Source organism: Manis pentadactyla, chromosome 2 (genome assembly GCF_030020395.1).
Source record: "Manis pentadactyla isolate mManPen7 chromosome 2, mManPen7.hap1, whole genome shotgun sequence".
In the NCBI taxonomy this organism is placed as follows: domain Eukaryota; kingdom Metazoa; phylum Chordata; class Mammalia; order Pholidota; family Manidae; genus Manis; species Manis pentadactyla.
Window position 1 is genome coordinate 147,962,051 of NC_080020.1, and position 144,179 is coordinate 148,106,229.

General features: G+C 37.5%; 1 non-coding gene across 1 annotated transcript; it reads right to left on the reverse strand.

Moving 5' to 3' along the window:
- Nucleotides 1–123,821: 123,821 nt before the first annotated feature.
- LOC118930370 (U6 spliceosomal RNA) lies at nucleotides 123,822–123,928 on the reverse strand. The gene has a single exon (XR_005032029.1). It is a non-coding gene; the product is annotated as a U6 spliceosomal RNA (small nuclear RNA).
- Nucleotides 123,929–144,179: the final 20,251 nt, after the last annotated feature.

Below are 144,179 nucleotides of genomic sequence, written 5' to 3' on the forward strand. Positions count from 1 at the left end.
TAAATTTATTGAATGTGATTAGGAGGAGATTCAAGAAGACAGACAGAAGGATACAGAGCCTGAAGACGGATGAGTAGGAATGACCAATCTAAGAATAGGGAGAAAAAAAATAGAAAAAAAAAAGGGAGCAGTGCCTTAGGATCTGGGAAGCTATACCAAAATGTCTAACATAAATGTAAGTAAGATTGAGTAAAGAATTTCTAAAAATTTCCCACATTTACTGAAAGATGTGGCTCTATAGATTAAAGAAGTTCAGCAAAATAAAGAGAAAACATTAAAAGCTGCCTAAGGAAAAAAAGAACTCACATGAGATATGGGAAACAATCATATGAAATGATGACTGATTTCTCATCAGAAACAATGGAGGGTAGAATAGTGTGCAAAGACATCATAAAATTTTCTCCATTTTATGTGCAATGATATGATTTTAATTTTAAGAACATTCTAAACATTGTAGGCTGTGTATAGTATACCTTAGAATAACTTCTAAAATAATAATGCAGCAGTATATCTAAGATGCTAAAAGATAAATTTAAATGAAATTAAAAACAACTAATTTACTGAAATAAGTCAGGAAAGGAAAAAAATTGTAACAAAAAACTGAAAGGACACAGAAAAAAAGTGAAATGGTACACTGAAATACAACTTTATACATGGTTACATTAAATGTAAATGGCCTAAGTGCTCCAATTAAAAGTCAAAATTATCAGTATAGATAAAAATACAAGGCACATCTTGACTTTAAAAGAAAGCATTCCAAATATAAACACATGAATAGGCTAAAGCTAATTGGATAGAAACATTATACTATTCAAATAGCAACCATATGAAGGCTGAAGTGGCTACATTAACATCAAATAATCTAGACTCATGACAAAGAGTATTATGAGATACAGTGAAAGTCAATGGCAGGTTTTAGATGGTAGGTAGATGGGTGTTCACTAATATCCTTTCAATGTTTTTGTACTTTGGAACATTTCTATAATATTATGTTGGCAAAATTTAACTTTAATCCATATCAAACATAGCAGTGTTGGGAACAAACCACAGGAGAGGAAATAATGGTAAATGTGAAAAAGCACTGAATTAAGATACAGAAACTCAGGTTCAAGTCCCAAATTTTCTGTAATCTACCTCAATGACCTTGAGCATCACATTTAGCTTTTCTAAGAATCAGTTTTCCTACCTTTACAATGAAGCGTTTTTTTCTAAGTCTAAGTGCTGTCTGCTAACTTTTCATGATTGTAACAAGATATTCCCATTTTCAAGTGTTTGAGGAATAAACGAGTATCACCATTCAACATTCCTACCTTTTTAGTCTTACAAAATAAAGATGAAGATGTTAAATTATTAGAGGAATACTTAATTGCTGTTGCCTTTTCACTCATTCTTCATAACTTAGAGACAATTGAATTTTGGTACAAATTATATTTTTATTACATAATTTCTTTATATTTATAATAATATCCTCTTTATCTCAGTGAACAATTTGATGACATCATTGTCTATAGGAAGAATGATTTTATTAAGCTTTCCAACTTCTTTTTCTGGCAATTGAGTGGAAATACAAATTCTCAAATTATAAATGAAATTAAATGTCCTTTCCATTATTAACTTCATCAGAAGGATACTTCTCCTTACACGATTGTAATAAAGAGTAATGTAGGCAAAATATGGTCAAATTCTAAAATATAAACCAATATTTTATTACTTATTTAGCATTTTTCATTGCAAAAGTAATATATTTTTTACAGAATACTATTAAAACATTAAGGAGAAAATATAATTCACTTGTATTTTTACAAACTATGGTGATAATTTTAGTGCATTTCTCATGAGATTTTTATTTTTAGTTCACTAGTATATTATGCTTTCCTTGTTTGGAGAAAAGTATCAGAATGTGTATGGGGATTTAAGGATATTGCTCATGTGGAAGAATACTGATTTAACTTTAGGTTCTACATTTTTTCCCTAATGTTCATACCCAAAGTCATGTTTGTGCCATACAATAACCCACTTCCTGTAATTTGTGGGCAACCTTAACTGTAATCAAGGGTTGCCCTCCTCTCATGCATCCTAAGCCAGACTCAGAAGAATTTATCACTTAAATATAGAAATTGGATTTGGAATTTCAAAAAGGACAGAGGACCATAAACAGATACACTATGCTGTAATGAATGTATCTTAATCTTACCCATAGTTATAAAACAAATAAATCCCAATACCGAGATTCTAGTAGAGCTGGAGAACAGTGGTGTCAAAGTCCTTCAGGGACAAGTACATTTTGCAGTTCCCCAGCCATTGAGGCTTTTGACATTTGCTCCAATTTTGATTAAGTCAAGGGGCAACTCAAGGCTCTCCACCGGTGGGCAGGCTTTGGCGACTTCCACACATAAGCTTCTTTTCCTTCTTAAGGTGACCACTAAGGGGTAACAAAACAAAACGGAAAAAACAAAACATGGATTTACAAAGCTGAAGAAGCCCTTCCAAGTGCTTACAGTGGGAAGAGTGAATTGCCTGTGGGAGTAGCCTTAACTGGGCAATGAAACATTTAACCAGGCCGTTTATATTTCAGCCCTGGTCTCAGTAGGAGTTGGTATTCACCAGCCAAGAAAAAATACATTGTTAAATTTTACACCCTCGTATGTTCTCCAAACCTTGGTTTGTGCCATATGGGGACTGACTCCAGTGCTGTACACCTTGACTCTCACATACAGTGCAGTTGGATGGTATTCTGCAGTGAGCTGGAACCTCAGTATCAATGGAGGACAGTAAATCCATAAAGACTTGCATTAAAGCCCATTCCTTTCACGTTCTGGAGAAAACTGGTTATTAGGGAAGAAAGTGGAGATTTTTCTAGAAGCCCACATTTTGTACTGGGGGTCTAGTATTCAATAGGGAAATTCCCTGAAGGCAACATACATGGAAATTTACAAGCGTCTATCATTAAGTTACTTATTGCCAGAGTTGTGCTGGTAGCATTTTCTTGCTTTTGCACCCCCACCCCTCATATTACTTTCCTACCTACCAGGTTTACCACTGTCAGAGATTTCAGTCTAAACACTGAGGCTTTAGTAGCTTTTAAATCATCAAAACTTCAGTGATAAGTGGTTTGTGAGCATCAGAAGAAAATAATACAGAACAGTCTTTAGATAAAAAAGAGTAATATATGCAGAGGCACTTTATTTTATCTCATCCATTTTTGGATTTATGTTTGTTTTTTGAAGTCGTGCTGAATGTTTTTCTTCTGCAGAGTTAACATCAAATTATAATAAAGTGATATTATTTTGGACAGTATCTTATGGCTTCAGTTATTTTTTGCTATTTCATTAGTAAGAATAATAAGAAGTCTGTGACTTCTTAAATAAGCATACCCCCAAATATAGAACTTATTAACAAAATTCTGATGAAGCATAACCAATAATAATCACACGAGAGTATTACTCTTCACACGTACATACATATACATATGATACACACACATGTACATACATGCTCACGTGCATACATATATACATTAAAAGGCTACCAAATATGATCATCTAGTCACTGGTGGTCAAGCCTACTCTGGAGCAGAATTGCATGTGCAAAGGGTAAAACCAAATCCCGAGACCAATGCCCACGTCCAAGCCTCTGATGCCAGTGGCCTGGCGGAGCTCAGCTTCAGACTTTTCACCGCTGCCCCCTGTGATTGTCAGGTGCAGACCAGCTGTGAAACACAGCACTGTGACAATTCATTTTATCTTTCAGTGATCTTGTTGTCTCCTCCTTTTCTTATCTTTTTTCTCTCCACCTTGTCTTGCCCATTTTTACCTTCCTTTTTTTTTCCTTTCTTTTTAAACACATGTTTTATTTTATTGTTGTCAGGCTGATAGAGCAGGATGAGGGCAGCCAGGGGCTGCAGGGGATAGTGATGTCAGATCTGCACCATCTGCACTTCTAGCATCCTCCTTGCAGCTTGATTTATCTTGTCAGTTCAAAGATTTTGCATTAATAATGTCTAAATCTCGATCTAAAAGATGGTGAGTAACTTTTTTGATTACCACAGTGAAAGCAGTAATATGTTGTCAGGAGCTGTTTCTGAAACACAGTCATGACTCTAAGTCCAGACAGGCTGTCTCCGGTTCACCCTCCTCCCACCGCATGGGCTGGGACGCAACAGTCATGACAGCCACTCGGGGAGTGTGTATTCAGGGGAATTGTGAATTGTCTAATTGAAGAGAGGTGCGAATACACCTCAACTCTGCAGTTAAACACTGATCCAGGCAGTTTATTCCCTGGATGACTGGGAATTGGAACAATTTCCAGTGTTCTCACAGCCACTTAACTGGCCAATATCTGCCTGCAGGAAAATATTTATTTAAAAAATTATCCAAAATATGCCTTATTTATTTCAAAAGATCTAATCCTGCAATTCCCTCAGCCTTGAGTATTATTTTTAGATTGTCTCAGAAATGATTGTAGGAACCCCAAATATTGCTAAGAGGATTTAAAGCATAGTGACACGTTTATTTCTCCTGTTTCTCCTGGTATCTGTAGAAATATAAATGTTTTCTGGTAAAGGAGATTGAATCAAAAAATTTAAAATTTTCCTTTCAGAGTTCTTAAGAACCTGTCTTCCCACTGAATAATGTGAATCTGAGTAGTTAGAATTGTAAAAAAATTATATGTGTGTGTGTGAACAAATGTTGAACAACTATGTGAGAGAACTCTCTTGTCAGAGGGAGCGAAACCAGAAGTAGGGAGAGTGAACAATGTCTCAGGGATCATTTGAGTAGTCTGCAAACTGCTGGATCTTTTGTGAATAGAATGTCTTATTCAGCTCACCCTTGGAGACATCACATCCACAAATGATATCTGCACAGAAAGCTTTCTTTTGATGTAAAGAAACTAATCTTGTATAAATGCAGTTTAGTTCATAGTAATTTTAGTTACATAACATGCAAAAGCAAGACTGAGCAGAAGAGCAACTGACCCTCCAGAGTATTTAGAGAAGGAAAACAATACAACAAAATATACGAATGGGGCACGTTTACATGATGCATGTGCTGACAACATCGAAGTCGGTATTTGTAATGTCAACATTTAAATTTCTCCTAATAAGTTCACCACTGTCTCAGAAGCATAGTGTCATTAACTAAACAAGACAATACATTGCTCTTGAAAAAGAGTACTTAATATTTTCCATTTTTCTTTCCAAATCCATTCTGTCCTTCAACCTGCTCTGTACCCAGAGGCTGCTCTCTGTGGACCACACTGGGATGGGTCCCTTTGCCCCCTGACTTGGAGTTGACTTTAGCTGTACAGAAGTCCTGGTGGACAGTTGGGGTAGGAGACAATGGTCAGTCAGGGAATGTGTTACCTTGTCCTCACAGCAGGACTGTGGCTTGGCTGAATCCATTTAGGAAGAAGACTGAAGCTCCTGTATGAAGGAAGGCAGCATTTTCTTATAGCTACAACTCTCTGAAGGTTCCTTAACTCCTCTCTCCCTTACATCTTCAGGAATGGAATAGGAACAGGTCACAAGCTTTGCCACCACTCGCTGTTTCCATTAACCCTGCCAACACCCCTTTACCTTGTTCAGTTACTAAACTCTCTTCACCACATTTTGGGTGAGCTCCCAGATGCTTGTAAATAGATGGTTAATGACATACCTAAATGAGTAATACATCTACAATTATTTATAGAGCACCTCTTACATACTTGGCAATAGAAGGAATGTAAGAAAGGTATTTAACAAAAAGGAGTCCTTGTCAACCAAAAATGTACAGTTTTGTTCAAGAGTGCAATATTTGCTCTGTGTATAATAGGCTGGGCTTGCAGGCACTTAACCACAGGTTATTTTTGCTTGATCCTTAATGCTAGATTTGGGGAGCTGGCCCAATGCGGACCATGATTGCTATGGACTGAATGCTTGTGTCCCCATAAATTCATATATTGCAACCAGTGGCATGGTATTGGAGGTGGGGCCTTTGGGAGGTGAGCAAAGTCCTCGTGAATGGGATCAGTGCCCTTACAAAAGGGGCCTGAGGCTCCTTTGCCCTTCTACCACTTGAAGGCACTGTGCAAAGCCAGCTGTCCGTGAACCAGGAAGCAGGTCTTCACTAGACACAGCATTGGTGGGCACCTTGAGCTTGGACTTCTAGCTTCCAGAACTTCTGGAATGAATGTTTGTGCTTTAAGCCGTCAGTATAAGGAGGTTTGTTAGAACAGCCTGAATGGACTGAGACAGTGATGTGGCTGGTTCAGCAGTGACTGGTTTTATTCAAGACTCCAGGTAATGGAGAGATGTTACAAACTTAAAAATATAACTCAGTTTTTTTAGTATTAAAATACCAAAATAAGTATTAATTCTAATCATTTACATTTACATAGTACCTTTAAAGGAGAACATCTACCTTCATAGTGAGTCTAAATGCTCATTGAAGAGAAGAAATGTTTCATTTTCCTTTTTTTTTAAACTCATGTTCACTCTGGGGCAACTGTCTCATTAGCAGCCTGATATCTGTTCAGACTTGGTGAGAGAATATTCTCTTTCTCTCCTTTCTTTTACTTGTTTTGTTATTTTACTGTGGGTGGACAAAAAATATATTTCCCCCGAATGCTATATCTATTTTTTATAATTGGAAAACACATTCTTTTCTTTTGTATTATTTTAATCTATATTGGTTAGGACTCTGAGGTGCTAATGACAAAACTGAGCTCTAAGCAGATGGGACGAGGACTGGTTCCTATGCATGAACATTCTAGGGTTAGCCATGGCTTCGGGCAGAACGGACGTCTGGACCTCCAGGGAGGTCATCCTCATCCTTCTCTTCCTCTTTGGTTATTCCTATGTCATTTTTATTCTTTTCTGCTGGTGAAGGACACTCTACATTTTTCCTGTGAGTTATGACCCCAGAGAATGAACATACCTTTTCTGATTCCTGTGTTGGAAATATTTTGGGGAGGATATCCACGTGGGTCTTGTGCCCACCCCAGACCAGCCGCTGTGTCCAGAAGGGCCGATGTCTCTGGGTGTCTTCTTGTGGCCCATGAACACTGCCAGGGAGAAGTTAAAAAGGAAGCGAGAAGAATTGGTAGGGGATGAGGTCAGGGATGTTAGCTCTTAACTTGATCCAAACTGACAAGGGTGTTTTCACAAAAACTTCATTCACACAGCAGCCTTGCATGGATGGCACTGTAGCTGGGGCTAGAGATGGAGTCCATGCTGCTACATGTTTTCCTGGCAGCATTGCCAAGACATCTTAATGCTTGTAAGTCTAGATTCCCACACAGATGAACCCGATGGCTCACAAAAGAACAAATAAATAAAATTCTTCAGTTTATGTTCATGAAGCCTTGGTGGGGTGTTGGGTCAGAAGAGCATAGGGCCTAATCCATCCTCTGTGCTGTAGGGAGACCTCTTTCATTAATAGCAAGGACTGGTTGTTGGTCCCTGGCAACCAGTCCTTAGCCTCTTCTCTTTGGGAGGCCTTAAGACCATCTCAGTCCAAAAGAGAACATTAATACGATTTGGATATCAAAAAGGAAGGGGTAGTTATCTTGATCATTTTATTACCAGAGTCCTCGTTAGCCCATGAACACACTGACTCACATTCTTCCATATCTAAAAAGAACTCAACTAATCGACAAATACCAGTTATAGCAAAATCAGAGTCAAATTACTCATTTGTCTCATGTTTAGTAAATTAAGAGATGCCTCTAAGTTATCATTTATGGAAGAAACAGATGATAAAATATTCTAGAGCATATTTTTAATGCCAAAATACCACCACAAGTTTACTGTGCTATCTTTATAATAAATGAACTTAAAAGCATTAATACAAAAAATATTAATTACCATATGCCAGGCATTATGTCAAGGATTTGGAAATGAATGATGACCTAGGAAAAGATCCTTTCCTTTAAGGAGCCTGTATTTTAGTGTGGGAAATAAGCAATATAAAAATTTGGCCAAAAATAATTAAAATAATTTCAGATTATGGGAAGGACCGGGATGAGTGTAAAAAGAATGCTGTGATAGCAAAAACAAAAACAAAAACAAAAAAGCAGCCATGTAGGGAGGACTGTTAAAAAGAGTAAGGAAGAAAAGCATCTACATGAAATGATTTCGATGCTGAGATCCGAGGTTTAGAAAGTGGGAGCCTTTGGAAAGAAGAGCAAGCAGAGCAAGTTGAATGAAGAGTGAACAGCCGTGCCAGCATAGCATGAGGACGGGCCTTGGTCTGCTTGCAGATCTAGAAGAATGACGTGTCAATGGAACAAAATGTGTGAGATGGAGAGTAGCACATGACTCATGAGACAATCTTGTGTTCATGGAATGGAGGACTTAATATTGTTAAAATATCCACACAAGCTGAAGAGATGTACAAATTCAGTGCAATCCTGATCAAAATCTCAATGGCATTTTTTACAGAAATAGAAAAAGCAACTCTAAAATTCATAAGGAACCACAAAAGACTCTAAATAGCAAAATCAATCTTGAGAAAGAAAACAAAGCTGGATGTATAATATCTTTTTATTTCAAAAAATATTACAAAACTACTGTAATTAAAACTGTGGCACTGGCATAAAGACAGGCGAACAGAGCAGTGAAACAGAATAGAGACTTTCAGAGTAAATGCATGCTTATCTGGTCAACTGGTCTTTGACAAGGGTGTCAAGACTACACAACAGGGAAAGGATAGTCTCTTCAACGAGTGGTGTCGGGAAGGGACATGGGAATTTGCTAATCGACAGGCATAAAGTTTCACTTCAATGAGACGAATAAATTTTACAGATCTGCTGTACAACATTGTGTCTATAATCGACAATACCAGCTCATACACTAAAAGTTTGGTTAAGAGAGTAAATCTCTTGTTCAGTTTACTTACCACAATAAAATAAAATTTTATTTTAAAGAAAGAATCGTTAAGAGGAAGACAGGAGAGGCAGCATAATAAAGGCCATTGTAAATAGTTTGATTTTGTTCTTGTTTCAGGCAACTAGACATCCTCAACCTAGAGAACTATCAGGTTTGAGCCAAGACCCATCACCTGGAGTAGGAAATCCAGAAACCACTGAACATTCCCACAGGCTCCCTGTGCACTAGTGAATCCGTGTATCACCATGCTACCCACCTCCACATGCTGCTTTTCTTTAAACATTTTTTTTCATTTCTACTTTGGTTCAGACTATTACTTTAGAAGACTATATTTTTTGTCCTCAAGTATCTTCTGCTTTTTCCTGTGAGCCCATCATACTTCACATCCCATTGGTTTCATACTTAGCCATGTGACTTGTTTCATCCTGTACAGTTTAAGAACCAACATATGCTACTCCCCGGGAGAAGCATAAAGAGCTAAGTGGCTCCACCATTGCTTTTTTCCCTCTGCTGCAAAAGTGGCACACCCCACGTGAGGGGTGCTCCTACACCTTCAGTCCCAGGATGCAAATGCAGTGGAACAAAGCTGGAGCTTTCCCACAGCTGACACTGAACATGAAGGAGAAATAGTCTCTTACTGTTGTACGCCATGCAAACTTGAGGGTTGTTTATCGGACAGTATGATCAAGCACAAACTGATAAAGAAAGAAATTCATTCCCAGAGGTGGAGTATTACCATAGCAGCAAAAAAGTCCACAAAACCCTAAATTAATGTGTGGCATGAGATGTTGGCAGGGTTTTGAGCAGTAGGAAAATGTTATTAGATGTCGGAAAGATGTCATTCCACATTACACGGTGGCAAACTCTGGCAAAGCTCTCTCCTACCCCTCGAGATGTGGAGCCCCGCGTAGAGGAAGCCCACCTGAAAATGCACCATTGGAAAGTAATCTTGAGGAAATCTCAGAAAATCCCCAAATGTTGGTAAGTTGGTAAGTGAGAGAGAAGCCTAACTGTTTGAAAAGGTTAGCTTTTTACTTCTTTGCATATTTATGCCCTGTGGCTTCTATGCCCAGCATTTGTCTTGAGGTATCTTTACCACTTGGAAGAATTATGATACTCGGTAAATTTGATATGAGGCACGAATTCTATTTAAGGGTTGTAATTAGGAAGGAAGAAGAAAAGCTATAGAAGTAGCAGGCGGAAGAAAACATGGGAAGATTGATTATTTCTTTGACATATCTTCTTGTAGAGTAACTTCAGCATGTATAGGTTTTAAACTACTAATTAAATTGTGCACACACAGATTAACATAATAGGAGTATAGTTACATAACCAAAGCATACCTGTAATTACCAGCCATCTCTAGTGAAACCAAGAAAACCAGTTAGGCACCTTAGGCATTTGTGAAAACTTATCTATGATATGGTGGATATTGTCCAACTGAACTTGAACAGTCTGAGAGAAATCAGACAAATTAAAACTACCCATTCCTGGGGACGGGTCACATCCTATATGTTCTTTTAACAGTAAATAGTCTGTAGTTGTAAGATTTTGGAGCACTACAATTTGCACTTCTCCTAATTCTTGGTTGAGTTCCAACAGTATAGATCCAGTCAAATTTGTTGTTTTACTGTATGCACAGGCCAGCTTAGATATCTCCTTCTTCATTCCCATGGCAAGTCCAGGAACTGGTGGGATGAGTGCATCTACACCTGTAGCAATGTGTGGATCTTTGTTGGGGTTTTTTGATGATCATCTTCTGGCATGAGTCTTCCGAGAGTGCTGATGTTGGAAGTTCTTTTTCATATTGTATCTTAGTTCATTTTCAGGGTAGCCAAATTAGGCTTTGATCCTCTGTATAAACACAAACAGACCCTTTGCCTACACTTTTATATGCCCTTTATACCCTTGTGTAGAACTCATTGGAGGTTAGCACACAGGAACTGCCTTTTTTTTTTTTTGGTATCATTAATCTACACTTACATGATGAATATTATGTTTTCTAGACTCTCCCCTATACCAGGTCCCCCCTATAAACCCCTTTACATTCACTGTCCATCAGCATAGCAAAATGTAGAATTACTACTTGCCTTTTCTGTGTTGTACAGCCCTCCCCTTTCTCCCACTCCCCCATGCATGCTAATCTTAATACCCCCCATCTTCTCCCCCCCTTATCCCTCCTTACCCACCCATCCTCCCCAGTCCCTTTCCCTTTGGTACCTGTTGGTCCATTCTTGAGTTCTGTGATTCTGTTGCTGTTTTGTTCCTTCAGTTTTTCCTTTGTTCTTATATTCCACAGATGAGTGAAATCATTTGGTATTTCTCTTTCTCCGCTTGGCTTGTTTCACTGAGCATAAAACCCTCCAGCTCCATCCATGTTGCTGCAAATGGTAGGATTTGCCCTTTTCTTATGGCTGAGTAGTATTCCATTGTGTATATGTACCACATCTTCTTTATCCATTCATCTATCGATGGACATTTAGGTTGCTTCCAATTCTTGGCTATTGTAAAAAGTGCTGCGATAAACATAGGGGTGCATTGGTCTTTCTCATACTTGATTGCTGCATTCCTAGGGTAAATTCCTAGGAGTGCAAATCCTGGGTCAAATGGTAAATCTGTTTTGAGCATTTTGATGTACCTCCATAGTGCTTTCCACAATGGTTGAACTAATTTACATTCCCACCAGCAGTGTAGGAGGGTTCCCCTTTCTCCACAGCCTTGCCAACATTTGTTGTTGTCTATCTTTTGGATGGCAGCCATCCTTACTGGTGTGAGGTGATACCTCATTGTAGTTTTAATTTGCATTTCTCTGATAATTAGCGATGTGGAGCATCTTTTCATGTGTCTGTTGGCCATCTGTATTTCTGTTTTAGAGAACTGTCTGTTCAGTTCCTCTGCCCATTTTTTAATTGGGTTATTTGTTTTTTGTTTGTTGAGGCATGTGAGCTCTTTATATATTCTGGACATCATGCCTTTATCGGATGTGTCATTTTCAAATATATTCTCCCATACTGTAGGGTTCCTTTTTGTTCTATTGATGGTGTCTTTTGCTGTACAGAAGCTTTTCAGCTTAATATAGTCCCACTTACTCATTTTTGCTGTTGTTTTCCTTGCCTGGGGAGATATGTTCAAGAAGAGGTCACTCATTTTGATGTCTAAGAGGTTTTTGCCTGTGTTTTCTTCCAAGAGTTTAATGGTTTCATGACTTACATTCAGGTCTTTGATCCATTTTGAGTTTACTTTTGTATATGGGGTTAGACAATGGTCCAGTTTCATTCTCCTACATGTAGCTGTCCAGTTTTGCCAGCACCATCTGTTGAAGAGACTGTCATTTCGCCATTGTATGTCCATGGCTCCTTTATCAAATTTTAATTGACCATATATGTCTGGGTTAATGTCTGGATTCTCTAGTCTGTTCCATTGGTCTGTGGCTCTGCTCTTGTGCCAGTACCAAATTGTCTTGATTACTATGGCTTTATAGTAGAGCTTGAAGTTGGGGAGTGAGATCCCCCCTACTTTATTCTTCTTTCTCAGGATTGCTTTGGCTATTCAGGGTTTTTGGTGTTTCCATATGCGTTTTTGAATTATTTGTTCCAGTTCATTGAAGAATGTTGCTGGTAGTTTCATAGGGATTGCATCAAATCTGTATATTGCTTTGGGCAGGATGGCCATTTTGATGATATTAATTCTTCCTAGCCATGAGCATGGGATGAGTTTCCATCTGTTAGTGTCCCCTTTAATTTCTCTTAAGAGTGACTTGTAGTTTTCAGAGTATAAGTCTTTCACTTCTTTGGTTAGGTTTATTCGTAGGTATTTTATTTTTTTGATGCAATTGTGAATTTAGTTGTTTTCCTGATTTCTCTTTCTGTTGGTTCATTGTTAGTGTATAGGAAAGCCACAGATTTCTGTGTGTTGATTTTGTATCCTGCAACTTTGCTGTATTCCGATATCAGTTCTAGTAGTTTTGGGGTGGAGTCTTTAGGATTTTTTATGTACAGTATCATGTCATCTGCAAATAGTGACAGTTTAACTTCTTCTTTACCAATCTGGATTCCTTGTATTTTTTTTTGTTTTGTCTGATTGCTGTGGCTAGGACCTCCAGTATTATGTTAAATAACAGTGGGGAGAGTGGGCATCCCTGTCTAGTTCCCGATCTCAGAGGAAATGCTTTCAGCTTCTCGCTGTTCAATATAATGTTGGCTGTGGGTTTATCATAGATGGCCTTTATTATGTTGAGGTACTTGCCCTCTATTCCCATTTTGCTGAGAGTTTTTATCATGAATGGATGTTGAACTTTGTCAAATGCTTTTCAGCATCTGTGGAGATGATCATGTGGTTTTTGTCTTTCTTTTTGTTGATGTGGTGGATGATGTTGATGGACTTTCGAATGTTGTACCATCCTTGCATCCCTGGGATGAATCCCCCTTGGTCATGGTGTGTGATCCTTTTGATGTGTTTTTGAACTCAGTTTGGTAATATTTTATTGAGTATTTTTGCATCTGCGTTCATCAGGGATATTGGTCTGTAGTTTTCTTTTTTGGTGGGGTCTTTGCCTGGTTTCGGTATTAGGGTGATTTTAGCTTCATAGAATGAGTTTGGGAGTATCCCCTCCTCCTCTATTTTTTGGAAAACTTTAAGGAGAATGGGTATTATGTCTTCTCTGTATGTCTGATAAAATTCCGAGGTAAATCCATCTGGCCCGGGGGTTTTGTTCTTTGGCAGTTTTTAAATTACCGCTTCAATTTCGTTGCTGGTAATTGGTCTGTTTAGATTTTCTTTTTCTTTTTGGAACAGTCTTGGAAGGTTGTATTTTTCTAGGAAGTTGTCCATTTCTCCTAGGTTTCCCACCTTGTTAGCATATAGGTTTTCATAGTATTCTCTAATAATTCTTTGTATTTCTGTGGGGTCCATCGTGATTTTTCCTTTCTCGTTTCTGATACTGTTGATTTGTGTTGACTCTCTTTTCTTCTTAATAAGTCTGGCTAGAGGCTTATCTATTTTGTTTATTTTCTCAAAGAAACAGCTCTTGGTTTCATTGATTTTTGCTATTGTTTTATTCTTCTCAATTTTATTTATTTCTTCTCTGGTCTTTATTATGTCCCTCCTTCTGCTGACCTTAGGCCTCATTTGTTCTTCTTTTTCCAATTTCGATAATTGTGACATTAGACCATTCATTTGGGATTGTTCTTCCTTTTTAAAATATGCTTGGATTGCTATATACTTCCCTCTTAAGACTGCTTTTGCTGTGTCCCACAGAAGTTGGGGCTTAGTGTTGTTGTTGTCATTTGTTTCCATATATTGCTGGATCTCCATTTTGATTTGTTCATTGATCCATTGATTATTTAGGAGCGTGTTATTAAGCCTCCATGAGTTTGTGAGCCTCTTTGCTTTCTTTGTACAGTTTATTTCTAGTTTTATGCCTTTGTGGTCTGAAAAGTTGGTTGGTAGGATTTCAATGTTTTGGAATTTACTGAGGCTCTTTTTGGGGCCTAGTATGTGGTCTATTCTGGAGAATGTTCCATGTGCACTTGAGAAGAATGTATATCCTGTTGCTTTTGGATGTAGAGTTCTATAGATGTCTATTAGGTCCATCTGCTCTACTGTGTTGTTCAGTGCTTCCGTGTCCTTACTTATTTTCTGCCTGGTGGATCTATCTTTTGGGGTGAGTGGTGTGTTGAAGTCTCCTAGAATGAATGCATTGCAGTCTATTTCCCCCTTTAGTTCTGTTAGTATTTGTTTCACATATGCTGGTGCTCCTGTGTTGGGTGCATATATATTTAGAATGGTTATATCCTCTTTTTGGACTGAGCCCTTTATCATTATGTAGTGTCCTTCTTTATCTCTTGTTACTTTCTTTGTTTTGAAGTCTATTTTGTCTGATATTAGTACTGCAACCCCTGCTTTCTTCTCGCTGTTGTTTGCCTGAAATATGTTTTTCCATCCCTTTACTTTTAGTCTGTGCATGTCTTTGGGTTTGAGGTGAGTTTCTTATAAGCAGCATATAGATGGGTCTTGCTTTTTTATCCTTTCTATTACTTTGTGTCTTTTGATTGGTGCATTCAGTCCATTAACATTTAGGGTGACTATTGCAAGATATGTACTTATTGCCATTGCAGGCTTTAAATTCGTGGTTACCAAAGGTTCAAGGTTAGCCTCTTTAGTATCTTACTGCCTAACTTAGCTCGCTTATTGAGCTGTTATATACACTGTCTGGAGATTCTTTTCTTCTCTCCCTTCTTATTCCTCCTCCTCCATTCTTCATATGTTGGGTGTTTTGTTCTGTGCTCTTTCTAGGAGTGCTCCCATCTAGAGCAGTCCCTGTAAGATGTTCTGTAGAAGTGGTTTGTGGGAAGCAAATTCCCTCAGCTTTTGTTTGTCTGGGAATTGTTTAATCCCACCATCATATTTGAATGATAGTCGTGCTGGTTACAGTATCCTTGGTTCAAGGCCCTTCTGTTTCATTGCATTTAATATATCATGCCATTCTCTTCTGGCCTGTAGGGTTTCTGTCGAGAAGTCTGATGTTAGCCTGATGGGTTTTCCTTTATAGTTGACCTTTTTCTCTCTAGCTGCCTTTAACACTCTTTCCTTGTCCTTGATCTTTGCCATTTTAATCATTATGTGTCTTGGTGTTGTCCTCCTTGGATTCTTTCTGTTGGGGATTCTGTGTATTTCCTTGGTCTTTTCGATTATTTCCTCCCCCAGTTTGGGGAAGTTTTCAGCAATTATTTCTTCCAAGATACTTTCCATCCCTTTTCCTCTCTCTTCTTCTTCTGGTACCCCTATAATACAGATATTGTTCCTTTTGGATTGGTCACACAGTTCTCTTAGCATTGTTTCATTCCTGTAGATCCTTTTATCTCTCTCTATGTCAGCTTCTATGCGTTCCTGTTCTCTGGTTTCAATTCCATCAATGGCCTCTTGCATCCTATCCATTCTGCTTATAAACCCTTCCAGAGTTTGTTTCATTTCTGCGATCTCCTTTCTGGCATCTGTGATCTCCCTCCGGACTTCATCCCATATCTCTTGCGTATTTCTCTGCATCTCTGTCAGCATGTTTATGATTCTTATTTTGAATTCTTTGTCAGGAAGACTGGTTAGGTCTGTCTCCTTCTCTGGTGTTGTCTCTGTGATCTTTGTCTGCCTGTAGCTTTGCCTTTTCATGGTGATAGGAATAGTTGTTTGCAAAGCTGGGACGAGTAACGGCTGGAAGAACTTCCCTTGTTGTTGGTTTGTGGCCCTCCTCTCCTGGGAGAACAGCGGCCTCTAGTGGCTTGTGCTGCGCAGCTGCGCGCAGACAGGGCTTCTGCTTCCTGCCCGGCTGCTATGGAGTTAATCTCCGCTGTTGCTGTGGGCGTGGCCTGGCTCGGGCTCCAGCTCCAAAGTGGTGGAGTTGCGTTGGAGGGGGAGCGGCCGGGAGGCTATTTATCTCGGTAAGGGGCCTCCCTGCTCCCTGCAGCCCAGGGGATTAGGGTGCCCAGAGATCCCCGGATTCTGTACCTCTGGATTAAGTGTCCCACCCTGCCCCTTTAAGACTTCCAAAAAGCACCTGCCAAAACAAAACGACGAACACACACACACACAAAAAATTTAAAAAATTAAAAATATAAAAAATAAAAATAAAAAATGGTCGCTTGTTTGTCTTTATTCTCCAGCGGGGACTTAATCTTTAAAAAAAACTGCTTACAGTTGGTTTTAAATATTCAAATCATCAACCAAAATATATACTTATATCCAGAACTCTTCCAGAAAATAGATAAATGAAGGAAAATGTTTCACTGTATTTTAGTAAGCTAGCATAGCCATGACACAATACTCTTTTTATAAAATAACATAAAAATTAATTCTACTTTGCTTATTGGTAGAGATACAATATACTTTAAAATAATAGAAATTAATCACTTAAGAAGAATATTACTAATTAAAAAGAGCTGTTTCTGCCAATAATATGGGATTGATATGATATTAAAATGGACATAAATAAAGTGGTAAACATAATTTTCATGTTTGACTGGAAAATCGATAAAGGCAGGGACTGTATTGCTCTTACTCACCACTGCAGGCGCTTTGTTATAACATAGTAAGTAAGTGGCAATAAATACTTAATGAATGAATTAATCAGATAACTAATCTCAGATGCAAATGGGCCTTTGACAGTGTTCGGAACCCATTTTTGATATATTTAGAAGATTACATCCTCGTATTATAAATACTACTTATATAAATCCAACAGCCAGCCTCATGTTTAATGGTGAAATCTCAGAGGCACTAAAATCAGGAATGAAGTATGGTTATTACTATCACTAATATCTTTTAACATAGGCTTAGAGATATTAGTGAATGCAATGGGAATGAAAAAACAAATGAATTGTTCTTTTCCTTTTTTGTAGATCAACTTATTACCTAGAAAATCTAGAAGAAAAATAAAAATCTACTAGAACTGAAAGAGATTTTAATAATGCAGTCTAGTCTAATAGACATTGGAGTATGGGTATCAAAAACTATTCCACATGTTAGAGTTAGAAAATCCTATAGAACAAACTGACCATATGCTAAAAGTCATGAGGAAACCCTGGGCAACTTTACAGATGGTATGGTTTAGAAAATATAAAAAAGAGCCAATAACATGCAAATTGGTGCTAAACATGATGTTCTACAAAACCCTAAAATATCTGGCATCAGCTTACTATGCATTGTGGGTGGTGAGGAAAATCAGATTCATGCTGAAAAGATGGTGCATCATTGCAAAATATTTGGGAGATTGGTATTCAGATGACCTGATAGTTGTGCTCAAGGGGCAAAGATGGAAAATAGATGTTAATCGTGGGCTTCAGTTATTAGCAGTCTTGGCAAGGTATCACAAGAAAAAGACGAGCCCTAGAAAGATTTGGCCAGTTTGCCAGAGAAATGAAAAAGAAGAGAGAAATGCCAGAAATTTGGGGCCTTGCAATGTTGGAAAAATTGGCTGCATGTATGTCCAAAACAGTTAAGACATACCATTGTAATATAGGTCTTTGAAATATAAAGGTTTATATGAGCTTTATGTTAAAGGTGTATGCCTAACAGTAGGTAGGGATTTACATACATTCAATGTACCTTCCTTTAAGTTCAGAAAGAAATGTCAAGAATGCAAAGAAATGCCATACGGGAAATACACTGTCATGAAGAGAGCGAAGTGTAGGCCAAGTGACTGAACGGAATGAAGTATTAAGCAGCTTGCTAATTTTTGCTACATGCCATATTCTTAAGTATTATGGAAAGGAAAGGTCCTATATTCAAGTGAGTAGGACATGGGTGATTTAAACAAAGTTTTACATATTTCTCAGAACTTACTTGCTAATAAGCTTCATAAATCTCCGATAAGGGACTTCGGAAGGTAGTGTTTCCCCAAATCCATGTTTCCAAACATTCTATATCTCTGTTCCACAAACAAGACCACTAGTAACATCCCTAAGAATATTCTTTCCTAGAACGTACCTTGGAGGATTTTGGAAAAAACTAAGACATCATTGATTAGGTTAAAAATAGACATGTTAGGAAGTATATATATGAAAAAGAGAACATAAAAATGAATGAGACAAGATCACTTTTATATTATTGAGGGAGCTTTCATCAAATAACCCTCCCACAGATAACAATTATAAACTCTGGGAAAAATACAGAACAATGCTTTGAAGACGTGGAAGACTGATTTAAAAGAAGCAGACAAAATGCCAGTAAAGTTACAGATGATTGGGATGACATTATCACCCACTTTGACCTAACAGACACTTATAATACCCTACTCTCAACAACTTCGCAATACACCTTTTTTCACATGTACATGACCATTCACAATCAGCCATACAATAACCCTCAATAATTTTAAAAGGGTTGTGATCAGACAGAATCTATTCTTTTACTACTGTGGAACTAAATTAAAAATCAGTTACAATAAAATATCTAGGAAAACCTCAAACCCATGTAAATTAAACAAAGATACTTAGAAAATATTTTAGACTGAATTATAATGAAAGGACATTATATCAAATTTCCGTGTGTAATGGTCTAAGACCCTTCTGAAGGACCCCCTGCTGTAGAAAACCTGGACATAATACAAAAAGGGGAGTGATTAGAAGCAGACTTTTGGTGGGAAATTCACATTTGGAAGAGGAGAGATGGAGAACTATCAAGTAAACTTCTGTCTCCTCAGCTTTTAGCAGGACACTGAGTTCTTCTGGCAGAGCAGAGAGCACAGATGAAAACCCTAGTCTTTCTTCATAGGAAGACCCGAAAAGCGAAGCTGCCTAACTATGCACCTTGAAAAAGAGGGGACCTTCCAAAGAAAAGAGCCAAGTAAAATGGGCAAAATATGCGAACAGATGTTTCTCAAAAGAAAGTTTACAGGTGGTCTTAAAGTATGTCAATAGATTCTCAATGCCACTGATTATCAGAAAAATGTAGATTAAAACCACAGTGAGAGATCATTATACACCATTGGAATAGTTAAAATTAAAAAGACTGACAGCACCAAGGCTGGGTAAGGATATAGAGCAACTGGAGCCCTCACACATTGTTTGAGGGGAATAAAAAATGGTATAGTCACATTGGAAAGCAGAGTTATAATACCTTTACCTAATTCTATTCATAGATATTCACCTAACAAAATTGAAAATACATAGCCACAAAAATGTATAAAGCATCCTTTATAACAGTCCAAAACCAAATGACTGACAAGTGACAGAAAGAGAAATAAATTGTAATATATCTATATACTACTATTCAACAATAAACAGGAGCAAAATAAATTATGCATGAAGTGACATGATGTATCTTAAAAATGGCAGGTTAATTTGAAAAGTTCTTCACAATACTGAGAAATGAGTACGTATGTATTTTAAGAAGACAACTTTTGCCACTTCTTCTAAGTCTGTGAGTATTTCACGTCAAAATAAAAGCAATGGAGATGAACAGATGTTAAAGAAAAAAAAAAGAAAAAAGAAGTCCAACACAATAAATCCTACCTACCTACAGTACAATTCCATTTATATGAAATTCTAGAAATGGCAAAACTACAGAGACAGAAAGCAGATCACTAGTCATGGGATTGGGGGGTGGGTATAATTGGAGACAGGGGGAATTGAGGTCAAAGGGCTGGGGGAACATTCTGAGGGGGGAACCTTCTCTGTCTTCACTGTGGCAGTGCATTATTAGTTAGGTATGAAGAAATGCTCACCCTCCCCTGAACACAAGCTCCTGAGCCTTTTGGATGCTTCTTCCTCAGTTTAAATTGCCTTCTTTAAATACTGAAATCCCACTTCTCCACTGAGGCTTGGCTCAGCTATGATTTCTGCAATAAACACATCTGATCAAACAGAAGGTCCTTTATTGTCATAACTCTTTGGACCGAATCCTTATTGTGTTATATTTTAAATACCTAAGGTCTTTTCAGTCCCTTTTAATACACTGTTGCTCCTTAAAAAAAACTGGAGTATGCCTTATTTTGAAACTTTGGAAGCATCCAGTTAGAATACCCAGTAAAGAACATAAAAAAATGTATGTATTTTATTTTGTTTCCTAAAAAGCAGTTTTTACTAAGGGACTTGTTTTCTTGCTTTTCCCTTTTCTTTATAAGAGGATCCCATCAAATCATCTCTAATAGCCTTCATTTTTTACTGTCTTTTGCTAACAGACTCAAAAACTTCTTTTGAAATGGTTCATTCAGAGCTGAAATTGACACATCTATTTCTTCACTTATTCTTGGGACTAACCCCTTTTTCACATCCTGAGACAATCATTTTGTTAAATAACTATATATTTTGCATGGAGGGTTGTAATAAAGAAACATGATTCAATTCTTTACTATTTGTGTTCCTTCTTACCTGTGTCCTATGGTATAGTTCATACTGCTTGAAATTACTATATATAATTTTTTGTAGTCATTACATTTTTCTACAAGCAATGCTTAGTCTAAATATGCTAAAACTTTCTCAAAATACACACATTACCGTAATTTTAATCCTTCCTAGACCTTCTCAAGTCTCTTCATATCATTACGGATACATGCCTGAATGGCCTGCAATTCACATTAGCCAGTGTTGATATGGTGAAGTAATTACACACCACAATTTTGTTAATGTACTGCCATAATCATCTAGCTTCCTTAATTTCTATTTCTAAGAAATCCTCAGTAGGAGAGTTTCTTGTTAATGATAATTAGACTAGCATTGCATAGGAGTGGTATATTTTATAAAACCTTCATAGATTAAGGGAGTCTAGCAATTCCTTTGATATCAAAAGGTAATGTAGACAGGGTGTGAGCAGTCAGAAACTTTCTGACTAATCCTTGTTAGTGCACCATTGTTAAGAGGAGAATCTTTTCCCCATTTTTCCAGTTATCAACCTAGAAAATCTATTGCCTCTGTTATATTGAGACATGGAGGATAGTGGAAATTGCCTAATGGAAATAAATAACTTCCTCCAAGCTCAAGAGTAAATGGTAGAGCTAGGTTTGAATTCATGTCTGTTTTACAACAAACCTAATACTTTTTCTGAGATGCCAGGCTGTCTCTCTGTGACAACCTTTCTAAAACAGTATCTAAATGAACATTTCCAAACACAGACCGAAGCACAGAGGACAGTATAATGAACACTGTGAACATCCATCAGATTCCACATTCATCAAAGGTTGCTACAAATGCCTTTTCTATACTTTTGTATCTCTGCCTTTTCTTTTCTTTTGCTATAGTATTTTGAAGCAGATCTCCTCTGTCATGTCTCTTCACTGCTACATATTTTGTATGCATCTTAGAAAAATTAAACTTCTCATATATAACAGTGCCTTTATTACACCTGACAATATATACAGGTATACTTTGGTATATCTCAATATATATAATATACACAAGACATACTTTGGTATATCTCAAAAATCTGTAAAGTTTTGCTGAAATCAGTATCCCCATAGAGTCTGCACATTATACTCATAATGACACCTGAGGCTTAAAATCTAGAGCAGTCACCCTCTCTCAGTCCCTTCTTTCTGTATATTTATGTTTTATTCAATGACTTGCTGCAGAAAATAGGTAGATTGGTCTTTTCCTTCCTTTTGTTGTAACTTAGCTTGCCCCTCCATTCCCTACTTCCATATTTTGTGTGTGTGTGTGTAGGTGTGTGGTGCATATACACTCCTACAGGTACTAGAGGCTTGATTAGATTCAAATTCAGGTACAACTTTTTTCTTCCAAAGATCCATCATAAGCAGCTGCTGTGTGTTTTAGTCTGGCTGCCCCATTTTTTGAGATGCTGAAATTGATAATTTTCAGTTGCTGAAATCCTTATCTTTTCATTACCAATATTCCCATCAATCTTTTATCCCACTGAGGATCACTCCACAACTGATTTAATTCACTAGATGTTGCAAAATGGTGATTTTCTGATTTTGTCATTCCTTACACATTCATTAGCTATATTTCTTCTGCAAAGGAGAAATTTATCCTATCAAACAGCCTTAATTATTTTATTGAATTAGAGTGTACCTGGGAGGGTGAGAATAAATGCTTAATTTTTTCCATTGGCAATTTTCAATTTTCAGTGTAAGGAGGTGGTACCCTACATATTTCATATCACCTCCTGCCCCTTCTCTCTCATATCATTGTGAACTTACGGGTTTTTACATATTCAAAATATTTAAATAAACTATTCTTTTTGATGCTAAAATTGTCCTATCCTTGGCTCTTGGCTGATGAGAGATCTTTATGTGGCCTTTGTCCTTCAGGCTCAACCATCTGTCTTTGGTCTGTTTTTGTTTTCTGGCATAAAACATTCTAAGCTCATCATATAAGTTTCCTATTTTACATATGGAATGAGCCATGACTCTAAAAAGACTCATTTTAGTGAAGAATGGCATTTTCGGAGAACACAGTCTGGGTATTAGGGGTGCTCATTGCTGTAGGGTTTATTGATTCTGGCCTTTTTTGGAAAACAGGCCTAATAAATAGGTATCTAAAACAAAACATAAATTTATACTGGCATTTCTTGATTTTTTATATACATATTTTTACCTTACACAGAAGTACTTATTCTATAATACTATATAATTTTCTAGCTACATTATCGGGAAACATGTATATAAAATGGTTTTAAAAGTCACCAATAATACTACTAACAAATAGGTTACTATTTTATTAGATAACCATTTTCTGCTCTGCCCACCTCTTCATTAACCAATGCCACATTTTTATCCTTTATTAATAAGGGATTTTCTGGCTATTCCTGCTGGTTTATTTTCACATACAAATGTTTTAATATACTTTTGTATCTAAAAAAAAAGCTGTGGTTATTTTTGTTGTAATTGCAATTAATTTACTTTAACTTTGCAAAATTGAGATCCTATCTAAACAGAAGTTGTATCTTTGCCCTTGTCCAAGTCTTTTGTTCCTTTCAGGACATTTTAACATTTTCTCCATATAAAGTTTGTATATATCTTTTTTTAGATCAGTTATCCCTTTGTCATTAAAATGAATTTCCTTCTGTTATATTCCTAATTGATTGTATTTTGCAGATTACTATTTCAGTACCTTCATTTTTACTTGCTGCTGTAATTCAATTCTCTTTTTTTGTAATAGGTTTTCCTTTTATTCTTTCATTCTCCTGATTTTTCCTAATAGACAATCATATCATCAGCAAACAGGGATAATTGTACCTCTTCCTTCACAAATCTGATACCTTCATTGCTTCTTAAATCTAATACCTCCTGTTATACTGAAGGAGTAGAGAGATCCTGGTGAACAATCTTGAGTTGCTCAAGACTTAATTGCAATTCATTTAATTAATAATTCCTTGTAAAGTGAGGTATTTGGGGACTGTTTGAGAAATATTCCATTATTCCTATTTCACTGAGTGTTTTAAGAATTAAGAATGAATTTTCTAATTTTGTCAAATGTTTCTGTTATCTGTGGAAATAATCATATATTTTTCCCTCAGATGATTAAAATGTCAAATTGTATTGGTGGATTTAAAAATAACATGCTGCCATTTTTTTTTTGGTATCATTACTATAAAATCACATGAGCAACACTGTGGTTATGAGATTCTCCCCACTATCAAGTCTCCCCACATACCCCATTACAGTCACTGTCCATCAGCGTAGTAAGATGTTATAGAGTCACTACTTGTCTTCTCTGTGCTATAGTGCCTTCCCCGAGCCTCCCTCCTACATTATGTGTGCTAATTGTAATGCCCCTTATCACTCCCTTCCTACCCACCCTCCCTAGTCCCTTTGCCTTTGGTGACTGTTAGTCCATTCTTGGGTTCTGTGAGTCTGCTGCTATTTTGTTTCTTCAGTTTTGCTTCTTGTTACACTCCACAGATGAATGAAATCATTTGGTACTTGTCTTTCTCCACCTGGCTTATTTCACTGAGCATAGTACCCTCTAGCTCCATCCATGTTGTTGCAAATGGCAGTATTTGTTTTCTTCTTATGGCTGAATAATATTCCATTGTATATATGTACCACATCTTTATCCATCCATCTACTGATGGACACTCAGGTTGCTTCTATTTCTTAGCTATTTTAAATAGTGCTGCAATAAACATAGGAGTGCATATGTCTTTTTCAAACTGGGCTCCTGCATTCTAAGGGTAAACTCTTAGGTGTGGAATTCTAGGGTCAAATGGTATTTCTATTTTGAGTTTTTCAAGGAACCTCCATACTGCTTTCCACAATGGTTGAACTAATTTACAATCTCACCACCAGCAGTGTAGGAGGGTTCCCCTTTCTCCACATCCTCACCAGCATTTGTTGTTGTTTGTCTTTTGGATGTTGGCCATCCTGACTGGTGTGAGGTGATATCTCATTGTGGTTTTAATTTGCATTTCCTTGATGATTAGCAATATGGGCCATCTTTTCATGTGCCTGTTGGTCATCTGAATTTCTTCTTTGGAGAAGCATCTGTACTGATCCTCTGCCCATTTTTTAATTGGATTGTTTGCTTTTTGTTTGTTGAGGCCCATGAGCTCTCTGTATATTTTGGATGTCAACCACTTATCGAATATGTCATTTATGAATATATTCACCCATTCCGTAGGATGCCTTTTTGTTCTGCAGATGGTGTCTTTTGCTGTACAGAAGCTTTTAGTTTGATATAGTCCCACTTGTTCATTTTTGCTTTTGTTTTTCTTGCCTGGGGAGATATGTTCATGAAGAAGTTGATCATGTTTATATTTAAGAGAGTTTTGCGTATGTTTTATTCTAAGAGTTTTATGGTTTCATGACTTACATTCAGGTCTTTGATCCATTTTGTGTTTACTTTTGTGTATGGACTTAGACAGTAATCTAGCTTCATTTTCTTGCATGTAGCTGTCCAGTTTTGCCAACACCAGCTGTTGAAGAGGCTGTCATTTCCCTCTTGTATATCCATGGCTCCTTTATCATATATTAATTGACATGTATGCTGAGGTTAATATCTGGACTTTTTATTCTGTTCCACTGGTCTGTGGATCTGTTCTTGTGTCAGTACCAAATTGTCTTGATTACTGTGGCTTTGTAGTAGAGTTTGAAGTTGGGAAGCGAGATCACCCCTGCTTTATTCTTCCTTCTCAGGATTGCTTTGGCTATTTGAGGTCTTTTGTGGTTCCATATGAATTTTAGAACTATTTGTTCCAGTTTGTTGAAGAATGCTGTTGGTAATTTGATAGGGATTGCATTGAATCTGTATATTGCTTTGGGTAGGATGGCCATTTTGACTATATTAATTATTCCTAGCCAAGAGCATGGGATGAGTTTTCATTTGTTAGTGTCCTCTTTAACTTCTCTTAAGAGTGTCCTGTAGTTTTCAGGGTATAGGTCTTTCACTTCCTTGGTGGTTTATTCCTAGGTATTTTATTCTTTTTGATGCAATTGTGAATGGAATTGTTTTCCTGACTTCTCTTTTTGCTAGTTCATCATTAATGTATAGGAATGCAACAGATTTCTGTGTATTAATTTTGTATCATGCAATTTTGCTGAATTCAGTTATTAGTTCCAGTACTTTTGGAGTGGATTCTTTAGGATTTTATATGTACAATATCATGTCATCTGCAAAAAGTGATGGTTTAACTTCTTCCTTACCAATCTGGATGCTTTTATGTCTTTGTGTCATCTGATTGTTGTGGCTAGGACCTCCAGGACTATGCTGAATAAATGCAGGGAAAGTGTCAATATTCATAACAAAACCTGATAATAGTTGTGCACAATAGACCAATATATTGATATACTTCTTATGCAAACAATGTAAATAAATGATTAGCAGATAGAATCTAATAACCCATTATGAAAAACAAACACAAAAACTGTGACCAAGTGAAATTCATTCCAGGAACTTAAAAAAAATTCCTATGAAAGGAAAGACAGGTATCCTTGTATTGTTCCTGTTCTTAGAGGAAAAGCTTTCAGCTTTTCTCTGTTAAGTATGATGTTGGCTGTGGGTTTGTCATATATGGCATTTATTATGTTGAGGTACTTGCTTGCCTCTATACCCATTTTGTTAAGAGTTTTTATCATGAATGGGTGTTGAATTTTGTCGAATACTTTTTCAGCATCTATGGAGATGATCATGTGATTTTTGTCCTTCTTTTTATTGATAATAGTGGATGATGTTGATGACTTTTCAATGTTGTACCATCCTTGAATTCCTGGGATGAATCCCACTTGATCATGGTATATGATTCTCTTGATGTATTTTTGACTTCAGTTTGCTAATATTTTGTTGAGTATTTTTGCATCTATGTTCATCAGGGATATTGGTCTGTAGTTTTCCTTTTTTGTCATGTCTTTTCCTGGTTTTGGTATTATAGTGATTTTGGCTTCAAAGAATGAGTTTGGAAGTATTCTCTCCTCTTCTATTTTTTTGGAAAACTTTAAGGAAAATGGGTACTATGTCTTTTCTAAATGTCTGATAAAATTCAGCAGTGAATCTGGTCTGGGTGCTGCAATTTTTTTTAAGTTCCTGGAATGAATTTCACTTGGTCACAGTTTTTGTGTTTGTTTTTCATAATGGGTTATTAGATTCTATCTGCTAATCATTTATTTACATTGTTTGCATAAGAAGTATATCAATATATTGGTCTATTGTGCACAACTATTTTCAGGTTTTGTTATGAATATTGATATTTACTTTAACAAATAAAAATGGAAAATTTCTTCCTTTTTTTCTATGCTTTCTGTACTGTTTTAAAAAATATTGGGATTTTCTGAGGTTTAAGGTAAAATATTCCTGGGAATCCAGTTGGTAGGCGGTCTGGGGAAGTCAGTATATTTCTTGTTTGTTTCTTTTTCAGTTTTGTTTTTTAGTGATCATCTCTGATAAAATTTTGTTTCTTGCATTGCAGTAGCTGAGTTTGCCTTTTATCTCCCTAGTGCAGTTGGTTTTAGTGAATTGTATTTTCATAAAAGCGTGTGTACTTCAATTTTTCTTTTTCTTTTCCTGTGTCTCATTTTTGAATAGTTTAATATTTTGTATTGCTATCAACAGTTTCTGTGTGCTAATTTTAACTTCTACTTTGTCATTTTTTTGTTTTAGATATAAGATCTTTCTCCCTTTATTAAACATTTGTGTTGAGTGGCAGGATTTTCTTTTCAAAGAAGCAGATTTGAATTTATTTTCTTTCAAATTTTTGGTCCTGCTGCTTTAATTTTAATTAGTTACTTCATTTGGCATTCTTTTAGATTCCTTTTTTGTCATTTTCCTAGTTTTTTTAATTTTCATTTTTATTCATGTAGTTATTGCATGCTATGATTCTTTTTTCTGAGAACTGTGTTAGCTATATCTCACATGCTAAATATTCATTATCATTAATATCTGGAAATCCTATACTTTCATTTCATTTTTTCCTTTTTTACCCATAGGTTATTTATAGTTTGGAGTATTTTGTTAATTTCCTTCAAGAACTCTTTTAAGTTTACTGACTTCTTTTATTACATAGAAGTTATAAAACATAATTTGTATTTCTTTTTCTTAATTTATTAAGGTTACTTTTAGGCCTTAATATATGAAACACTTAAAAAATATCCCATGTGCATTTACAATGAAAGTGCCTTGCTATTGTGAGGGTATAGTATTTATCCTATAGTATATATAGTATATATCCTATCCCTTATTGATTATGTCCACTTAATCTATAATTGTGTGGGTCTGAATGAGGCACTTTAGTTCACCTGTGGTCCATGTGTATCTCTCCTTTCAAATCCTGGTATCTGCTTCATGAACTGTACTACTACTATTTAATAGAGCCGTATTTTCACTGTGCATTTTAGACTGTGTTATGTGTCCATATTGTTTTTGTGGAAATGTGTTGCCGTGGATTCAAACTTGTCTGATGCTCAGTATATGGCCCATGCTTTTCAGCTGCTGGGTAATGCTTTGCCTGTCCTTGAAGCTGAACTCCTCTGAGCCTCTTTTGTTAGACCACTGTCTCTTTAACACAGCATAAGGCTCAACGGGGCTTCACTGGCCAGTCCAAAAACAGTGTTCACACTACAGATGAGTTCAGCCACAATTTCCTGGTTGTGTTCTCATTGTTTATGTGAATATTATTAGGTGAATGCTATTCCTACCTTCTTCTTTTAATAGCTATGCATTTGTTGTAGTTATTGTTGCCTGTTTACAAGAGGTGGATTTTTCTGGGATTGTTGGGAAAGGCTTTTGATTGGAACCTGGAAAGGGATGAGGTTAATGAATACAGTTTTCCCAGTTTCAGTGACCCAGGGTCTCACTCAGGGGTTGCTTGGAAGGATTCCTGGCCTGTTGTTTTCCTGTTTCTAGAACCAAGTGTGCTCGGGAAGAACTCGTGCATTTAGCCTTTTGCTCCCATCATAGAACTTTATTGGCCTTGCCTCCCTGTGCAGTTCTTCTGGTTTCAGATTTTGCGTTTTGTTGTTACAGTGTTTTCTGGGATCTTCTTCCCTAACTGGCTGTTATCTAAGCATTATTCCCTCCTGCTGATTCAAACCCAGTGTCTCCACCCTACCCATTTGGGTTTCTATCCTCAGAGGCTTTTCTTCATGGTACCGGAATGGAGTATGAGATTCCTCGATTTGTGGTATGCATAAAGGCTAAGAGGACTTTTCTGTTTCACTGCTCATTTTCAAATCCATCAGTCCAGTTTCCAGCATGACTGGGTCCTCTCATTTTGTTGATGTTTTGGTGTCTAAGGGACCCCTCACTCAGAGTTGCTGGCTCCCAGCCCTCCTCACGCAGCAGGTGCTTTGCTGCTGCTTGGAAGTACCTGGCAGACAGTGCTGACGAAAGTCTGAGCGTGCTCCACCCCCACACCACCCCCTCCTATATGGTTTACAGGAGGGCCTTTAAGGAGGCTGTCATGTTGTTTTCTGTAGAACTCTTAGAGCTGTGGGGCACGGAATGAGTCCTAACAAGCGTTAGGGAGCAACAGCTTTCCTTTTACCCTTGTCTGGCTCTTTGTTGGGTCTAACAGTCAATTAACATACGAGAGATTAACAGGAGAAAACCAAACTTATGTTTGTGCATACAAGAACCCCACTACATGAAAGGTTCACAGACAGAAGGAGAAGGAAGGGTCTATGCCTCCTGAATGGAGGGATGTGTTGGGGGCCTGGCCTTCAACAGGGAGGAGGCAATTCATGGAGCAGCAAGAGGAGCAGAAGGTCTCCCTGCTGCACAGATGGGCGCTCAGATAAAACCCATTTCTGATAATCTGAGAAAGACCTTAGATTCTTCGAGGTAGTTAGAGAGGCAGAAGCTTCTCCTGAGCATGCAGGGTCTTGGCTGCCTTTAGCTCAGAGTAGTCCACATGCCGAAGGGGCACAGTTGAGGGAGAATTGCTCTGAACCCCTTCACAAGTAGAGACGCTGTGACAGTGGAGGAGGATGCCAAAGAAAACAGCAAATATCATCCTGATTTTTGCACTTTGACGCTGTGCATGTTTGTGGGTGTGGGAAGGGTCCCCTCCTTAAGTCAAGATAGTGAACTACAACCATTGAAAATTTCCTCTGCAGTGACTTTGGGCAAGGGAGTATTTTTGTCTGGCATTCAGAATACGATTACTCCAAAATTCTTAGTGTTCAATTTAGATCATCTCCTAGATCTCAGAAACAAATTTTTTGGATACGGATATATTTTTTAATGAAGATACTAAACAGCCCTGCAAACTGTGTGTGTGTGTGTGTATTTACATTTATATAGTATGTAATATGTTTCTAAGCTCTCATTGCTTTTGTTAGGGAGATAAGTTCTGAGAATACCCTCCAAAAATATAATTATTCTAAAAACCTTGATGACTAGAAAATTCAGATTAAGTGGTCCTTAAACATAGACTCCTAGGCAATTTTCACAATGAGGGCATTGATTTTACTAGCCAGCTAAGTTTGCTTTTACAATATGGCATTATCTAGCATTTTGTGCTGTAACTGGACAATAAGGATAGCAAGAAGAAAGAAGTTAAAACGATGAGCTATGAGAGAAAATTTTTAAAGATGTATTTAGATTGTGTATTCTTTGCAACCTGTCAGAAATTGCTAGAATTTTCAGTGTCATGAAGCTTAATTTGAGGGAGGTATTATTTTTTTTTCTTAAAAAATAGCTTTTGTTTCACATGGCAGAAAACACTTGTTTATTAGGAAGGTTCTGAGGAGCCCTTAGAAGAAGATGACAAAATAAAAGGCTCTCCAGTGGTTTGTGGGAACAGGGCTCATCTCAAGATGGAATTTGGAACAATTGCTCCCTGGGCAAACTCACTCAGTGTTCCAGGTGGAATTCACAAAACCCCATTGTTTCCTGTGAACTCCTGCTTTGACTGCTCTGTTCTGCAGAGTCATAACTGCATCCATTCCCTTCCAAAGCATTTACTTTCAAGACTGCTTCTTGAGTATTGAGTTGTCCTATATGAGACTTGTCTTCCTCATCCAAATAATGGATCCAATAACTAAGAATTCTGGGTCAAGAAATTTAATTTGACTTTCCAGGGACAAAACTCCAAAATACAGGTTCTGCTATATGTGAAAATAACCTAATTTTCAAAACATAAATATTGGTAGGTGAGAAGAAAAAATGTCTTAGTTACGGCGACACAAAAAATAGAATGATTTATTAGCATTTCTCCTAGTATTTCAGAGATGTTTAATAGTTAAAAATGAAAAACATTGGTCATCAATACCTACTTAATTAATATCATTAGGACAAAATATTTGAACTCAAATAGCTGATACCTTTGAGCATTAGGTTAAGGATGGTGCAAGGGCTGGGTGGGAGAGTGAGGAGAAGAAAGGAAAGAGAACTCCTGTTTGCTGAGTGTATGTTTTGTGCCTTGCTATGCATACATTTTTGTATCATTTAATTTAATCTCCAAAATAACACTGTGAAATGTGTACCATTGTTATACCTATTTTATGGGTGGAAAAATATGTCTATAAAAGGCTAAATAATTTGTGAAATTTCACATCGTTAATAAGCATGGAAGGCAGAAGAGTCAATACTGAAGTAATACCTGGGGAGACAGGATTGAACCCTGCATGCCATATTTCTTTCTGGAGGTTCACAGTATTAAAAGCTAGAGGGTTCCTATAAATATAAGTTTAAGGTGTTTATTTTAAGCTATCATTTGTGATAGTCACTTTATGTGAAAATTTGTTTTCATGATACACTACCCCATATGATATTTATTTATCATGCTTCTATGGTATTGATATCCCATATAACAAATTATCCATCCAACAGGCAACATGGTTTGGAAACTGTATTATTCACTTGGTTTTTAGTCTGTCATCTATCTATCTGGAAGAAGCTACCCAGAGAAGTTAAATAATTTGTCTGATGGAGCACAACAAGCAACTGTTTGGAAATAAATCCTTTTTGTTTTTAATCAAAGGCTCACACTTTGAGAAAAGGTTAATGGTGTAAAGCAGGGTCAACAAATTATTTCTGTAAAGGTCCAGGTAGCAAATATTTCAGTGTCTGTGAGCTGCATGGGTGGTAGGTGTCTGTCACATAATACTCAGTTCTACCACTGCAGCATTAAAGCAGCCGTGGGCAATATGTAAATAAATATACAAGGCTGTGTTCCAAAAGCTGATTTACAAAACCAGATGGCAAGACTCATTTGGCCTCAGGGCCATAGTTTGCTGACCCTGGTATAAACATATACAATATGTTTTTGGGTCACACAGCAGCCTATCTTTTGTGTGGCCTTTAAAAAGCAAATTTACAGATATCTCAAAAGACAACACACTACTTCATTTCATTACATGAAATGAATCTTGATGTGAAAAACGATTTGGTAAACCTGGCTCTCTACAGTCACCTGAATGACTAGAGATAGCTTGCATGCATGGGAACCAGGGATTTGAAATGAGCCTGCATTAAGAAATAACACAGAGAGAGTAGCTTTGCAGAAATGAGGTACTCTAGAAATAAGTTTGTTTTTTTATTTTTGAGAATTAATTTCAGACAGTGAAATGCACAGATCTTAAGGTATATAGCCTAGACATTTCCATCACCCTGAACATTTCCCTGGGACCTCTTCCCAATCAGTCCCCTCCACCAGCAGAGGCAAACTTTGTTCTGAAGCTTGCACTGTGGATCCTTTTTGCCTATTCTGGAACTTCATGTAAATGACACACACAGTAGTATTGTTTCATACCTGGCTTTGTAGCAGTTTCCTATTGCTGTATAGCATGTTACGACCATTCAGTAGCTTAAAACAACACTCATTCATTATCTCCCAATTTCCATGTGTCAGGAATCCAGGCCTGGCTTCACTGGGTCTTCTGCTCAGGGTCTCCCAGTGGGGAATCAAGGAGTCTTGCAGGGCTGTGTTCTCAGCTGGTGCCCAGGGCCTTCTTTGAGGCTCATTTAGCTTACTGACAAAACTTAGTTCTTTGTGGTTGTAAGACTGAGTCCCTTCCCCATAGGCAATTCACAACATGGCTGTTGCTGCTTCAAGGCCAACAGATGATATCTCGATTCAGGAAGAGCTTACCTGGATAGGTAAGTCAGACCTACCCAGTGTATCCCATTCAATTAATTCAAAAATCAACTGATTGGGGAACTTAACTGTTGACATATTATGTAGCCTAATGATAAGAGTGACATCCTTCCTATTCACTCTCAACAGGAGGGGATTATACTACACAGAGTTACAGTTTTTGTCCATGTTTTTAATGTCATGTACATGTGTGTAGTCTTTCATAATTTATTTACTATGAATATATTTAAATATATGAACACTATAATTTATTAATCCACTCTCCTGTCTATGGACACTTCTTCCAGTTTTTGGCTATTACAAATAAAACTACTATGAATATTCTTATACAATTTATTTGTGGACAAATTTTTATTCATCTTGAATAAATACCTAGGAGTTGAGTTGGCAAGCCAAAAGAAAAGTATGCTTCTTTATAAAAAACAGCCAACTGATTTTGCAAAAGTGGTTTTTCCATTTTATACTCATAAAAGCAACAGTTGAGAGTTTTCATTTGTTGCACACCTTCACCAGTATTTGGAGTTCCGAGTTTGGGTTATTTATTCATTTATTTTAACTTGAGCATTCAAGTATCACATTATGGCTTCAATTTGTCCTTTCTTGATAACTAATAACCTACAGTAATGCATTTTCATGGGGTTAATAGCTATTCCCTTGAAAAGTGCCTGTTTAAGTCTTTGCCCATTTTGATGTGATCATGGCACTTTTTATTAGAGAATTTAGGAATTTTTTATACATTATGGATATAAATTCTTTGACAAATATGTGTCTTATGAACAATTTATCCCAGTCTATTCAAATTCCTAAGAGTATCTTGTGATAATTAAACATACTTAATTTCTAGGAAGTCAACATTATTGATTTTTAAATTTAATAGCTAGTGTTTCTGTATCTCTTGAAGAAGTCTTTGTCTAGTGAAAAATCATAGATATTTTCTTCTATAATCTTATTTGGAAAATATTTCTTCAATATAGAAAATGCTAGGTTGAGACTTTTTCTCAGCAGTTGTAAAGATTTTGTTCCATCATTTTTTTTCAGTCTGTATGGTTTCTGTTGAGAAGCCAGTAATATTTTTTATTATTGTTCTCCTATATGCTTCTTATCTCTCTGACTACAATTAAAGATGTCAAAGGTCTAGTTTCCATTTGTTTCTTCCTCTCTCCCCATCCTTTATCTTTTCTTTTATCTCTTTTTCTACTGAGATTTCTAATTCATTCACTCTTTATCTTTTCCTTTAAGTACTTGAACATATTTATAACTTTTTTCAAGGTCATATCTACTAATTTCAACAACCCTATTATCTCCAGGCCACTTTTTTCCTGCTTCTTTGCTTATCTGGTAATTTTTTAAACTGAGTTAATTTTTTTAAATTAATTTTAAGTTCACAGCAAACTTGAACAAAAAATACAGAGTAACTTTATACTCCCTGCTCCCACAGAAACACATCCACCCTGCTGACACAGCTCACACCTGAGTGATGCATTTCCTACAATCAATTAACCCACACTGACTCATCATAATCACGTTAAGTCCACAGATATGTTAGGGTTCACTCTTAGTGGTGCCCTTTCCATAGGTTATGACAAATGTGTAATGGCAGATATCCACCATTACAGTGTTAAACAGAATAGTTTCGCAGCCCTAAAAACCACCTGTACTCCACCTATTCATCCCTCTTTCCCCACTAATCCCTAGCAACTGCTGATCATTTTATTGTCTCCGTAAGTTTTCCAGAATGCCGTATAGTTAGAATCATGTAGTACGAAGACTTTTCAGATTGGCTTCTTTCACTTGGTAATATGCATTTAAGTTCCTCCATGTCTTTTCATGGCTTGAGAGTGTATTTGTTTTTAGTACTACATAACACTTCATTTTCTGGATGTATCACAGTTTGTTTATCCATTACCTACTAAAGGACGTCTTGGTTTCTTCCAACTTTTTTCTTTGGCAATAATGAAGAAAACTGCTGTAAATGTGTGCAGGTTTTTGGGTGAACATATATTTTTTTAACTAATTTGGGTAAATACTGAGTAGTGTGACTGTTGGATTGTATGATATATGTTTAGTTTTTTAAAGAAATTGTCATATTGTCTTCCAAAGTGGCCTGCACTACTTTGCATTTCCACTAATAATGAAGGAGAATTTCTGTTGCTCCACATCCTCATCAACATGTGGTGCTGTCAGAGTTTTGAATTTTAGCCATTCTAATGGGTGTGAGATGGTTTCTCCTTGTTTAAACTTGCCATTCTTTATGACATGTGATGTTGTGCATCTTTTCATATGCTTATTAGCCATCTGTATATCTTCTTTGTTGAGGTGTCTGTTAAGGTCTTTACCCTACCCCCCCCTTTCTGAAAATAAGTTTTTTGTATTCTTGTTGCATTTTAAGAGGTCTTTGGGTATTTTGGATAACAGACCTTTACAGATGTGTCATTTGCACATATTTGCTCCCAATTTGTGGCTTGTGTTCTTATTGTCTTGACAGCATCTTTTACAGAGCAAAAAATTTTAATTTTAATTAAGTCCAGCTTATAATTATTTCTGTCATGGATCATGCCTTTGGTGCTGTATCTAAGAAGTTATCACTGAACTCTTTTGTTGTCTTCTGGCTTTGTAAAGTTTTTCATTTTACATTTGGATCTATGATCCATTTTGAGTTACTTTTTGTGAAAGGCGTAAGGTCGGTGTAGATGTATTTTTTACATGCATTTGGATGAGCAGGTGTTCTAGTGTCATTTGTTGAAAAGACAGTCTTTTCTCCATAGTGTTACCTTTTTACCTTTGTCAAAGTCAATTTCCTATATTTGTGTGGGTCTATTTCTGGGCTCTCTGATCTATTCCATTGTTCTGTTTGTCTATTCGTTCACCAGTGCTACATTGTCTCGATTATACCGTGTCACTATACGGTGTGTCTTGAGGTCAGATAATGTCAGTCCTTTGACTGTTTCTTTTCATTCGATATTGTGTTGATTATTCTGGACCTTTTGCTTCTCCATACAAACTTTAAAATCAGTTTGTTGATATCCACAAAATAGCTTACTGGAATTTTGATTGCACTTGTATTGGATCTATTAAATAGTTGAGAAGAACTGACATCTTAACAATAGTGAGTATTCCTATCCATGAACATGGGAATAATATCTCCATTTATTTAGTTCTTTGATTTCTTTCATCAATGTTTTGTTGTTTTCCTCATATAGATCTTATACATATTTTGTTAGATTTATACCTAAGTGTTTGTTTTGAGGGGACACTAATTCACGTAAACAGTATTGAGTTTTTAATTTCAAATTCCTTTGTTGATTGCTGTTACATAAGAAAACTATTGAATTTCATGTGTTAGAACTGCATGTTCATCTTGCTATAATCGCTTAATTGTTTCAGGATTTCTTTGGTCAATTTTTTTGAAATTGTTTATTTAAAGAATCATGTCATGTGCTAACAAAAGCAGTTTCATTTCTTTGTTCCCAATCTGCATATCTTTTCTTTTCTTTTCTTGTCTCATTACACTTTACAATGATTTTCATGTATGATGTCGAAAGGAGTGATAAGAGGGGTCATTCTTAACTTGTCGACCTTAATATGAAAGCTTCTAGTTTTTCCTCATTAAGTACTAAGTATTATTTAGCTGTAAGTTTTTTTTTTCTTTTTAATTTTGTAGATGTTTTGTGTCAGGTTGAGAAAGTTCCTCCTCTATCCCTTGTTGGCTGAGGGTTTTGTTTGTTTTTACCATGAATGGGTATTGAATTTGTTAAATGCTTTTTCTACATTTATTTATATGAACATTTTAATTAATTTATTTATCCCATTACTGTTATTGATTACACTAATTAGTTTTTGAATATGAGCCAGCTTTGCATACTTTTAATGACTACTACTTGACTGTGGGATTTGATTGCTAATACCTTATCCATGGCTGGATTAGTATGCTATTACTTAGTTGACGATTTTTGAATCTATGTTCATGAAAGATATTGGTCTGTAGTTTCCTTCTTGTGATGTCTTTGGTTTTGGTATGTAATTTTTTACTTAATACTGAATATTGTGATTGATGCTATGGAGTCCGATTTTTTATCATTTTAATTTAAGAAATTCATTCTGGCAAACAGTTAATTTATTGGCAGACTTGTTTTATTCTTTTGACAATATTTTCTCCTCAAGCAAACTGGTCAGTCTCCCCTGGGCCCTCTTCCCTGCGAGGCCTAGAACTTGGCTCTGTCCTTGGCTTGCCTAGCCCAGTTTTTGCAAAGAATCCTGCTAAGTCAATTTAGTGAGAATCCCCTCACCTTTAATATCTGATCAAATTTCTCATTCCCACCATTGATATCTGTCTTTCTATCTAAGTCTTTCCTTTGCCTTTAGCAAGAATCCTGTTATACCAGTTTAGCAAGAAGCCCCACCATTGACATCTAATCAAGATCCTTTTAGTAATTTCCCACCCACTGAACCTCTTACTTTGCTCTCTGGCTATAAATCCCTCACTGTCTTTGCTGTATTTAGAGCTGTAATCACCCTATTGCTGTAGTCTTGTTTCAAGGAATACTTAAAACAAGTGTCAGAATAATTTTTTTGGGGGGGGAAATGAGTATCTTTTACTACTATTATTATTAGTAGTAGTATTATTTATTAAAATGTTTTTATTCATAATTTTAAAAATTCATTTTATCATTTATCTACAATTACATGAGGAACATTATGTTTACTAGACTTCCCCCTTCACCAAGTCCTCCCCACAAACCCCATTACAGTCACTGTCAATCAGCGCAACAAGATGCCATAGAATCACTACTTGTCCTCTCCGTGTTGCACAGCCCTCCCCGTGCAGTCCCCCCAACATTATACATGCTAATCATAAGGCCTCCTTTCTTTTTCCCCACCCATATCTCTCCCTTCCCACCCACCCTCCCCAGTCCCTTTCCCTTTCGTAATTGTTAGCCCATTCTTGGGTTCTGTGATTCTGCTGCTGTTTTGTTCCTTCAGTTTTTCTTTGTTCTTATACTCCACATATGAATGAAATCATTTGGTACTTGTCTTTCTCCACCTGGCTTATTTCACTGAGCATAATACCCTCTAGCTTCATCCATGTTGTTGCAAATGGTAGGATTTGTTTTCTTCTTATGGCTGAATAATATTGCATTGTGTATATGTACCACATCTTCTTTATCCATTCATCTACTGATGGACACTTAAGTTGCTTCCATTTCTTGGCTACTGTAAATAGTGCTGCGATAAACATAGGGGTGCGTATGTTTTTTTCAAACTGGTCTGCTGCATTCTTAGAGTAAATTCCTAGAAGTGGAATTCCTGGGTCAAATGGTATTTCTATTTTGAGCTTTTTGAGGAACCTCCATACTGCTCTCCACAATGGTTGAACTAATTTACATTCCCACCAGCAGTGTAGGAGGGTTCCCCTTTCTCCGCAACCTCGCCAACATTTGTTGTTGTTTGTCTTTTGGATGGTGGCGATCCTTACTGGTGTGAGATGATATCTCATTGTGGTTTTAATTTGCATTTCTCTGATGACTAGTGATGTGGAACATCTTTTCATGTGTCTGTTGGCCATCTGAATTTCTTCTTTGGAGAAGTGTCTGTTCAGCTCCTCAGCCCATTTTTTAATTGGATTATTTGCTTTTTGTTTGTTGAGGTGTGTGAGCTCTTCATATATTTCAGATGTCAACCCTTTATCAGATCTGTCATTTATGAATATAATCTCCCATACTGCAGGGTACCTTTTTGTTCTATTGATGGTGTCCTTTGCTGTACAGAAGCTTTTCAGCTTGATATAGTCCCACTTGTTCATTTTTCCTTTTGTTTCCTTTGCCCAGGGAGATATGTTCATGAAGAAGTCACTCATGTTTATGTCCATGAGATTTTTGCCTATTTTTTTTCTAAGAGTTTTATGGTTTCATGACTTACATTCGGGTCTTTGATCCATTTCGAAATTTACTTTTGTATATGGGGTTAGACAGTGATCCAGTTTCATTTTCTTACATGTAGCTGTCCAGTTTTGCCAGCACCATCTGTTGAAGAGACCGTCATTTCCTCATTGTATGTCCATGGCTCCTTTATTGAATATTAATTGACCGTATGTTTGGGCAGAATAATTTTTATTTTGCATATTTGAAGGTTTTTTTCCTTTTCAAATAGGTTTACAGTAGATCTAACACTAGTCCTATAGAAGTCCTATTCTCATGATATGACCTTTCTGGGATTTCAGTTGAAGGTCATATCGTTCCCTCAGATATCTGCATTCAGCTCAAGTTTCCAGTAGCTGTGCCATCCCTGGCTTCAGAATCTGAACATGCACAATTTAGTATTCTGACCATGACTCACAGGGACCTCTGTGCAGCTATTGGGAGCTCCTAATTTGGTTCTACCTAATACAGTTCTACCCAACTCCATCCTGCTTGGTACCATGCCCCTGATCTCCCAGCCACCTCAGCAGTCTCACTGTGATCTCTGACTTCTTGTCTTAGAGTGCCTACCAAGCTCTGCTTGATATTTACCTCCCTGCACTGGGATCTGGTAACTTCCTCCAGGCAGAAAGCTGGTGATACGTGGCAGTCACATTGTGTGTGTTCCCTCAGCTCTGCCACCAATTATCTAGCACTGAAAACAGTTGCTTCCTATACTTTATTCAGTGTTAGAGTTATTTATAAAGAAAGGTATTCCAATATCTGTTACTCTCTTGTGGCCAGAACCAGAAGTCCTAGGCTTTATTTTAAGTCCTTTCTTGGCACTAAGTCTTAAGACTTTGAACTACATTTTTTACCACCAAATTAAAAATGTAAAAATAATTTTAAAATCACATCAAAACCCTGAATGCTCATTTACTTAGATGTTATCCCTGGCTCTTTCATTCTTCCCTTTGTCCAAGTCTGCACAACCTAATTAAATCTGAGCTGTTTTTTCACCTGTATGGGAGGGAAAAAGCCAATCTAATGTCTGATATTAGTAAAACAGATTGCTTTTATATATATATATTTCTGTCCAAGAAGAAATAGTTACAAAGTCTTGGAATTCTTCTAAAGATCAAGAAATCTCTAGTCATGGAAAAACAAAACAAAATAAATCTTTATAAAGATATTATGTTTGATCATTGTTACATTACTCCTTAGATGTGCTTTTATATGCTTATCATGTAGTTTTAGAAAATGTTCAAAGACATATAATTTAGGGAAAGACATGGGATGTCAGTTAAACCTTTTATCACTGTTAGTAGAGAAGTTTCTAGAATGCTGTGAAAATGAATCTAGGTGACAAGGTCGAGCCTCTCTTGCACGACATCACGATATGGCTGTACTCATAATCACTTTCTCTGAGTATTGTTTCTGGTAAGTGACAAAAGAAGCACCTTCATTACACAGAAAATTATAGGCCAGGGTGAAAGCTGTATTTTATATCATTCTACAAGGGGACCTGGGTGAAGAACTTGTAGTTTTATCACTAATAAAACCCAAAGGAAATTGCATGACCTGCTTGGACTCTATTTCAAATTTGTTCCTTGAGCTGTATACTGCTCCCCAATCATTATGACCATAATTCAAAATAACATAGTAATATACAATGAATAAAGCCATTGTATGTTTACATATCAATATACTTATGATGTTTTTTCAGGGGGAAAGGTTTGCCTGTGAAAAGATAGCAGAGGGCCACCACAAAGAAACCTATGAATAAAGCGGAAATCCTGTGTTTACTGGCTCCTGCTGTTCAGGCCAGCGCGGGTCACTGCAGGGCACTTCATTTTCTATTCTACTCCCTGGTTCCAGCTCTTTCAAGAGCACCACAGCGACAGAATTGGTTTCCTTATGCGTGCAAAAACCACCCGGAAGGATCAACCACTTTCTTAAGCTGAATTTCCTCATTTTTCTGTATGTGTACATGTATGTGTTCACATGATTATCATGTACACTTTGTAATTTTTGAAGTAAAATTTCAATTAATAAATACAAGTAAAGCAAAAATCCTGCTACTGCCACCAAACAGCACATAGATGCCTTTATAAGATGGCATGTTCTGACCATCATCATTTCCTTCATGCCAATCTAGGATTATGACACACTTATGAGAAAAATTAGTTATCATCAAGGTTGATAAATCAGTGGGACAACTATCAACAAAAATATTCACTATTTTCCAGGTCACAGGAAAATACAAAATAAAATCTTGCGTATGTAGAAGGAAGCTTATGCATAGATTTCTACGTGACAGCCATTGAATACATTTATTTTCTGTATGTATCATAAAAACAAGCTCCACTTCTCAGATCCATTCCTCTCCTTTATTTTAGCACCACAGTTGCACTTACCTTCCTTCTGCTCTTAGAATATGCTATACTGTCTCAGGGCATTTGTACTTGCTATTCCTTTCATTTAAAAGGTGTTATCTTCTCTCTTTCTCATCTTTGACAGCTTAGTTCAAATGTCATTTCTGCAGGAAAGTCTTTCCTGACAAGCCTCCTATATATGTATTTAATAGCAAGGTTTGCATTTTCTATTTATAGATTCATGTTTTTATGTGATGAATTCCTTTCCGCCCCAGGCTGTAAGCTCCACAAGAACTGGGACTATGTATCTTTTGCTCACTATTTTATTCCTGGGACCTAGTAGGATACCTACACAGAGTAGGCCCTCAATAGATGAATGCATTTTTTAGTGTTAATTCTAAAATAAAATCACTCTTGCATTCATCCTTCCTTAAGTTAACTGGGTCTTTATTTCTTATTTCTTCTTCAATTTTTTCCCTCCTTCATTCCTTCTCCAATCTTTATCTCCATTTTTAGACTTCCGTAGAAGACTCTCTGGTGGACATTTTCAAAAGGTATGATATGAAGGTAGTGTAAAAAATATCCTTGTCAATTGAGATTAACTATATACTGGGTTTAATTTCACCCTGAACTACTTTAGCAGAAAACCTCAAGAATGGAATCTAATACCTGGAATAAAAATTGCACTTGTATTTCTTCATACAAATATACTGTAATTCTAGAATAGTGGTTGGCACATAGTATGAGGGGTTCACAACATATTTGTTTATTTCTTCACCATCTTGGGCTGGAATCGTAACTACTAAAAGTTAACCTTTAGTAATGCAGCAGAATTAATTATTTTTGTTGGCTGCTGAGTGTATGGTTCATGGTGAACACTGAGTCACTTGAAAAGTTAGGTGAGCCAATATTTCCAGAAATCTGCTTTAAGAAGATACCAAGCCATTCTTTGCAGCCAACATACATTTTGTTGAAGATGCTATAGCATGTGAAAGTAAGTTGAATTAAGTTCCCTTTCCACAGAGTCCTTAAGTTTTAGTGAAAGTAATGTGGACAGATTGTTAAAAAACAATAAGCACTCCTTGCCGTGTAAATAACTGGTTCGAAGATGTGATTTTTGCAGCAGTTCTTTTCTTCAATATTTATTTTATTTATTTATAAATTAATAGACCTTATTATTTTAGAGCAGTTTTATGCTTTCAGAAAACTTGAGCAGAAAGTACAGAGTCTGCAGATACTCCGCCATCTTCCCACCTTGGTTTTCCTATTAATATTTTTTATTGGTGTAGAACATTTGTTATGATTGATGAACCAATATTGGTGCATTATTATTAACTAAAGTCATAGGTAACATTAGGGCTCATTTTTTGTGTGTTGATATTCTATGGGTTTTGACAAATGTATAATGACATGTATCCACCATTAAAATTTCATAGAGTGAATAAGCCAGGCAGAGAAAGACAAGTATCAAATGATTTCACTCATCTGTGGAGTATAACAACAAAGAAAAAAATGAAGGAGTAAAACAGCAGAAGACTCACAGAACCCAAGAATTGACTAACAGTTACCAAAGGGAAAGGGACTGAGGAGGATGGGTGGGAAGGGAGGGATAAGGGGGGAGAAAAAAGAAAGGGGGCATTACGATTAGCATGTATAATGTGGGGGTGGGCACAGGGAGGGCTGTGCAACACAGAGAAGATAAGTAGTGATTCTACAGCATCTTACTTCACTGATGGACAGTGACTATAATGGGGTATGCGGGGGGAACTTGGTGATAGGGGAAGTCTACTAAACATAATGTTCCTCATGTAATTGTAGATTAATGATACCAAAAAAAAAATTTTTCATACAGAGTGGTTTCACTGCTCTGAAATTCCTCTGGGCTTCACCAGTTCACCCCTACCTCCTCCTAATTCTTAGCCACCACTGATCTATCTACTTTCTCTATAGTTTTACCTTTTCTAGAATGTCATATATCTGGAATCATAGAATATGCAGCACTTTTATACTGGCATTTTTTTCACTGAGTAGAATGCACTTAAGACTTCTCCGTGTCTTTTTGTGACTTAACAGCTCATTTTACTCAGCACTGAAAACTATTCCATTGTATGAGTGTGCCAGGTTGTTTGTCCATTCAGCTACTGAAGGACATCTTGGTTGCCTCAAGTATGAATAAAGTTGCTATGAACACCCATGTGCAGGTTTTTGTGTGGACATACGTTTTCAGCAATTTTGAGTAAATACCAACAAATGAAAGTACTGGATCATATGGAAAGGGTATGTTTTGTTCTGTAGGAAACTGCCAAAGTGGCCGCACCATCTTGCATTCCCACCCATATACAATGAGAGTTCCTGTTGCTTCATATTTTGCCAGTATTTGAAATTGTCAGTGTTTTAGATTTCAGCCATTCTAATAAGTGTGTAATAGTATCTCATTATTGTTTCAATTTACAATTCTCTGGGGACATTGTGCATTGAGTACATTTTCAAATGCTTATTTTCTACATAGTTTGAGTTATTACTAAAGTATTCCTAATAATTTTTGAGAGGAACATTATGAGATTTCAGATAATTCTGAAGAATCAGTCTGGATTTTTGAGTAAAACTTCTTTAGTTACCTCCTATTAGCAACTTGTATTTAACAACTATGTCAAGTAATCTGACAGGTAAGGCAGAGTTTGAAAAAAAAAAAAAGACACGATTATATATCACCAGACTCAGATTTCAGTTTGTGCTTTCGTATGAGAAGCACAAATCTATGCCTATGAGAATATGATGAGTACCTCGAAAAATAATACAGCAATTTGAGTACGAATGGCACTCTTTGTGGGTTGGAAATTCATGACGATAGCTTGTGAATGATCTTTCTACCAATTTCCCTACAACTGCCCTGCTCATGTGGGTCCATCGGGTCTGGAAATGCTGCATTACTTTGACTGTGGTGATGAAGGAGGTGTGAGCTCAGAGAACTGAACACAAGCATGCCTGCTCCACAGCCTCAGTTTCCCAGCTAACTTCACTCATCTCAAAAAGTTATGAATGGGATTGTCACTGGAAAATATTCAATTTTTGTGTTAAAGTTTCATTTGGACATTTTGCTTCTCTGAGGGAAGGCGTGATACATTTGAGTAGGTTACTCTGGGAAACTGAATAATTTTATTTCTTAGAGACTTAAGAACAAGGTTAAACTACTCTGGGAGAGTTTAAATGCTCTTTGATTTGGATTAAAAGCAAACCAAGTTCACTTTCTTCCTTGTGATTCTCTTAAAGCTGCTTTTAGATTTGAATGTCACTCTTTTGCACTGTATTTAAATAGCAGAGTTAATAAATTCTTGATTATTTTAAGAATTATTCAAAAACATTAGGATAAACAAGGGTAAAAGGGATTGAAGATCATCTTTCAATCCCAGGAAACACCTGAAGTAGTTCATGCTTTGCTAAATGCTCTTAAAATATTTCTGGCTTACTATTGTTATTTAAAAACTTTACAGTCTCGTGTCAAAATAAACCAAAGTGTGCTAATCTCCACATGAACTGTAAATGGGATCAAAATTATAAGTGATGGTTTTATATTCCAGTTTGCTCCAAATATCGTGTCTCTCTTGAATGAGAGGAGAAAGATGAATCAAATTTCAAAAAAAGGAAATTGTTCTCTTTTATTAAGGTCATTTTCTCTTTCATAGAAATAATTAAATATAGCGTAAGAGACAAGAGTGTGAAAGTCATAGATTGAGAAAGTGATTTTAAAGGCAAGAAGTCCATGTTTGCCTGCAGGATGGATATGTTAAAGGCGCACTATCAATAAAATGTTAAATCGAATTTTATATGATGATGGCTGGTAAGATGACCTGAAAAGGGAACTCTGACTATATTCTCTTGAGACTGAGTAAAATCTAATGTATCTTAGTAAATGAAGCTTTATTGGAAAAACTGTTTTATAAATCGTAACTAGATTTCTTTTCCTCAACTTCCATTTTTGTCTTAGAAAAAAATGATCATTTGCTTTATTTTTTTTGTGGATGTGATGGTGAAGGATAGACTTGGGCTAAAAATATCAACTACAATACAAATCTGACGCAGTAGAAACAGTCAACTAAATTAAAATGTATCTGGTAAATCAAGAAAAACTTAATTAAAGAAAAGTGACTTCAGAAGAATCGCTAAGTGTGAACTATGTACAGACACGTTTTCAAATTTCTCACAAATAAATAAGATGGCTTTTGCACCCAAGATCTTGAATTAAAAAGCACACATGTACAAGCACAAACACACACACACAGAGGAGAAAAATAAGCAGGGAAATTCTTTCCAAGAGTTGGCTTCATGAATACAACTGCTCTCCTGTTTCAGTAGCTATTGCTTGCCAAATAAAACATCACTATTCCACTAGGAAGTGGCTAGTTAAACAGAAAGTGCAAAGAATCTGCCGCTGATGAATATAAACTTCTCCATCAAGTCCCCTGTGTCAAAAATTGTTATAGAGACTTGTTGTTTGGGACATTCCCAGTACTGGTTCTCAGTGTTATGTAAATGACAAATGACTAGAAAAAATATTGGCATAGGTAAATAAGGAAATCAGTTTCCTAGTGAAAGGTTCCAAACAGGTTCAACTGCCATCTGAATGCAGCTTCTTAATATCTAAGAGAGCATGCTTGTATTCTGCAGTGAATTTGGATATTATTTTATTTAACAGCATGAAGTGCCTAGATGGATCTTAAAGGGGGGGAAAGCCAGAAACTTGGGTTAGAACCCTGTTGTTTATTCTTAAAATGGACTTGATTTTGCAAAAGTTGTCCATGTTCCTTTTTGTAAGAACTTAAAATGTATTTCTATGCATTATATCTAGTAATTTTATTGATAATTGTCATATATTCCAAAGACACAAAATACTGAAAATAACAGACTTACCTGCAACTACCACATTCTTATTGAACAAATATTAACATAAAATGTACATGATATTTTTTAAATTGTTGAAAATAAATTTTAAAAAAAACCACTTTAACAAAGTTACCATTGTTTTTTATACCCTTGACTCAAGTCCAGGAAAGAAGGTGAAATTAAAAACATTGACACCTTCCAATGAGAATGACATTTAACCACACAAGGATGAATTACCACAAACCTTAAAATAGTATGAGCTGTAGATAGAAAACTTTATATTAGGAACTTCTTTCAGCTGAAAATATCTATCTAGTATGTAGGTAACACAACCATATAACCAGAGATTTGTTTTTCAGATCAAAGTAGGTGTTTAATTCTTTCCCCAAATCATATCTTCTAATTAGGAATCAGGAACACATTTTTCTGGTCCAGATTTTGTATTTGTTGTTCCAATGAAGTGAATTTAAATACAAAGCTGTCAAAATAATGAGAATGTCCACATTTAAGAGGTTGTCAGTAGGGACAGGTCACCTGCATGGTGATTTGATGGCTGAGACTAACAATTCCCTGCCATCGTTCTGGGTCTGGCTCTGAGGACTAACGTTAGTGCCAAGGGTTTCTCAGCTGTGTCCACACCACCCAAGGACACCTGCCTTATTTTGTGTGGCTTTCTGATGGTTCAAATATGTATTATCTAGTTTATCTGCTCTATATTATATTTGACTATGAATGACTTGAACTTTTCACCAATATCCAGAACATCTTCAAAAGCTAAAAGACATAGTTCATGACTGAGAATATTTAAAACAATATACATCGTCACAGAAAAATGAAAGTTTTGAACAATAGCACATTTAGAATATATATATACACACACACATATATGTGTGTACATATGTAGTGCATTTATATATAATTCAAACATGTTTACATATTCATATGTGTGCATATATATGTATATAGTATATCTATACACACCTTTATGATGACACCTTGAAGAGCACAGCAATCATTTATTTATTCCACAGTCAGTTGGCTGGACAAATAAAGTGAGAAGAGTTTATTAAGAAAATTACTCAATTTGATGTCCCCTGTGGGCTCCCTTGCTCCCTGTCTCAGCCTTCACTCCATTCACCAAGTTTCATCACTATCCTTCCCAGCTATTATCATTCCAGCCCCGCTGCCTTGACGCGTTCTCTGTCTTGTAGATGAAACGTCTTTCCCACATGCTTTCTAATTTTCCAAATCCTTCATTATCTTCCTACCAAAATTAGGGTATGCTTGCTCCACAAAACCTTCTCTAACTTTTATTTACTTCTTTGGTATCTAAATTCCTTTATGACAACTAGTCAGCCTCATTCTGCTTAGTATGGTGAATAAAGGCAGAGCCTTGAATCATCTCTGTGCACAGTGTAACTTAGCTGCTCTGCTAGGGCGCTATGGAGAGTGATCCTTTCCACCAAACTGCCTCCCAGGCTTGGCTTCCCCTCCCCCCAGCCCTTCCTTTGCTTTTCCCGTAGTGTAGATCCCAGAATGGTGGCTTGGAGAGATCTGTGGACTGATGGGCCCTAAAAGAAGATTCAGGAGTGACTGGAAGTCTGGATAGAAAGTTTGTAAGAGTTAAAAACAACAAACAAAAAACCTACCCAAACAGTACCATTTAATTACTCAGAATTAGAATTTTGTATCAACTTTTGTTTAAATAAAATTCCAATCTAACCAAATCATTCCTGTTTTTTAAAAACATATGGTTTGTATTTTCATTTCTTCTACTAGGCAATACTTTGCTGCTAAGTAATTAATTTGATGAGGAAACAACGTATGACTTATATGGGTGTCACAGTGAAGAAGCAGAGAGGAATTCATTTAGGAGATCTTTACTGCAAACTTGTTACATGTCAGACATTGTGCTAGGTTCTGGAATAGACAAAATAGGGAGATAAGATGACAGTTGTGGAAGAATAAGGGATTTGGAGGATTTTTCTCTCCCTCTTTCACTAAGCATAAGGTTGTGATGATATTCAGAACCACCACATACCGTTTACAGTCCAAGGCTCACTTTCTCCATGGAGCCTGCCCCAGCACCAGAAATCCCCTTAGTTGCTCCTCTATCTGGCCTCCTTTTAAACTTATGGTCTATCCCTCCTCATGTCCCTTACTTCTTGCACATCAGCCCTCTTTGGCTGATAAATTTGAATTTGCAGGGTTAATACCTCAAAGCACATAATTTCAATTTTTATGTGCTATTCCTAAGTGTACAACAAGTTTTGAAGGGATCAATCGTTTTTGTCACCAAGAGCATGCATGGAAAAGTAAAAGAAAAATTCAACATACTGTTCTGTCAAATATAGACTTTAGCCAAATTGTATGGTGGCTTTAGGCTCCTGCTTTCTTCTACAGTGAGATGTAAATCTGGCAGTTTCAAGAAGGGGGAGAATTCTTACTGGAAGCAGAGAGCTAGGAGGGCTTTGTGGCAGCTACATCCCCTTGTGCAATGCAGAAAGGTGGCAGGCCCTCCATGCACCATGTGAAGTTGGCAGTTTACAACCTGCACAACCTTCCTTAGGGACCTTGTTGGTGGGAGCTGGACAGGAAAAGCTTTCATCAGGAGCACTTGGTGCTGTTAATAAGTCCTGTGTGTGCACTCTGAGTGTTAAGAGGAGCCGGCATTCAGATGATTGGAAAGAGAACAGGGAGAAAAGTCACAAATCCAGGAAAAGCGGAGGCTTCAAGAAGGAGGGATTGCTGACGCTCCTGCAGGATCAGGGGAGACGAGGCCAATTACACATTAAGGGATAGGAACAAATCTGAATTTTCAGTTACATTTCATAAACACATATTCCAGTCTCTGTAATTCATTATACAATTTGGGGAAAGTCAATAGAAATTATTTTTCAGTGTTATATGTTATAATTTAAAAATTATTCTAACTCAGAGAGATGATTCTCTTAAGTCACTATTACTAAGACTTAAAACTTCAAGTTGACTTTTTTGCCGAAGTACGGCAGCAATTCTTCTGTACCTATTCATCCATATTTGCTCTCTTTCCTTCTTCCTGGGCAATGTATGATTGACATCACTGACGAAGGTTTAACCTGGAATCATGAAGCACAATACAGCTAAGAGCTCCATGGTGGCCAAGGAGGTAGGACCTGAGCACTGTCTCTGCTGGCTGTCATCAGTGAGAACAAAGAAGCTATAGAACAGAGTCTCTTGGGTCAAAGGGTTAATGCAGCATCCTCAGATATCTCATTTGCTCCTTGGGAGTTTCATTTATTTTGTAAATGAGACAATCAATTCCCAAACAAAAAATTTTAGTATTCAACATATGCAAACTTTTGTCCACTGTGTTTGGAGTTTTCCATGTGCCCGTCCGGTGCCTCTCCACCTTCTCTAGCCTGCTCTTTGCCCTGGGGAAGTGGCGTTTATGGGCTTGGACTCATGGCTCCTTTGCCCTGTGGCTCTGCTTGCTTTGTCCCGTGGGAAAACCTGGCAGGAGATCAGAGTGAAGGGAGATAGTGGCTTCTGCTCATGACTCCTCTTCTCCCTTCCACCTGGCTGCAGCTGACAGTTGCTGTTCTGCTCTGTGGAAGTCAGGGCTCCTACCATCAGTTTTAAGTGACTCCACTCTTACCTTGCTCCTGACCCCAGGTGTGGGACCACCTTGCTGCTGCAGCCAGCACCAGAGGGCTTCACTCCCTCGTTTCCTTACCTCAGTTCCACACCTCTGCAAATACCTCACCTTCCCTTGGCGTGCTCTGTGTGTAATCTGCCTCCAGCCTGGACCCTGACTGGATGAGTCACACACTCTAGCTTCTGGCAAGATAATTGAAAACTATCAACTATGCACCTTTTGCTCCTTACAAGTAATTAATTTTAGGTCATCTGAGCTTTATTATCAGAAGAGTTATATAAAATAATGTATATCTCACAAATCACTCAGTCAATTTAATTTAAGAAAGAGAGGAACAAGTATGAGAGAGAGGTTTTTTTAAAGCCAATAGTTCTACAAAGCTTTGATTGAACCTTCTTTGAATCTCCTGAATCTTTCCATCTCAGTTTCAACTTAATTTTTAGTGTAATTCCATGGAATTTAGGATTTCCTTTATGTGCACGTACATTTAGACTGCCTCTCTTTTAAAATACCCTTAAAATTTCTAAATCTGAATATTTATATATTCTACCTTTTCACACACAGCTGGTGCTATTTCCTTAACATCTTTCCTTCTTTTCCTATCCCCTGAGCATTGCATTTCCTCTCTGACCCTTTGCTTTCTCCCCTGTGTATACTTTTTCTGACCTCTCACTTCTTTCCTGCTTCAGTCAGAGATAGTCCGAATCATATTTAGCTTATCTCTTTCACTTAGTTTGGGCTCTTTGAAGAAGGTGCATAAAGAAATCTCTACCAACCAGCCTACTGTTGCAGGGGATCTTACTAACTGTGACGTGCATTGAAGGATGGTTAGTAAGTCATACATCCTTCTAAACCAGATTTATTTATTGTGATTTTGTTTCTTATAGTGGTTGCTTGAGTTAGATACCTATTTTTTATTTCCACACATGTTTAAGTGCTCTAATTTTAGATTTTTCTCGGTTTCAAGCAGTTGTTTATTCTATAAACGGTTATATGTGTTTACAACATTTGTGATTATGTGACCTGCATTGGCTTTGTCAAGGCAAGCTTCCGGAGAGGAGAGCTCTAAATGCATAATCTGACTTCTCTGCAGCCCAGATTTGAGCCAAGAAATCTTACAGAAAATGTTTTCATCATTATATGAGTTATTAGGATCTGATGTAAAATTTCACTTACAGGCTCCCATGAATTGCTCTATATGTCAAAAACCATCTCACACAATATTATTTTGGTGTCTGTGCTGCCATCATAACAGCACATGATGTATTAACTCCTCATGTGATGTAGGTAAATCACTTTTGGGGGACCTCATTCATTCTTATTTTTTATAGGCAGTTTGGGTTTTATTAATACACTTCATGTTTCAGAAAGCACAAAGGAAATAGAGGACGATATACTTTATCAAAGGCAAATCTGTTTTCCTTCCTAAGGAACCAGTGAAACTTGTATGTAATAACAATGCATAGCTAACACCAACTTAATACTATTTAAACACAACTGTTATATTAAGAGTATTTATATTTATATTAGCTGCTCATGAAAAGGATAGCAAGGGTAGGCTACTGTAGTTGAATATTATTTTAAGTGAGATGCTAAGATTTCTGAATCTTAACAAATCTTGATTTGCTCTTTCAGTAAATTGAAATGCCATTTATCATTATCATCAACATCAAATAAGTTTTCTCAGCACCACACATGCCGGCTCTCTATTGGGAGTCTTCTAATGCAAGGTCAAGGGAAATGACACCTTCCTGGAGGAGCTCATGGTAGATGCTAATGATGTGGACAAATACCCACAAATGCAACAGCTGATGTCTTACAGAGTTTAGTCATTTTGCCTAAAGATAGTGAAGTGAACCTGCAACTATCAAGAATTTGCTGTCCTCACAGGAACACACCAGAATTTAGTGCTAGACTGGGTGGTAAAATATTTCTTTGGAAACAGGAAATTTCATATGACATCCTATTTGCATGAATTGTTATACCATTACTGAAGGCAATTTGGAACCACTTATTACAGTGAAAAGATGACCAAATTTTTTGACTCAGAAATTCCACTTTAAGGAATTTTTATCTCACAGATATACTCATACAGGAACATCTATTCATTGCAGCATTGTAAAAAGAGAAAAATTCAGCATAACCTAATGTTCACTGTTAGGGTCTTGCTGAATATATTATGCTGTGGCTATACAATGGAACACCATACAGCTTTAAAAAAAGAATAAGGAAATTCTTTATGCACAAACACAGAAAAGTATTCAAGTGAAAATAAGCAAGGGATGGAACAGTATCAGAATATTCTGGTATTTTTGTGGAGAAGATAAAAGTGTGCATATGTATGTATATGTGCATATATCGTAGCAGGGGGTAGAGATGGAAAAGAGGCTATCACTGTTTACCTTTTATGCCTTAAATTTTTTTCTAACTTATATGAAAACATCGTATATTAACTCAAATTTTAAAGTTTAAAACAGTACTTCTAGGAACAAAAATAAGAAGAGACTCTATACAGGTCAGAATATGCATCTCTTAGTGGTTTGTTTTATTTTCTTTAGGAGTGAAATGTTCACAGTATCAGCTATCAAATGTTCTTAGAATTGCAACAGCTTTTCCTGCCCCTCGTCCTGAAAAACTCTACCTCTCCCATCCCAGCTAGCTTCCTCCTGCAATGACTTATACAGATCACTCAACAGAAGCTGCTTTTCAGTCTGTTTCTGTGGTCATTCTAGATCATCTCTGTGATTAACAAGTTCCCTAAATGTACCAGCTTGATGAAGCAGCTCTTTTATTTGCTGTCATATTTTTTCAATTAATAATGAACCAATGAATATCTATCAAACATCTGCTATGTATAGATGTATACACAGCATACACACATTTAATAAAGTTCAAAGGGAGCAGTTCAATTCTAAGATTTCATAGAATAATCAGTGATCATCATCCATGGACTTTGAATGGGTATAACCTTCACTATCCCAGGCGGTATGTTTTATGTTTTTTCATATATTAGTTTACTCTGGCCTGCATGGCAGACCTGCATGTCTTTGCATTCTTTACCAGGGTGCCTTTCCTGGCCATGAAGAGGCAAATTTAACCCAGTTGTGCCAGCACAAGTACAGCAGAGTTGTTTCATTGTTCTGTTATGGTTTCTATTTTTTGTTTATAGTTACTTTCTTCATTATGTCCCACATTTTGGCATTATTTTTGAGAGATGAAGGATGGGCTGGATAGAAGAGAATGTCAGTTAACAGACTAGGATCACTTCTGGATAATCAGAAAGGAAAACTAACTGAAAGTCGCTGGAAACACAGTTTCACTGACTCCCCTGCAGCTCTTAGGGGCTCTCTCTTGTCCTTCTGTTAAGCTAAAGTTCATCAGCCATGTTTCTACTCATTCTTGGGGTTTCATTGTTATCACTTTAGCATTTCACTATTTGGAGCAGCTTATCAGCAACAGCAACTTGGAGACATTGTTATATACTCTCTATTCCAAATAGTTTCAAAAAAAGCCTTTGGTTACAGAACTTATCTTTTGAGAATTTCTATTTTACAGTTTCTCATAGTCAAAGAATCTATTCATGTCTATTCTCTGATTCTTTTTTCCTGAGCTGGTTACTTATCCATAATCAAGCTTTGCTCTGACACCAAACTACCTCTGCTTGAATATTTATCTTGTGCAGAATTTTGGGGGACAATTTTTAATCAGACTGCATTAGGGCCATGAGCTATCCTTTGTTTATTTGCTTATTTATAAATACCTCTGCCCTCATCAAAAAGCACTAGTAAGATTAGAACATAAGATTCCCAAGGGAAAGGATTCATCTCCAGGACTTAAGACATGGCCTGGCACAAAGCACACATTCAATAAATATTTGTTGAATGTCTAAATATTTGTTGACTGAATTAGTCAGACATGTTTCCTCTGTATTGAAAGCATGTGGTATATCATGTCATAAATCACATGCATTTCCTCTTATTTGGTATGGACGTACTGAAGAAGATTGAGCTCCAGAAAGGATTTAAAAGGGTGGGTCCTTGCAGGGCAGACTAGTCTCCCAGGGGCTCTATGACAAACACTATGAACTGGGTGGCTTCCCACAACAGAATGGATTCTTTCACAGGTCTGAAGGCCAGAGTCCGAGCCTGAGGTGTCAGCAGGACGCCCTGCACCTACAGGCCCTCGGGGAGAACCCTTCCCTGTCTGCCAGCCTCTGGTGGCTGTTGGCGATGCCTGGCTCCTGTGGTTTGCGGCCACGTGACTCCAGCCTCTGTCTCTGTCCTTGTAGTGCCTTCTCCACTGTGCATCTGCATCTCTTTTGTTTCTTACAAGGTCACTGAATGTAGAGCCCTCCTGGGCACTCCAGGATGATCTTATCTCAGGGTCCTTAAGTTAATCACATCTGCAAAACCCCTTTTCCAAAGCAGGTCACATTCACAGGCTTTGGGATTTGGATGAGGACGTATTTCACTCTACAAGGGTTATTTGGAAATAGAGTCCATCTTCAAATGAGCTACAGTGAGAGGTGTGGAACTTATCTATGGACCAGTTAGTTGGTTTTCTGATAAAACTAAGAAAGGGCTCCAAACAAGATGCCGATGTGGGGACTGGTCCACAGATGGCAGAGGCAATGAGAACTGCCTCCCAGCCTTCCCCCACTCCCCAGAGAGCTGCTGTACAAGTTGGACACAAATGCTGTCTCTAGGGGTTTCGATTCAAGGATAAGTTGCACAACGCAGTTTGCCTTCCGTTTGCCTCCCATGCCTCTCTCCACTTGAATGAAAATAAGGATTTGTGAATGTGGACTTTGATGAAGGATGTAGTCTGCACATGGAAATGCTAGAAGCTTAGTGTGTCTTAGTACAGCAGGAAAAAGATGAGTAGCTTCAGTGGAAAAGGAAGGTCGGGGAGAGAGAAGTGAGTGAGGGAATCAAGGACTGGAGAAAATGGGCCTTGATAGGCAGAGTAATTTTGAGATACGAAGCAATCAAATAACAGGGATGGCAGGATCAAAAGCAATCCCCTAACGTCTCATGCTTCTACCCTGGCATGTTGGAATGGCATCTTCAGGCTCTAATGAATGTTGAGGGTGCATGCCATAGGGAGAATTTGCTGTAGAAAATCAGGAAGAAAAGAGATAGGTCAGGAAGAGTGACCACCTTTGCCTGAGTGACCATGGAAAGTGCCTTGACCTAATTTTACATGTATAAGACTAGTATTTTTAATGCATTATTATTACTTTTTAAATCAAACCAAACATCATATGGACACTGGCTTTCTCTTGGAGATGGTCATATTAGGTGTCTAGTTCCTGCAAAGAAGTTGGCCAGGGGCAACCTAAGTTACCATACCTGAGTCACCCACTACGCTGTGTAACTTATGGCCCTCCGTGAGACTTAGTGTAACGGGGGTGCGATGGAGGACAGGCTCATTAATCATATGTAACGTGCTTTGGAATGATAGTGAATGAGGTGTTTTCCCACCAGGAGGCTGGGAGAACATCTTGCTATGGGGAAGGTCCTTGGAAGCCCCACTGCTTCTGAGCCACGGACAGGAAGATGAGTCCATCTGGGGATCATCTAGATGTTCACCTGTCATATGCTTCAGCTCAGTTAGCTGATGCCCCATTCCTCCTGAGATTTTGTGTGCGAGGACAATGCAATGATCTTCACCTATTTCCAGCTCCCCACAGTCAGGGTAGGCTATCCATCCCGCCCAGGAAGCACATGTGCCTGAGGGTCAGATGGAAGGATAGTGGCTTCCACGGCACCAAGCGGTCTGCCCCACTAGTTAGCCCCAGTTCTCAGCTCCCACAGAGACATTTCTCTGTGAGTTCCCACCATGAATCCTCAATAGTAGCTGCTCTGGTGAATAGTTTCTGTTGGTTAGGAGTTCCTGCAGCACTCAGCACTCGAGATGACCATCTAGAGGCCCTCCAGTGATTGACATGCGGTGATTTCAGAGCATGGCCATTAGACCTGACACTAATTCTTACCTCCGTGACCAGAGGTCAAAACTAAATCATCCTGAGATCAGTGGATTCCTTTAGAGTGAGAGGCAGTTCTTTCTGCTCAGTTCAAACTTGCCGGAGAGGCCAAAGTAGTCTCCAAACGCCAGATGCAGTCAGGTGAATACATAAAGAGTTTCAGTCTCTGGGGCTGTTAAATTTGGCATTTTACACAAGTTCTAAATTTCTTAAACTAATAAACAAATATTTTTCAGCCTATTTATATTTTGCACCCAAACATGAAGCACATCGTTGGCAAAGAATATGTAAATACTTTTGAAGACCCTCCTCTCTGCAGCCCAGTAAATGGAGATCTTTGTAGCTTGTTCAGCTTGACCGGGCGCTGCAGGCTGTGGCGGGCCTTGATGTGTGCCTTGGAAAAACTCTCAAGGTGGGCCCACCTGAGCAACATGCGAGGCCAGAACCAAGCTGTACCTTTACTTGAAGTGAAAAGCAAGTAGAGCCATAGGAAATTGCCCATGTTTGAACATTTTTCACTTACATAAATTCAGTTTATATGGTTCAATCGACTACCTTTCAAAGCAAGGCTCTCATTCTGTTTGTCATAACCTATGGTACTTATTTAATTTCCACTCAATATACACTATTTACCAATAATAGATTTGTTAAGCATATTTTTTACTGCAAGAATTGCCCATCATCAAGGAATCTGAGACCAGCAGTGGTTAAGACTTTAGGATCTAGTGATAGGTAAACCTGGTTCTGAAGGTCTCAGATGAGCTATGAGACCCTGGGTGATTTATTAAACTCAGCCTCAGTTTTGTTGTTTGTAAATGGTGGGAAACAACCCTAACTGCTGTGAGATGCTGATGATAGAGTGGCCAGACATCTTTGAGCAGAGTGGTGACTTATAGGAAGTGCACAATGAATGTTGGCTTTTTCTCTCAATATTTTCTTCCCATTCCTTCTCCTTCTCTCTTTTTTCTGTTACCAGAGGAGCAGCATTTAACAATAAGCAAAAGGAATGAAAGAAACATCACCAGAAAGGATGCCTGTGCACATATACATTTTTATAGCTGTAGTCATGGTGTATACCATTCCATATTGTGCTCTGTAAATAATTTAATATTGCAATTCATATACAAGGTATATGTAACATATGTTAAGATCAGAGGTTCAGCAAACTATGGCCCATGGACCAACCCTCTGTATTTCTTTTGTAAATAAACTTTTATTGGACCACAGCTGTTATGGACTGAACTGTTTCCCCCCAAATTCATATGTTGAAACCCTAATCCCAATGTTACTATTTTGGAGATGGGGGTCTTTTCAGAGATAATTAAAATTAAATGAGGTCATAAAGATGTGGACCTAATTCAAAAGGACTGTTGTCCTTATAAGAATCCAAACCTTGGTGACACCTTGATCTTGGACTTCCAGCCTCTATAATTGTGAGAAATAAAATTGTTGTTATGTGGCCTTACAAGACTAGTAAGACAGCCACACACATTCATTTGTGTATTATATATGACTCCTTTCCCCAAGGCCTTATACCCTCAAAGCCTAAAATATTTACAATCTGGTCATTCATACCAGAAGTTTACCAACCAGTGTTCTACATACTGTTTACAATTTATCATGTTAATGGCATCACTGTTAGTGTCTGTTCATGATGTGTCAGATTTACGGCATTGATGGACACCCAAATAACATATAATTTTATTGCATGCCATTATTTTCTCTTGCTTAATTCTTCTTTCCTTAGAATAAATGACACGTTGTGATATGACCTGCCCAAAATGTACAAGCTTTCTTACACTCTCTTTTAACCATTTTTCTTTTTTAAAAATATTATTCCTATTGACTCACTATCAGTGCATGCATGTATGAGGCTCAACAGCACTACTTTCCCAACAGTGAATGTAGGTTTTGGCTCTGATTTGCACATGAACGTCAACACTGGCTAGCCAAATTAGCAACCTAAGACCTTCTTATGGACTCACAGGTAAGGCCACAGATACCCTATAAATTGCTCCTTTGATTTGCTGTAGCTGTTGCCTGAAGGGATCACTTCTGAATTTCATTTTGTCCCCTCTCTGGATTCTTTCTTCTACTATTTTGCCCCTTTTTGGCTTTTGGTCTTGTTTCTCTGGACCTGGATTGGACCAATCTGCCTTCTCTTCCTGAAGTGTGGCCCAGTAAGTTATACTGTTTTTATGTATTCTACTTTCCATGTTTCAACCTCACAGACTAGTCCCATTTGGTCTTACACCAAACCTGTGCTCCTGGAATTTCACAACAGGCTCTCCCCCTTCATACTGGTGAGAAAGTGAGTCAGTTGTGGAGTTACTACTTCAGGGAATCTTGGGGAGGATGAATTTTCCTCTGCCCTTCAAGTTTCATCTAGCTGGTCTAAGAATCAAATTAACATGAGACAGATTAAAATGAGGAAAAAAGCTGAAGTTTAATTACGTTTGTACAGGGAATCCATAGACATGAGATTCCAAACACAGTCTCGTACAATGAGGTATATATATGTCAACCTGTACCAAGGAAAAGGGGTAGGCGTCCAGGTCTTCAAAGGAAAAGGGAAGCAATGCACAGGCATATGAAAGAGTGAGTATTTAGTAAACAAATGTTTTCTGGGCATGCAGAAACAAGGGGACATAAGGAGGATTTTTAATGATTTTGCCAAATTCCTCCCTTTTTATAGGAAATTCCACCTGGTTCGTATTATAATGTAGTTATCTACAGTGATAACTCTCTTCCTGGAGCTGTTCCTCCACCTAAATCTTTATTCAGCTGGGTGGGGAATCTCAAAGTTCCTTTGTGAGTCTTTGGGGCCTTCATTGTTTACAGCTGGACATAATCTGTCAAAGTGGCACATCTTCTCGGGGCCTTCCCATGGCCCCTACAGCATGTAGATCCCATTCTTGACTTGGACACCATCACTGTCCACTACTCTTTGATACTTGAATTGTTGACAAGTTCCTTTAACACTTTCAGTGCTTTTCCACTATTCTTTTTTTCTAGAAATGTCTCAATTTAGGGATAGATTTTTCTGCATTTCTTTGTCAAGTTGGCCCTGAAGCCAGCTGGAGAAATTCATATATTCACTGGTTCAACAAACACTTTTTGAGTAGATCATATGTCTGTCATTCTTCTAGGCACTGGGGATTCGCAATGACTAACACAGACAATTTGAGGAAACAGATGATAAGAAGATAAGCCAACAAATTATATGGCTTATCTGACTGTGATAGGACTAAAGAGAGAAGCAGGGGAGGGAGACTGAGAAGGTAGAGGTGGAAGGTGGTGGCACTGGGCAGTGCAGCACTGAGTTGTTAAAGAAGCTGTCACTGGGCACACCTAAGGAAGTGACAGTATGAGTTATAACGTTACTTTGGGAAGACAATTCTAGGCAGAGGAAACAAAAAGTGCTAAACCCCTGGAAGGAGGGGAAACATACCTGAAATATTTGAGGAAGCATTTGGAGACCAGTGTGTCTGGAGCAGAAGGGTAAATGGGGAAGGCAGAAGAAGGTGAGGTCAGGTAATTGAAGGCCAGATTTAGGTCATCACTAATCCTTTAGCTTTTGAATGGAGGAAGACCGGACATAATTGAAGATGTTAAGGAAATGAGTGGTATATCTGCTAAGTTTTAATAGAATTATTTGGGTCAGTGTGAGGACGGACAGGAGCTCAAAGAATGGTGGGGAGACTCTTGCACTCATCCTGGAAAGAAGTGAGAGCTCATATGAGGTGGGATGAGGATCAGTGTCAGATTCTGGATACAGTCTGAAAGAAGATCCTGTAAGATTGGTTAGAGTAGGTAGACAGCTAGGCATAAACAGGAGAGGGAGGGTGGCTTCGGTTGGATGCTTGCTTACATTCTCACATTCTGTGTAAGCTTCTTCTGTGGGCAACAAACTGGCCAAAACTGATAGTTCCAATATGGAAGAGAAACTAACCCAAACTTCATCCCCAAAATCCATTAACATAGTAAAATTCACCCCCTTCCATTATTAACATAGTAGAAATAATGCCTCTCAGAGCATGACAGTTCTGAGGAGAACTGAATATAGTCAAAAATACTCCCCTTCCCGATGAGAGGGTGGAGCAAGCTGACACTCCTGGAGGACTCCACCTGCTCCCTTTGAAACCTAGTCTTACTCAGTGAATATTCCTCTCCCTTCATATAAAAACGGCTCCCTATTGTTCCCTCCATGCAAACTGCCTCTGGGTCTGCTTGCATCCCAACTCTCAGGTGTGTACTTTTGTCTTTTCTAAAACCTTTATTCTCAAAATAAACTCTTAATGCTCAGTGGCTTTTCTGTATCCCTTGTTGAACTCTTTCTCACAAGGAGACCAAAGACCCATCTCCTGAAGGTTGTGGGGTTAAAAGACAGAGGAGTCAAATGTTTTTTGGAGTTCACAGGTGGAAAGATGGTCTTGCCACTGATGGAGGGCAAAAAAGTTGAGGGAAGTAAAACCGGGTTCAGTTTGGAATACGTTAAGTTTGACAGCTGTGTTAAAAATCCAAGGGAGAAAGCCTAGTAGACAATTGGGTATATGTTCCTGAAGTTGAGAGGAGAGGTCTGAACTGGACATGTAATGTGGAAAAAGATGTATATAGAAAAACAAAGACAGTCCAGCTTTTGAAGGTTAAAGAAATGATGAAGAACCAGAAAATAAAATTCAGAAGAAGCCATCAGAGATGGAAGCTAAATGAGGACTCGGGTTCTGGAAGACAAGGAAAGATAGTATTTTAAGGCACAGTGAATTACTATCTTGGATCCAGCCATCAGGTCTAATTCAATGAGGATGGAGGGATAACAATTGAGTCTTTTTAATTAGAGGTCACTACTGACCTCGATAAAAGCAGTTGTGTTGGTATTGGGGCAAATACCTAATTGGAGCAAATTCTAGAGAAAATAGGGAGAGAGAAGCTAGAGGCATCAATATAGATGTTTTTTCAGGAACTTTGCTTTGAAGAGATAGCCGTCAATTGACAGAATGATCAAACCATGGCCGGCCAGTAGCACTATCTAGACATTATGTCAGGGACAAAGCTGTGCCCATTAAACTCCATGGCCTTTCATTGTTAGACACACATCTAGATTACCTTTTTCAGTCTTACTAGGAATGGCTAGATTCCAGCCCATGGAATGTGGATGGAAATGCTGTGGTCCAATACCAAAATACTTCCTATCCTAGTTTCTAGCTCTTTCTCTTTCCTTCATTATGACTGGTTTCATTGGATCTCAGGAGGACTTGGAGACACTCGGGATGGTGAAGTCATGAGTGTCTGCATCAAGCAGAGCCCTGCTGCCAGCCACTTTGGATTTTATGACGTTATCATATGACATTGGGGAGTGGGGCTTCTTTTACAGCTATTAGTTTACCATTGTTACAGGTTGAGTTTGTTCTCAGTCCTTGTCCCCACAGAAACAATGAATGGAAAGGCAGAAACACAATAGCAAAGCAGGGTGAAAGTTTTATCTGAATATGCTCCAAGTGAGGAGAGGACCAGAGTCATGGGAGACAAAGGCCCCAGACTTTTAGGAGAGGGTCTATTTATCATGTCCTATCTGGGAGGTCCCTCTTTGATTGACAGGGTGAGATAGTGTGACTGACGTTGTACTTACACACCCATTCTTCTTGGTGTGCATGTCTTTCCCAAAATGCATACAGAAAAGCCCATGGGGGAGTTGGGGGAGCACTCATTACTTTAGTGAGATTATGATGAGGGGTGGTTTGGATGGTTCTTAATTTTATTCAATCCTTCCTGTGTTGGGATCTGGTTGGGACCAGTTTGGTCTGGTCCTGATAGTCAAGGAAGTTATCTCCCTGCAAAGCCTTTGTTGTCTCCAAGTGGGACCCCCTAACTGGGAAGGGTTTTTTTGAACCTTAACTTCCTTTTCCTGGCTACTCATATCTATCTTTCTACCTAACACCATGACCAACCAACCTTGAATTTAACCATATCAATGAAAGGACTGTACAAGCCTCTAGTTACCATTAATATTTCCTAATCTGTTTTGCATTTGGTAAGATTTCAATATTTCAGTGTGATGCCTAAAATTTACCTACATTGACTAATGAATCACAGCAAGAAGTGTAAAGATTTGTAAATTGATGGCTTTGAGGTATTCTTGAATTTTGAAAGCTCTTGGCCTATGTGGTTGATTGGGTAAATTTCCTGATGGAAAACCTCTGAAGCCTTCCTCATTGTCTACTGAGGACTCTACCTTTTGGAATAGTATTCAAGGCCTTCTGCAATCTGTGCATAGAGATTTAGTCTACTATTCTGAGTTTTGAAATGTGGTTGCCTTCTCCTACCCCCACTACCCAACAAAAACTATTAAAAGTACTGAGTAGAATCACAAAGTAATGAACATCTATCTTCTTAGATCAAGTTATAAACTACAGATCCAGCAGTCAAAAGAAATAACTTTTATTTCTCTTCTAACTCCCCATAAACCTTTGTTAAGATTTTCATTGATTTAAATTACATAATAACCCAATACTTCACGTAGTCTGGTTTTGAAAGAAAGCATTTTACATAATACATATCAATTACTTGAAAAGACATTTCTGTGTGAAGATCAGAGATGATCTGTAACTTTCAAATGCAGATTTTATAATGTCCATCTTAATCCTGGAGAAGCAGCCATGTGGGGGTGCAGCAGAGAGAAGACTACAGAATAATAGGTATCATTTTTTAAAGATGAACTTTATATATGGCTTTGTGATTTCTGCTTTATTAATACTGTATTTCTTTAATTCTAACATGCTGTGAATGAAAAAAAGTGACGTTTTCTTCTGGGGGATAAAAGGAATATTATTACCTTAAATGAAAATCTCAATGGCAATTGCAGAAGCATTCAGATTTTAAAAATCATTAGAAGTGCCAAAAAAAAAAAGTATTTCTCAGACTCAAGGAACTAAATTATTGTCTCAAGTCTATACAACAGCATCTACAAGTACCAAAGTTCAGAAGTCACCTACCTATGATCACATTCTTTGAGGGGTTGAGCTGTGACTCGTATGTAGGATTGGGAAACACTCGAACGATGGTCCAGACACCTTACCATGCTGTCTCTGTTCCCTTCCTCTTCTCTTCAGTCTTACATCTTGACTAATTTGAGTTCAATGATACCCACAAATACAGTTGTCTAGTGGGTGAATGTGTCTTAAAAAGTGAAAAGAATGCATTTTACTTCATTGATAATTTTCTAAATCTTTTTTACCCCAGTTCATGAGTTTAGTGATTTTGAGCCAAGCATTTAAGGCTTGGTTGAATCTGAAGATAATGTTAACACTTTGTCAAGTATTTGAATTGCTTCCAGCATATTGTAGTATAATACTCTGTCCACAAACATCCCTTCATTATTGCCTAATTACATGCAAATTTCATAAAATGAATGAGTTTTAAGGATTTGTCAATCTGTCATCCTAGAAACCACTGAAACATTTTGACTGCTAGATAAATAATCAGCAATGATCACACTATGCAAATTTGATATTTTCTGTACAATTATCTGAAACCATAAATAACTGGACACAAAGACATTTGGCATTCTCTCTGTGCGATCTGACCTATGGGGTTGTTTTCTCTTTTTCTTCTTCTGACAAATATGCTAGTGGGAAATATGTTTTTTTTTTCTCCTATTGCAACTGAGAAAATGTACACAGTGGAAAAATTATGAGTGTATAAATGCAAAGAGAATTTTGTTTATTTTTATCTGGAGTGTTTCCCCTTGGCAGACGGTTTATGTTTTCATTTTAATTTTTACTTTTTGTAATTTTCACCTCCTAACTTGGAGGGTTTTTTCTTCACTAGTGAAGAGAGTATATGTATAAGTTTATTTGTTTTCTTTAAATTTTTCTCCATATTCTGTATCTCATCAGATTTTTCGTCTATAACTCATTCCTGGACTCTCTAATACACATTAGGCACTTGGGAGCATCCAATATCGAAAGACTAGTTATTATTCTATAGCCACGTTTGGAAACATGTCAACAGTCTATTCCAGTGAATTCACCAAACCTGCAACTAATTTTTTTCCCTCTGGAGTCCATGCCTGTGTTTCTATAAGAATATAAGGACCATCCTGTCTTAAGTGTTTCTTCATAAAAGCAAGCTGATGAGTTCTAATTACTAACAACAAAGTTCTTTAATGATATACTTGCTATAAATGCCCCTAAATTGAAACAGCACTAAAGACATTCAGAAGATAGATTTACCTTTGCTTTGTAAGTATCTTCAAATCAGTATAGTTCAGACATTCTGTATGCTTGCTCAGAGTTTAAAGTCCAATTAAAGCCATTAGAATTACTTAATGAAAACTTCCATGCATAGGTTGGCTGGTTGATTGATTGACGGACTGATGGATCATAGGAAGAATGACTTGTTGGTTTATCATCTAGTAATACATTTCCAGCTTTGGGTCAAAATGAGAGGAGACTGCTTATAAAGTTTGTTAATGGCTGGGCTCATTAACAGAAATAAATCCAGCATGCCACTTTTTTTTTAAGCCACTAAAGAATCATCCGAGATGAATATAGGGTAAAAACTTAAAAAAATTTTAAGATATATAGGCAAACAAAGTACTTTGGTTGATTTCACTTAGAAGGATAATGAAAGCATGCCATTCAGAAACTTGGTATTTAAAAATGATTAATAAAGTGCTTTACACCCCATCCACTCATTTTCTTTCCTAAGTGAGACCATCAATCAGTAGAAAACCAGCCTGACTCATTGATACCGTTATTATTTCTAAGCCTCTGCTAACATAAAAGCATATATTGTGTTTTGTTACTACTAAATAGCAAAAGGTTAACTAAGTAGTTTTTCCTGTTAAAGGCAGACCAGCAGGAAGGAGGAGGTAGCACATTCCTGGTTACTCTATGCCCAAACCAAACATCTGCTGGCGACTTGGGCAGAAAAAAAGAAGTTCCCTTGCAATGTAGCTGACAAGCTCAAAACTAACCCATGGAAGCCTTCTTCCTTCAGGGATCTGCTGGAAGTACTGTCTTTGATTCTAGTTTTCAGGATTCCAACAGCAGTATCCGGTGCAGGCATGTTGTAATGTGCAATCACAAATTGCTCCAATACCTGAAAGGCAACATTTTCAACTGATAAAGGAAGATAAAATATGTTTCATCAAAACCATCTTTACATGATATATAAAACTCTCCATATGAGGGAGGTAGGGAGATGAATATCCAGAGGTTACAGCCCACCTATGTTATTTAATTCTAGAATAATGGCTTTGAGGACACTTACAGATGCATTTATTAGATGCATGTTCCCAGTGAAGTATTTTGGTGATTTGTACCTTTTGCTATTTTACTATGTAGTTATATATTTTAAAAGATTAGGATATTAGTACAGTAGTTTTATTGTCTCTTTATACAATGCATATTTTGTTAGGGAAATTATAATGTCTGTTCCACATACACCCTTAAGTAATAGCATTAACTAGAATTAAAATATTATGCTTTGGGTTAACATTAGAATTTAGAATATGTACTTTTCTAAGCCTGTCTAGGTTATCCACTAGGGAGTATAAATTGTCCATAGATGTCTGAGAATACAGAAATCTTCCTACAGGTTTGCTATCATTAGGGATTGATGCTCTATAATGTAAATGTATAAATCCTTGGTTGAACTCCAATTATGACATAGTGTGCATGTGTGTGTGTGCATGTATATGTATGTGTGTATGTACATCTGTGGATTCTAGCTATGAATAAAAACCTGAACAATTTGGAATCATACATTTTCAACTTGCTAATGATCTATGTGAATTGGTACATATCTAGATATTATTCTTATAAAACATTCAGACCTCTATGCTGGTATTTTGTATCATAGATTAGGCTATATATGGCTATAATTGCAGACAACATTCTAGAAAGTGACAACATTTTGAGAAAATATGGACATGCAGATAGAGTATGTTTAAGAAAAAGTTTGTAATTTACTTGGAAAAGTAATGGTTTGTGTTTATGCTGTTTAATACACACTTTTAATTCCTTGAGAGATAATAAAATAATATTAACCACATTATTTTTAAATAAGGCCAATCTATTTTATTTTTTATGAGCCTGTTCTTGAGTGTATGTTATTGAATTCACAAAGTGACTACTGCCATTTTAGTTGCAAAATAACTGTTATTCAGAGATTCTTTCTGAATTTCTTAATGTTTTGCTTAGCTTAATTAATATGCTGATGAGAAAAGCAGGTCTAGGCAATGGCAATGGGCCTCAGCTTTCTGTGTGAGAAGACTCTTCAGAACAGTTCTAGGACTTTGTTAAGCTACTCATTAAAATCACCCTTTTGAGAGCCAGGATGCTTGAGTAAGACTGAAGTGGAAACTCCAGCTTATTGGCCTATAGCATTTGGAAGCTGTCATTAGCACCATCATTATTATTGATGTGTTTTGGAATGAAAAACCTAACCTTTTCGTGACATGAATAAGATGATGTCTGTTTAAATAAGACCCATCTTATTTTATTTTTTAATGAGCCTGTTCTTGAGTGTATGTTATTGAATTCACAAAGTGACTACTACCATTTTAGTTGCAAAATAACTGTTATTCAGAGCATTCTTTCTGAATTTGTGAAGGTTCCTATGGCCAAGATCCTCACCTGACCCTAAACTACTTGATGATGTAACTGGCCTGCTGCTAGGCTACTGCTCCCACACCTATAGGCAATAAGCTATTATTGACTGAGTCACTACATAAAGAGATTTGGTTCTGGGTGGAGTCAGAGGTAAGGAGAATTACAGACCTGCAGACTGCTGGATGCAGATGTGATTCTAATGCTTGACCTATAGCCAGAGGAACAAGCTGGGTAGAAAACCCTTTCATCCTGTCTTGCCAATGGGTTTCAGGCCTGGGAAAATTCACTATGGATTCAGGGAGGCCAAGGAATGACAATGGAATGTTCTTGGGGTGAAGGGGTTTATTGCCCTGCTGTACTGTGGAAGAGGTAAAGGCCATGAAGGTAAAGGATGTTGCCTTGCCAATGGGTGTCAGCCCCGGTAAGTTCGCTATGGATTCAGTGTGACCAAAGAAATTGGCAGCAAAGTGTTCTTTGAGATGAAAGGGTTTATTGCCCAGCTTGTTCTCCTGGCGGTAGGTCGAGCACTAGCATCTCTGCCTCCGCCCAGAGCACTGGGCCAAGCTCTCTATATAGTGCAAAAATAGCTTATTGCCTAAAGGTGTGGAAGTGGTAGTCTATCAACAGTCCAGTTACATTATCAGGTGGTTTAAGTTCAGTGAGGAATCTGGCCACAGGAACCCCAACTTCCCCACAGATGTACCCCTGCAAAAACTACAAGAAGAGGCAGTGCAAGAACATGAGCTGCTAGGTCCAGTGGTGAAGGTAAAAGATTCCTTATAGAATGAGACAGCGGCACTGCCAGGTGCTCTGAAGGAGGCAAAGACCATGGAGGAGGATGATGTACTCCTCAGGGAAGCACAGGAAGAGGCAGAATAAAAATGCCAGCTGCGAAGCTTTGAGGTGAAGATAAGAGAGCTGCTGAAGACTGAGCTAGCATTGCTACAAAGCACTGTAGAAAAGTTAAAGGTTATAGCAGAGGAGGCACTCCATGGAGGGGAGAGAAAGGCACTATCAGCCCCAGAAATGGAGGAGCTGGGGTAGGGATGAAGGGGTGGTGCTGGAGGCATTGACCTCTCCCCTACTGAAAACATGCTCATTGGTTGTAAAGAAAATAAAGACACATCACCCGAGAGTTCCTCCAGGAGAGGAGCAGCCCCCTCCCCAGGTCATGGAGCCCTCTATGCTTCCCCTCTAAACTCAGGCTGAGCTGGTGGATTTGGGTTCCCAGTTTTTGCAGAAGCCCTCAGAGTCAATATCAGCTTGGCTCCTGAATATGGGAGTTAGGGGTGGATGGAATTGTTCTGTCTGGATCAGAGATGGGAAAGCAGTCTTCCCTGAAAGTTCAGCCTGCCTTGAGGCAGCAGTTACAAAATGCACATCAGATCCCAGGAAATCACTCCCTCCTTGATTGACTTATGGCTGCACTTGTGCTGTGTGGCCCAATCAGGGTGAATTACCATTCTCCCATGCTAGGTGGCAGACATATGGTAAGCTCCAACAGGTGTTATGGGAGCTAGGTATAAAAAAATGCCATCTATAGTCCAGATATTTATGTCCCAGATGAGGAGCTTTTTACTGCAGGGATGAGAAATGTTGTGCTTCAAATGGCTCCCACGTCCCTCTTTGGGCCTCTAGTGGCCATTCTTGCTCCTCACTTAAGGAAGCCCGTAAGTGAGGTTACCTGTATAGTAGCTGACTTAGGAGAGGCTGAAGCAATGAGAACATGAAAGAAATAAGGTCTGCTACTCAGAGGAAAAATTTAAAGGGCCCCATGAAGGTTGCAAGGACTTATATATGGGTCAATTTGATAAAGGCAGGAACAAACAGAAGGAAATTATGGGGGAAGTCAAGTGGAATCTTACTGCAGCTGTGGCAACAACTGAAACCAGAGTAGCAGTTCCAACCATTAAGAACAAAGAGGCAGAAGTCAGAGACAGAACCACAAGTCTGGCCTGTGTGTTTGCAAGATTTCCTGCTGGAAAGTGAGCCAACCTCACTTGAACCCACACAGGAACACAGTTTGATTGAGGGGAAGGTCAATATACCTGCCCTGAGGGACAAGGGGGAACTGGAGGCCACATATTGAAATGTGTACCCATTGGTCCCCAGTGAACATGCAATGTCTTCTGGCTCTGGTGGACACAGGGGCTGAATACTAACTGATTTATGGCAATCCTGAGCAGCTTCCTGGGATCCCACTATTATAGATTGATATGGGGGTAAGGCTATCAGAATGAAAAAAGCACAAATCCCTTTGGGAATAGAGTGCCTACCCCCAAAAGAGTATACTGTGTATATCTCTCCCACCACCCAAAAATATATTTTGGGGATAGAAATCCTGCAGTGTCTATGGTTGCAGACCACTGCAGGTGAGTTCAGACTGAGAGTACATGTGTTGAAGGCAGTTTTGAGGAGACATGTAAGGCACCTGCCTGAAGCTTTGCCTGTGCCTTGGTGGGTGGCTAATACTAAACAATACAAATTACCTGAAGGGCATAAAGAAACTGGAGAAACCCTCCAGGAACTGGAAAAGGTGGGTATTATAAAGCCCACCTATAGTCCTTTCCATTCCTCAGTGTGGCCAGTAAAAAAGCCAGATGGCTCCTGGCATATGAATGTGAATTACAGAGACCTGAATAAAGTCATACCCCCTATGCATACTGCCATCCTCTCTATTGCAGACCTAATGGATACCCTCAGTCATGAACTAGGAACATATCATTATGTTATAGATCTTGCTAATGCCTTCTTTTCCATTGACATGGATAAGTCAGGAACAGTTTGTCTTCACATGGAAAGGACGGCAATGGACTTTCACCATCCTCCCACAGGAATACCTCCACAGCCCCACCATCTGTCATGGATGTGTAGTCCAGGACTTGGCAGCATGCAAGAAACTGCCAGTGGTGTGGCTGTATCATTATATTGATGATGTCATGCTCACATCTGATTCTCTTTCAGATCTAGAAGGGGCAGCACCTAGACTGCTGCAACATCTACAGGAGAAAGGATGGGCTGTGAACAGCACCAGGATTCAGGGACCTGGTTTGTCAGTCAAATTCATGGACATCGCCTGGTCAGGTAAGACTAAAGTTCTACCAGAAGCAGTAATCAGCAAGGTCCAGGCCTTTCCTACACCTACAATTGTAGTATTGTTACAGGAGTTTTTGGGTCTTCTAGGCTACTGGAAAGTGTTTATCCCACACTTGGTACAAGTTCTGAAGCCCTTATGCCAGTTGGTATGAAAGGGCATCAGGTGGAACTGGGATGAGACATGTGCATCTACCCTTACTACAGCAAAACGGGCAGTCAAGGCCATGCAGGCCTTCAGTGTGATAGACCCTTCAAGGCCCTGTGAGCTGGACATTCATGTGACTGAAGATGGTTATGGCTGGGTCCTTTGGCAGTGGCTTGAATGAACTCACCAACATATTGGAATTTGGTCACAACTCTGGAAAGGAGTAGAGATACAATACACTTTGACAGATAAACAATTGGCTGCCATGTATCATGCCTTGCTAGCTATAGAACACATCACTGGAATGGCCCTGATATAGGTAATAACTAATACCCCATCATTGGGTAGGTACAAGACTGGATCCAAAAGCCAAGGAGTGGTATAGCACAGACACTTACAGCAGCATAGCAGCCTCTGCAATAAACCGTTGAGTGAAGAACTCCAACGTTTACTGGGGCCAGTGACATATGCTAATGAAAAGCAGGAAGAATTTAGAACCACTAGTAGCAGATAGTCCTTACTGGGAGAGAATAGCCCCTTTACCCCAAATGCATGGTACACAGATGGCCCCAGCCATGGGTAACCCTCAAAATGGAGGACTGTAGGTTTCCATCCTAAGACTTAGACAATATGGATAGAGGACTGTGAGGGGAAGAGCAGTCAATGTGCAGAGTTGCAGACAGTATGGCTGGTGATCACCCAGGAGCCCTCCCCTATAGTTGTCTGCACTGACAGCTGGGCCAGCTATTGGGGATTGACCCTGTGGCTATCGATATGGTACCATGCCAACTGGATGGTTGGTCATCGACCCCTTTGGGGACAAGAGTTGTAGCAAGACCATGGGCCTCTGGTCAGATTAAGACAGTTATTGTATATCATGTGACTGGCCATTTGCCTTTGGCATCCCCAGGGAATGATGAAGCAGACACATTGGCCCAGGTGCACTGGCCAGAAGGAAAGCCTGTCTCTGATATGGCCCAATGGTTACATCAGTGTTTGTTGCACTCAGGGCAAAAGACAATGTGGGCTGTAGTCTGTCAGTGGGGCTTGCCTTTGACCTTTGAAGAAGTCAGCAGAGCCTGGAGGAGTGCATCGTGTGCTCTAAAAAGGACTTAAACTGAGTTCCACAGAAACATGGGATGATAGTTAAGGGGCTGATATCCCTTGTCAGGTATCAAATAGACTATATTGGGCCTCTACCTGTGTCAGAAGGGTACCAATAAGCCATGGCTTGTGTGGACAGAGCTATTGGACTTCTGGTTGCTTTTCCTATGTGTTGTGAAGATGAACAGATGACCAAAAGAGGCCTAGAGTGTCTCCTTGAAGCCTAAGGCTGGCCACAGGTAATTGAAAGTGATCAAGGCACTCAGTTTACTGGACATACACTACAGGAATAGGTGCAACAGTTAGGTATCAAATAGAAATTTCATGTGCCATACAATCCTACCGCAGCAGGCATGATAGGCACTATTTGTTGTTAATATCTGGACTGAAGTCAGACACATAGTCTGCGGGGATGGTCAGTTCACTTATGGACAGTGCTACAGTGTTTGAACGAGAAACCCTGAAAGGGAGCTCTAAGCCCTGTAGACATGCTAATGCATATTGCTGTCTTCCCTATACAACTGCAAGTACAAACCAGGGAAGAATCATTGAAGCTGAGGTTTGGCCTCCAGAATAATATCTTGCTGCCAGCGCCAACTACACTAAACCCTGGAGACTCCATTGAATGGATGTGGCCTTGGACATTTCAACACATGACCAATGATGGCTGGCTTTCCTGGCACCTTGGGGACAAAGGCCTGGAAACTGGCCCCCTGTGTAGCCCTGGAGTGACAACAGAGTGGCCCCCAAAGATCATAGTACTATATCCTGAATGGCCAGAAGGCAGGAGCATCTTACCGTGGAGTTTTGTTTTATCATTATGGCCAGTGCATGCACTTCCAGTAGCACTAAATGTAGACCCCTCAGTAACTCTCACAGGGAAAGAGGCAAAGGTATGGTATACTATACCTGGATGGGGCCCCCTTCCTGCTACAGTCCTATCACAGGACCACTCTCCTGCATGCATCCTACCTGATGACAAGATTTGCCTACATTGGTGTCATTAAAACATGTGTCTTATTGCTCCTAAGGTCTTCGTGGATTGAGCACACACACCCTAGCAAAAAAACTGCTACTTGCTGAGGTGCATGGAGCTCCCTATCTGTACCACTACTACGTGTGAGTCATGAATCCATCTAAGTAGAACTGGTTTTGAATATAGCTGAAATTACCTCCTCAGGTTTGAGGATTATTATAATTTTTGTTACCTGTCAAAATTTTGTTGTATCTTAATTTTTGTTATTATCAATATGTTGTTGTTATCCTCTGTTGCTATTGTGGGATCTGGTTACAATGCTCCAGTTTTCTCACACAGGGACCACTGTGGAAGATTGATGGCATGTAGATTGTGAGGCAAGAATCTTGGAGGGATGGTATGTGGATAAAGTGAAGGTTCCTATGGCCAGGATCCTTATCTGAACCTAAACTACTTGATGATGTAACTGGCCTGCTGCTACACTACTACTTGCACACCTGTAGGCAATAAGCTATTATTGACTGAGTCACTATAAAAAGAACTCTTCCCAGTGCTCTGGGCAGAGGCAGAGACAAGGAGGATTACAGACCTGCAGACTGTTAGATGCAGATGTAATTCTATTGCTCAACCTATAGCCGGGAGAACAAACCAGGTAATAAACTCTTTCACCTCAAGAATGATTCATTGTCATTTCTCTGTCTCACTGAATCCATAGTGAACTTGCCTGGGGCTGCAACCCATTGGCAAGACAGCTGAAAAAGGTAAAATTTCTCCTTATGTGTATTTATATCATTACTTTATTTGGGATATACCATAGACTGTTTTGATGAATTATATTTAATTTACTTGTGTAAATTCATGAAAATGAACTACTTTCCTTTATTTCCTTCTATAGAAATTTTAAAAATGTGCCACTTATTTTAAAATTTGCCAATAATAAATTAAAATTTCTCTTTACTAAGCATCAGAGCAAATTCTTTCTTTCCTGTAAAGTAGAACATACAACCAGGAAAGTACAGATATGTATGAGAATGATTATAAAGCAAATGCCATGTAGTCACCACTATACTGAGGATTGTCAGCATCTCTGAAGCTGCCTCCCACCCCTTCCCAGTTTTCTTTTTAAAGGTGTAAGACTACCTTGATTTTATAACAATTATATCCTTGTTTTTCTTAATAGTTTTTTCTCTCTTTTCTTTCTTTCTTTCTTTTTTTTTTTTTTTTTACAAATTGATGAACTAAATGATATAATTTAGTGTCTTGCCAATGGGTTTCAGCCCCAGACAAGTTCACTATGGATTCAGTGAGACCAAAGAAATGACAGTGGAACATTCTTGGGGTGAAAGGGTTTATACCCAACTTTATTCCCATGGTGGCAGGTCAATCACTAGAATCCTGTCCACTCACAGGGAGTCTGCATGCAGCAGGCCGGTCTCTGCCTCTGGGCCCCTCTGCCCCCACAGTCATCTCAGTCTCTGACCTCAGTGCTGCTACCACTTCAATCTTGTCTCTGCTCTCTTGAAGCCCTATAGCTGTGCCATCGTGTTACCCAGAGCACTGGACAGATCTCTTTTTATAGAATCAATAACAACGTGTTGCCCATATGTGTGTAGTGAGCAAGCCGATCAGGGCCAGGTGAGAATCCTGGCCATAGGAACTTTCACTTTATCCACACTTAGTTTTCTGACTGTGGGAAAAATGAAGTTCCTATGGCCAGGATCCTCACCTGAACCTAAACTACTTGGTGATATAATTCACCTACTGCTGGGCTACTGCTTCCACACCTGTAGGCAATAGACTATTACTGACTGAGACACTATATAAAGAGCTCTGCCCAGTGCTCTGGGCAGAGGCAGAGATGGAGGCAGATTACAGACATGCAGACTGCTGGGTGCAGAGGTGATTCTAGTGCTTGACCTACCGCCCTGAGAATAAAATCAGGTATAAACCCTTTCACCCTAAGAACGTTCCGTTGTCATTCCTCAGTCTCACTGAATCCATAATGAACTTGCCCAGGGCTGATACCCATTGGCAAGACACTGATGCATTCCAAATAAATTAAAGGCCCCTTTGGTCTAGTGGGATGGGTGTTACATCTCCATCATGACAAATTTGAAGGCAGAGACCTACATTGACAACTTTCCCTGCCACTTACTTGCTGGTAACCTTATCTTATTTCACTGATCATAGGTACCTTTAGTGAAGGCAATTATACCATAAATGAGGGTTTTGTGAATATTAAATCAGACAGTATAAGAAAGCATTTAGCAAACCACCAACCATGATAAAGATATGTGCAGTCCTCAGTGATAGGATTTTAGACCGTCACTAGCTAATGAATGTAAATCTAGAGACAAATGACCAGGATGGCTGACATCTGAAGTGAAAAAATAAAGTGTCCTTAAATGCTGTTAGATACCAATATCTTAAACTTTATCATAGCAGAAAGTCTGCTCCACGTGGTTTTAGAGAGCAGAACCATGAGCAGCAGTCCACATCTTCTAAGCAGCTGATTGTAGATCACTGTAAGATTTCAGAATTCTGAGTAATTACAGCTACTCAAAAAAAGAATGGAATGATAAGAACATGAGTTTTGAAGTCAGGCAGACCTGGATTTAGAACTTCTTTCCACACCCTGCTGGCTGCATACCTGTGGGCAGGTCCTGAGCAGGTAGGGCTCTAAATGTACGTACCTAATCTGCTAATTAGGGATAAACATATCTGTATAAATTGTAGATTAAATGAAATAGTATATGCAAAGCACTTAGCACAGATCAGACATGGAATTTATATTCACATTGAATGAGTGAGATCCCTAGGCTGCAAAGGACGCCAGGTGAGCTGAGATGGAAGCCTTAGGACGTTAAGGAAATATGTACAAGCACAGGCTATCTCCTCCTCATTCACTGCTGGATCTCCAGTCATAATACCTAGCATGTTCACACTGAATGTTTTTATACACATGGACCAACAGAAAGGATGTCTGTATTGAGTTGAGCTTAAAATGGATTATCTTTATGTAATTTTTTACTTCTTTAAAGATCCTTCATTCATGGGTTGGCTGGGCCTGACTAGGATGTAGAAAACAAGCCCAAAAGAAGGAGCTTTGTCAGCTAGAAACACATCATTCCTTAAAACGTAGCTTCAAAACTTCCGCACTAGCTTGATTCTGAACTTCAAACTTGGCAAAACCTGGTGTTCTTAAGCTGTGCTCTAGGAGAATGGTTCTCAAAATTCACTGTACACTGAAATCCTCCAAGGAGCTTTAAGAAATCCTTATGCCAGTTCATATCCAAGACCAATTAATTCAGACTCTCTGAGAGAGGAACTCAGGTATCCACGTTTTTACAAATTCCCCAGGTGATTTCAGTGTGCATCCAGTGTTGCACACCTAGACCACAGGGTTTACTAAATGCCAGGTCCTGTTCCAGGTGTTGAGCAAGAAGCCACAAGACTTCTTGTTTAAAGAGCTGTTGGTTCCCTCAAATGTTCCATCCCTGGTATGTGGTACAGGTTTGCATTACCACCCCTCCAGCAGCCCTGTGACATCATTTTCTTTGCCACTTCAGAAACTGGGAGATGTGAAGTGGATGTTTACCGGGGTGGGTGGGAATGGACCTGACTTAAATAGAAATGAAAATATCTTTGTTAAACAAAGGTCATTGTTATGCATTTTGGAAGAAGCCCCTACAAAAGCATCCAACTGCTAAATACTTGACACTCAGCCACTCCTATGGGATTATTTGAGGGGTGTTGGAAAAGTACCCTTAATCCAGCATCTCACCTCCAAAAACTGTGACATGGCGAAAAATGTTAACATTGATGTCATTTATCATTTAGGTGTTTGTGGTCGTTTAAGACATTAGCCATTTCTAATTAAGTGAGTTTCATTAAAAAAATCACATAACATTTCATTTGTAAGAAGTCTTGAATATTAAATGAGAAGAAGCTTTGTAAATTGTAAAGATTCATGGAAGCATAAGTTACTCTTGTTGCTGTTTACTAGCATTGATCTTATCCACAATGACAAAGACTGGACAATGGAGTATTTGTTGGGTAGACAATGAGCTTTGGTTGGGTGGACTTCAGGGAATGGTGGCGGGAAATCCGAGACCTGGAGTTCTGAAGTGCTTTGCAAAGAATACCCCATACCACCTCTCCCACCCTCAGAGGAGGAGTTGGCAGCACAGAAAGGGAAGGAGGGAAGGCCCCGGAGGAAGGGTAGGGCAATCAAGGGGACAGTGCCAACATCCGAGCATCTAAGCCTATTCTCATGCTGGTTTCCACTGGTCTTGTGAATATCTCTGTAGAAGGGAATTCCTTTCCTGTGACTGAGGAAACACTGCAGATCCCTGGATATATCACAGTCCTTAGTCCTCACTTAGCCTCGACAGACTCTTTTATTATCGGAGAGGTACTTGCTGGAATCAGCTGCTTCTGCACCCCTCTCTCCCATGAGTAGACCGGCGTCATTGGTTTTCAAGTTGGACTGAGAATCACATGTGGTTTTTATAAAAAATGTAGATCCCTGGCCTGCGGCCCAGATCTATTGAAGAAGAATTGTTAATGGAGACTGGCAATCTGCATTTCAACAAGTGCTCCAGCTGTATCCGATGCACAGAAATGTCTGAAAAACACTGATTTATGAGGATAATAATTTTTAAAGAATATACCATTCCATTGATTTTTACAAGTAATAAGCATACAAGATACTAAGACTTAAAATGTCCTAAGTGAAACAGTGCCTTTTAATCCCTTATCCTACAGTCGCCATCCCTCCCTGGGACAGCCACTGTTTCCCGTTTCTGGTAACACTTCATCAAGTTTTAAGATCACTATCTCTACTTTAATACATTCCTTCGCACCTCTTCATAGTTTTGTGCGTTCTATGTCATTGTCAGGGAGTGGGTAGTTACGGAGCATCCTATATACAGTATGTAATTGGGTTTTGCTTTGAAATCTAGTAAGAGTCTTTTTAAGTTTCACAGACTACCTTAGCCCACTTACATTTATCTGTCTGATAGATTTGTCTGGCAGCATATTTTATTTAAAATGTTTTAAAACAGAAATAGGCCATGATTTCTGTTTTTTAATTTTAAAACATTTCTTCATAGGGTCCATTTTGTTTGCTTACATGTTTGCATAGGGTTTCTTTTTGAGAATAAGAAACTCTCCCATTTTAATATTTTGTAGCAGTGGTGTGGTGGTAAGTGTTTAACACCAGGCTTCTCAGGAGAAAAAACAAAAGCCCTGGTTTATAGCCTTTGCCAGTTTCTGCAGTACAAGTATTACTGCCTAGGCTGCTCTGCTGTCACCTTTAAATTATATCTATACCTATCTATTCATGTTTTAACTCCATACCAGTTGCTTTTCTACACAATATCTAATGACTAATGGCAAAATGAGTTTGTTTCCACTTCATTATCCACTTAAAAATATCTTTTGTTGACTTACAATGTATTTCATTGTTAAAAATTACATATTTTGGGTGTTAGTGGAATAAAAAGGTTCTTGGGTGGGGGAGATACTCTTAAGTGTTAGTTGATAGAGCTCACTGATTGAAACTTTTCAGATCATAACCTCTAAATGAAATGCTGATGGGAATCAACCCACTGGGTTGCAAACATTATTTGATGGAAACAGAATGTCTTTGGAATCATGAAGACTCGGATTTGGACATTTCCCAGCTGCTTTATCCTGGGAGAATTAATACATTCCTCTAAACCTTTGGTTCTTTATTTGTAAAATGGGTATAATCCTAATCTCTCCACAAGTTATTGACGAGATAGTATATGTAAAATGCTTTACACAGGCCTGGAAAATACATGCACTGTAAATGTAGAGGTGTGATGACTTGAAGAAGCAGAAAGGAGACATCTAGTGCAAGTTTTTCCTTCACAATTGTTATGAGCTGAATCACGCTCCATGAAAATTCATATGTTGAAGTTTTAAACACCAGTGCCTCAGAATCTCACTGTATTTGGAGACAGGGTCTTTAAAAAAGTAATTAAGGTAAAATGAGGTCATAAGGGGAGTCTCTAATCTGACAGGACTGGTGTATCCGTAGAAGAGGAGATCAGGACACAGAACACGCAGAGGGAAGAGCATGTGAGGACACGGGAGAAGACGACCATCTAGGAGCCAAGCAGAGAGTTCTCAGAGGAACCTACCCTTCTGACACCTTCATCTATAAATTCTAGTTTTCAGGACTATGAGAGAATAAATTTTTGTTGTTTAAGCCACCTGGTTTGCAGTACTTTGATATTGTGGCCCTAGAGAACTAATACAATGATTTTGCCACTCCTCAATTGTATTATATTATTTTGTTCTGTTTATTAAATTGAGTCTTTTAAATGTACAGCTAGTTATGATGTCAGCTCTGTCTTTACTAGACCATGCATATTTATTTTGGTTTTGAAAATGTGGCCACACATCTAATATCAAGAGTATAGCACAATCAGGACCTCAGTGAAGGCCTTGTTCATGTGAGTGTAATGACCACAAGTTCTTAGCCCCTTTGGGAATATGTGTATCACTCATTCACCAGTTAGGTAGCAGGTCAGAAGGATCTTCCTTGATCCTGAAGAAAGCCCTCTGCTGTATTAAGCAGAAAATACAATGGGAGAGGAGGAACCAGCATATCCTTTCCATTGGGTTTTTATCACATGAGGCCTACACAAGATTTATTTTTAATGGTAGTCCCAGAAGCTCCGTTCCTGATGGAAAATACATTATTATAGCTAAGTAAGTGATTATTGTTGTAGATAAAATATTTATTCTGTGCATAAGAAATTACTGCTACTGAGGGTGGAACCAACATGGCGGCGTGAGTAGGACAGTGGGAATGTCCTCCCAAAAACATATATACTTTTGAAAATACAACAAACACAACTAGCCCTAAAAGAGAGACCAGAAGACACAGGACAGTGGCCAGACTGCAGCTACACCAGCGAGAACCCAGCGACTGGTGAAAGGGGTGAGATACAAGCCCCTGCCCAGTGGGAGCCGAGCGCCCCTCCCCCCAGCTCCCGGCGGGAGAAGAATAGGCAGAGAGGGAGGGAGATGGAGCCCAGGACTGCCGAACACCCAGCCCCAGCCATACGGGCCAGAGTGCAGACACAGTACGTGCCCAGGGGGCCCTGGATACCGGGGGAACAGGGAGTAAGATCTCTGAGCGGGTGCTGAAGCTGATGCCCCTGTGACAAAGAAAAGCGGGGGCTTTTTGAAAGTCTTAAAGGGACAGGGACTTAACAGCTTGACGGAAACAACCCAGGTCACAGTACAGCAGCTGGAAATTACAGGGAAAACCGGGTGCACTAACCCCCTGGGCAACAGCTCTGAGACCCCTCACGGAGGCAAACAGTCAAGCAGCCCCCCCATCCATTACCCCACCGGGCGCTGCGAAAGCAGCGAAGCAGCCTGAGACAAATTCCGCCCACAGAAAGGGAAATTTCTCCCTTCCGGCCAGGCAAGACACAAAGACCCACTCTACACGCAATTACCCAACACAAGCCACTAGGGGTCGCAGTTGTCCCAGTAAAGAAAGGCCAGTAGCAAGTGAAAATTTTGGCCCTCCCAGCTGACAGTCAATAGCACCTGTCAACATGAAAAGGCAAAAAAATATGATCCAGACAAGATTAACCCAGACAGCTTCGGCATCTGCTACATCTTCCCCTGAGAAGGAATCTGGGGAGATAGATTTAGCCAGTCTTCCTGAAAAAGAATTCAAAACAAAAGTCATAACCATGCTGATGGACTTGCAGAGAAATATGCAAGAAATAAGGAAGGAGAATTCAGAAATAAAACAAGCTCTGGAAGGACTTCAAAACAGAATGGACGAGATGCAAGAGACCATTAATGGACTAGAAAACAGAGAACAGGAACGCAGAGAAGCTGATGCAGAGAGAGATAAAAGGATCTCCAGGAATGAAAGAATTTTAAGAAAGCTGAGTGACCAATCGAAAAGAAACAATATAAGAATTATAGGTATTCCAGAAGAAGTAGAGAGAGAAAAGGGGATAGAAAATGTCTTTGAAGAAATAATTGCTGAAAATTTCCCCAAACTAGGGGAAGAAATGGCCTCTCAGACCACAGAGGTACACAGAACTCCCATGACAAGGGATCCAAGGAGGGCAACACCAAGACACATAATAATTAAAATGGCAAAGATCAAAGACAAGGACAAAGTATTACAGGCAGCCAGAGAGAAAAAAAAGGTTACCTACAAAGGAAAACCCATCAGGCTATCATCAGATTTCTCAACAGAAACCCTACAGGCCAGAAGAGAATGGCATGATATACTTAATGCAATGAAACAGAAGGGCCTTGAACCAAGACTACTGTATCCAGCACGAATATCATTTAAATATGAAGGAGGGATTAAACAATTCCCAGACAAGCAAAAGTTGAGGGAATTTGCCTCCCACAAACCACCTCTACAGGGCATCCTACAGGGACTGCTCTAGATGGGAGCACTCCTAAAAAGAGCACACAACAAAACACCCAACATATGAAGAAGGGAGGAGGAGGAATAAGAAGGGAGAGAAATAAAGAATCATCAGACTGTGTTTATAATAGCTCAACAAGCGAGTTAAGTTAGACAGTAAGATAGTAAAGAAGCGAACCCTAAACCTTTGGTAACCACAAACTTAAAGCCTGCAATGGCAATAAATTCATACCTTTCAAAAATCACCCTAAATGTAAATGGACTGAATGCACCAATCAAAAGACACAGAGTAATAGAATGGATAAAAAAGCAAGACCCATCCATATGCTGCTTACAAGAGACTCACCTCAAACCCAAAGACGCGCACAGACTTAAAGTCAAGAGATGGAAAAAGATATTTCAAGCAAACAACAGAGAGAAGGAAGCAGGTGTTGCAATTCTGGTATCAGACAAAACAGACTTCAAAATAAAGAAAGTAACAAAAGACAAAGAAGGACATTACATAATGATAAAGGGCTCAGTCCATCAAGAGGATATAACCATTATAAATATATATGCACCCAATACAGGAGCACCAACATACCTGAAACAAATATTAATAGAACTAAAGGAGGAAATAGAATGCAATGCATTCATTCTGGGAGACTTCAACACACCACTCACTCCAAAGGACAGATCCACCAGACAGAAAATAATTAAGGACATAGAGGCACTGAACAACACACTAGAACAGATGGACCTAATAGACATCTACAGAACTCTACATCCAAAAGCAACAGGATACACATTCTTCTCAAGTGCACATGGAACATTCTCCAGAATAGACCACATACTAGGACACAAAAAGAGCCTCAGTAAATTCCAAAAGATTGAAACCCTACCAACCAACTTTTCAGACCACAAAGGCATTAAACTAGAAATAAACTGTTCAAAGAAAGCAAAAAGGCTCACAAACACATGGAGGCTAAACAACACACTCCTAAATAATCAATGGATCAATGACCAAATCAAAATGGAGATCCAGCAATATATGGAAACAAATGACAACAACAACACTAAGCCCCAACTTCTGTGGGACACAGCAAAAGCAGTCTTAAGAGGAAAGTATATAGCAATCCAAGCATATTTAAAAAAGGAAAAGCAATCCCAAATGAACGGTCTAATGTCACAACTATTGAAATTGGAAAAAGAAGAACAAATGAGGCCTAAGGTCAGCAGAAGGAGGGACATAATAAAGATCAGAGAAGAAATAAATAAAATTGAGAAGAATAAAACAATAGCAAAAATCAATGAAACCAAGAGCTGGTTCTTAAACAAAATAGATAAGCCTCTAGCCAGACTTATTAAGAGGAAAAGAGAGTCAACACAAATCAACAGTATCAGAAATGAGAAAGGAAAAATCACAACAGATCCCGCAGAAATACAAAGAATTATTAGAGACTACTATGAAAACCTATATGCTAACAAGCTGGGAAACCTAGGAGAAATGGACAACTTCCTAGAAAAATACAACCTTCCAAGACTGACCCAAAAAGAAACAGAAAATCTAAACAGACCAATTACCAGCAACGAAATTGAAGTGGTAATCAAAAAACTACCAAAGAACAAAACCCCCGGGCCAGATGGATTTACCTCGGAATTCTATCAGACATACAGGGAAGACATAGTACCCATTCTCCTTAACGTTTTCCAAGAAATAGAAGAGGAGGGAATGCTCCCAAACTCATTCTATGAAGCTAACATCACCTTAATACCAAAACCAGGCAAAGACACCACAAAAAAGAAAACTACAGACCAAAATCCCTGATGAACGTAGATGCAAAAATACTCAACAAAATTTTAGCAAACCGAATTCAAAAATACATCAAAACCATCGTACACCATGAACAAGTGGGATTCATCCCAGGGATGCAAGGATGGCACAACATTCGAAAGTCCATCAATATCATCCACCACATCAACAAAAAGAAAGACAAAAACCACATGATCATCTCCATAGATGCTGAAAAAGCATTTGACAAAGTTCAACATCCATTCATGATAAAAACTCTCAGAAAAATGGGAATAGAGGGCAAGTACCTCAACATAATAAAGGCCATATATCATAAACCCACAGCCAACATTATATTGAATAGCGAGAAGCTGAAAGCATTTCCGCTGAGATCGGGAACTAGACAGGGATGCCCACTCTCCCCACTGTTATTTAACATAGTACTGGAGGTCCTAGCCACGGCAATCAGACAAAAAAAAAATACAAGGAATCCAGATTGGCAAGGAAGAAGTCAAACTGTCACTATTTGCAGATGACATGATACTGTACATAAAAAACCCTAAAGACTCCACCCCAGAACTACAAGAACTGATATCGGAATACAGCAAAGTTGCAGGATACAAAATCAACACACAGAAATCTGTGGCTTTCCTATATACCAACAATGAACCAACAGAAAGAGAAATCAGGAAAACAACTCCATTCACAATTGCATCAAAAAAAATAAAATACCTAGGAATAAACCTAACCAAAGAAGTGAAAGACTTATATTCTGAAAACTACAAGTCGCTCTTAAAAGAAATTAAAGGGGACACTAACAGATGGAAATGCATCCCATGCTCATGGTTAGGAAGAATTAATATCGCCAAAATGGCCATCCTGCCCAAAGCAATATACAGATTTGATGCAATCCCAATGAAACTACCAGCAACATTCTTCAATGAACTGGAACAAATAATTCAAAAATTCATATGGAACCACCAAAGACCCCGAATAGCCAAAGCAATCCTGAGAAAGAAGAATAAAGTAGGGGGGATCTCACTCCCCAACTTCAAGCTCTACTATAAAGCCATAGTAATCAAGACAATTTGGTACTGGCACAAGAGCAGAGCCACAGACCAATGGAACAGACTAGAGAATCCAGACATTAACCCAGACATATATGGTCAATTAATATTTGATAAAGGAGCCATGGACATACAATGGCGAAATGACAGTCTCTTCAACAGGTGGTGCTGGCAAAACTGGACAGCTACATGTAGGAGAATGAAACTGGACCATTGTCTAACCCCATATACAAAAGTAAACTCAAAATGGATCAAAGACCTGAATGTAAGCCATGAAACCATTAAACTCTTGGAAGAAAACATAGGCACAAACCTCTTAGACATAAACATGAGTGACCTCTTCTTGAACATATCTCCCTGGGCAAGGAAAACAACAGCAAAAATGAGTAAGTGGGACTATATTAAGCTGAAAAGCTTCTGTACAGCAAAAGACACCATCAATAGAACAAGAAGGATCCCTACAGTATGGGAGAATATATTTGAAAATGACACGTCCGATAAAGGCTTGACGTCCAGAATATATAAAGAGCTCACACGCCTCAACAAACAAAAAACAAATAACCCAATTAAAAAATGGGCAGAGGAACTGAACAGACAGTTCTCCAAAAAAGAAATACAGATGGCCAACAGACACATGAAAAGATGCTCCACATCGCTAATTATCAGAGAAATGCAAATTAAAACTACAATGAGCTAGCACCTCACACCAGTAAGGATGGCTGCAATCCAAAAGACAAACAACAAATGTTGGCAAGGCTGTGGAGAAAGGGGAACCCTCCTACACTGCTGGTGGGAATGTAAATTAGTTCAACCATTGTGGAAAGCAGTATGGAGGTACATCAAAATGCTCAAAACAGACATACCATTTGAGCCAGGAATTGCACTCCTAGGAATTTACCCTAAGAATGCAGCAATCAAGTATGAGAAAGACCAATGTACCCCTATGTTTATCGCAGCACTATTTACAATAGCCAAGAATTGGAAGCAACCTAAATGTCCATTGATAGATGAATGGATAAAGAAGATGTGGTACATATACACAATGGAATACTACTCAGCCATAAGAAAAGGGCAAATCCTACCATTTGCAGCAACATGGATGGAGCTGGAGGGTATTATGCTCAGTGAAACAAGCCGAGCAGAGAAAGAGAAATACCAAATCATTTCACTCATCTGTGGAATATAAGAACAAAGGAAAAACTGAAGGAACAAAACAGCAACAGAATCACAGAACTCAAGAATGGACTAACAGGTAACAAAGGGAAAGGGACTGGGGAGGATGGGTGGGTAGGGAGGGATAAGGGGGGGCAGAAAAAGAGGGGTATTAAGATTAGCATCCATAGCGGGGTGGGAGAAAGGGGAGGGCTGTACAACACAGAGAAGACAAGTAGTGATTCTACAACAGTTTGCTACGCTGATGGACAGTGACTGTAAGGGAGTATATAGGGGGGACCTGGTATAGGGGAGAGCCTAGTAAACAAAGTATTTGTCATGTAAGTGTAGATTAATGATAAAAAAAAAAAAAAAAAAAGCAGTTCCTATGTGGTGACCTCTAATGAGTTCTACACAATGATATAAAGGGTATATAAAAGTGTAGGCAAAGGGTCTGTTTGTGTTTATACAGAGGATCAAAGCCTAATTTGGCTACCCCGAAAATGAACTAAGATATGATATGAAAAAGAACTTCCAACATCAGCACTCTCGGGAAGACTCATGACAGAAGATGATCAGCAAAAAAGAAAAAACTCCAACAAAGATCCATGCACTGTCACAGGTGTAGATGCACTCATCCCACCAGTTCCTGGACTTGCCATGGGAATGATGAAGGAGATATCTAAGCTGGCCTGTGCATACAGTAAAACAAAAAATTGGACTGGATCTATACTGTTGGAACTCAACCAGGAATTAGGAGAAGTGCAAATTGTAGCACTCCAAAATCTTACAACCACAGACTATTTATCGTTAAAAGAACATATGGGATATGAACAGTCCCCAGGAATGGGTTGTTCTAGTTTATCTGAATTCTCTCAGACTGTTTAAGTTCAGTCGGACAATATCCACCATATCATAGGTAAGTTTTCACAAATGCCTAAGGTGCCTAACTGGTTTTCTTGGTTTCACTGGAGATGGCTGGTAATTACAGGTATGCTTTGGTTAGGTAACTATATTCCTATTTTGTTAATGTGTGTGCACAATTTAATTAGTAGTTTAAAACCTATCCATGCTGAAGTTACTCTACAAGAAGATATGTCAAAGAAATAATCAATCTTCCCAGGTTTTCTTCTGCCTGCTACTTCTATAGCTTTTCTTCTTCCTACCTAATCACAACCTTTAAATAGAACTCGTGCCACATGTAGAATTTACCGAGTATCATAATTCTTCCAAGTGGTAAAGACACCTCAAGACAAATGCTGGGCATAGAAGCCACAGGGCATAAATATGCAAAGAAGTAAAAAGCTAACCTTTTCAAACAATAAGGCTTCTCTCTCACTTACCAACTTAACATTTCCCTGTATGGCCCCGGAAGATGACTGGTTAGCCAGAGACAGGTAAGAGTCCTCAAGGGAGGAACAACCTAAGACAGGCACAGTCGCAGGGGGCCATCTGGTGAGAAAATGGGGAGCAGCAGAGGTGAGGCTTAGAACCTCCCCCCTCATGTTCTGAGAGAAATCTTCTGCATACATGGATGTTTATTGCCCTCGTCTAGCTTGGATTAACACATAGTCTACAGGCACACACCTGATCATCTACATTTGCTCTCTTACAACACTAAACTCTGTTTTCTACCTTTATCTCGTATCTACCTACCACTTCAGCATTTTATTAAAAATAATAATAATAGAGAAATGTGGTATCCACATATAAATCAAGTTTAAAAATCAAATGAATATTCATATTTGAACTGACTGTGTATAGTTCATAATGCATGAACAAAACCGAAAGCTTCTGTGATGACTGCCCTTGCACTGTTCACCATGTAACTTATTCACTATGTAAGAATTTGTTCTCCATGTAAAAATTTGTTCGTTATGCATCAGAAGATTGGAGACTGACGAAAATTAGGCTTGGGGTGGATTAATGATTGTGCATTGAGTATTGACCCCCCTATACAGAAATTTATTGTGGTTAACAACTATTTGATCAATAAATATGAGAGATGCCCTCACAAAATATATATATATATAAACACACTTCCAATTGTAAAATAAATAACTAACTGGGATGTAATGTATAGCATAAGGAATATAGTCAAAATATTGTAACAACTTGGTATGGTGATAGCTGGTACCTAGAATTATCATGTATATAAATGTTGAAGCACTGTGTTGTACACCTGAAACTAATGTAATGTAATACTATTGTCAATTACCCTTCAATAAAAAAAAAAAAAAAAAAAAAAAAAAGAAATTACTGCTACTGATTGTTCCCTTAATCCTCTTCTAAGTAACAAATCATCCTAATACTCGGTGGCTTAAAACACCACCACCACCACTTCTTCTGTTCACCACATCTGAAATCTGGGCAGAACTCAGGGTGATGGCTCATCTCTGCTTCCCCTGGATTCAGCTGGGATATCTGGCTGTGGGTGCTGGCTGTCAGTGGCCACTTTAGCTCCAGCTGTGGCCAGAATACCTACACATGGCCCCCTCACAGGCTGTTGGGCTTCCTCACAGTAGGATGGCTGGTTCTAAGGGACACGTCCCAAGAGAAAGCTGGGAAGAGGCCAGATTGTCTTGCCTTTTCTAATCTACCTCTGAAACCATGTCACATCACCTCTGATATATTCTATAAATTAAAAATGAGTCAGGAAGATGGGCCATCCTCAAGAGGAGAAGAATTAAGCTACACTTTTCAAAGGAAGAAATGTCAAAGAACTTGAGGAGATATTTTAAAACCAGCATATTGACCAGTTTCAGTTGGTTATAGGCTTTAAGGTATTTTTGCTGTATTGCCTGCAGGACTACATTCAGCAAAACTTGATCTTCCTGTGACCAAATGGTTCATGTCTATAAAAAGACAGGCTAGGAGTTTAGAGGTATATTTGGTTCAAGATCAATGAGCAAGATATTGTTTTACTTTGATAAACAGGTTCATGTGGAAATTGTATTTCATACTTTGGTGTCATTGGTTTCATGTCTTAACCTCTTGACTTCCATGCTTCTGTGGCAAGCATTTCACTTGTGTTCTCTGCAGGCAACTGAACTTTCCATTTTCCTAGGGCTTTTGATAGGGAAGTAGATGCCCTGAGGAAAGGAAATGAACTTCCTGATAACCTAGACTGATTGTCTTAAGTGTCATTGTAGGGAATGGTTATTCTTTCATTTTGCCTCATTACCTCAGAAACTCCAATAAATCGAATGGCTTTTTTATGGGCTTAACATTTACTATTTAACATTTACTGAATATTATAGTATTGTCAAAGAATGTATATATATGTATATTAATATACCTATGTATAAATATGCATATAAATATACATGCATGTTAAAATTGAGTCAAGTCTTTTTCGTAATATGGTACTTAAGTAAGTTAATAAGTAAATGGATAAATAAATAAATAAATAAAAACAAAATGTTCAGGAGAAGGAAAAATACTTTTCCCAAAGGAGGATAATTGAGAAGTTATAGTTAAATTGATGTATTTTAAATGAACAACTTAGCTTTCCCCTAAGAGCTAGAATGATCATGTATAGTAAGTTTTGATACTATTCTGTCTGACTGAGGAAACTTTGAACACTTCTGTCATCATTGGGTGGGTGGGGGCTTGGACCATTTTTCAGCTCTCCGACCTTGAGTCTCTGTTCACTTTTCCATAGAACAGGTATAAATGTCAAATTAGTAAAACGTGAGGATCAAGGGACGTAAAGTTTGTACCATCTAGCCAGTGCATCACTGTCTCCGTTCCGGATTTCCAATACATTTTTAAAGTATGTAGTGTTTGAATTTGAATCATAATCCGGGTTCTAATGATGATCATTAAGCTATATCCTAAGGGATACAGACCTTTATCACCCAACACAAAAAGCAAAGCAACTTCTGTTTTCACATAATTCTTCTAAATTTGATTTATAATTTAACAACACAAAAAGGATCAATAAATCAATACATGTAAAAGGCTGCAGTCCCAGAACTCCTGCGGTCCTTTCACCTTCCTTCAGCAAGAAATGCCTTCTCAGGTCATTAGAATGTATTGTACATATGTGATGTGTTTGTGTGTTTCTAGCTTTGTAGGAAAGGCAGGAGACAGGATGAAAGTCAGGGTGAAGCATTTCCCGTTGCAAAGAGCAAAGCCCCTCCCAGCGCTGCGCCACCCGGTGCAGATTCCAGCCCGCCCGCCGCTCAGGCTCCGCCGCCCGTTCAGCGGCCAGTGACTGTCCCCAAGGAGGGCCTTGCGGCTGCTGGCGAAACTGACGACTCTCTCCCCCATCACCTTTCTCAATTAGTGATTAAGTCATGTTTTTTTATTTTTCAAATGGTTGTCACATATTTCAGAAACTAATTAAGACACCTAAGTACATTTTTGAAACGGGCTCCCTCCGAAGTGATCTCAGCATTGTTTCCTAAGCGGGAACCTGGGCGCTGTCCATGGGCATGCCGCACACACCTTGCCACACACACCCTGGTGACAGCGGCGTCCTCCATTATTTATCACAACTCCGAAGGCTGGTGACATTAATGACACAGATCTGATCAGCATGGTCCCTTCGACAGAGTCACTGCATGTCTTTTCAAATGTTAATTATATTTTTGACCTTAAAAAAATCCAGGGAGCAAATTATCTTCTTTTTTAACCTTCCTTTTCCTCCACCCTCACCTGGACTCACATTAATTACTTCATTTCATCCACTGCTCTGAAGCGCCCTCGTTTCTGCTCTCAGGCATTTGCCCCAGGACACTGCTTTGTCACTGTGTTTTTGCGGTGGGTTGTTTGTGCTTCTGAAGTTAGGATCAACCGTTTCTGTTTGCAGAGACTGTCCTGGATAAAGAGATGATCCAGAGTTGGACTGACATTAGCTTTCATGGAGATAAAGAAAAGTCAGAGAGGTAATGATGGAGACATGTCAAGGACTTCGCTAGACGGCAGCAGTCTCTCTAGGTTGGGCACTGTGGGATGGCTTCAGTACTGCATATTCATGCATGCAGCTGGGATAACACCTGGAAAGACACTGGGCAGTCTCTCCTGCTGTTTGACTTCATAGAGGAAACGTGACACGCAGCTGAGAGGATCAGCTCTGGCTTCCCTTAGAGCCCCCTAATGTCCAGGATGGTGAACACTGAAAGTACATATTACATCATTTAAGGTGTGTGGCTGTTTGATGGTCAATGAAAATTTTGCTTTCTGTTAAATTCAGCTGAGTTTTTGAGGTGGGGTTTAGATCTTTATTGAAATTACCAGGGTTTTATGTTTGGGTCCTTCAGAATATTTCTGTAGTGGTGGGCTTGGTACTTGTGTTGTGTACTTCTGGGCTCCAGGGATGATCCCAGGGGATAATTTATCAGCAAAGATAAAAATAATGACTGCATAAACTGATTTAATTGAAAAGAAAAAAAAAGTCTAAGGATAATGGGAAATTACAAGAGGGATGAAGTATTATTCGAACAAGTTTTAAAACCACTGAGACTATTTGCCTCACAGGAGTGAGCTGTTTAGAAGTGTCTTACCAGTGCTTGGTTTTCCTCAGACGTAAGAACCAAAGAAACTGAAGTACAGGAAATACCCAGTTAGCCAAAGGTTCTGGGCTCCGGAAAAGAAAAAGAAACAAATTCAGTTTAACACCTAGTTTAAATTTCTCTTCCTTAGCTTTCTGGGAAGATTATATATAGAGACTTCCTGTTATAGACTCTCCTTTTCTTCGAGGACAGTTATTTAATCATCTCCTTCCAACAGCCATCTGTTCTCCAGGACACATTGCCCCAACACATTTTATCTTTTATATTTTCCATCTTTGTACTCACATTTTTTCCCTTTTTCAGGCTTAAATAAATTACATGTTTCCCTCCCCAACTCTACAGGCCTTTCCATAAGAAAAACTGCAGGTAAAGTAATATCTATAAATGACTATGAGCCACTAGCAATTATGAAGTTTGCTACTGTCCCATTAAAACTGAAGTGAAGAACATGTCTATTAAAGAAAAGTTGGAGTTGACTTTTCTGCCACAAACCAGTCCCCTAGTATGCCCTGCACATCTGTAATAAGAGTGTATTTAGATGGACTTCTGAAACACACTTATCTATAATATTGAAATGCTGTGTATCTATGCTATTACTCATCAAGTATATTTACTTTGGTTTTATTTGGAAGTTTTGACTTAAGTGGAATGCATGGCATTAGAAAGGGGGGCAGTCTTTAAAATGATACCACCTTTCTAACTTGGGACACTGGGGGCACGATGCTGCCATCCCCTAGGAAAGCAACTGTGGGAGGTGAGCATGCTTGGAAGGAGGTGGGAAGTTCAAGCTGGTATAATGAAGCTCATGTTCTGTGCAATGTCCAAGTGGAAACCGTTGGCCATTCTCAAACTCAGGGAAATATTTGGAGTTGGGATTGTAGATTTGGGAATTATCAACCTACAAAAAGTAATTGGAATCATGAAGATTAATAGGATAACTTGGAAAGAGGAAGAGACAAAGAGAAGGGCAGAAAACCAAAAGCATAAAGTGTGACAAATCAAGATGGAAGAGAACTTTGAGCAGGAAATGCATAGTGTAAAATGCACAAGCAACATATTACAGTCTTAGGATAAAAAAAATACTGTTTGGCCTTGGCATTAGGAGTATCTTTGTGTCTCTAGTGATAGCTATTTTACACGAGTAATGGGGAGAGAAGTTGGCCTGTTAATTTGGCCTTAAAACGAGTAGTCTCATGGAGTTTATAGTTTCTTATTTCCATGGAGTTTATAGTTTCTTATTTCCATGCTCAAAGGTGGCCTTTGTATTGGCCCTAGAATAGCCAGGTTACAATAGAGCTTGTTATGTTTGTTTGGGAAAGTTTATTCAAGCTTCCATTCTAAATAACAAAGTTCTATTTCTCAAATTTTTATGTCCAGACAACAAGGAAGTGGAGAATGGAAGCTCTACCAAGTTAATTTAATGAACCAGTGGCTGTGGGAATACAACATGGTACATCGTATGGCCTTTTATTCATATTTTAACTTTAACATCACCTTCTCAGAGAGGGTGTTGTTGACCTCCCAATTTTCTTGGACACCTCTGTAATACTATTCCACTTCAATTTTCTGCATAGCAACTACCATCATCTGATTTTTCAAACTCTATTCCCCCACCTGTTCATCACAAAATATGATGTAAGAGAAGAAAAGATGACCCTCCTGTTTTTCGCTACATCCCCCAAACATTGAAAAGCTCCTCCTTGTATTTGAACACTGCATTCTAGGATTTCAGCAAATATGTGTTAAATAAACAAATGAATAGCTAAAGAGCCTCCAGTCTGAAGTTTCCAGACTTACACTCTGGTTTAAGATCAATAATGTAGCAATCATAGCAAATTGAACAATTATTGTGTACCAGGAATTGTGCTAAGTACATACTGAGTCCTCCCAATAGCAATCCATAAAGATAAACATTAATTTGGTCTTCTTAATAGAAAATGTATCTGAGAGTCAAAATAGATAAGTATTTTATCTAATAATAAAAAGCTGTTAAATGATAGACCTTGGATTTAAACCCAGGTCTGCCTGACTGTATGGCACATAACCCCTGTGCATCTGGCCTTCTCTTTTCACTGAGCTGTTGGCATTAGGATTGTCATAGCTGCAGGTATGGATAGCTACATGGAGGCCTCCACATCAAAATATATTTTCCATGAGCACTGTAATGATGAGTTAACTTCTAATCTTTAGTTAGTATTTGTTTCAAATATTGTGGCTGAATAATTAGACCTAGAAGATCATCAAACCATTCAATAAAAATCATAATGAAAGTATAATAAATGTGGTATTTATTGTGAAAATGTGGTACTTACTATACCTGCTGCTCTCAAGTGCTTTATATATACTAATTTTAATCCTCACAACCACCCTAAGAAGTAAGTATACTATTATGTCCATCTTAGAAATGAGGAAACTAGGATGAAGAAGTTGATTGGTGATTCCAAGTCACACACATGAGAAGAGGTAGAGCCCCGGGTGGAAACCAAGAAGACGGGTGCCTGAGTGCTTTAGGTAACTCAAGCCAACTAAGTCAACGTACATTAGGGGATCCGGTGTCCTTCTAAGCCAATACAGATGAGACCCTGTGTAAAATATCTTACTAACTTAAAGTGTATACCTATATTTAATTATTACTTTAGCCTGGATAAAGCATTTTTCATATGAAAGACCGTAAATAATTTTAAAAAAAGGTAAAGAAAAAAAATTAATAGTAAGTTATCTCAAAATGTTATACTTAAAAGGTCTTCAGAATTTTAAATAGGTAAGGGGACTGAATCTCTGACATTTGCCAGTTTTCTCTCTTAGATAAGTTATTCTGCCCTAGATGGGACACTTTTAAAGCTAGGATTAAAGTGTTTGTCTTAAGAGGTGATACAGGCTTGTATCACCTAAACCAGGACGGTCCAAAAGAACTTCCTGTGATGACAGAAATGTTTAAAAAATTGGTGGCCACTGAACACTTGAAATGTGGCTTGGGCAACTGAGGGTCTGATTTTTAATTAAATTTAATTTTAATTAATTAAAATGTAAATGTAAGTAGCTCCATGTGTCCAGAGGCTACCATATTGGGCAGTGCAGATTTATACCACTTAGGGGCATAAGTAGTCTTGTGAAAGATTGCTCATGCAAGACTGTGAGACTTACTTTATACCCTATTAGAAAATATAAAAAAAATATTAGGGAGCTGAACACTAAAAATGTTATTCTACTAAAGAATAGTGGAACAGACAAGATATAATCCTATAAGCAAGTGCTGAAGGGGTTAGTACATGGAATAGTAGAATTTTAAGTAAGACTGAGGCTTGCTAGTTGCATTGATCTGGTCCAGCAGAGACAAAAATGTTCTGATTGCAGAGAATAATTGCTGAGAAAATTGGATATGATCATCCAAATCTACAAATAAGTGAGCAGCATGTGTAAATAAAGAGTAATTTTACACATCATACGTATGATGATTAAAATCATTTATTCACAATAGAAAAAACTGTACCATGCACAGAGGAACATCTCTTCTTGGAACCCTATTTATAGAGAACATATACATACCTTAATAGTGCCTTTTGTAAAAATAGGATGAAGGATAAGGAACTTCAGAATATTAAAGAGATGGGTTAGGAATTGAAATCTACCCTTCCAAAGCCAGGGAAAGCACCATGCTATTATCAATTACATTGCTTCCAATGATCAGCCCAGAAATAATGACTTCACCAATGGGGGCATGAAAGTGCCGTGTGCAACAGCTCTTGGAAACTGCTATAGTCTTTCATGTACATCTGTAATTTGGTGCTGCTTAAAGAAGCTTATTTTTTTGTATAATGCATCATAACACTTTTTTAGAATGTAAATATTTTGGCACATTGTCTGTACATGCACCATATCTAAGTTTAATTTTAAAGACACCATTTGAAGATATTGTAAATTTAGAGCACCTATTTTTGCTCTAAAAGAAATTCTTATCAAAGCCACTCATTGTATTAATTAATCAACCATTTTTTTCCATTTGCTTCTTTGAATTTAATTATATAGCAAGAAGCCAAGGTACCTAAAATTCATACATCATATTTTGATTATAGTTATGATACAGTGTTCTTTTGATTATAAACCGTGGTCTTTCTCTGTAGGGTTTCATTATTCAGTTGTGTTTATTTCCTACCTTCCTATGGAAGTGGAAAGTGAAAACAATAGAAATGCCTTAAATTTCTGTGGTTTTATATGGAGCACATATCCAAATAACATTTTTTATTTCTCAGACATATCACCCATGGAAAGTTTACACTAATTACCTGTAGTTTTGTTAATGTTATAAGCTGCCCTTCATCTCTCCTAGCCAGACACACCATTCAGTTTCTTCAGCAGATATAGTCAACAGCTTCTGTTCACACCTGACATCAATTTCCTTTGATGTTCGCAGCCTAAATGAGAATGCTACAGCAAGCTGTATTTGTGAACTGTACAGGATGCCTTTAAAATGATGGCAGGTATTTTCCTCATTAAAGCAGCCATAACAGATAGTTAGATATGATGCTGTCCCTCACCTTCCTACTAATTAATGACTATGATTGCAACCCAAATAAGATCAGGCAATTAAATGTGATAACATTTCAGAAGCAAAGAAAATATACAACAATCTTGGAATAGCTTCTTACCGATAAATAAAGTTGATCTTTGGAGAATTACCATATAAATGTACTATTCTATCAAAGAAATCACACAAACTAAGGAACGTAATAATTTTACTTTTAATTGAAACATGAGTTACAAATCCCATTAAATTAAAATGTTTTGAGTTGGTTATGGGAAGGCATTGTAAACAAGCTTTGTAGTATTCTGAAACAGGGTACAGTAGTTAGAGTAGGGGCTCGTTCAAGCATGTCTTGAAAGGCACTTTGGGGAATATGTTATACTCATTTTAGCAAAATATCTTAAGTGATCTTTTCAGTAACATTTGTGACTTGATCTAACATAAAAATGAAAGCCTACTGAAAAGCAATATGTAAGAGAAATTATTGACCCCACCATGGTTCACAAACATGTAAATATTCAAGACAACCTTCCAGAGAAAGCTAGCACATTCAGAAAACAGAAGTGAATAGACCTGTAGGTAACTGTGTTTTAACTCTGTATCAACTATAATGAATTTTTGCTTTTCTATTCATTTAAAGTTTAGATAGTTTTTTGCTAAAATTGCAGAAGTTATGTGTACCAGCTGCTTACAATTTTCTTGTTGACTGTAGACTTCCTCTGATCTTGAAAAGTGTACTGGCTGGTGGGGCCAATACTTCACGTTCATTCTCTAGCTCATTATTTGAGCCATGGGAAGAAGTTGAGATGCAAAGAGGATCACATTCCCCAGTGTATTTCCTTTAACGGTCACTTGAAACTTGGCTTGGATAAACCTTAATTCTGGCCTTGAGGAAAAGGCTTTTACAGTCTGGCTCTTACATAGATTTCTTAATGGTTATAAATGACTTGGACATTAGAATAGCAGCAAAAGGAGAATCAGTCAAAATAATGTGCCCACTGTGAGAAGACCCTGAACAAAAATTTCATATAAAAGCACTCTTGCACCTACTCCTTCCAAAGGTATGTGTGTGATTTGATGAATCTCTGAGGTGCAGCAAATTGTGGCCATCATGCTTGGAGCTCTGGAGTATCAGTTGCTACAGGTGGGTAGAGCTGCTCCTCAGAACAGGTGAGGAAGGGAAAGGATCATGCCAGAAACAACCTGGCTCTAATCTGAATTTCACATATACATATTTCACACATATATTTATATGCTTAGCATATATGTTTATACGTATTTATTATTAATTATGTTAATCTCATAAAGATGTGAATTATTTAAGGGCAGGGTAGTTGCATAATTTTGCTAGTTGCAATCCCAACACAGAGCATAGAGCAGTTGTCTGTGATTCCTAAAACTCACTCAACTCCTGTTGAATGAGTGCATGCACATAGGAGCACTCTCACTAGATGTCATTAGGGCTGTGTTTCCTAGGAACACATTCCCTCTTCTCCCATGGACATCTCTCCAGCCTTATGACGCCTTTGTCAGAGCCTCTCTCTCTTTTTATTTTTTCCCAGGTCTGTATTCTCTGTTCCGCTTCCCTTTTCTCTCTCCCAAGAATAGCTTTGAGTATATTGCTCCCGAAGGTGTTGCAAGTTTGCAGTTGATCTTGCCTTTATATGAAAACAGATTATTCTTCTATTCCTTTGGATTAGAGAAGTTAGTCAACTAGGACAGTATTCTTAAAGGAGGATTGAAATATCTAGTTACAAACAAAACTAGAGGTAAGTTGCATATTTCTGAAGAAGGTACATGCTTATTTTTATTGAAAATAATTTAAAGTGTATTTAATGTTCAAATATCAATCAATAAGCAAATGCTTATTGTCATTTTTAAAAGAAACAATTATTTTTATAATTGATCCAGGGGACTCTACAGAATTGGTTTGTCATCCTTATCTGCCCCTTTTTTGGTGTGTATCCTGCCTCAAATGTCTTTAGTTCACCAAGCCTTGATTTCCTCAATGAAACTGGGAATAATGTATAACTCCATGGTTTTGTGGCCATCAGATGAGATAAACTGCTAAGTGGTATATGAATGCACATAATTCTTGGTGATATATTTCAGGAAGAAAGGTGGAAGAAAAGGAAATCCAGAGAAAATTCTCCATAATTCTGAGAGATTTGCATTACCAGCCTGTAGGGAAACTGGAGGGGAAACACAGGTTAAACTTGAAAACTATCTTCAGCGATTTATTTGCTAATGAGTTTTTGTACTTTCATAATGGCAGAATCATGAGCTATGGATCCATTTACAAGGATGTGACTGTGGATCTGTGTATAGTAGGATTCTTAGCAACCATTAGTATCCAAAGGAAGTGAACTACTTACAGTACAGGGTTTGGAATCGGGATATACCTTGATTCTCATACTAGTTCATTCATTGGCTGGCTGTATAACATTGAGCATAGTCATTAATCTTTCTAAACTTCAATCTCTTCATCCATAAAATGGGAATAGTATCTGTATAGAATATTATTAAATATTCAATTAGGTAATGTTGACAACACACTTAGCATAATGCCTGAAATAATTAGCCCTTAAGAAATTGCTTTTAACTGTTCCTCGTTAGTGGAAGGACTCCAGTCCAATGATACGGTCACTAGTCAAGGATGCTTCAGAAGGAAAGGACCATGTCTGTTTTTTTCACACTAATATGTTTTTTTCACACTGAGGAAATGGGATTCATTTACTACTTCTCAAATAAATGAATAAAGAGAAGAGATGGCTCCATTGTGTTGGCAGTTAAGATGGAGGACCTTTAGTCTCTTCCAACTTCAAGATGATATTCTTCTTGGACTTGGTAATCCTAACTGGGTAGTAGAACATAATCCTAAAAGCTGGAACTAAATCAACTAGATAATTTCCCATCTCTACCTTTGGTTAAACAAGCTGAAAGGAAGCAGTTGTCCCTCCTCCTTGAAAGGCTTACTTAGGAGTTCTTTATAGACAGGTAAAAGATTTGTGCTTTAGAAATTGAATAAGTTATTCCTTTTATTGGGAAACAATACCATGACAAATAGTTTTACTTAAAATACCTTTGAAGGATAAAGGTCAAGAGCAGATGTTTTTGCAATTAAAACTACTCCCCTTGATTTGGAAAATATGAACAATATGATTCTCAGATAACACAGTTTTTGGTAGAACATGCAACTGCCAATGAATTCCCCTAATTCTTTTAGTAGCAATTAATCAATATTATTTCAGAAACACAGACACACACACACACACACAAACACTGCACCAAAAGGCAGTAAAAGATTTCCAGACTTTATTTTATTTCTTCTGTGTTTTGTTTTTTTTTTTTGCTTGTGCTGAAGTGTCTATGCTTTTTCATTGCTGATGCATCAGTCTTAACCCATTTCTATGCATACAGGATACTAATAGCAAATCCATACAAAGGCAAGACTGGCAAAATGTCGTAACTGTTAAAAAAGTTCTTGTATAAAATGCTGTGAGATTATTTAGGTTAGTAAAAACTAGCAAGGATTGTTAAAAACTCCAGAAGGATCTAATCAAAGTGTGAGACTGTGCAACATAATGACAGATGGAATTTAATGTAGATAAGAAAAAGGTAATGCATTTAGGGAGAAATCATTTAAACTTTTCATATGCATTGGTAGGATCTGAATTAGCTGAACTTCTCAGGAAAAAAAAATAAGGCGTAATTATGGATGGAAGTATTCATTGAAGACATCTGCTCAGCCTTCAGCAGCAGTTAAAGCTAATAGACTGATGGTTATATTAATAAGGCAAGGGAAAATAGTATGGAAAATATTATGACATTATGCTATATAAGCCACTGACTTAATTTCACTTTGAACACTGTGTTAGTTTTTGGATTCCTAGCATTTTAAAAGATGTGATGTTTACAAAGTAAAAGTTCAAAACACACACACAAAAGAAATGAGAGCTGAGCCAAGGGAAGCATTAGAATCAGAGCAGGTGAAGTGGAGCCTTGAATACGGGAGGCTGCATTTCCCATCTCTGCCCTAACACAATCATTGAATGCATAATTGCAGCTCACACGAATTGCAGATTTTTCCCAGAAACCATTCCTAGAAGATTATTTACCAATAAGTTTTAAGGAAAACATTTAATGCTTTTGTAGCCCAACAGAAAGATTTTATCCTATAAGTTTGCCTGACACATGGTTGGCAGCTGCTATGCCTGAAAATATTTTTAGAAGTGAAAAAAAGACTGTCCTCCTAATGCAAAGATTTTTTGCTTTGTGTATCACCTAGATAAATCTTAAAGTGTGCCTATTTGTGTAATATTCTAATTGATCTTCTACTGTTTGATCCTTTCCAAACATCTGGAAAGTCAATGATATCCCTTTAATAAACAGGTCTCGAGGAAAAAAGTGTCTACATCGGTAGCAGGATTTATAAAGTAATAAACATTTTCTGTTGATTTTTTCTATCTTCCTGTCTCACTTAAATAGTTATACATTTTTATAAATACATGATTTAAATACTCATTTAAATTCTTACAAAGATGCAACTTCTTTCATTGAAATTGCCCTGAATTTCAATGTGGCATACCGTTTACCCACATGACATGGCATGGAAAGAAATGAGCATTATGTTACACGTTCCTGGACTCAGTGCTGACTTTGTCAGGTGTGAGACCTGTGATCTTAGGAAAGATCCTTTACTTGCTTGGTCCAAATGTCATCTCTTTTAAACCAGCAATGATAGTATCTAGCTGATAGCACTATTGTAAGAATTAAATACAGTAGTTTATGTAGAATTATTTCGCACATGTTAAGTGTTCAGTGTTGGAGATCATTCCTACATGGTATCAAGTAAATGGTTTCAAATAAACCTAAGATAACCATATTATCATTTAGTCTCAAAAGAATGTTTACTTGCCATGCAACTTAAGTTCTCCACATACTTAAAAGTCTCTAGAGGCTGTCCTAAATTATAGTTTTTCCTGATCCAACCCCAGATTCTCATTATAACCTCTCTGCCACTAATCCCTGACAATCATTCTATTCCATAGCTAAGAGGAACACTAGTATTTGCTCTTGTCTGAATGCTCTCCACGCTTCTCCAATTTGGAGACTGGTTCACGGCACAACCACTGCTTCTAATGCGCAATCCTCTTTTCACTCTTGTGTCAGACCATCACAGGAAGGCCCAGCCAACACTTCTTTCCTTCTGGAAATCTATTCAATTTGTCCAAGAGCACACATGATCAGTATCCCTGAAATTTCACAGCACTAAATCAGGATTTCTATTTGATCCCAAATGCATCATGTCTTAATGTTATTCATACTGTTTATCTGATCACTCTGTACACTGTTGCTAGCTACTCACCTTTGCAGTCCAACACTATCGTAAAAGAACATATTGAATGAGGTAGTATACAAAGTCAGAGACTCGCTCCGTATAATGAACTCATGGACACAGTAAATTCAAAGAAAAATAAGCAAACTTCAAAGGAGATATAATCTCATGTAATAAATACAAAAATATCACTGATATTCACTTTTCTTGATCTAAGCTTTCTGGAGAACTGTTATTAAAAAAGAAAGAGTTTATGATTTTCTGAAAACATGGAATCAGTTTCTACCAGGACTACATTACCATCTCTAAGCTTGAGCCAGATCATATTAAAGTATTTGATGCTGGTTGGAAAAAGAAAATTGACCATCAACCTGCATGTGGAAGATTCCATTTTTCTCTACCAGTTCATTGTGGAGAATAAACAGAAGTTGTAGTTAGTAATTAGTTTATACCCTTACCTATTTTTCTTTGTGTGCCAAGTACCTCTTTTCAGTTTAGGAACTCCTTTTACTTCATTGTTATACCTTCCTTTACTAGCCATGAAGTTTCAGTGTTTCATATATGAATGAAGGAAAATAAATAAAATTTGAAAGGATCATTTCTTTCACGGAATTTTTCTCTTCTTTGGCTAGAGTGAATTACAAATATTCATGGATGAGGATCATTATGTTAGTCTGTGGTGGGTGTTATACTAGATAAAAGAGAAGGGATGAGATCAGCTCTGATACAGCTGCTAGACATATCCTCTTTATTGAAAAACATATTTAAAATGTCCCCTCTTCAATAGATGGGCAGTGATTTAAAAGACGCAGCTGCTAGTTAAGTAACAGAAATGGCACCTGGGCTCCAACTGGGCTTAGGTGTGAGCAATTTTGAGGATAGGATCAGAACAGAAAGCAATGAGGTGGGGGTAGAAATCCTTTTGCCAGTAAAGTCAATGTCATCATCAAAGTCTAGAGAGATCCCAGTTTTCAAAGTATCACACCTGGAAATTCAAAGCAATTTTGGGAAAAGACATGCACCATTATATTGAACTATCTTTTGAGTTAAAAATATTAACTGAATTAATGTTAGATGATTGAGAGGGATTTTTAAATCATGCAAATGAAAGAGGTATTTTTCTTAGGGCAATGAAATTCGCATACACAGGAACATTACTTATCATTAGCATGGAAGGCATACCTCTGCCTAATCAAATGTCCATTAATACTGAAAATGTCTGTCCTTTTCATTGATTGCAGTTTAAAAAGAAACACATGAAAAGCTGGTCACATAAGATAGAGATGGCTTCATTAGTCAACACGAATGGCATATTCTTCTTTTTAATGTTCCTTCTTTCTCCTCTTTCTCCTCAGTGCTTCATGAAAAGTGGCATGTGTAAACTCTCTCTATAAAATTCAATTAGTAAGTTAGAGATAAATTAATCACATTTCCTGTTAAAAAGTCCCTCTTCTGCAGCGTCCTCTTTACAGCATCTTAGGCAGTATTCTTGGCTGTGGGGACAGATTAGACTCCTCATTCACTTCTGGTACTGTGTGGGTTGTGACTCTGCAGGCTTGCAAGAACATGGGATTCCCCTCTGTCAGTGTCAGTGACAGGAAACAATAATTTGGAAGTATGAGCTGTGACATGGCACAGTGGAGGGAACTGTACTATGATGCTGGCCTGGGTCTGAGGAGAAAGTAAAGGTTCCTGCTCTCTTTTTTTGATATATGTATATATTTACTGAAGTGTAATTGATATACAATATTATTTTGGTTTCAAGTATACAACATAATGATTCAACAGTTAAATACTTTATTAAATCCTCACCCGAACTACTATAGTTGCTACCTAGCAGCATAGAAAGATGTTATAGAACTATTGACTATATTCTCTACACTGTACTTTCATCCCCATGACTGATTTATAATATGATTGAGATTTTGTGCCTCTTTATCCCCTCTACCTATTTCACCCACTCAACCAACCCCTCCCCCATGGTAACCACCAGTCACTTCTTAGTGTCTGTGAGTCTTCTGATGTTTTGTTTGTTTTGTATTTAGATTCTACATAGTGAAATAATTTGGTATTTATCTTTCTTTACTTGGCTTATTTCACTGAGCAAAATATCCTGTAGGTCCATCCATGTTGCCACAAACAGCAGGACTGCTTTCTTTTTATAGCTAAATAATATTCCATTGTATATATGTACCACCTTTCCTTTATCCATTCATCTATTGATGGCATAAAGATATATTTGAATCAGAGTTTTTGTTTTCTTTGGGTAAATTCCTAGAAGTGGAATCACTGGTCATATGGTATTTCTATTTTTATTTTGTTGAGAAACCTCCATACTGCTTTCCACAGTGGCTGCACCAATTTATATTACCACCAACAACATAGGAGGGTTCCCTTTCCTCCATGTCCTTGCCAACACTTGTTATTTCTTTTCTTTAGGGTAGTGGCCATTCTGATGAGTGTGAGATGATACCTCATTGTGGTTTTGATTTGCATTTCTCTGATGATTAGTGATGTGGAGCACCTTTTCATGCACCTATTGGTCATCTGTATTTGTTCTTTGGAAAAATATCTATTCAGATCCTCTGTCCATTTTTAATTATGTTATTATTGTTATTATTATTATTGTTTTGGTGTTGTGGTGTATGAGTTCTTTACATATTTTGGATGTTAACCCCTTATCAGATAAATCATCTATGAATATATTCCCCCATACTGTATGTTACCCTTTCATTTTGTTGATGGTGTCCTTTGCTGTACAGAACTTTTAGTTTGATATAGTCACACTTATTTCTTTTTCCCCCAAAGCAAAAGTTTTACTAGATAAGTTAGTATTAAATTCCTTTATTTCTGTTTGAGTCTCTTGTTTAGAGAAGGTTGAGGTAGTTCTGCCTTTGTTTCAGCACTAGATATTTCCTTTATCATTCAGCACTGGGAATTGGAAAATAAGTCAAGTGGGATTAAATTAATCATAACAATTTTTGTTACCTTCAGCTTTTAAATAATTTTTAAATATAAATTCCATACCTTGGGGTTTTGTTTCTTTTGCCATATGCATTTTTCCAACCAAAGGCCATGAAATCTTGGTCTATAATTCAATAAAGGATAATATAAGCCAATATGACATGATGATCATGGTAGCATTTGGACAATGAGCTAAATTGGCTGAAATTAAAAATGAACAGTTGGCTTCAGGAAAATTTGGAAGGTCAAGAAAGCAAGTTGGTGTACAGGAGAAACTAATAGGCGTGTTTAGAACAAATAGTATGAACCTGAGGTTATTGTGATGGATCAAAGAATGCCATGAGAGTGTCATCTGTTAGGAGGAAGACAGAAGGTAGAAAACAGGGGAAGTGAAGATAATTTTCAATGTACAATAAAATTAACAGAATTCGTGATTAGTATTCACAATGCTTCAAAATGAATGAATAACCCATAGCTTAAAGAATTGGTAAGGGATATTTGAGTAATAATTGCTAGCATCAGAATTAAAAAGGGAGTCAATATTCTACCACACTGATCTAAACACAAGGGAGAGCAGAGATGTTGTAGAGGATAGACGTACATTATAAGAGAATTTTCTCTTTCTTGATTTATCCTTGAATGAATGCAGGAGAGAACCTGACATTTCCGTTATCTATCTATCTGGTATTATTAAGTGAAATTAACTGATTATTGAACACTTAGTGAACATACCAAATACTGAGGTATACCACATGTTCCACACCCCTTAGTTATTAACTCTTTTAATCCTTAGAAACATTTTATCAATTAGCTGTAATGATCCCCATTTTACACAGGAGGAAAGTAGCACATAGAGAGGCTATGCAGCTTTCCCCCAGTCACACAGGAATTTGAAGTTCCTTGATCTTCTCCTAAGGCCCTGGTGGCCTTGCTATTAATGTGCTCTCTACTGCTTCATGCTTGCTAATTTGATTAAGTCCTTTAAGAAATCTGAATGGTTGATATTATTATCCTCATTTTACAAATTTATGAAATAAGGCACAGAGAAAGTAACTTTTCTATAATAACACAAGATGTAAGTGGCATAGGACAAACAAAATATAACTACACTGTCTTATGCTTTTATACCATGCCATGCTTGAAGAAGACTAGATGTCCCACAGATTAGTTCCTACAGCTTGACAGCAAGGTTACCTGCTCCTGGTTCACCCAGTTGGAATGACATGCCCAAGGATAAGCCCTTTAGGAAGACAAAGCATCACATGAACCAGGCTGACTTCCCCTGCCCCTGCTCTCTGCTCCCCACTGGGGCAGAATACACAATGTTGCAGGTAGAGCGAAGACGTGATACTAGCCATGCCCCTCATTTTATATAATGGGGAATTCTATTTAATAGAAATATTATACAGTCCATCCCAGACCACCCAACTGACTAGTCATTTGTTGCTTGCCACTATGTTTATATTAGATCTTTCATTTTCTAACTCACACATCACATACTTAATATCCTCACTTGTATGGGGGTAAAAAAGATGACAAGAAGCCAACCCTCAAGGACAGAACCAGTGTATTGAGCACACAAACCAAACTATAGAACTAAAAGAAACATAAATACTGTGTAAGAGGGTTAGGCATGCCAGGGATGAAGATTTGGAAATGAGCTTGCTTGCAACTGATGTAATAAGAAAACAAAAATTTCATGTTAAATTCAGAGTTAGTCTTGAAAAGATTATCAGATGCATGTGGTTCAGAGGTTATGATCATTCAAGGCAATGAGCAAATCAAAGCCCAGAGATGAGAGAATTTTTTGCTTCAGTGAGGTACCAGGGAAGGTTTGGCCGACAGGAGTACTGTTGCTAAAAATAGGGAAGTCAGGTGGGTGCCTCATTCTGTTCCAGAGATGATCTTGAACCACAAAATAGGATCACTTAGAATTAAGAGATACTAGATGGTTAAGATATATTTAAGGGAAATGTAGTGAAAAGAGTATCTATACAAACGGAAATCAGAACCTGGGGAATTAAGACTAACACACTTGATTCAAAAGACTCATTGAGACAATAGCCATAACCAACAATATGAACAATAATTGACCAAATCAGAATCACTCATGCATTAAATTAGAACATTTGTATTACAGTGCTTAGAGCAGAATATGCTTTTTATTCTAAATATATGAACAGAACAATTTGTGACAGAACCATCACCTGGACTCAGAATGTACAGGGCAGACACATTTTCCATCAGTCCAGACTGTGGAACCCAGAAACTGTTTTGAGAGAATATGCTAGTTTTCATACACCTCAAGGTTATAGGTGATCCCCAGGCTTGTCTGTCTCACATTCAGTGATCTGTCTAATAAAATGAAAACTGTTTCTCTCTGGTTTTTATTATGACGTCTGTTGCTCTATTTAAGTCAGTCATCTTCTGCAGCTCGTGCAACCCCACTCTCAAAGAATTAAAGTCAGATTTCTTCTGATACTCTGAAAATATTCATCAACCTAAGTGGATTCTTATTAGGAGTCTTTTGATAATTTAACTCAGCAGACATGTCTGAGGGGATGGGCACTGTCTTTGTTTAGTCCCTGAGGCTGCTGATGTGAGCCCTCTGGGGATGTGATGGTGTTCCCTGGGAATCACAGGGAATCCTCAATAATAAGGATGTGCTAAAAGGCAGCACCACACAGGATACCCAGTGACTAGCAGCAGGTGGGCATCTGGACAGATCCTGTGAGTGCATGTGAGAAAATGAAACCTAAGTTTGATAGTAGAAATAAATTAAAGAACTCCGAGCTCCTGCAATAGGATAACATCCCACTTTCAGCAAGAATTTAATTAGTAGTTTCATTACTGAATAGTTACCTTAATGTGTATATACTTACGGGCTATCAATTTTTTGTGGTTGTTATAGCTTTCCTTAAGAAGGGTTTGAGAGCCATGCCAGAAGTCAGAAGAATATACAAATGCCATCAACATCCACCTGAGAAAGGTCTCTTAGAAAATAGCTATACTTGATGGAAAACTAATAAAATATGCTGTTAAGATGATCTGCTGTACTAGGCAATAGGCATGTATTATTCAAGAATGAAGTCAAAAAGTTCACAAATGCAGAAAGAGGATGTCCACTGTATAATTCCTAAAATACCTGGGGGATATATCTCTTTGTTGTCTGTCACAGAAATGAGACTTTATTTTGGATAGGAAATGGCACAATTTTATTTTAGGAAAGGAATTTGATAAATATACCAGATATTGACTATCTTGATCAACATATTTTGAGATGACTTTGTAGCAGATTGTAAAGTTACAGTTGGATAAATTCCTGCCTTCTAGGATTTTATCATCTTGGATGTATGTCATACTCTGAACTATACAGAAAAGAATTCTGTGTTGAGACATTAGATTAGCACATCCTTTGATAAATAAATAGAAATTTAAAACAAGTGAAGCTGTATGTCAGATACTAATTGTGAATCACAGATTACTAAAGCAGAGAGTTCACCTGGCTAACAAAAGAACTGCCTATGTGTTTCAAAAAATTTCAGGGATCAAAGCGCAAAGGTTCGGTCCTAATACAGAAGACCATCATTATCACCATCATCATCAAAACACAATGATAACGATGCTGGAAATGGTGACCAGGATGCCTGCTTATCAATAGTTGATCCAATAAGTGCATATTGAATGTTTTTAATGGGACAAGACCATTCCAGGTGATGATTATACAAGAGTTAAAACGTTAAGACAGGCAATTCTTTGGAAACATAACATTCATATTTATGTATTGAGTAGATACTTTATGTCCAGTGGCTACAAAGAGAAACTGAGTATTAGCTGGGGATTCAACTAAGAGTAAGACATATTCTACATTCTTGGGAAATAGTCTTGTGGATAAGGTGGAAATTCAATATTATATGGGCAGTTCTGTTTTATTTTTTAACAGATTTATTGAGATAGAATTCCTATTCCATAAAATTCACCCATTTAAGGTATACAACTTAAACTTTTTAGTATATTTAGAGAGTTGTGCAAACATCACCTCATTTTAATAAATTTAGTACATTTTCATCACCCTAGGAAGAAACCTTGTACCCACTGGTAGTCATACCTCATCTCCCCAACATCTCTTTCAGGAAAACCATCAATATACTTTTTATCTCTATGCATTTGGGTATTCTTAACTCTTCATATACACAGAATAGTGCAATGTGCAGTCTTTTGTGACTACCCCCTTTCACTTAGCATAGTGTTGTTAGGGTTTATTCACATTATACATGTGCCAGTACTCTATTCCTTCTTATTGAAGGACACCACATTTGGTTACCATTCATCAGTTGATAGATATTTGGTCTCTAGCCACTTTATGACTACTATTTTAAAGTTTCTTTTAGCTTTACTGTAGTATTATTAACAAATAAATTTCTATATATTTGAAGGGTACAATGCAATGATTTGGCAAAAACATACTTTATTAAATGATTACCACTATTGGATTACTTAACACATCTATAGCTTCACATACTTATTGTCTTGTGGGGTGTGGAGAGAATGCTAAAGGTCTACTTGGGAAATTTCAAGTATGTAACACAGTAGTATTAACTATGGTCACCGTGCTGTGCATTAGACCTCCAGAGCTTATTCATTTTATAAGTGACAGCTTGTACCTTGACCAACATCTCTCTAATTCCTCCACTCCCCAGGCCCTGGTAACCACTATTCTATTTTCTGTTTCTATAAATTCAACTTTTTTTTAGACTCTACATATAAGTGAGATCAAATAGTATTTGTATTTGGCTAATTTCACTTAGCATAATCTCCTCTAGGATCATTCATGTTGCAAATGTCAAGAATTCCTTTTTTCTCATGGCTGAATGATATATATATATATTTATATATAATTTGTTATATGTAATATATAATGATACATATATTTACTATATTATACATAATGTAATATATGATCTATTAATGTATAAATATTAAAACATTTCTATATATAATTATAATATAATTAAAATATTTGGTACATAATATGTATTATATATACTTATATACTATATTAATTTATATGTAATATATGTATTATATATCATGATACATTAATACAAAAATATTAAAAACCTTTATTAATTCATTATACATAATTCTATATAATTATATATTATAAAATGTATAATTTATATTTATTATATATACAATTATATATTTATTAAATAAATTGTACATATTTTATATATAATAAATTTATATATTATATTTTATATAGTATGATGTCATATTATACATTATTAGTTTATGTAATAATAAATAATAGATTATGTATATAAATAAGAAATAATAAAGTATATATCTTTATATCCATTCTTCTGTTGATGGATTGCTTCCATTTTGGCTATTGTGAGTAAAGATGCAATGGACATGGATGAGGATGTATCTGTTTGAGATACTGATTTTATTTCTTTGAATATATACCCAGAAGAGGGAGTGCTGGATCATATGGCAATTCCATTTTTAATTTTGAGGAACTTTCAAACTGTTTTCCATAGTGGCTGCACCAATTTGTATCCCCAGCAACAGTGCACAAGTGTTCCCTTGTCTTCACATCCTCACCAATGTTTGTTTTATCTTATCTTTTTGATAAAAGCCAAGATAAAGTCCTAACAGGTGTGAGGTGATTTTCTGGTTTTAATTTGCATTACTTTGATTAACAGTATTATTGAGAATCTTTACATGGACCTGTTGGTCATTTTTATGCCTTTCTTTTGAAAAATGTCTATCCTGGTCCTGGGCCCATTTATTAATTAGGTTATTAATTTTTTTTGTCATTGAGTTGTAAAAGTTCCTCATATATTTTGTTAGTAACTCCTTATCAGATATGTGGTTTGCAAATAATTTCCCCCATTCCATAAGATGCCTTTTCATTTTTGTTGATAGATTCCTTTTCTGTGCGGAGGCTTTTCAGTCTGATGCAGACTCAGTTGTTTGTCTTGCTCTTGTTGCCTTTACTTTCAGTGTGAGATCCACAAAAATCATGGTCAAGACCAGTGTCAAAGAACTTTTTCCTCATGTTTTCTTTTAGAAGTTTTATGGACCCAGGCATTATATTTAAATCTTTAATCCATTTTACTGTAGCTTTGTAATATAGTTTGAAATAAGGAAGTGTCATAGTTCCGGCTTTGTGCTCCCACCTCTGTGGAAGAGGTCATGAGCTGAGGCGGTCATCTCTCAGACGGAGTTACGCTGTCATGGGCCAAGGGTGATATAGGTAAAACAAAATTGTTCCGCTTGCCATCTTTAATTCATCCAGTCTTGGATAGTTTTTTCTCCAGTCATATGCTATAACTTCTCCATTGGACTACGTGAATCCAAAAATGTATTCTTGTCTGTGGGAGAATGTCAAAATCAGTGTTCTCTGGGGGAAAATGGTACAAAAATACCTATTCTGCCATTCTGAGGACATCACTCTGCCTGCCCACTTTAAAAGTGGGTTATCTTTTTATTATTACATTGGAAGCATTCTTTACATATTCAAATTACAAGTCCCTAATCGGATATATGTTTTGTAAATATTTCATCCCATTCTTTGGACTATCCTTTTACTTTCTTTGCAGTATTGCTTGCAGCAAAAAAGTTTTTAATTTTGATGAAGTCCAATTGACCTACTTTGTTTTGTTGCTTGTGCTTTTTGTGTTATATCTAAAATAAATTCCCCAACCCAAGGTCACAAATATTTACCCCTGCATTTTCTTCTAAGGGATTTATTGTTTTATCTTTTACATTTAGGTCTATGATCTATTTTTGTACCCTGTGTGTATGTGTGTCATATAGTGTAATGTAAGGGTTCAGCTTCATTCTTTTTATATGGGTATCCAGTTGTGCCAGCACCACTTATTGAATTGTCTTTCCATCTTGTCAAAAAATAAATCAATCATAAATACAAGCACTTTCTGGATACTCACTTCTATTTCATTCATCTATACCTATCCTGTGCCAGTTTCATATTGTTACATCATTGTAGCTTTGCATTAAGTTTTGAAATTGGAAAAGTGTGAATACTGCATTTGTTCCTTTCCAGTATTATTTTGTATATTATGGGTCACTTGTGTTTCCATATGTATTGAAGGATTAGGTTGTCAATTTCTATAGGGAACCCACCTGGGATTCTGATAGATACTATACTGAATCTGAAGATCAATTTAGAAATACTGTCAGTGCAACAACATTAACTCTTCTGATACATGTACATGAGATGCCATTCCATTTATTTCAAGCTTCTTTCATTTCTTTCATCAAAGCTTTGTAGTTTTTAGTTTAATCTTTCAATAATATTTAGTAGTTTTAAGTCTTGCACTTCTTTGTTATACTTATTCCTAAGTATTTTATTATTTGAGATAGTATTATAATTCAAATTATTTTCTTTATTTTATTTTCAGTTGTTCAAGACAAGTGTAGAGAAGGGCAGTGAGTTATATATATTGATATTTTATCTGGCAGGCTTTTATGTTCTGGTGTTTTTAGAAGAATTTGTAAATGATTGGTACTAATTTTTAAATATTTGGTAGAATTTATCATTGAAGCTATCCAGGTCTCAGCTTTCCTTTATGAGAAGTTTTAAAATGACTAATTCAATCTCTTAACTTGTTATAGTTCCATTCAGATTTTTTATTACTTCTTGAGTCATTTTCAGTAGTTTGTATCCTTCTAAAATTTATCTGTTTCACTGAGGTAGCTAATTCCTTGATTTACAGTTATTCACAGTATTTATAGAATTTTAAGACAAAAATATGTTTCTATTGTTTTCAATTCTTTACTGTTTATTTCTGCTCTGATTTTCAAATTTTTAGTTTAAGGTTTATTTTGTCTGATATCAGTACAGCTACTCAAGTTTCTTTTGGCTACAGTATTGCATGGTATATCTTTTTCCGTCCTTTAATTTTTTAACCAACTTATGTCTTTGGCTCTAAATTGCATTTGTTGTAGACAACACATAGTTATGTAAATTCATTTATCCACTATTCCAATCTTTGCCTTGAGTTGGGGAGTTTTATCCATTTACATTTAATATAATTAATGATAGGTAGGATTTACTTCTGTCATTTTGCTGTTTATTTCTATATGCTTTATAGCTTTGATAATTTATTTCTCTATCACTGCTTTTCTATTTTAAATAGATATTTTCTATTGTACCATTTTAAGTCCCTTTTTATCTCGTGTATATATATATATATATATGTTATGTTATTTTCTCAATGGTTATCCTGGTAATTACAATTAACATCTTAAAATAATGTAGCTCAGATTAATACTAACTTAAATAGTTTATAGGAACTTTTCTTCAAGATTGTTACATTTCTCCCTCCTTTGTGCTATTATTATCATGTACATTAGATCTTTACACATTATTAGTTAATTAACACATTTTTATAATTATTACTGTATGTAGTTGTCTTTCAGATTTTGTAGGAGAAGATATTACCACATTACATTTAAGCTTTCTCCTATATTTGTCTAAACTGTTATCTTTACCAGTGTTCTTTGTTTCTTCCTGTGGATGTAAACTATTATGTAGCATTCTTATTATTTTATTTGGCCTGAATAATTCCCTTTACTTTTCTTATGGGGTGGTCTGCTAGCAAGAAATTCTCTATATTTTTTTTATCTGGGGATGTATTAGTTTGGCTGAATCTAGTGTCTTTAATAGTTATCTTTTTCTTTCAACACTTTGAATATACCATGTAACTGCCTTCTGCCCTCTATGGTTTCTGATGAGAAACCAGTCATTGCTCATATTGAGATTATTTTATATAGGATGGGTCATTTTCTATTACTTGTAAATTTCTGAAAATATTGATATTGACAATTTTGTTAGTGTTTTTGGTGTTTTAAATGAATGGGTTGATTTATGAAAGTCCTCACTCTGCGTTTTGGAAGTCCTGTCTCCAAGCTTGGTTTTAAATGGGTGTTTATGAAATGCTCTCATACAGATGAAGAGGGTACTAACATAGCCCTCAGATTTTTCAAATGCAAATCAGGTGAGCTACACTAATAGTAGTGCAGTGACCATGGAAAGACATATCCCTCAACTCTACAGATTATGCTATTCAATTTCCATGTGACTATGATTTTTTAAATTTTGTTTTATAATTTGAATCTTTCATCATTAGCCATTTTTATGAAGTGAACATTTAAGGGTTTAAAAAAAATTTATTGTACATATCCAATAATGGTAATATTCATAAATACATGAAATTTATTTATTAACTACTAGTAGGCAAAACTACCTCAACATTAATTTCATAAAACAGTCCCAAATTGTTAAAAAACAGTTGAAGTCCTGTTTTTAATAGTTAAATACTTTATATTTTCTCCTAACATAAATTTTCATTTACATTCAAAGTATTTAACAGCACTTATTATTAATGAATATGAGCTAAAGTTTCTATAGTTACATGGTATATAATAAATATAACATAGGCAATTCTAAATAGTTCTAGTTCTCTATATATTACCTTTCAGGAGAAGAGATAGAAAGTAAGGCATCAAAATATTTATTACTCTTTGCCCATAATTTTTTCTCATCTTACAAGTCAAAAAACAATTATAACCAAATAAAGACTTGATAAATTAGTTTAAGTTTGTGCTACATATTTTGCATAGGAAATACATGTTTGGATATAGCCATATAGTTTTAGTAAGGCATGCCCAGTTGTATGTATAATAATGTGCTGGTAAAGAGAAGCTTCAAAGGCATTTGGCTGAAGCTTCCAAATTGAAAACTATTGTGTTCTATGCTCTTGTCCTGACCACTAGGGGGAAAAACCTTTTCCAGAGGGAAATGCTTGAAAACAATCTATGATTTAGGATCAGTGGCTCATTTTGTTATTAAAATAAATTTTAAAAATTATTCTTTCAAGAACAATTTATACAAATTATAGAATTATTAATGTTAAGTTAATGCAATCTTTTTTTCCTAAAATTTGTTTAGGGATGGTTTTGCACTAGTTTTGTTTTATTGTATTGTTTTTACTATTAACACTGACTATTAATGAATATATTCCTTGGCAGGTTGACAAGTGGCCTAGAACTCACAGCTGAAACTAGTTTTTCCTTTTTAGTACATGGGCTCCCCTAAATATCAGTAATGGTTGTAGAAGTTTTGAATAAAAAATAAAGTTTATTAATTTAAAAAATAGACTGTAAGAAAGCTTGAGCAGAACCAGGTGAGATATCTGACTGCCCATTTTTATGTCATACCAGCTTCATAGTCCAGGGGTGCTTCTACTAGGTTAAAAGGCCATAAAAGAACAGGCAAAAGTTCATTTGGTTTTATGTTCATTCATTTTCATTGAATTTAATAGGTGTTCCAAAGAACCCATAAAGTATTTTCATATATAAAGTATTCCAAAATATTAATATTACATTTCACTACAATGTACTCTCTGTCATGGAGGAGTCCTTGCCTTAGTAAATTTAAGAAGTTAATATACAGAAAGAGAAATAAAATCCTTTCAAAATGTGACTATTCAGATCAATGTGCATAAAATTCACTGAGTCTGTTTTGTGTGTATGGAATGTTATATTTGAATAACCATTTGCATTTCTAAAAGTTATTTTATATGTAATTATAAGACATCATCAAACAAAACTTTAGGCTGTATTAATGATTAAAGGAGAGAAATGAGAAAAATACTCAAAGAAACATTATGTAAAGACAGAAAAAGCACCTTTATTTAGTGTCCTGGCTCTCTGTACAGGGTCCTTTCTGCTATCACTTGTAATTCTAATGACATGTACTCCATGCATTCAACAGACTTTTTCTGGGGGAACCATTCAGTGTGGCCAGTTTTTGATTTGATAGTACTACACTGTTGATACAGAAGTAGAAGACAGAATTATTGCTGACTAGCTGATAAGAGCCTAGAAGACAGGAATCAAATAATCCATTGTGATCACTGCTATGATAGAGTTAAACGAGTACACTGGTATGGTGGAAGTCAAGGATGTAGGTAGATATACATGACAAAAAAGGAACCCAGAAAGAAAGTGCCTGGGTATGATGGAAGGTAAGGAATTTGATAAAACGCTGGGGATAGGGTAAGTTTAACATTGAACACCTGCACATTAAGGAGCCTGGGGAACATCCAAGGGATGATGTTCAGCAGGCACTTACCTATACACCTCCAAATGGGAAAGTCTTCATCTAGGAATCTAGGCAAAAAATATGACTACAACAGTAAAAATTGTGGCCATTAGTTAGCTTAACTATGGTGAGTATATTATAGAGAAGGTAGAAGTCTATAAAACACCAGTCTGAAAGGAAAGAGAAGACAACAGTATATAGAAGCTTGTAGTATAAATTTCAGAGACAATATCAAATATAGCAGATCATCTCATAAATTAATGATTGGAACAAATCCTACACTTGGCAAGAGTGCATTGCAGCCTGCCATTGGCAGAGGTATTTTGGTTAGATGACTGAGACAGAAGCAGTGTGCTTATAGGAAAGAAGACACTGAGGAACTGGAGAACGTACAGCTGAGACATCATCTTCCCTCCAAACTTCTTCCCTTCTCTTTCTTCATTCCTTCCATCCATCCTTACCCCCGTATCTTCCATTGCATTCTACTTTTTGTGCAAACAGAGAAAGAGGGAGGTTGCTTTAAAGTAATTTAATGTAATCTCTAACCTTTTTAAATCACAGATAGCTGTGCAAATATCATTTATCTTCTACCAAGAAAGATGCACATATGCCCAGAATTTTATAAACAATTCCAGGAAGTTCATAAACCTTTTGATTCATCCAAATCCAAAACTGTTAAGTGTTTGCTCACTTAAGAATGTCTGTTAGCAAGTCCTAGGATCCAGTAGTCTGAGTATGAATATATTCAAGTATATGGGTATGTGGGGAATGAATGTGTGGGGAGATAAGAGGACCTGAGCCTGTACATTTTAAAGGGGAAGAAACATTTGAAAAGAAAACTTTATTCTTCTCAGCAGATAATTTTTACATACTAATTTCATATACAGGAAGTTAACTTTCTGTGATTTGCTATTTTTGTTTGTAATAAAATAAAATATATATGACTTTAGCTCAATAGATTGGAAAAAGTCATTCATTTAATAAGAATTTATTGAACATTTTCTAAGGGCCATGTGTTATGCTAGATACTTGAAATACAAATAGGAATAAAATGCTGCTTCTTGATTCAAGGTCACAAGGTGCTTGGGGCCTTCTTCAGGAGATGAGAAACAAATAAATGATGATAATGCAACATGAGATGCTCAAATCAAATCTGTATACATGATGTTTTCTCATACAAATGAGGACCTGTCTCACAGCATCATAAAGGTAATTCTTCAATTTTTCTGTGGTTATAATTTTTATGCTAAAAATTTTTTTTTGATATTGTTAGTGTACAATTACTTGAACAACTTTATGGTTACTATACTCCCCCTATTATCAAGTCCCCCCCATATACCCCATTACAGTCACTGTCCATCAGCATAGTAAGATGCTATAGAATCATTACTTGTCTTCTCTGTATATACTGCCTTCCCCATGTCCCCACCCCCCTACATTATGTGTACTAATCATAATGCCCCGTTTTCCCCCTTATCCCTCCGTTCCCACCCATCCTCCCCAGTCCCTTTCCCTTTGGTAACTGTTAGTCCATTCTTGGGTTCTGTGAGTCTGCTGCTCTTTTGTTCCTTCAGTTTTTTCTTTGTTATTATACTCCACAGGTGAGTGAAATCATTTGATACTTATCTTTCTCCGCCTGGCTTATTTCACTGAGCATAATACCCTCTAGCTCCATCCATGTTGCTGCAAATGGTAGGATTTGTTTTCTTCTTATGGCTGAATAATATTCCATTGTGTATATGTACCACATATTCTTTATCCATTTATCTACTGATGGACACTTAGGTTGCTTCCATTTCTTGGCTATTGTAAATAGTGCTGCAATAAACATAGGGGTGCATATTTCTTTTTCAAACTGGGATGCTGAATTTTTAGGGTAAATTCCTAAGAGTGGAATTCCTGGGTCAAATGGTATTTCTATTTTCAGTCTTTTGAGGAACCTCTATACTGCTTTCCACAATGGTTGAACTAGTTTACATTCCCACCAGCAGTGTAGGAGGGTTCCCCTTTCTCCACATGCTCGCCAACATTTGTTGTTGTTTGTCTTTTCAATGTTGGCCATCCTAACAGGTGTGAGGTGATATCTCATTGTAGTTTTAATTTGCATTTCTCTGATGAATAGCGATGTGGAGCATCTTTTCATGTGTCTGTTGGCCATATGAATTTCTTCTTTGGAGAAGTGTCTGTTCAGATCCTGTGCCCATTTTTTTATTGGATTATTTGCTTTTTGTTTGTTGAGGTGTGTGAACTCTTTATATATTTTGGATGTCAATCCTTTATCGGATCTGTCATTTATGAATATATTCTCCCATATGTATGATGTCTTTTTGTTCTACTGATGGTATCCTTTGCTGTACAGAAGGTTTTTAGTTTGTATAGTCCCACTTGTTCATTTTTGCTTTTGTTTCCCTTGCCTGGGGAGGTATGTTCATGAAGAAGTTGTTCATGTTTATGTCCAAGAGATTTTTGCCTATATTTTTTTCTAAGAGTTTTATGGTTTCATGACTTACATTCAGGTCTTTAATCCATTTTGAGTTTACTTTTGTGTACGGTTTTAGACAATAATCCAGTTTCATTCTCTTACATGTAGCTGTCCAGGTTTGCCAACACCAGCTGTTGAAGAGGCTGTCATTTCCCTATTGTATATCCATGGCTCCTCTATCATATATTAATTGACCATATATGCTTGGGTTTATATCTGGACTCTCTAGTCTGTTCCACTGGTCTATGGGTCTGTTCTTGTGCCAGTACCAAATTATCTTGATTACTGTAGCTTTGTAGTAGACCTTGAAGTCAGGGAGTGTAATTCTCCCTGCTTTATTCTACCTTCTCAGGATTGCTTTGGCTATTCGGGGTCTTTTGTGGTTCCATATGAATTTTAGAACTATTTGCTCTAGTTAATTGAAGAATGCTGTAGGTATTTTTACAGGGATTGCAATGAATCTGTAAATTGCTTTAGGCAGGATGGCCATTTTGACAATGTTAATTCTTCCTAGACAAGAGCATGGGATGAATTTCCATTTATTAGTGGCCTCTTTAATTTCTTTTAAGAGTGTCCTGTAGTTTTCAGGGTATAGGTCTTTTACTTCCTTGGTTAGGTTTATTCCTGGGTATTTTATTCTTTTTGATGCAATTGTGAATGGAATTGTTTTCCTGATTTCTCTTTCTGCTAGTTCATTATGTGCTAAAATTTTTACAATACTAAAATTGTTCAGGGGTCAAAACCTGAATATCTGCTGTCTTTACCCATGACCCAAGAAGACAGTATTAGGGGGATGAGCTCTAGGTATAATCAGTTCTGGATTCCTGTCTAGGCAGTGGTATTGTCAGCTACGCAACTTTGAAAAGATACTTGATCAGCAAAAGACTCATTCCTTTCACTTTTAAAATTGGGTTATTAATAGAAACATTGATTTGCAATGCACATTTAAGAAGCTAAATGCACTTTAAGCTCTCAACTCAGGATCTGACACAAAATAAGCAAAAGTAGTTTGTTGTAGATAATCATCATCATTATATATGTAGTTGTGTAGTTGTAGTGGTTTTTAAATGAAATACTTGAAAATATTCCAATCCTTATATTGTTCAAGAATATCATGAAGTGAAATGAGGATGATGATTTATTGATTAATTAATATTAAATATCCTTTTATGAGAGTCAGTTAAATGGAATACAGGTTAAAGTCAGGAAAAGGAACTAAGAATATCAATTGAAAAATTAGATAAGTATAAAAAATGCAAGGGAAAATAGGGAATTTCTTTCTAAGAGACCATTACATGGGGATTTTGCTTCCAGCCAAGATCGAGTAGTAGACTGGGTTTACTTACTGTCTGAAACAACTAAAAAGCAGGACTAGATTTTTAGATGTCAACACAAGACAGTTGTTTCTGAGGGAAGGAACAGAGATGAGATGATAGGAGCTCAATGACTGACCCAGGTACTACGTAGGGAACATTTCCAGGCTGCATCACAAGATAAAGAAACCCAGCCAGAGCCTGGCACTACCTGAACTGATGAAGCAAAGCTGGGCGTACAGGAAAACCAAGGCAGCTGACGTCCACAGGGCAGAACACAGGAAGGAGAGCTCTAGCTAAGTGAGAGCTCCAGAAATCTTCAGAAGCTCCCTGCAAAGTCTTTAGCTATTCCTAATTAGCGCTTTCACATAAGAAAACTATCTGAGGTTTGAGAAAGGATAACTGAAACAGGAGCACAGGAAACAAGCTATGGCACTCACAGGGCTGAGAGTGTTTGTGTCACCATTGGTATGAACACAAAATCTTATAATTCAAGTCTTCTTAGGTAGAATACTCAGAGGGGCATTGCCTCAGTGTGGGCAGATTTTATCACTGAACTAAAGGTTTCTCTACTTTTGCCAAACAAATCTTAAAGGTGAAACTCAAAAGATCAAAATCCTTTCAAATAACTTAACTTCAACACAGTAAAATGATCAAGTACTACTGCAGATTTATTAAAATTCATAGCATCCACCAAAGTAAATTCCCAATGTTGGGCATTCTGTATGAAATTACCAGGCATGCAAAAAATTGAAAGTATAGGAACCATAATTATCAGTCAAACAAACCAATAGAAATATACCCAGAGATGTAATGTATAGCATAAGGAATATAGTCAAAATATTGTAACAACTTTGTATGGTAATAGCTGGTAGCTAGAATTACCATGTATATAAATGTTGAATCACTGTGTTGTACACCTGAAACTAATGTAATCCTGTGTGTCAACTACCCTTCAGTAAAAAATAATTATCTACAAAAAAAAAAGAAATATACTCAGAAATGATATAGGTGTTACAATTAGTAGACAAAAAATAAAAGTTATCATAATCTCTTATTCTATATGTTTAAAGAGTTGAAGGAAAAATTGAGCATCTTAAGTAGGGCAATGAAAAATACACAGGAAAATGTGAAATTAAGTATCCAGAGATTTAAAAAAAGATGTCTGAGATTAGATATATGTTAGCTAGAATTTGTAAGATATAATGATCACATTTCACCTTGCCTCTATATTAAATACAGATGAGACACATAAACAAAATGCATAAAACAACTGTTTTGGGACTATCATAGGTAAACTTTTGCCCACATCCATGACCTTTATCTTCTGGTTTTACCCCTGTGAATATGTTACAGCTCAGAATGAGTCCAAGAGTTCATAAACAGCTTTGTCGAGATGCTTTGTTAAACTAACTTCTGAGTTGAATGTAAATGAACCAAACCTAAACATCACTCCAGAGACTTGGCGAATTGAAATTAGGTTTCAGAATGGCCACTGGATGGCCAAGTACATGAACAGGTTGTGTAACACTGCAAGGGCTTTGAAACTAAACTGATACTAGGACCACAGCCCAAAAGAGGTGGGTTGGAATATACAACCTTAACATCACCAAGGTGATTGCTTGCTTAAAAAAATTTTCAAAATTCACCATAGAACTTAAATAAGACCTAGAGTCTCATAACATAATATACAAAGTATCCAGATACAATCCAATGCTAGGAAAATCTCCACATTTATGAGAAAAGGCCAATGCTGAAATGACATATGTCAAAATTATCTGGTAAAATTTAAAGCAGCAAATATAAAATAGGTTTGAAAGTGACATCTTTCAACACTTTTAAAACAAATGGAAAAAATAGAAAGCTTCTTGAAAAATAGAAAATACAACAAAATAAAAAACAAAATGAAAATTTGAAACTAAAGAAAAAAGCCTCATTAAATGGTCTCAGTAACAATGAAGATGATAGACAAAACATCTGTTTACATGAATATAGGAAATAAGAACCATCCAATTTGAACAACTGAGAAAAATAATTGAAAAAAAATCCAGCAATCTGTGGGATCCAAGATTAATTTTATCAGTTTCAGAAAAGGAGAAAGAGTATACTACTGTACACACACAAAAAATGAAAGGAATATAGAAAAGTTGCTCCACATCACTAATCATCAGAGAAATTCAAATTAAAATCACAATGAGATATCACCTCACACCAGTTAGGATGGCCAACATTGAAAAGACAAACAACAACAAATGTTGGTGAGGATGTGGAGAAAGGGGAACCCTCCTACACTGCTGGTGGGATTGTAAATTAGTTCAACCATTGTGGAAAGCAGTATAGAGGTTCCTCAAAAAAAAAAACCTCAAAATAGAAATACCATTTGACCCAGGAATTCCACTCTTAGGAATTTACCCTAAGAATGCAGAAGCCCAGTTTGAAAAAGAAATATGCACCCCTATGTTTATCACAGCACTATTTACAATAGCCAAGAAATGGAAGCAACCTAAGTGTCCATTAGTAAATGAATAGATAAATAAGATGTGGTACATATACACATGGAATATTATTCAGCCACAAGAAGAAAACACATCCTACCATTTGCAACAACATGAATGGAGCTAGAGGGTATTATGCTCAATGAAATAAGCCAGGTGGAGAAAGACAAGTACCAAATGATTCCACTCATCTGAGGAGTATAATAACAAAGAAAAAACTGAAGGAACAAAAGAGCAGCAGACTCACAGAACCCAAGAATGGACTAACAGTTACCAAAGTGAAAGGGACTGGGGAGGATGGGTGGGAAGGGAGGGATAAGGGGAAAAAGGGCATTACTATTAGCACACATAATGTAGTGGGGGGAAGGGACACGGGAAAGGCAGTATATACAGAGAAAACATGTAGTGATTCAGTAGCATCTTACTATATTGATGGACAGTGACTAATGGAGAATGTGGTGGGACTTGATAATGGGGGGAATCTAGTAACCACAATGTTGTTCAAGTGGTTATACATTAACGATATCAAAATAAATAAATGTAATGAAAGGAATAATCAAAGATAGGTTGCTTAATGCTACCCAAATTTGGTGAACATTAATGTATACATTTAAGAATCTCAGGAAACTCAAATGTAGACATAAGGAAATCCATGCTGTGCACATATGTCACAAACTGCTGAAATTTAAAAATGAAGAAAACCTGAAAGAAGGTAGAGAAAACTGCATTAACTTCATTACCTGTACAGGGGAAGAATTTGAATTATGTGTATTTCTCATCAGAAACCAAGTAAATCAGAAGGAAGTGACTTTTTTATTGAAGTGTTGTTCATATACAATCTTATACTGTTTTCAAATGTACAACACAGTGGCTCAACAGTTACCCATAATATTAAATCCTCACCCCCTCTAGTGTGGTTACTATCTATCAACATAGAAAGATGTTACAGAATCACTGGCTGTATTCTCCATGCTGTGCTACCATCCCTGTGACCAACTTATATTGTGATTGGGAATTATTGTGCCCCTTTATCTCTGTCTCTCTCCCTTCATACTCACTGCAACCCCTCCCAGTTGGTAACCACTAGTCTCTTCTCAGTATCTGTGAGTCTACTGCTATTTTGTTTCTTCTGTTTTGCTATGTTCACAAATAAGTGAAATCATGCGGTATTTGTCTTTCTCCTCCTGGATTATTTTACTGAGCATAATACCCTCTAGATCCATCCATGTTGTTGCAAATGGGAGGATTTTTCTTTTTATGTATGAATAAGATTCCATTGTGTATATGTACCACATCTTCTTTATCCATTCATCTACTGATGGATACTTAGGTAGCTTCCATATCTTGGCTATTACAAAGACTATGGTGATAAACATATGGGTGAGTATGTCTTTTTGAATCAGGGATTTCATTTTCTTTGGGTAAATTTCTTGAAGTGGAATTACTGGATTGAATGGTATTTCTATTTTTCGTTTTTTGAGGAAACTTGAGTCTGCTTTCCACAGTGGTTGCACAAATTTATATTCCCACCAACAGTGTAGGAAGGTTCCAATTTCTTTGCATCCTCACCATTTGTTATTTCTTGTCTTTTTGGGTAGTGGCCATTCTAACTGGTGTGAGGTGATATCTCACTGTGCTTTTGATTTGCATTTCCCTGATGATTAGCAATGTGTAGCATCTTTTCATGTGCCTGTTAGCCATTTGTATTTCTTCCTTGGAGAAATATCTTTTCAGTTCTTCTACCCATTTTTTAATTGGCTTATTTGATTTTTGGGTGTTGAGGTATGTGAGTTCTTTATATATTTTTGAACTTAACCCCTTTTCAGATGAGTTGTTTACAAATATATCCATATATCCTTCCATATTGTAGGATGCCTTTTTGTTATGCTGATGGTGTCCTTTGTGGTACAGAAGCATTTTAGTTTTATATAGTCCCACTTGTTCATTTTTTATTTTGTTTCCCTTGCCCAAGGAGATATGTCCAGAAACAAATTGATCACACATATATTCAAGAGATTTTTGCCTATGTTTTCTTCTAAGAGTTTTATGGTTTCATAACTCTTCAGGTCTTTGATCCATTTTGAGTTTAGTTTTGTATATGGAGTTAGACAATAATCCAATTTCATTCTCTTACATATAGCTGTCAGTTGTCCCAACACCAGTTGTTGAAAGGCTATCTTTTTCCCATTGTATATTCATGGTGGTTCTTTATTGTATATTACTTGAGCACATATGCATGGGTTTGTAGCTGGGGCCTCTATTCTGTTCCATTGATCTATGGGTCTGTTCTTATGCCAGTACCAAAGTGTTTGGATTAATGTTGCTTTGTAGTTAAGCTTGAAGTCAGGGAGCACAATATCCCAGCTTTCTTGTTCTTTCTCAGGATTGCTTTGGCTATTTAGGGTCTTTTGTGGTTCCATATGAATTTTAGTACTATTTGTTCTAGTTCATTGAAAAATACTGTTGTTTTTTTGGTAGGGATTGCATTGAATCTGTGCATTACTTTAGTCAGGATGGGCTTTTTGACAATACTAATTCTTCTTATTCATGAGTACAGGATAGATTTTCATTTATTAGTGTATTCTTTAATTTCTCTCAAGAGTGTTTTGTAGTTTTCAGGGTATAGGTCTTTCACTTCCTTGGTTAGGTTTATTCCTAGGTATTTTATTCTTTTTTGATGCAATTGTAAATGGAGTTGTTTTGCTGATTTCTCTTTCTGCTTGTTCAGTGTTAGTATATAGGTATGCAACAGTTTTCTGCATATTAATTTTGTATCCTACAACTTTGCTGGATTCAGTTATTAGTTCTAATAGTTTTTGGTGGAGTCTTTAGGCTTTTCTGTATATAATATAATGTCATCTGTGAATAGTGACAGTTTGACTTCTTCCTTACCAATTTGGATGCCTGTTATATCTTTGTTTTGTCTGATGGCCATAGCCAGGACTTCTGGTTATGTTGAATAAAATTAGTGAGAGTGGACATCTTTGTCTTGTTCCCAATCTTAGAGAAAAAGCTTTCACCTTTTTGCTAGTAACTATGATGTTAACTGTGGTTTTGTTGTTTTGTTGTATATGGCCTTTATTATATTGAGCTACATACACTCTATACCCATTTTATTGTGAGTTTTTATCGTGAATGGATGTTAAATTTTGTCAAATGCTTTTTCAGCATCTAGTGAAATGATCATGTGGTTTTTAATCCTTTTTTTGTTAATGTGGTGTATGATATTGATTGACTTATGAATATTGTACCATCTACGTATCATTGGAATAAATCCCACTTGATCATGATAGATGAGCATTTTGATGTGTTTTTGAATTTGGTTTGCTGATATTTTGTTAAGGATTTTTCCATCTTGTTCATCAGGGATATTGTACTATAATTTTCTTTTCTTGTGGTATCTTTGCTTGGTTTTGGTATTAGAGTGATGATGGTCTCATAGAATGAGTTTGGAAGTATTCCCTCCACTTCTGCTTTTTGGAAAACTTCAAGGAGAGTGGGTGTTAGGTCTTCTTTAAATGTTTAAAAGAATTCAGCTGTGAAGCCATCTGGACCTGGATTGTGGTTTTTTTTGGAAGTTTTTTGATTACCAATTCGATTTCATTGCTGCTAATTGGTCTGCTCAGATTTTCTGTTTCTTCCTGAGTCAGTCTTAGAAGGTTGTATTTTTCTAGTAAGTTGTCCATTTCTTCTAAGTTTTCCAATTTATTGGCATATAATTTTTCATAGTATTCTCTAATAATTCTTTGTATTTCTATGATATCAATTATGATTATTCTTTCTTCATTTCTGATTTTGTTTTTGTGTGTACTCTCTCTTTTTTCTTGATAAGTCTGACTAGGGTATCTATTTTGTTTATTTTCTCAAAGTACAAACTCCTGGTTTAATTGATTTCTTCTGTTGTTTTATTCTTACCTGTTTCATTTCTGCTCTCATCTTTATGTCCCTCCTTCTAGTAACTTTGGGATTCATTTGTTCTTCTTTTCCTAGTTCCTTTAATTGTCAGTTTAGACTGTTTATTTGGGATCATTCTAATTTCTTGAGTTAGGCCTGTATTGCTAAAATTATGAAATGCTTCACAAATTTCTGTGTCATATTTGCAGAGGGGCCTTGCTAATCTTCTCTAAATCATTCCCATTTTAGTATATTTGCTCCCAAAATGAGCATGGCAGTTATATTTTTGAAGTGCTGAAAAAAAAGTCATTCTATATCCAGTGAAAATATCCCTGAGGGAATACATTCTCAGAAGAAGAACATGATCAGATTTCACTAGATCTGCTCTAAAAAAATTGATAAATGAAGTTCTTCATCAAATGTAAATGATACCAAAAGGAAATATGGTATACCAGAAATGAAGAAAGAGCAAGAGCAAAGGAAACTATTTGGCAAATATAATAGAGTATTTTTGTCTTAGTTCTTTTTTTTTTAATTTCTTATTAAAGTATTATTGATATACATTCTTTTTTTTTTTTTTTAATAATTATTTTTTATTGAAGGGTAGTTGACGCACAGTATTACATTACATTAGCTTCAAGTGTACAACACAGTGGTAAAACATTTATATACATAATTCTAGGTTCCAGCTATCACCCTACCAGGCTGTTACAATATCTTGACTATATTCCTTATGCTATACATTACATGCTGGTTACTTATTTGTTTTACCATTGGAAGTCTGTCCTTTTTTTTTTTTTTTTTTTTGTGAGGGCATCTCTCATATTTATTGATCAAATGGTTGTTAAAGACAATAAAATTCTGTATAGGGGAGTCAATGCTCAATGCACAATCATTAATCCACCCCAAGCCTAATTTTCATCAGTCTCCAAACTTCTGAGGCATAACAAACAAGTTCTTACATGGAGAACAAATTCTTACATAATGAATAAGTTACATGGTGAACAGTACAAGGGGAGTCATCACAGAAACTTTCGGTTTTGCTCATGCATTATGAACTATAAACAGTCAGTTCAAATATGAATAGTCATTTGGTTTTTATACTTGATTTATATGTGGATACCACATTTCTCTCTTTATTATTATTATTTTTAATAAAATGCTGAAGTGGTAGGTAGATACAAGATAAAGGTAGAAAACATAGTTTAGTGTTGTAAGAGAGCAAATGTAGATGTTCAGGTGTGTGCCTGTAGACTATGTGTTAATCCAAGTTAGACCAGGGCAATAAAACATCCACGTATGCAGAAGATTTCTCTCAGAACGGGGGGGTGAGGTTCTAAGCCTCACCTCTGTTGATCCCCAATTTCTCACCTGATGACCCCCCTGCGACTGTGCCTGTCTTAGGTTGTTCCTCCCTTGAGGAATCTTACCCGTCTCTGGCTAACCAGTCATCTTCCGGGGCCATACAGGGAGATGTAAAGTTGGTAAGTGAGAGAGAAGCCATATTGTTTGAAAAGGTTAGCTTTTTACTTCTTTGCATATTTATGCCCTGTGGCTTCTATGCCCAGCATTTGTCTTGAGGTATCTTTACCACTTGGAAGAATTATGATACTCGGTAAATTTGATATGAGGCACGAATTCTATTTAAGGGTTGTAATTAGGAAGGAAGAAGAAAAGCTATAGAAGTAGCAGGCGGAAGAAAACATGGGAAGATTGATTATTTCTTTGACATATCTTCTTGAAGAGTAACTTCAGCATGTATAGGTTTTAAGCTACTACTTAAATTGCACACACACAATAACATAATAGGAGTATAGTTACATAACCAAAGCATATCTGTAATTACCAGCCATCTCCAGTGAAACCAAGAAAACCAGTTAGGCACCTTAGGCATTTGTGAAAACTTATCTATGATATGGTGGATATTGTCCAACTGAACTTGAACAGTCTGAGAGAAATCAGACAAATTAAAACAACCCATTCCTGGGGACTGTTCACATGCCATATATTCTTTTAACAGTAAATAGTCTGTAGTTGTAAGACTTTGGAGTGCTACAATTTGCACTTCTCCAAATTCTTGGTTGAGTTCCAACAGTATAGATCCAGTCAAATTTGTTGTTTTACTTAATGCACAGGTCAGCTTGGATATCTCCTTCCTCATTCCCATGGCAAGTCCAGGAACTGGTGGGATGAGTGCATCTACAGCTGTAGCAGTGCGTGGATCTTTGTTGGGGTTTTTTGATGATCATCTTCTGGCATGAGTCTTCCAGAGAGTGCAGATGTTGGAAGTTCTTTTTCATATCGTATCTTAGTTCATTTTCGGGGTAGCCCAATTAGGCTTTGATCCTCTGTATAAACACAAACAGACCCTTTGCCTACACTTTTATATGCCCTTTATACCCTTGTGTAGAACTCTTTGGAGGTTACCACACAGGAACTGCCCTTCTTTTTTTTGCTTTGTTTTTGGTATCACTAATCTACACTTACATGACGAATATTATGTTTACTAGGCTCTCCCCTATACCAGGTCTCCCCTATAAACCCCTTTACAGTCACTGTCCATCAGCATAGCAAAATGTTGTAGAATCACTACTTGCCTTTTCTGTGTTGTATAGCCCTCCATTTTCTCCTACCCCCCCATGCATGTTAATCTTAATACCCCCCTACTTCTCCCCCCCTTATCCCTCCCTACCCACCCATCCTCCCCAGTCCCTTTCCCTTTGGTACCTGGTAGACCATTCTTGAGTTCTGTGATTCTGCTGCTGTTTTGTTCCTTCAGTTTTTCCTTTGTTCTTATATTCCACAGATAAGTGAAATCATTTGGTATTTCTCTTTCTCCGCTTGGCTTGTTTCACTGAGCATAATACCCTCCAGCTCCATCCATGTTGCTGCAAATGATTGGATTTGCCCTTTTCTTATGGCTGAGTAGTATTCCATTGTGTATATGTACCACATCTTCTTTATCCATGCATCTATTGATGGACATTTAGGTTGCTTCCAATTCTTGGCTATTGTAAATAGTGCTGCAATAAACATAGGGGTGCATCTGTCTTTCTCAAACTTGATTGCTGCGTTCTTAGGGTAAATTCCTAGGAGTGGAATTCCTGGGTTAAATGGTAAGTCTGTTTTGAGCATTTTGATGTACCTCCATACTGCTTTCCACAATGGTTGAACTAACTTACATTCCCACCAGCAGTGTAGGAGGGTTTCCCTTTCTCCACAGCCTCGCCAACATTTGTTGTTGTTTGTCTTTTGGATGGCAGCCATCCTTACTGGTGTGAGGTGATAGCTCATTGTAGTTTTAATTTGCATTTCTCTGATAATTAGCGATGTGGAGCATCTTTTCATGTGTCTGTTGGCCATCTGTATTTCTTTTTTGGAGAACTGTCTGTTCAGTTCCTCTGCCCATTTTTTAATAGGGTTATTTGTTTTTTGTTTGTTGAGGCGTGTGAGCTCTTTATATATTCTGGACGTCAAGCCTTTATCGGATGTGTCATTTTCAAATATATTCTCCCATACTGTAGGGATCCTTCTTGTTCTATTGATGGTGTCTTTTGCTGTACAGAAGCTTTTCAGCTTAACATAGTCCCACTTACTCATTTTTGCTGTTGTTTTCCTTGCCCGGGGAGATATGTTCAAGAAGAGGTCACTCATGTTTATGTCTAAGAGGTTTGTGCCTATGTTTTCTTCCAAGAGTTTAATGGTTTCATGGCTTACATTCAGGTCTTTGATCCATTTTGAGTTTACTTTTGTATATGGGGTTAGACAATGGTCCAGTTTCATTCTCCTACATGTAGCTGTCCAGTTTTGCCAGCACCACCTTTTGAAGAGACTATCATTTTGCCATTGTATGTCCATGGCTCCTTTATCAAATATTAATTGACCATATATGTCTGAGTTAATGTCTGGATTCTCTAGTCTGTTCCATTGGTCTGTGGCTCTGCTCTTGTGCCAGTACCAAATTGTCTTGATTACTATGGCTTTATAGTAGAGCTTGAAGTTGGGGAGTGAGATCCCCCCTACTTTATTCTTCTTTCTCAGGATTACTTTGGCTATTCGGGGTCTTTGGTGTTTCCATATGAATTTTTGAATTATTTGTTCCAGTTCATTGAAGAATGTTGCTGGTAGTTTCATAGGGATTGCATCAAATCTGTATATTGCTTTGGGCAGGATGGCCGTTTTGACGATATTAATTCTTCCTAGCCACGAGCATGGGATGAGTTTCCATCTGTTAGTGTCCCCTTTAATTTCTCTTAAGAGTGACTTGTAGTTTTCAGAGTATAAGTCTTTCACTTCTTTGGTTAGGTTTATTCCTAGGTATTTTATTTTTTTTGATGTAATTGTGAATGGAGTTGTTTTCCTGATTTCTCTTTCTGTTGGTTCATTGTTAGTGTACAGGAAAGCCACAGATTTCTGTGTGTTGATTTTGTATCCTGCAACTTTGCTGTATTCCGATATCAGTTCTAGTAGTTTTGGGGTGGAGTCTTTAGGGTTTTTTATGTACAGTATCATGTCATCTGCAAATAGTGACAGTTTAACTTCTTCTTTACCAATCTGGATTCCTTGTATTTCTTTATTTTGTCTGATTGCCGTGGCTAGGACCTCCAGTACTATGTTAAATAACAGTGGAGAGAGTGGGCATCCCTGTCTAGTTCCCGATCTCAGAGGAAATGCTTTCAGCTTCTCGCTGTTCAATATAATGTTGGCTGTGGTTTTATCATAGATGGCCTTTATTATGTTGAGGTACTTGCCCTCTATTCCCATTTTGCTGAGAGTTTTTAACATGAATGGATGTTGAACTTTGTCAAATGCTTTTTCAGCATCTATGGAGATGATCATATGGTTTTTGTCTTTCTTTTTGTTGATGTGGTGTATCATGTTGATGGACTTTCGAATGTTGTAACATCCTTGCATCCCTGGGATGAATCCCACTTGGTCATGGTGTATGATCCTTTTGATGTATTTTTGAATTCTGTTTGCTAATATTTTGTTGAGTATTTTTGCATCTACGTTCATCAGGGTTATTGGTCTGTAGTTTTGTTTTTTGGTGGGGTCTTTGCCTGGTTTTGGTATTAGGGTGAGGTTAGCTTCATAGAATGAGTTTGGGAGTATCCCCTCCTCCTCTATTTTTTGGAAAACTTTAAGGAGAATGGGTATTATGTCTTCCCTGTATGTCTGATAAAATTCCGAGGTAAATCCATCTGGCCCGGGGGTTTTGTTCTTTGGTAGTTTTTTGATTACCGCTTCAATTTCGTTGCTGGTAATTGGTCTGTTTAGATTTTCTGTTTCTTTTTGGGTTAGTCTTGGAAGGTTGTATTTTTCTAGGAAGTTGTCCATTTCTCCTAGGTTTCCCAGCTTGTTAGCATATAGGTTTTCATAGTAGTCTCTAATAATTCTTTGTATTTCTGTGGGGTCCGTCGTGATTTTTCCTTTCTCGTTTCTGATACTGTTGATTTGTGTTTACTCTCTTTTCCTCTTAATAAGTCTGGCTAGAGGCTTATATATTTTGTTTATTTTCTCAAAGAAACAGCTCTTGGTTTCATTGATTTTTGCTATTGTTTTATTCTTCTCAATTTTATTTATTTCTTCTCTGGTCTTTATTATGTCCCTCCTTCTGCTGACCTTAGGCCTCATTTGTTCTTCTTTTTCCAATTTCGGTAATTGTGACATTAGACCATTCATTTGGGATTGCTCTTCCTTTTTTAAATATGCTTGGATTGCTATATACTTTCCTCTTAAGACTGCTTTTGCTGTGTCCCACAGAAGTTGGGGCTTAGTGTTGTTGTTGTCATTTGTTTCCATATATTGCTGGATCTCCATTTTGATTTGGTCATTGATCCATTGATTATTTAGGAGCGTGTTGTTAAGCCTCCATGTGTTCGTGAGCCTCTTTGCTTTCTTTGTACAGTTTATTTCTAGTTTTATGCCTTTGTGGTCTGAAAAGTTGGTTGGTAGGATTTCAATCTTTTGGAATTTTCTGAGGCTCTTTTTGTGGCCTAGTATGTGGTCTATTCTGTTGAATGTTCCATGTGCACTTGAGAAGAATGTATATCCCGCTGCTTTTGGATGTAGAGTTCTATAGATGTCTATTAGGTCCATCTGCTCTACTGTGTTGTTCAGTGCTTCTGTGTCCTTACTTATTTTCTGCCCAGTGGATCTATCCTTTGGGGTGAGTGGTGTGTTGAAATCTCCTAGAATGAATGCATTGCAGTCTATTTCCCCCTTTAGTTCTGTTAGTATTTGTTTCACATATGCTGGTGCTCCTTTGTTGGGTGCATATATATTTAGAATGGTTATATCCTCTTGTTTGACTGAGCCCTTTATCATTATGTAGTGTCCTTCTTTATCTCTTGTTACTTTCTTTGTTTTGAAGTCTATTTTGTCTGATATTAGTACTGCAACCCCTGCTTTCTTCTTGCTGTTGTTTGCTTGAAATATGTTTTTCCATCCCTTGACTTTTAGTCTGTACATGTCTTTGGGTTTGAGGTGAGTTTCTTGTAAGCAGCATATAGATGGGTCTTGCTTTTTTATCCATTCTGTTACTCTTTGTCTTTTGATTGGTGCATTCAACCCATTAACATTTAGGGTGACTACTGCAAGATATGTACTTATTGCCATTGCAGGCTTTAAATTCGTGGTTACCAAAGGTTCAAGGTTAGCCTCTTTAGTATCTTACTGCCTAACTTAGCTCGCTTATTGACCTGTTATGTACACTGTCCGGAGATTCTTTTCTTCTCTCCCTTCTTTTTCCTCCTCCTCGATTCTTCATATGTTGGGTGTTTTGTGCTGTGCTCTGTCTAGGAGTGCTCCCATCTAGAGCAGTCCCTGTAAGATGTCCTGTAGAGGTGGTTTGTGGAAAGCAAATTCCCTTAGCTTTTGTTTGTCTGGGAATTGTTTAATCCCACCGTCATATTTGAATGATAGTCGTGCTGGATACAGTATCCTTGGTTCAAGGCCCTTCTGTTTCATTGTATTAAATATATCATGCCATTCTCTTCTGTTCTGTAGGGTTTCTGTTGAGAAATCTGATGTTAGCCTGATGGGTTTCCCTTTATAGGTGACCTTTTTCTCTCTAGCTGCCTTTAACACTCTTTCCTTGTCCTTGATCTTTGCCATTTTGATTATTATGTGTCTTGGTGTTGCCCTTCTTGGATCCTTTCTGTTGGGGGTTCTGTGTATTTCCGTGGTCTGTTAGATTACTTCCTCCCCCAGTGTGGGGAAGTTTTCAGCAATTATTTCTTCTAAGATACTTTCCATCTCTTTTCCTCTCTCTTCTTCTTGTGGGACCCCTATAATACGGATATTGTTCCTTTTGGATTGGTCACACAGTTCTCTTAATATTGTTTCATTCCTGGAGATCCTTTTGTCTCTCTCTATGTCAGCTTCTATGCGTTCCTGTTCTCTGATTTCAATTCCTCAATGGCCTCTTGCATTCTATCCATTCTGCTTATAAACCCTTCCAGAGTTTGTTTCGTTTCTGCGATCTCCTTTCTGGCATCTGTGATCTCCTTCCGGACTTCATCCCATTTTTCTTGCGTATTTCTCTGCATCTCTGTCAGCATGTTTATGGTTCTTATTTTGAATTCTTTTTCAGGAAGACTGGTTAGGTCTGTCTCCTTCTCTGGTGTTGTCTCTGTGATCTTAGTCTGCCTGTAGCTTTGCCTTTTCATGGTGATAGGAATAGTTTGCAGAGCTGGGACGAATGACAGCTGGAAGGACTTCCTTTCTTGTTGGTTTGTGGCCCTCCTCTCCTGGGAGAACAGCGACCTCTAGTGGCTTGTGCTGGGCAGCTGCGCGCAGACAGGGTTTCTGCTTCCTGCCTGGCTGCTATGGAGTTAATCTCCGCTGTTGCTGTGGGCGTGGCCTGGCTCTGGCAGCTACTCCAAGATGGTGGAGTTGCGTTGGAGCAGGAGCTGCTGGGAGGCTATTTATCTCCGTAAGGGGCCTCCCTGCTCCCTGCAACCCAGGGGTTAGGGTGCCCAGAGATCCTGGATTCCCTACCTCTGGATTAAGTGACCCGCCCTGCCCCTTTAAGACTTCCAAAAAGCACCCGCCAAAACAAAACAACGACCACCAAAAAAAAAAAAAAAAAAAAAAAAAAAATTTTTTTTTAATTAAAAAAGTTTTTAATTAAGAAAAAAAAAAAAAAGGTGGTTGTTCGTTTTTCTTTATTCTCCGGTGCCAGTCTCAGGCCTCTGCTCACCGGTCTTTCTGCCCTGTTTCCCTAGTATTGGGGTCCCTATCCGTTTAAGACTTCCAAAAAGCGCTCGCCAAAACAAAACAGCAAAAAAGCAAAAAAAAAATGGTCGCGCGCTTTTCTTATGTCCTCTGGCGCCCAGCCTCCAGTGCCCGCTCACTGTTCTTGCTGCCCTGTTTTCCTAGTATCCAGGGCCCTGCACTCTGACCCGGATGGCTGGGGCTGGGTGTTTGGCAGTCCTGGGCTCCGTCTCCCTCCCGCTCTGCCTGCTCTTCTCCCGCCGGTAGCTGGGGGGAGGGGCGCTCGGCTCCCGCGGGGCCGGGGCTTGTATCTTACCCCCTTCGCGAGGCGCTGGGTTCTCTCAGGTGCGGATGTGGTCTGGATATTGTCCTGTGTCCTCTGGTCTTTATTCTAGGAAGGGTTGTCTTTGTTATATTTTCATAGATATATGTTGTTTTGGGAGGAGATTTCCGCTGCTCTACTCACGGCGCCATCTTCCGCCCCTCCTCCGATATACATTCTTATAAAGGTTTCACATAAAAAACAATGTAGTTACTACATTTACCCATGTTATCAAGTCCCCACACATATACCAATGGAGTCACTGTCCATCAGTGCAGCAAGATGCCACAGGTCCACTATGTGCCTTCTCTGTGCTACACTGTTCTCCCCGTGACCCACTACACCATGTGTACTAAACATAATACCCCTCAATCTCTTTCTCCCTCCCTCCCACCTGCCCTCCACGACCCCTCCTCATTGGTAACCACTAGTCCCTTCTTGGAGTCTCTGAGTCTGCTGCTATTTTGTTCCTTCAGTTTTGTTTCATTGTTATACTCTACAAATGAGGGAAATCATTTGGCACTTGTCTTTCTCCTCCTGGCTTATTTCACTGAGCATAATATCCTCCAGCTCCATCCATGTTGTTGTTGCAAATGGTAGGATTTGTTTCTTTCTTATGGCTGAATAGTATTCCATTGTGTATATGTATCATCTCTTCTTTATCCATTCATCAATGGATGGACACTTAGGTTGCCTCCATATCTTGGCTATTGTAAATAGTGCTGTAATAAACATAGGGGTACATATGTCTTTTTGAATCTGAGAAATTATATTCTTTCAGTAAATTCATAGGAGTGTATTCCTTGGTCAAATTGTATTTCTATTTTGAGTTTTTTGAGGAACCTCCATATTGCTTTCCCCAATGGTTGAATTAATTTATATTCCCAACAATAGTATATGTGGGTTCTCCTTTCTCTGCAATCTCGCCAACATCTATTGTTCCTTGTCTTTTGGACGTTGGCCATCCTAACTGGTGTGAGGTGATATCTCATTGAGGTTTTAATTTGCATTTCCCTGATGATTAATGATGTGGAGCATCTTTTCATGTGTCTGTTGGCCATCTGAATTTCTTTGGAGAACTGTCTCTTCATATCCTCTGCCCATTTGTTAATTGGATTATTTGCTTTTTGGGTGTTGAGGCATATAAGTTCTTTATATATTTTGGATGTTAACCCCTTGTTGGATATGTCATATACAAATATACTCTCTCATACTGTAGGATGCCTTTTTTGTTCTGTTGGTGGTGTCCTTTGCTGTACAGAAACTTTTAGTTTGATGCAGTCCCATGAGTTCATTTTTGCTTTTGTTTCCCTTGCTTGAGGATATGTGTTCAGGAAGAAGTTGCTCATGCTTATATTCAGGAGATTTTTGCCTACGTTTTCTTCCAGGAGTTTCATGGTTTCATGACTTACATTCAAGTCTTTGATCCATGTCAAGTTTACTTTTACGTATGGGGTTAAACAATAATCTAATTTCGTTCTCTTGCATGTAGCTGTCCAGTTTTGCCAACATCAGCTATTGAAGAGGCTGTCACTTCCTCATTGCACATCCATGGCTCCTTTATCATATATTAATTGACCATATATGCTTGGGTTTATATCAGGGCTCTCTAGTCTGTTCCACTGGTCTATGGTTCTGTTCTTGTGCCAGTACCAAATTGTCTTGTTACTGTGGCTTTGTAGTAGATCTTGAAGATAGGGAACATAGTCCCTCCAACTTTTTCTTCCTTCTCAGGATTGTTTTGGCTATTTGGGGTCTTTTGTGGTTCCATATGAATTTTAGAACTATTTGCTCTAGTTTCTTGAAGAATGCTGTTGGTATTTTGATAGGAATTATGTTGAATATGTAGATTGCTTTAGGCAGGATGGCCATTTTGACATTATTAATTCTTTCTTTCCATGAGCACAGGATGTGTTTCCATTTATTGGTATCTTCTTTAATTTCTCTCATGAGTGCCTTGTAGTTTTCAGCATATAGATCTTTCACTTCCTTGGTTAGGTTTATTCCTAGGTTTATTCTTTTTGATGCAACTGTGAATGTAATTGTTCTCCTGATTTCTCTCTCTGCTAGTTCATTGTTAGTGCATAGGAATGTCACATATTTCTGCATATTGATTTTGTATCCTGCAACTTTGCTGAATGCAGATATTAGGTATAGTAGTATTTGGAGTGGATTATTTAGAGTTTGTTATGTACAATATCATATCATCTGCAAACAGGGACAGTTTAACTTCTTCCTTGCCAGTCTGGATGCCTTTTCTTTCTTTGTGTTGTCTGATCGCCGTGGCTAGGACCTCCAGTACTATGTTGAATAGAAGTGGGGAGAGTGGGCTTCCTTGTCTCTTTCCCAATCTTAAAGGAAAAGCTTTCAGCTTCTCACTGTTCAGCATAATTTTGGCTGTGGGTTTGTAATATATGGCCTTTATTATGTTGAGGTACTTGCTCTCTTTACCCATTATGTTGAGAGTTTTTAATCATGAATAGATGTTCAATTTTGTAAAATGCTTTTTCAGCATTTATGGAGATGATCATGTGGTTTTTGTTCTTCTTTTTGTTAATGTGGTGGATGATGTTGATGGATTTTCGAATGTTGTACCATCCTTGCATCCCTGGAATAAATCCTACTTGATCATGATGGATGATCTTTTTGATGTATTTTTGAATTCGGTTTGCTAATATTTTGTTGAGTATTTTTGCATCTATGTTTATTAGGGATATTTGTGTGTAATTTTCTTTTTTTGTGGTGTCTTTGCTTGGTTTTGGTATTAGAGTGATGCCGGTCTCTTACAATGAGTTTGTAAGTACTCCTTCTTCTACTCTTTGGAAAACTTTAAGGAGGATGGGTATTAATTAGGTCTTCACTAAATGTTTGATAAAATTCAGTGGTGAAGCTATCTGGTCCAGGGGTTTTGTTCTTAGGTAGGTTTTTGATTACAAGTTCAATTACATTGCTGGTAATTGGTTTGTTGAGATTTTCTGTTTCTTCCTTGGTTAGCCTTTGAAGGTTGTATTTTTCTAGAAAGTTGTCCATTTCTTCTAGGTTATCCAGTTTGTTGGCATATAATTTTTCATTGTATTCTCTAATAAGTCTTCATATTTCTGTGGTGTCTGTAGTGATTAATCCCTTCTCATTTCTGATTCTGTTTATGTGTGTAGACTCTTCTTTTTTCTTGATAAGTCTGGCTAGGGGTTTATCTATTTTGTTTATTTTCTGGAAGAACCAGCTCTTGCTTTCATTGATTCTTTCTATTGTTTAATTCTTCTCAATTTTATTTATTTCTGCTCTAATCTTTATTATATCCTTCCTTCTACTGACTTTGGGCCTCATTTATTCTTCTTTTTCTAGTTTCATCAATTGTGAGTTTTGACAGCTTATATGGGATTGTTCTTATTTCCTGTGGTAGGCCTGTATTGTAATACACTTTCCTCTCAGCACAGCCTTTGCAGCTTCCCACAGATTTTGTGGTGAATTATTGTTGTCATTTTTCTCTGTAATTGATCTCTGTTTTTATTTGGTCATTGATCCATTGGCTATTTAGGAGCATGTTGTGAAGTTTCCATGTGTTTGTGGGATTTTTCATTTTCTTTGCATAATTTATTTCTAATTTCATGCCTTTGTGGTCTGAGAAACTGGTTGGTACAATTTCAATCTTTTTACATTTACTGAGGCTCTTTTTGTGGCCTAGTATATGATCGATTCTTGAAAATGTTCCATGTCCACTTGAGAAGTATGTGTATTCTGCTGCTTTTGGGTGTTGAGATCTGTAGATGTCTGTTAGGTCCATCTGTTCTATTGTGCTGTTCTGTGCCTCTGTGTCCTTACTTATTTTCTGTCTGGTGGGTCTGTCCTTCAGAGTGAGTGGAGTGTTGAAGTCTCCTAAAATGAATGCATTGCATTCTATTTCCCCTTTTAATTCTGTTAGTATTTTTTTCACATATGTTGGTGCTTCTGTGATGGGTGCATAGATATTTATAATGGTTATATCTTCTTGTTGAATTGACCCCTTAATCATTATGTAATGTCCTTCTTTGTCTTTTGTGACTTTCTTTGTTTTGAAGTCTATTTTGTCTGATACAAGTACTGCAACTCCTGCTTTTTTTTCCCTATTAGTTGCATGAAATATCTCTTTCCATCCCTTCACTTTTTGTCTGTGTATGTCTTTGGGTTTAAAGTGAGTCTCTTGTAGGCAGCATGTCGATTGGTGCTGTTTTTTAATCCATTCAGTGACTCTATTTCTTTTGATTGGTGCATTCAGTCCATTTAAATTTAAGGTGATTATCGATAGGTATGTACTTATTGCCATTGTAGGCTTTAGATTCATGGTTACCACAGGTTCAAGGTTACCTTCCTTCTTATCTAAGAGTCTAACATAAGTCTCTTAATATGTTATTACAAACACAATCTAAAGGTTCTTGTCTTTTCCTCCTCCATTCTTTATATAATAGGTATCATATTCTGTACTGTTTGTCTGTTCCTTGATTGATTTTGGGGATAGTTGATTTAGTTTTGCATTTGCTTGGTAATTAGTTGTTCTTCTTTCTTTACTGTGGTTTTATTACCTCTGGTGACAGCCATTAAATCTTAGGAACACTTCCATCTATACCATTCCCTCCAAAATACACCTCTATAGATGGTTTGTGGGAGGTAAATTCTCTCAGCTTTTGCTTATCTGGAAATTGCTTAATCCCTCCTTCAAATTTAAATGATAATCTTGCCAGATAAAGTAATCTTGGTTCCAGGCCCTTCTGCTTATGGTATTATATACATCATGCCACTCCCTTCTGGCCTGTAAGGTTTCTGCTGAGAAGTTAGATGTTAGCCTGATGGACTTTCTTGGTATGTGATCTTATTTCTCTCTCTGGCTGTTTTTAATATTCTGTCCTTATTCTTGATGTTTGCCATTTTTTTTTTGAGAGGGCATCTCTCATATTTATTGATCAAATGGTTGTTAACAACAGTAAAATTATATATAGGGGACTCAATGCTCAATGCACAATCATTAATCCACCCCAAGCCTAATTATCGTCAGTCTCCAATCTTCTGAAGCATAACGAAAAAGTTCTTGCATGGTGAAAAAATTCTTACATAGTGAATAAGTTCTTACATGGTGAACAGTACAAGGGCAGTCATCACAGAAACTTTCGGTTTTGATCATGCATTATGAACTATAACCAATCAGGTCAAATATGAATATTCATTTGATTTTTATACTTGATTTATATGTGAATCCCACACTTCTCCCTTATTATTATTATTATTATTATTATTTTAAATAAAATGCTGAAGTGGTAGGTAGATGCAAGATAAAGGTAGAAAACATAGTTTAGTGTTTAAGAGAGCAAACGTAGATGATCAAGTGTGTGCCTGTAGACTAAGTGTTAATCCAAGCTAGACAAGGGCAATGAAACATCCATGGATGCAGAAGATTTCTCTCAAAACAGGGGGTGGGTGAGGTTCTAAGCCTCACCTCTGTTGATCCCCAATTTTTCACCTGATGATCCCCCTGCGACTGTGCCTGTCTTAGGTTGTTCCTCCCTTGAGGAATCTTACCCGTCTCTGGCTAACCAGTCATCTTCCGGGGCCATACAGGGAAATGTAAAGTTGGTAAGTGAGAGAGAAGCCTTATTGTTTGATATGGTTAGCTTTTTACTTCTTTGCATATTTATGCCCTGTGGCTTCTATGCCCAGCATTTGTCTTGAGGTGTCTTTACCACATGGAAGAATTATGATACTCAGTAAATTCGATATGAGGCACGAATTCTATTTAAGGGTTGTAATTAGGAAGGAAGAAGAAAAGCTATAGAAGTAGCAGGCGGAAGAAAACATGGGAAGATTGATTATTTCTTTGACATATCTTCTTGTAGAGTAACTTCAGCATGTATAGGTTTTAAGCTACTACTTAAATTGCGCACACACATTAACATAATAGGAGTACAGTTACATAACCAAAGCATATCTGTAATTACCAGCCATCTCCAGTGAAACCAAGAAAACTAGTTAGGCACCTTAGGCATTTGTGAAAACTTATCTATGATATGGTGGATATTGTCCAACTGAACTTGAACAGTCTGAGAGAAATCAGACAAATTAAAACAACCCATTTCTGGGGAATGTTCACATCCCATATGTTCTTTTAACAGTAAATAGTCTGTAGTTGTAAGATTTTTGAGCACAACAACTTGCACTTCTCCTAATTCTTGGTTGAGTTCCAACAGTATAGATCCAGTCAAATTTGTTGTTTTACTTAATGCACAGGCCAGCTTAGATATCTCCTTCTTCATTCCCATGGCAAGTCCAGGAACTGGTGGGATGAATGCAGCTACAACTGTAGCAGCACCTGGATCTTCGTTGAGGTTTTTTGATGATCTACTTCTGGAATGACACTTCCAGAGAGTGCTGATGTTGGAAGTTCTTCATATTGTATCTTAGTTCATTTTCTGAGTAGCCAAATTAGGCTTTGATCCTCTGTATAAACACAAACAGACTCTTTCCCACACTTTGATATGCCCTTTATACCATTGTGTAGAACTCATTGGAGGTCACCACACAGGAACTGCTTTTTTTTTTTAAGAGAAAGGAATATTATCAGAAAAATGTACCTCCATAGCCGATCATCTGACACCCTTTAAGTGATCAAAATTAAGGATATTTAAAGCATGCATTAATCGTTGATTTACAGTTAGTTTTATCCTACCAGGGAGTAATCCCCCTTTTCTTTCTTTCTTTCTTTTTTTTTGTGTTATCATTAATCTACACTTACATGAAGAATATTATGTTTACTAGGCTCTCCCCTATACCAGGTCCCCCCTATAAACCCCTTTACAGTCACTGTCCATCAGCATAGCAAAATGTTAAAGAATCACTACTTGCCTTCTCTGTGTTGTACAGCCCTCCCTTTACTCCTACCCCCACATGCATGTTAATCTTAATACCCCCCTACTTCTCCCCCCACCCTTATCCCTCCCTACCCACCCATCCTCCCCAGTCCCTTTCCCTTTGGTACCTGTTAGTCCATTCTTGGGTTCTGTGATTCCACTGCTGTTTTGTTCCTTCAGTTTTTCCTCTGTTCTTATACTCCACAGATGAGTGAAATCATTTGGTACATGTCTTTCTCCACCTGGCTTATTTCACTGAGCATAATACCCTCTAGCTCCTTCCATGTTGCTGCAAATGGTAGGATTTGCCCTCTTCTTATGGCTGAGTAATATTCCATTGTGTATATGTACCACATCTTTATCCATTCATCTACTGATGGACATTTAGGTTGCTTCCAATTCTTGGCTATTGTAAATAGTGCTGTGATAAACACAGGGGTGCATCTGTCTTTTTCAAACTTGATTGCTGTGTTCTTAGGGTAAGTTCCTAGGAGTGGAATTCCTGGGTCAAATAGTAAGTCTGTTTTGAGCATTTTGAGGAACCTCCATACTGCTTTCCACAATGGTTGAACTAATTTACATTCCCACCAGCAGTGTAGGAGGGTTCCCCTTTCTCCACAGCTTCGCCAACAATTTTTGTTGTTTGTCTTTTGGATGGTAGCCATCCTTACTGGTGTGAGATGATACCTCATTGTAGTTTTAATTTGTATTTCTCTGATAATTAGCGATGTGGAGCATCTTTTCATGTGTCTGTTGGCCATCTGTATTTCTTTTTTGGAGAACTGTCTGTTCAGTTCCTCTGCCCATTTTTTAATTGGATTATTTGCTTTTTTTTTTTGAGGCGTGTGAGCTCTTTATGTATTCTGGACGTCAAGCCTTTATCGGATCTGTCATTTACAAATATATTCTCCCATACTCTAGGGTTCCTTTTTGTTCTATTGATGGTGTCTTTTTCTGTACAGAAGCTTTTCAGCTTAATATAGTCCCACTTGTTCATTTTTGCTGTTGTTTTCCTTGTCCGGGGAGAAATGTTCAAGAAGAGGTCTCTCATGTTTATGTCTAAGAGGTTTTTGCCTATGTTTTTTTCTAAGAGTTTAATGGTTTCATGACTTACATTCAGGTTTTTGATCCATTTTGAATTTACTTTTGTATATGGGGTTAGACAATAGTCCAGTTTCATTCTCCTAAATGTAGCTGTCCAGTTTTGGTTGCACCATCTGTTGAAGAGACTGTAATTTCACCATTGTATGTCCATGGCTCCTTTATCAAATATTAATTGTCAATATATGTTTGGGTTAATGTCTGGAGTCTGTAGTCTGTTCCACTGGTTTGTGGCTCTGTTCTTGTGCCAGTACCAAATTGTCTTGATTACTATGGCTTTATAGTAGAGCTTGTAGTTGGGGAGTGAGATCCCCCCTACTTTGTTCTTCTTTCTCAGGATTGCTTTGGCTATTCGGGGTCTTTGGTGCTTCCATATGAATTTTTGAATTATTTTTTCCAGTGCATTGAAGAATGTTGTTGGTAATTTGACAGGGATTGCATCAAATCTGTATATTGCTTTGGGCAGGATGGCCAATTGACGATATTACCTCTTCCTAGCCACGAGCATGGGATGAGTTTCCATTTGTTAGTGTCCCCTTTATTTTTTCTTAAGAGTGACTTGTAGTTTTCAAAGTATAGATTTTTCACTTTGGTTAGGTTTATTCCTAGGTATTTTATTCTTTTTGATGCAATTGTGAATGGAATTGTTTTCCTGATTTCTCTTTCTATTGGTTCATTGTTAGTGTATAGGAAAGCTACTGATTTCTGTGTGTTAATTTTGTATCCTGCAACTTTGCTGTATTCCGATATCAGTTCTAGTAGTTTTGGGGTGGAGTCTTTAGGGTTTTTATATACAGTATCATGTCATCTGCAAATAGAGACAGTTTAACTTCTTCTTTATCAATCTGGATTCCTTGTATTTCTTTGTGTTGTCTGATTGCCGTGGCTAGGACCTCCAGTACTATGTTAAATAACAGTGGAGAGAGTGGGCATCCCTGTCTAGTTCCCGATCTTGGAGGAAATGCTTTCAGCTTCTCGCTGTTCAATATAATGTTGGCTGTAGGTTTATGATATATGGCCTTTATTATGTTGAGGTACTTGCCCTCTATTCCCATTTTGTTGAGAGTTTTTATCATGAATGGATGTTGAATTTTGTCGAATGCTTTTTCAGCATCTGTGGAGATGATCATATGGTTTTTTTCTTTCTTTTTCTTGATGTGGTGGACGATGTTGATGGATTTTTGAATGTTGTACCATCCTTGCATCCCTGGGATGAATCCCACTTGGTTATGGTGTATGATCCTTTTGATGTATTTTTGAATTTGGTTTGCTAATATTTTGTTGAGTATTTTTGCATCTACGTTCATCAGGGATATTGGTCTGTAGTTTTCTTTTTTGGTGGGGTCTTTGCCTGGTTTTGGTATTAGGGTGATGTCTTCATAGAATGAGTTTGGGAGTATTCCCTCCTCCTCTATTTTTTAGAAAACTTTAAGGAGATTGGGTATTATGTCTTCCCTTTATGTCTGATAAAATTCTGAGGTAAATCCATCTGGCCCGGGGATTTTGTTCTTTGGTAGTTTTTTGATTACAGCTTCAATTTTGTTGCTGTAATTGGTTTGTTTAGATTTTCTGTTTCTTTCTGGTTCAGTCTTGATAGGTTGTATTTTTCTAGGAAGTTGTGCATTTCTCCTAGGTTCCCCAACTTGTTAGCATATAGGTTTTCATAGTACTCTCTAATAATTCTTTGTATTTCTGTGCGGTCTGTCGTGATTTTTCCTTTCTTGTTTCTGATTCTGTTGATTTGTGTTGACTCTCTTTTCCTCTTAATAAGTCTGGCTAGAGGCTTATCTATTTTGTTTATTCTCTCGAAGAACCAGCTCTTGGTTTCATTGATTTTTGCTATTGTTTTATTCTTCTCAATTTTATTTATTTCTTCTCTGATCTTTATTATGTCCCTCCTTCTGCTGACCTTAGGCTTCATTTGTTCTTCTTTTTCCAATTTCGATAATTGTGACATTAGACCATTCATTTGGGATTGTTCTTCCTTCCTTAAATATGCCTGGATTGCTATATACTTTTCTCTTATGACTGCTTTTTCTCTATCCCACAGTAGTTGAGGCTTTGTGTTGTTGTTGTCGTTTGTTTCCATATATTGCTGGATCTCCATTTTGATTTGGTCATTGATCCATTGATTATTTAGGAGCGTGTTGTTAAGCCTCCATGTGTTTGTGAGCCTTTTTGATTTCTTTGTACAGTTTATTTCTAGTTTTATGCCTTTGTGGTCTGAAAAGTTGGTTGGTAGGATTTCAATCTTTTGGAATTTACTGAGGCTCTTTTTGGGGCCTAGTATGTGATCTATTCTGGAGAATGTTCCATGTGCACTTGAGAAGAATGTGTATCCTATTGCTTTTGGATGTAGAGTTCTGTAGATGTCTATTAGGTCCATCTGTTCTAGTGTGTTGTTCAGTGCCTCTGTGTCCTTTCTTATTTTCTATCTGGTGGATCTGTCCTTTGGAGTGAGTGGTGTGTTGAAGTCTCCCAGAATGAATGCATTGCATTCTATTTCCTCCTTTAGTTCTGTTAGTATTTGTTTCAGATATGTTGGTCCTCCTGTATTGGGTGCATATATATTTATAGTGTTTATATCATCTTGTTGGACTGAGCCCTTTATCATTATGTAATGTCCTTCTTTATCTTTTGTTACTTTATTTTGAAGTTTGTTTTGTCTGATACTAGTATTGCAGCACCTACTTTTTTCTCTCTGTTGTTTGCATGAAATATCTTTTTCCATCCCTCGACTTTAAGTCTGTGCATGTCTTTGGGTTTGAGGTGAGTCTCTTGTAAGCAGCATATGGATGGGTCTTGCTTTTTTATCCATTCTATTACTCTGTGTCTTTTGATTGGTGCATTCAGTCCATTTACCTTTAGGGTAATTATTGAAAGGTATGTACTTGTTGCCATTGCAGGCTTTAAGTTTGTGGTTACCAAAGTTTCAGGGTTAGCTTCTTTACTATCTTACACTCTAACTTAACTCACTTGTTGAGCTATTATGAACATGGTCTGATGATTCTTTATTTCTCTCCCTTCTTTTTCCTACTCCTCCCTTCTTCATATGTTGGGTGTTTTGTTCTGTGCTCTTTTTAGGAGTGCTCCCATCTTGAACAGTCCCTGTAAGATACCCTGTAGAGGTGGTTTGTGGGAGGCAAATTCCCTCAACTTTTGCTTGTCTGGGAATTATTTAATCCCTGCTTCATATTTAAATGATAATCGTGCTGGGTACAGTAGTCTTGGTTCGAGGCCCTTCTGTTTCTTTGCATTAAGTATATCATGTCATTCTCTTCTGGCCTGTAGGGTTTCTGTTGAGAAGTCTGATGATAGCCTGATGGGTTATCCTTTGTAGGTGACCTTTTTTTTTCTCTCTGGCTGCCTTTAATACTTTGTCCTTGTCTTTGATCTTTCCCATTTTAATTATTATGTGTCTTGGTGTTCCCCTCCTTGGATCCCTTGTCATGGGAGTTCTGTGTACCCCTGTGGTCTGAGAGGCCATTTCCTCCCTTAGTTTGGGGAAGTTTTCAGCAATTATTTCTTCAAAGACACTTTCTATCCCTTTTTCTCTCTCTTCTTCTTCTGGTACCCCTATAATGCGGATATTGTTCCATTTTGATTGGTCACTCAGCTCTCTTAGAATTCTTTCATTCCTGGAGATCCTTTTATCTCTCTCTGCATCAGCTTCTCTCCGTTCCTGTTCTCTATTTTCTAGTCCATTAATGGTCTCTTGCATCTCATCCATTCTGTTTTGAAGTCCTTCCAGAGCTTGTTTTATTTCTGTATTCTCATTCCTTAGTTGTTGCATATTTCTCTGCAAGTCCATCAACATGGTTATGACTTTTGTTTTGAATTCTTTTTCAGGAAGACTGGTTAAATCTGTCTCCCCAGGTTCCTTCTCAGCGGAAGATGTAGTAGATGCCGAAGCTGTCTGGGTTAGTCTTGTCTGGATCAAATTTTTTTGCCTTTTCATGTTGATAGGTGCTATTGATTGTCAGCTGGGAGAGCCAAACTTTCCACTTGC